This window comes from Eleutherodactylus coqui, chromosome 6, assembly GCF_035609145.1.
Source record: "Eleutherodactylus coqui strain aEleCoq1 chromosome 6, aEleCoq1.hap1, whole genome shotgun sequence".
NCBI classification, from domain to species: Eukaryota; Metazoa; Chordata; class Amphibia; order Anura; family Eleutherodactylidae; genus Eleutherodactylus; species Eleutherodactylus coqui.
The window spans coordinates 91,266,774-91,391,215 of NC_089842.1; the positions used below are offsets into that span (position 1 = coordinate 91,266,774).

The following is a 124,442-nucleotide window of genomic DNA, read 5'->3' on the forward strand; positions in this document are numbered from 1 at the left end:
TGATTTAACCCTTTCTAGTCCAATGTCGGGCCTGCCCCGACATCATCATTTTCCTCCACAGCTCCGATGTCGGGGCAGGCCCGACACTGCAGTGCAGGAGTGGATCTGCACCCGATCGTCAGGCACATCGGGTGCAGATGCACTCCTTTACTGGTCATCATCGAGGACCCCCGAGGAGAAGGCAGAAAGGGTTTTTAACCCTTTCTGCCCACTTCTTTATACATTACATAGCGCTCAATTAGCGCTATGCAATGCATAGATTCCGGCCGGCGATCATGTGACCGCCGGTGTTAGCTGACCCCCGGCAGTCACATGAACGCCGAGCCGGGAGCCTGCACCATGGAAGGACCTGCTTACCTGACCAGCGTCTTGTGCATTCTCCTTCTGTCTCCCGACCCGGCGATCATGTGACCGCCAGGTGTCACCTGACCCCAGCGGTCACATGATCGCCGAGCCGGGAGGCAGAAGGAGAATGCACAAGACGCCAGTCAGGTAAGCAGGTCCCTCCCTGCACCCTCCTGAACTCTGTCAGTTCAGGAGGGTGCAGGGAAAATGTATTTTTTCTCACCCATTCTCCCAGCTCCAATTTATTTGGAGCTGGGGAGAATGGGTGAGAAAAAATAAATGGATTGGAAAGGGTTAATAGAGCAGAGGTCTTGCAGATGCGGTGCTAGTCTTTTCACTCAAATAACAGCATCGGAGTTTGCCAAGGAGCTTGAACTTGGTAATCTCTGACTCCGTCATTGAAGTTAATGAAGAGTCAGCGCAACCTTTGCACCATTCACTCAGGAACCGACTGGATCCTCATTTTCTGGATTGGTGGTGGTCCTGGGAATAACTATAACTTGTTACAACCCCTTTAGTGAAAAAAACATTTACTGGATGTTGTTCTGTACACTTCATTTTATTGAACCATTTTGTAACTCTGTTTCATTTTTCAGGGCCTGGAGCCAAAAGATGAACCCTTGTATATGGTAAGATCACATTCCATATGCAGGCTTGCCAATCAGATGCTAGAAGTTATTTTGCTTAACCATACGTTTTGCATAAGACAATTAGGAGTTAAGGGTCACTTTGGTGATTTTTTTTCTCATTCATTATGTAACTATTCCCCCGGTATATAAGTGAGCTAGTTTTACTTTGATAAGCTATTCCTTTCTATCTGAAACTACTGGTTTATTTCTCCTCAGATGGTCATGTGAACACAATTCAGACCAGCTCAGATCTCCTTGGGGTTATGCTGTCTGAAACTAGGCAATTTCTTGGTCTGTGCAATGCTATTACATGGAGTGTACCACAGAGACTGCCTAGAGGAGGATACAAGCACTTATATCACAGTTACTACTAATAATGATCACACAGTTATAATAGAGGAGATCACAGCTCATCCACCTGACTGTATACCTATGGTTTGTAGCTTATATAAATTAATGATATTTAGAACTGCCCCCCCCCCCCCAAGAGGCAGAAATGGTATAACCTCTATCAAATGCTGCGTTGATGCTTCATGGGATTCATGTGAGAGTTAAAAAAAAATATATCACCATTAATATGGTGCCTGCTAAGCATTAGACAAGGGGATGCATTAAATCGAAGTGGCGGTAATAAACAGAGGAGATCACTAGAGCGTGACAGACAATTAGGTGTTGTGGGGAGGAAAAATGTGTTTTTTGCCAGAGAGGCCCTTTAATTATGCATTCATGTAAAAGTGGTTAAAGGGGATGTCTCAACATGATAACCACTTTCTATATTAAAGCTTTCCCATAAAGCAGCTGATCACCAATCGTCTAGTATTATTGGGGGAGACTCTAGCTGCTCATATTTTTCCCTGTAAGTATATTGTGAAGATAAAATAATTATTTTTCTTTTCTTTTCTTACAGTGTCTTCAATTTAGTACAGAAGGAACATACAATGAATTACACAAATGAAATGCTGTGCATTCACTCTTTTGTTTTGTTTGCTCTCATTTAACCCCCCAAACAGTCATGTTAAAATTGGAAAAGCCCTCTTGAACATGTCACTTAGTTTATTGTAGATTTTGAATTTATGCCTCATGCAAATGTATTTGATGCAGTTGTCATTTTTAACCACTTTTTTTTAAAATTTTTCATGCTTGATAAAGAATGCAATATTTTATAGTACGGGTTGTTATGGATGTGGTGATTTCAATTATATGTGGGTTTTTTTCTTTTGTTCTTTTTTCATTATTTTAATATTTAAAGCTTTGTGTATGAAGAAAAAAGGTTTTTCTTTTTTTTCTGTAAAAACATTTAGATGCCACAGTCAGCAATGACCACGGTTATTGCAGTGTTAAACGGTGTAGAGGAGTGATTAGATGAACTCGCAAGTAACTGCGCGGTTCATAATTGTTACCTTTGAATTTGTCATGGATTTTACCTCTTGCATTGCAAAAGGGAAATCGAAGGCCGAAGATGCAGCAAAATTCTGTGACTTATTGGGCATACCCTGCAGATTTTTTTTTACAACATGAAAAAGTAGGGGAACTTTACTTTTTTGCCCTAAGAAGCATTAAGGTTAGTACATTACAAGAGAATAAATTATAAGGTGGCCTTATAGGCTGAAGAACATCGGCAAATGTATAGTTCACAGTCATCCAAATGCAAGGACAGCCCACCAAAAGGGACAGACCTACTGCTGATGTACCCAATACTGAGCTGCAAAGGCTCATGATTTTTCTGTACATGATGTCTGCAGAAGTTAAGTGGATTTAACGGTGGGAACACGTGACCACAGTTCAGATTGGTGAAACGGCGAATATTTTTAATAGTTATGCAGTTGCAAAGATGGTCAATGTAACATAATTAGAGGAATAAAGAAAGAGTTAACAGGGTTATTGATGGGCCAAAACCAATCGAGATGTTGTGGCATGACCTGCCAGAACTGTGCATACAAGGGAATCCAGAGATATTAACAACCTGAAACATATCTGCAAGGAGGAATGGTCCAAAACTCCTTCTCAATGTTGTGCAAATCTTATATACAGCGGCAGGCAATGTTTGGTGGAGATTGGCCAGGGAATTTCCCTATCATGCACCCCAAACGGAGCAGGAGACCAGAACCCCCGAAGCAGGTGTGAATGCTGCCTTATTAAATTGAACAGTTCAGTTACTTTACATCACTGTACTGTGGATGTTTACTCAATGGTCTCAATAAAATATGAACGTTCAGTTTGTGTTTTATTAGTTTTGTTAGATTGTGTTTTTCTATAACTGAGACAAACAACAATCAGGGCTTCCACAGGTGAATGTTTTCACGCAAAAATGCTCGCTGCAGTGTACTTGCATACGAACAAGATTTGGAGAAGGCAATAATCAGTCTGTTACACATGTGCCAGTGCATAGTACTGTTATTTTTGGGCTCGCAATGCCACTTCACACGCACGTGACACTCCCTTTCCGTGGAATAGAATGGCTATTTAAAGTCTAATAAGAGGCAGCTGTCTTCTTTTCCCTGCGTTGTCCATCACGTAGTCAGAGAAGCAATGCGGAACCTTGGTTTCTCCAGGATCGGAGGGTTGCTTTGAATAGGGAAAAGATTGAATATAAAAGTAAATTGAGCTGCAGTAGAATATTAGACACGACTTGATAGTATTCTCCTAGAAATCCAATACTATTACAACTATTACAGAAGTGGTAAATAACGTCAACACATACCTACAATCTGAAAAAGTTCTGGGGATGGAACAAACAGAAAAAAGACAAAGTTTCCAGGAAAGATAGCCCTTTTTCAAAGAGCTTGTTCAGTTTATCGCGGGAGCGTGACAATCTGAATGATTCTAAATGTAATTATCCTATGTAAAAGGGTCAAAACAATTTAGGTTCTAGAAATCTGCTAGAAGCTACTGGAAACTTCTCCAATCAGTTAACTAATGACTGGGTCCCATGCTAATTGCTAGCATGTAAGGGAGTAAAGTAGAGTGTGAATTGTAGTTTAGTCTCTGAAGAGGTAGGAAGAAATGAAGGCCCCATAGAGAAAAGTCTGGACTGAACTGCCAAGAAGCTAGACGTGGCTATCTGATTGGAGACTTTCAGTTCTGAGGACTAGTGAGGTTGGCCAGTCTACCAGCTCTGCTTTAATTTACAAGCTTTTACCCCAGTACTGAGAAACTGAGACTCTGAGGAAGAATTTCTGAGATATAGATACTAGAAATGAGCGAGCACGCTCGGATAAGTCAGATACTCGAGTGAGCCTCGCCCTTCTCGAGTAACTGAATTCTTGTCCGAGCGTGCTCGGGGGGGGGGAGGGGGGGATAGCGGGGGGTAGCAGGGGAGAGAGTGAGAGATCTCTCTCTCCCCCCCGCTACCCCCTGCTCACTCCCACCGCCCCCTAGGCGCTCTTGGACAAGAATGCAGTTACTTGAGAAGAGCGAGGCTCACTCGAGTATCTGACTTATCTGAGCGTGCTCGCTCATCTCTAATAAATACCTATTAGTGCTATGGAAGAGTGGTGGCTTGTGCAACTCTAAAATAGCAACATGAAGGAAATTGGTCAGAGTGTGTATGAAGCCCTAGAGTTGAAAAAGTAAAAATCCAACTGGAGGTAAACTACCAGAAGAGGGAGTATTGTCATTACAGAGGGGAGAATTATCCTGAGGAGTCTGTACAAATATGTGTTGTTGTTATCTAAAATTGTCTGTGCACTGGATTTTCAAAAAAATTTCAAAAGCAACCCTGGTCTTCATTAACTGCTGCTTTGCTGCTGTTTGCACTCAGTTTGAGCTCTATCAATTGTTTCTTATTTTTAACTGCTGTTTGCAGTTCACTTACAGGTGGGGGTGTCCTAACCCAGCCATTCTGCCCATACTGTACTGGCTGGGACATCCTCTCCCACAATTCCCATGCTGTATGTCAACCCCTCTGTTGCATGCAGTATCTAGTAGTGTCCTTTTGCCCATGTTACTATAGAAGCAGAATACCTATTGACAAGCGGAGGACTGCAAAGGTGCTGGAAGAGAAACTTCTACTGGCAAGCACCTCAAACTTGATTTTCAGTGTAAATAAAAAAAAAATAATAACAATGTAAGTACACTCATTGTCAAAAAAAATTGCGCTCCTAGAAGGAGCTGTCATTTTGCAGCAAAACTTGGCATGCAGTTACATCTCAGGCAGATATGCAAATGATTAGAACTGTGGCCTCATTAGATGAACGGTTTTGCCACCTGAGACTCTAAAAGTGGTTCCACCCTTGGCCTATAATAAGGCTCTCAGAGGCTACTCGTGTGTAGTGACCTCTTCTTCCCCTTGTTTAAAGCTTGTTGACCACTAGACACCTCTCAATGTAATCAAAGAGATTTTGGCCAGTTAAGAGTCTGAGAGGGGTCGCATTAATGCAATGTGAGTAGCATTGGTCATAGAGAATGGTTGTATTTACAAATTATCGCCACCTGGGCCATTCTGTCCAGACCGTTAGGAGGTGTTGGAACCAGTGGATGCATGAGGGCACACAAGGCGACCAGGCTCAGGACGTCCTCAACAGATTACCAGTAGAGAGAATTGTCCAACAGTCATGAGAAGCTCCAACTGTTTTGTTGTCTACTAGCCAGAGAAAGATGGCACCATCACTGCAGGCCCAGAGTCTATTGGAACTATTTCCAGACGCTTGGCTGAAGGACATTCGGTCCAACACCACCAATTACATGTACTGGCTTTTATGCCCACTGTCGCCTCCATTTGCAGTGCTGTCAGGAATGGTGAAACTGGACTGCCACTGCATGGAACCGGCTTATCAGCGACAAATACTGGTTTAGTTTGGACACTGATGACGGCTGCGTTTGAGACTTGAGACCTAGTAGTGAATGCCTGAATCCTGCCTTTGCTGTGGAGCAGCACACTGCCCCCTGCCGGTGTAATGGTCTGGGGGGCATCACATACAACAGTTGATCACCCCTAGTAGTGGTACGAGGGACAATGACAGCTCAGTGATATGTTCAGGACATCCTGCAGCCCCATGTGTTCTCTCATGGTGGCTTCCAAGAGGTATTTCCCAACAGGATAATGCTTGGCCGCAGACACAAGGGGGTCACAGAAATGTCTCCTCAACATTGTCACACTTACATGGCCTATTGGGTTGTTAGATTTATCGCTAATAAAACATGCATGGGACCATCTGGGAAGCCAATTTTGACAGCGTGCATCAGTAAATGTGAACTGATATGTCACAGGGTATCATATGCAATCTGTATGCCTCCATAGCCGCCTATTTCCCATATTGCATGCAAGCTAGAGGTGGCACAACAGGGTACTAGAGCCTCCATGCCCCCCCCCCCCCGCCCGTATCACATCTTGTATCCAAGCTAGAGGCAGTACAACAGGGTACTAGAGCCTCCATGCACCCCCGTATCACATCTTGTATCCAAGCTAGAGGTGGTACAACAGGGTACTAGAGCCTCCATGCCCCCCCGTATCACATCTTGTATCCAAGCTAGAGGTGGTACAACAGGGTACTAGAGCCTCCATGCCCACCCGTATCACATCTTGTATTCAAGCTAGAGGCAGTACAACAGGGTACAAGAGCCTCCGGTGCTTGCTTTTTTTGACAATGAGCATATATTACAGATTATAAGATTCCCCCCATAAGCTGTTAGATGAGCTAAAGTTGTGTGAAAAGATAAAGTCCATTAAAAGACTCTTTCCACAGTTATGTTTGCACAGTTACAATTGCCTTCCTCATCATTGCTGCAGTTGGCATAATCCTCTCTGCTAGTGTCACACAATGTAGCTGTATACTGGCACACCTCAACTCTTCTGGGCCCTGATCCACCTCACTCCAAGTTCTTTATCCCTTTTGTACCGCGACTGCCTGGTGTGAGGGGACAAGGGTCTGTTTAGATGAGCTGATCTAACATTTGAACGAGTAAATGATGTCAGAGTTCACTCGTTAGCTCGGGCAGCCTGTTTATACAGGCAGATACATAGTTGACTCATTCAAATGAGAAATTGTTCAGTCATTCACATTCATTGTATGAAGCCTCATGTCTACAGGGAAAATGGAATAAAAAAATCCGCGCCCATAGGGAATCATTAGGCACCCCGCAGGTAATTAAATACCTGTGGATGTCATTTTTCCGAGGTATGTGGATCGCACATGTAGGAAAATAACCGCAGCATGCTCCATTTTCAGTGTTTTTCCCGCATGGACGGTTTCCATTGAAGCCAATGGAAGCCGTCTGATCCTCGACACAGCCGCGATTGACATTGTGGAAGCCATGAGCTTCACATACCCGCACTTTGTAGCGATGATTTTGTAGCCCGTGTGAAAGAGGCATAATGAATGAGAACGACTGAATGATAAGTGAACAAACCAACAATGATTTTTATGCCTGCATAAAATGAACGACGAATGAAAAGTGCAGGATTATCATTTTGTCATTCGCTCGCGTTTAGACTGGACTATTATCGTTCACTTTCACTTGTTTGAACGACTTTTTGAACAATAATTGTTATGTATAAAAGGGCCTTACATGTTGTAGAGATGTGATGTGTTTTTCTCGCAAAACTCATTGCACTCACAGGAGAAATTGCAAGTTTAAGAGTGCAATATCTGTCTGACTTCCTTGGCCACTATTGCACTCACCCATGTGAATACACCCTCATATAATAGATTAAATATATCCACGGCAAAATTGTTAGTAAAAGAGCTGCAAAACGCTGCAATCAAAATTGTTTTGTCGACGTGTGAGTGCCCTTAATAATAGAAATAATAAAACAGGGGGGGGGGGGGGGGGCGTGGCTAGCCGGCAATATGGCCAGATGCGTGTAGATTGAACTCCCAATGGACACCCATCAGTCCTTAAAAAACCTGAGGAAGGAGGTTTAAAAAATTGCCTGAAAGGTTAAGCAGTCTTACTTGGACAAATGCTGCAGACTCCAGTGGCTGATTAGAGCGGCGGAACGCAGCGACAGGCTCCATGCGGCATCTCGTTCGGAGACCTCGGGAGACATTAGCTGCGCTGCAGCCGGTACTCTGCTGCCACTGGACGGATCTCCGCTGGCTCTCCTTGGTGTTTGCCTATAGGAGGAAGAGCGAGGCAGGTGAGAAGAGCGGTGCAGCTGAAGCAGCAGTGCAGAGAAGACCCCGGCGGTGTCAGGAAACGGAGATGCTGGAGCGCGGGAGGTGGGGAGCAGGAGAGGTGAAGGAGGAGGGGGTGCCCACCGTAGCTGAAGCTCCCGCACAGCCGCTGCTAACACATAGAGGATAGAGCGAGACCAGAGGAGGACTGTACAGAGTGCCATAACCTCCCCTCTGCATAGCACCTACACCGAGAGAAAGTGTAGGCAGAGACAGCCGCCATTAATTTTGCACCACGTGGAGCCGCCATTTACATAGAGCATAAACCTCTGTTCTGGGCTGCCAGGGGCAGTACAAAGTTCTGAAAACAGCGGCCAGCAGCACACAGAAACCATTAGCCCTGAAGGAAAAGATAACCCCTAGGGATATATGAATAAAGTACTCTGCAGCTAGTGTAGTTTCTCCCACAAATATAAATATTGATCAACCCTGCAGGATCATTACTCAGAGAGCGGGGCCTGCTGAGGCCTACGGATTCCAACGCCAAACTGCCCTGCTCAGTCGGCGTGCATTAGGGGCAGGCTCCGCTGGCTGCCCCCTGTTCCGGCGCGAGTGCCGGCTTCTTCTCCTGCTTGCCGCCATCGGGCCGAGGGTCGCAGCGGCTGCGCCACACGGACACTGTTTGGATACCACAGGAGAGCAACAGGGAGACACACACCCTGGCGGGGAGCTCTCTCTCCTGGGGCTGGGCTTTAGCTGCTATTATAGACCTTGAACGTCAGGCAGAGGCAACGGGGAGCCTTCATAAGCCCCACCAATAAAACCAACAAAACCGGAGGCTTTCGTGGAGGGGAGAAGTGATAGGGCCTCCCGTGAGAGCTGCTACCATAAAGCGCCCAATAGAAAGAAGCCTCAGCTCCAATAGAGAAAAAGTGCTGCATCCCACCAAAGCAATCAAGCTGTATAAAAAAGGAGGACAAATTTCTTTATCCAAACATATTATCTTGAGCACCTATATCCAGATTCTCTACACCTTTGAGGACCATTCTATCACTCCACTTTACACCAGAGCTGCTCATATATATGGACTCTCACTCCACATGGTGGCAAAATGTAATATAACCACCTATAATAGTTGCTCAAAGGCAAGATCAGAATATTCTGTTGTTATAAAACGTGACATGTGAACACCTTCTTATCCTACTCCTCCCAGTGTAATTGTACTAAGACAGGCAAAATGGGTAAACCCACAAAATCCATAGTTAGCAACAACGCCAAGGACCTTAAGACACCTAAAAGACGTCCAATGAAATCTTTTGGTATTTCCTCCCAAGACACGCCTCTCACAATCCAATCCAAACAGATGTCATTAGAAGAAGATAACGAAAATCGCACCTCTTCCTTGCAAGGCTCAGAAAGTGAGTCAGAAGAGGACTCGCTAATAACCTCCAACTCAGACATAAAAAAATATATCAAGGTGCTGCCCACCAAGGAGTGCATTTAAGATCTATTTAAAGAATTCACTCAAATGGTGAAGGAGGAGATCTCTGATTTAAGGAAAGATGTCAAGGAAGTACATGCTAAAATCAATACCCTTGAGGATTCTTGCACAAAGATGATTAACCATGCAGAAAGAGTTAAAGATATTCTAATTGACAAACATTAAGAACTGTATCTCCAAAGAATACATATAGATGATCTGGACAACCGCTCTAGACGCGACAACATTCGAGTACGTGGAATCCCAGAAAACGTCCCTTATAAAGAGATCTCTATCACTCTCTATCGGATCTTCAACAGCCTCTTGGAGAGAGACAAGGATGCAGATCTCGGCCTGGAAAGGGCCCATAGGGTTTTCAGGCCCAGATCTGTGAAATCAGACAGACCTTGGGACATCCTCTGTTGTCTCCAAGGCTTCAAAATCAAAGAAGAAATTCTTAACAATGCCAGATCTGCAAAAAATAGAATAAGACAGCAGCAAATTCAAATCTATCAGGACCTCTCCAAACTCACACTAGACCTGAGGAGACAACTACAACCACTTACAAGTGAACTGAGAGGCAAAAACATCTCCTACAAATGGCTTTTCCCATTTGGATTAGCAATCTCAAGTCCAAACAGAACCTGGGCTATAAAAAACTCCGGAGGACCTCCCCCTAGTTTTAAATAAGTTAAACCTCTCCCACATTCAAATCTCGGATTGGATATCAGCAGAGGACTCACTGGCTCTTTCCGCTCTTCCCAAAATAGATTCTTGGACCCAAGTTACTCCAAACAAGCCCAGAAAGTCAAGAAGAATGGAGCAGGACCTTACTAGGTCCCCCATAAGAGGCCTTATACCAGACTCCACCTGACAAGATGGGACACATCATACTGCCTTAACTCCCTACTCTCTTCTGAGGAGATAAGTATGGGTCTCTCGTTACTTTCTAATTGCAATTTGTTTGTTCATTTTTGTGTTTTCCTGAGTTACTTTCGGTTACACTGGGAGATTTGATGGGAGCAAATCCAATTTGGTTCAGTCAGTTATTCCCACCGGTTCGTGCTAGCGCGGGATCCTATTTGATCCCCCCTTGGTTTGCACCCCCCCCCCCCACACACACACACACACACACGAACTTTGATTGTTTGCTTTTGAAGCTGAGTGCAAGTGGGCATTGTCCATATACTCCCGCTCAGCTGCAAAACGTTACCAATTGTTTGTTTCTTAATTTCATTTTCCTAATGATGAAGAAACACTGTTTTGTTTACTCCCATGTTACTCCTTTTATTTTAAATAACTTTGCTGATCCATGTATCATCTTTTATAAGAACTAATGGCTAAATTACAAATTACCACCTTCAATGTTAAAGGCATTAATGTTCCCAAAAGAGATCCCAAATTTTCCATTATTTAGAAAAAAACAAAACTGATATAGTTTCCCTTCAGGAAACGCACTTCAAGAAGGGCTATACACCACTGTCCAAAAATAAAATATTCACCAAATGCTATAACGCTTCTTCTCCACTTAAAAGACATAGAGGCGTGGCAATTGTCCTAAATAAAAACCTGCCATTCCAATTCATCAATGTTCAGCCGGACCCAGAGGGAAGATACATTTTCCTCAAGGGCACATTGTATGATAAAATGTATACATTGGCCCATATATATGCTTCAAATAATAACCAAGTAAATTTCTTCCTCTCATCTTTGACCAATTAGAAAAATTTAAAGAGGGACAGCTAATCATAGGCGGGGATTTTAACATTCCACTTCAACCCTCCATTGATACATCAAACGGTGGTACTTCCTCAATCTGTTATCTAAATCTTAAAAAAAATGTAAAAAATTGCTGTCCCTACACAAAAGATTTCTCTTTCTTTTCACCTGTGCACAAAAAATATTCTAGATTAGATTACGTATACATTCCACACCATTTACTCAGCTCAGTGACCACGTCTGCCTATGATGTCCAACCAATTGGGTATTAAATGACAGCCTCCTTCTTAACAAGGAGGATGTCGCTTCTATTAAGAAGAATATCCAGCTGTACTTCAATGATAACGCTCACTACTCCACAAAGCCTGCAGTACTGTGGGAAGCTCACAAGGGAGTAATTTGAGGCCTTCTCATACAAATAGGCTCTAGAAAGAAGCAGGAAACGGAGAAAGAGCAAGTCGATCTCATTGAACAATTAAAAAAACTAGAATTACAACATAAAAAAACAGCCTCACTTCTTTTGGAGAAAGACCTCTTCAACCTATGCACCAAGTTAAGACAACTGCTTAACCTAAATACTGATAAATACCTTTATTACGCTAAATTCAAGCACTGTGCTTTAGCAGACAAATGTGGGAAAAAAATTGTCTCCTTAATTAAATTCATCACTAAAATCAAAAATAAAAATGACCAACTCCATCATACAACAAATGCTATAGCCAAAATCTTTCGCTCCTACTATTCTGATCTGTATAATATAGATAATCAAGAGAGTTCAGACACACAGAAAACTGAGCAGATTCAAAGAATCTTAAACTCTATCAGTCTCCCACAGATTTCAGACTCCCAGAAACTAACACTAAACAGTCCAATCTCCCTATAAGAAATTGAGGACACCATCTAGGCCCTCCCCAAAGGCAAAAGCCCAGGCCCAGATGGGTTCAGTTCCACATATTGCAAAACATTTAAAGACATTCTAACTAGAGATGAGCGAACGTACTCATCCGAGCTTGATACTCGTTCGAGTATTAGCGTGTTCGAGATGCTCGTTACTCGTAACGAGTACCACGCGATGTTCGGGTTACTTTCACTTTCCTCTCTGAGACGTTAGCGCGCTTTTCTGGCCAATTGAAAGACAGGGAAGGCATTACAACTTCCCCCTGCGACGTTCAAGCCCTTTACCACCCCCATGCAGTGAGTGGCTGGGGAGATCAGGTGTCACCCGAGTATAAAAATCGGCCCCTCCCGCGGCTCGCCTCAGATGCGTTGTGAGATAGCTGAGGGACAGTGCTGTTGGTGCCGGAGCTGCTATAGGGAGAGTGTTAGGAGTTAGTGTAGGCTTCAAGAACCCCAACGGTCCTTCTTAGGGCCACATCTAACCGTGTGCAGTAGTGTGGAGGCTGCTTTTAGCAGTGTTGCACATTTTTTTTTTTTTGGTATATCGGCCGTGCAGAGCATTGCGCCCTGCAGTAATAGTCCAGGGACAGAAGTGTGGAGGCAGGGAGAGCGTTAGGAGTTATTGTAGGCTTCAAGAACCCCAACGGTCCTTCTTAGGGCCACATCTAACCGTGTGCAGTAGTGTGGAGGCTGCTTTTAGCAGTGTTGCACATTTTGTTTTTTTGGTATATCGGCCGTGCAGAGCATTGCGCCCTGCAGTAATACTCCAGGGATAGAATTGTGTAGGCAGGGCCAGAAGGCATATATTATAGATTGAATATACGCAGTGGTCCTTTAGAAAAAAATATTTGAAAAAAATCTATTTGGCCTGCCTGTCACTCTGCTCAGTGTTCTGGGTCTGTGTCTGCTGGGGGGTAGTAGTTCTCCAAATAAATACGCAGCCAGCTAAGTGTTACAGCAGGCTTGCGCCAAATTATTTCCTGGCTCTGAAATCACCAGTCTGTTGCAGTTAATAACAGTGCAACACTGCAGTTCCGTGACACACACATCAGGGACAGAATTGTGTAGGCAGGGCCAGAAGACATATTATAGATTGAATATATGGAGTGGTCCTTTAGAAAAAAATATTTGTAAAAAATCTATTTGGCCTGCCTGTTACTCTGCTCAGTGTTCTGGGTCCGTGTCTGCTGGGGGTAGTATTTCTCCAAATAAATACGCAGCCAGCTAAGTGTTACAGCAGGCTTGTGCCAAATTATTTCCTGGCGTTCCGTAAGTGAACTCAGCCTCCAACCACAGGCCAATAAGCGGCACATTTAATTACAGTGTTGTGTTTCTGCATTCCTGGTAATACAGCATGCTGAGGGGTAGGGGTAGGCCTAGAGGACGTGGGGGCGGCCGAGGACGCGGAGGCCCTAGTCCGGGTGTGGGCACAGGCCGAGCTCCTGATCCAGGTGTATCGCAACCGACTGCTGCGGGATTAGGAGAGAGGCACGTTTCTGGCGTCCCCACATTCATAGCACATTTAATGGGTCCACGCGGTAGACCTTTATTAGAAAATGAGCAGTGTGAGCAGGTCCTGTCGTGGATGGCAGAAAGTGCTTCCAGCAACATATCGTCCACCCAGAGTTCTGCGCCGTCCACTGCTGCAACTCAGAATCCTGTGGCTGCTGCTCCTCCTTCCTCCCAGCCTCCTCACTCCATGAAAATGAGACATTCTGAGGAGCGGGCAGACTCCCAGGAACTGTTCTCGGGCCCCTGCTCAGATTGGGCAGCAGTGGTTCCTCTCCCACCAGAGGAGTTCATCGTGACTGATGCCCAACCATTGGAAAGTTCCCGGGGTCCGGGGGATGAGGCTGGGGACTTCCGGCAACTGTCTCAAGACTTTTCAGTGGGTGAGGAGGCCGATGACGATGAGACACAGTTGTCTATCAGTGAGGTAGTAGTAAGGGCATTAAGTCCGAGGGAGGAGCGCACCGAGGATTCTGAGGAAGAGCAGCAGGACAATGAGGTGACTGACCCCACCTGGTTTGCTATGCCTACTGAGGACAGGTCTTCAGAGGGGGAGGCAAGGGCAGCAGTAGGGCAGGTTACAAGAGGCAGTGCGGTGCCCAGGGGTAGAGGCAGGGCCAGACCAAATAATCCACCAACTGTTTCCCAAAGCGCCCCCTCGCGCCATGCCACCCTGCAGAGGCCGAGGTGCTCAAAGGTCTGGCAGTTTTTCACTGAGAGTGCAGACGACCGACGAACAGTGGTGTGCAACCTTTGTCGCGCCAAGATCAGCCAGGGAGCCACCACCAGCAGCCTCACCACCACCAGCATGCGCAGACATATGATGGCCAAGCACCCCACAAGGTGGGACGAAGGCCGTTCACCGCCTCCGGTTTGCACCGCTGCCTCTCCCCCTGTGCCCCAACCTGCCACTGAGATCCAACCCCGCTCTGAGGACACAGGCACTAGCGTCTCCTGGCCTGCACCCACACCCTCACCTCCGCTGTCCTCGGCCCCATCCAGCAATGTCTGTCAGCGCAGCGTCCAGCCGTCGCTAGCGCAAGTGTTTGAGCGCAAGCGCAAGTACGCCGCCACGCACCCGCACACTCAAGCATTAAACGTGCACGTAGCCAAATTTATCAGCCTGGAGATGCTGCCGTATAGGGTTGTGGAAACGGAGTTCTTCAAAAGTATGATGGCGGCGGCCCCGCGCTACTCGGTTCCCAGTCGCCACTACTTTTCACGATGTGCCGTCCCAGGCCTGCACGACCACGTCTCCCGCAACATTGTACGCGCCCTCACCAACACGGTTACTGCCAAGGTCCACTTAACAACGGACACGTGGACAAGCACAGGCGGGCAGGGCCACTATATCTCCCTGACGGCACATTGGGTGAATTTAGTGGAGGCTGGGACAGAGTCAAAGCCTGGGACCGCTCACGTCCTACCCACCCCCAGAATTGCGGGCCACAGCTCGGTGGTGGTATCTGCGGCGGTGTATGCTTCCTCCACTAAACCACCCTCCTCCTCCTCCTGCTCCTCCTCCAACGCAACCTCTGTCTCGCAATCAAGCAGTGTCAGCAGCAGCAGCACGTCGGCAGCAGTCGGTGTCGCGCGTCGTGGCAGCACAGCGGTGGGCAAGCGTCAGCAGGCCGTGCTGAAACTACTCAGCTTAGGAGATAGGAGGCACACAGCCCATGAACTGCTTCAGGGTCTGACAGAGCAGACGGACCGTTGGCTTGCGCCGCTGAGCCTCCAACCGGGCATGGTCGTGTGTGACAACGGGCGTAACCTGGTGGCGGCTCTGCAGCTTGGCAGCCTCACGCACGTGCCATGCCTGGCCCACGTCTTTAATTTGGTGGTTCAGCGCTTTCTGAAAAGCTACCCACGCTTGTCAGACCTGCTCGTAAAGGTGCGCCGTCTCTGCGCACATTTCCGCAAGTCCCACACGGACGCTGCCACCCTGCGCACCCTGCAACATCGCTTTAATCTGCCAGTGCACCGACTGCTGTGCGACGTGCCCACACGGTGGAACTCTACACTCCACATGTTGGCCAGGCTCTATGAGCAGCGTAGAGCTATAGTGGAATACCAACTCCAACATGGGCGGCGCAGTGGGAGTCAGCCTCCTCAATTCTTTTCAGAAGAGTGGGTCTGGTTGGCAGACATCTGCCAGGTCCTTCGAAACTTTGAGCAGTCTACCCAAGTGGTGAGCGGCGATGCTGCAATCATTAGCGTCACCATTCCTCTGCTATGCATCTTGAGAAGTTCCCTGCAAACCATAAAGGCAGCCGCTTTGCGCTCGGAAACAGAGCCGGGGGAAGACAGTATGTCGCTGGATAGTCAGAGCACCCTCCTGTCTATATCTCAGCGCGTTCAGGAGGAGGAGGAGGAGGATGAGGAGGATGAGGAGGAGGGGGAAGAGACAGCTTGGCCCACTGCTGACGGTACCCATGCTGGTTGCCTGTCATCATTTCAGCGTGTATGGCCTGAGGAGGAGGAGGAGGAGGAGGATCCTGAAAGTGATCTATCTAGTGAGGACAGCCATGTGTTGCGTACAGGTACCCTGGCATACATGGCTGACTTCATGTTAGGATGCCTTTCTCGTGACCCTCGCGTTACACGCATTCTGGCCACTACGGATTACTGGGTGTACACACTGCTCGATCCACGGTATAAGGAGAACCTTTTCACTCTCATACCCGAAGAGGAAAGGGGTTCGAGAGTGTTGCTATACCACAGGACCCTGGCGGACAAACTGATGGTAAAATTCCCATCCGACAGCGCTAGTGGCCGAAGGCGCAGTTCCGAGGGCCAGGTAGCAGGGGAGGCGCGGAGATCAGGCAGCATGTACAGCACAGGCAGGCCAACACTCTTTAAGGCCCTTGACAGCTTTATGGCTCCCCAGCAAGACTATGTCACCGCTCCCCAGTCACGGCTGAGTCGGCGGGAGCACTGTAAAAGGATGGTCAGGGAGTACGTAGCCGATCGCACGACCGTCCTCCGTGACGCCTCTGCCCCCTACAACTACTGGGTGTCGAAGCTGGACACGTGGCCTGAACTCGCGCTGTATGCCCTGGAGGTGCTTGCTTGTCCTGCGGCTAGCGTCTTGTCAGAGAGGGTGTTTAGTGCGGCTGGGGGAATCATCACAGATAAGCGTACCCGCCTGTCAACCGACAGTGCCGACAGGCTAACACTCATCAAGATGAACAAAGCCTGGATTTCCCCAGACTTCTCTTCTCCACCAGCGAACAGCAGCGATACCTAAGCAATAGGTAGGCTGCACCCGCGGATGGAAGCATCGTTCTGTATCCCCATCAAAAACGGGGACCTTTTCGCTTCATCAATCTGTGTATAATATTCCTCCTCCTCCTCCTGCTCCTCCTCCTGAAACCTCACATAATCACGCCGAACGGGCAATTTTTCTTAGGCCCACATGGCTCAGTCATATAATTTTTAGACGTTTCAATGCTCATTAAAGCGTTGAAACTTTCACCTCCACCAATTTTTATTTTAACTGGGCTGCCTCCTGGCCTAGTTACCAATTAAGCCACATTCACCAAAGCGATTAATGGGTTTCACCTGCCCTCTTGGTTGGCCATGGCCAATTTTTCTGATGTACATTAGTACTGTTGATACAGCAATTTTTGTGGGCCCTCGCCTACAGTGTAATCAAATGAATTTTTAGCCCACCTGCATTACAGCTGACGTTACATCCGCTGTGTTGGGCAATGCAATGGGATATTTTTATGTACCGCCGGTGGGTTCCAGGGAGCAACCCATGCTGTGGGTCCACAGGGAGTTGTAAATGCATCTGTTTCCACTTCTAAAGAACCCCAGTCTGACTGGGGCATGCAGTGTGGGCCGAAGCCCACCTGCATTAAACATGACATTACTACCTCAGCTGTGATGGGCAATGCAATGGGATATTTTTATATACCGCCGGTGGGTTCCAGGGAGCCACCCATGCTGTGGGTCCACAGGGAGTTGTAAATGCATCTGTTTCCACTTCTAAAGAACCCCAGTCTGACTGGGGCATGCAGTGTGGGCCGAAGCCCACTTGCATTAAACATGACATTACTACTAGAGATGAGCGAACACCAAAATGTTCGGGTGTTCGTTATTCGGAACGAACTTCCCGCGATGCTCGAGGGTTCGTTTCGAACAACGAACCCCATTGAAGTCAATGGGCGACCAGAGCATTTTTGTATTTCGCCGATGCTCGCTAAAGTTTTCATGTGTGAAAATCTGGGCAATTCAAGAAAGTGATGGGAATGACACAGAAACGGATAGGGCAGGCGAGGGGCTACATGTTGGGCTGCATCTCAAGTTCACAGGTCCCACTATTAAGCCACAATACCGGCAAGAGTGGGCCCCCCCCCCCCTCCCAACAACTTTTACCTCTGAAAAGCCCTCATTAGCATGGCATACCTTTGCTAAGCACCACACTAGCTACAACAAAGCACAATCACTGCCTGGATGACACTCCGCTGCCACTTCTCCTGGGTTACATGCTGACCAACCGCCCCCCCCCCCCCTCCCCCCCACAGCGCACACCAAAGTGTCCCTGCGCAGCCTTCAGCTGCCCTCATGCCACGCCACACTCATGTCTATTTAGAAGTGCGTCTGCCATGAGGAGGAACCGCAGGCACACACTGCAGAGGGTTGGCACGGCTAGGCAGCGATCCTCTTTAAAAGGGGCGGGGCGATAGCCCACAATGCTGTACAGAAGCAATGAGAAATAGAATCCTGTGCCACCGCCATCAGGAGCTGCACACATAGGCATAGCAATGGGGAACCTATGTGCCACACACTATTCATTCTGTCAAGGTGTCTGCATGCCCCAGTTAGACCGGGCTTTTTAATTCATAGACACAGGCAGGTACAACTCCCTATTGTGAAGTCCCTGTGGACCGACAGCATGGGTGGGTGCCAGGAAGCCACCGGCGGTACATAGAAATATCCCATTGCATTGCCCAACACAGCTGAGGTAGTAATGTCGTGCGTAATACAGGTGGGCTTCGGCCCACACTGCATGCCCCAGTCTGACCGGGGTTCTTTACAAGTGGACACATGTAGGTTACACTCCCTGTGGACCCACTGCCTGGGTGGGTGCCAGAAAGCCACCGGCGGTACATAGAAATATCCCATTGCATTGCCCAACACAGCTGAGGCAGTAATGTCGTGCGTAATGCAGGTGGGCTTCGGCCCACACTGCATGCCCCAGTCAGACTGGGGTTCTTTAGAAGTGTACAGATGTATTAAAAACTCCGTGTGCACCTACAGCATGGGTGGCTCCCTGGAACCCACCGGCGGTACACAAAAATATCCCATTGCATTGCCCAACACAGCTGAGGTAGTAATGTCGTGCGTAATGCAGGTGGGCTTCGGCCCACACTGCATGCCCCAGTCAGACTGGGGTTCTTTAGAAGTGGACACATGTAGGTTAAACTCCCTGTGGATCCACTGCCTGGGTGGGTGCCAGGAAGCCACCGGCGGTACATAGAAATATCCCATTGCATTGCCCAACACAGCTGAGGTAGTAATGTCGTGCGTAATGCAGGTGGGCTTCGGCCCACACTGCATGCCCCAGTCAGACTGGGGTTCTTTAGAAGTGTACAGATGTATTAAAAACTCCGTGTGCACCTACAGCATGGGTGGCTCCCTGGAACCCACCGGCGGTACACAAAAATATCCCATTGCATTGCCCAACACAGCTGAGGTAGTAATGTCGTGCGTAATGCAGGTGGGCTTCGGCCCACACTGCATGCCCCAGTCAGACTGGGGTTCTTTACAAGTGGACACATGTAGGTTAAACTCCCTGTGGACCCACTGCCTGGGTGGGTGCCAGGAAGCCACCGGCGGTACATAGAAATATCCCATTGCATTGCCCAACACAGCTGAGGTAGTAATGTCGTGCGTAATGCAGGTTGGCTTCGGCCCACACTGCATGCCCCAGTCAGACTGGGGTTCTTTAGAAGTGTACAGATGTATTAAAAACTCCGTGTTCACCTACAGCATGGGTGGCTCCCTGGAACCCACCGGCGGTACACAAAAATATCCCATTGCATTGCCCAACACAGCTGAGGTAACGTCAGCTGGAATGCAGGTGGGCTAAAAATTAATTTGATTACACTGTAGGCGAGGGCCCACAATAATTGCTGTATCAACAGTACTAATGTACATCCCAAAAATTGGCCATGGCCAGCCAAGAGGGCAGGTGAAACCCATTAATCGCTTTGGTTAATGTGGCTTAAGTGGTAACTAGGCCTGGAGGCAGCCCAGTGTAACGAAAAATTGGTTCAAGTTAAAGTTCCAACGCTTTTAAGCGCATTGAAACTTATAAAAATTGTTCAGAAAAATTATTTGAGTGAGCCTTGTGGCCCTAAGAAAAATTGCCCGTTCAGCGTGATTACGTGAGGTTTCAGGAGGAGGAGCAGGAGGAGGAGGAGGAATATTAGACACAGATTGATGAAGCAGAAATGTCCCCGTTTTGGATGGTGAGAGAGAACGTAGCTTCCATCCGCGGGTGCAGCCTACGTATTGCTTACGTATTGCTGCTGTCCGCTGGTGGAGAACAGAAGTCTGGGGAAATCCAGCCTTGTTCATCTTGATGAGTGTTAGCCTGTCGGCACTGTCGGTTGACAAGCAGCTACGCTTATCTGTGATGATTCCCCCAGCCGCACTAAACACCCTCTCCGACAAGACGCTAGCCGCAGGACAAGCAAGCACCTCCAGGGCATACAGCGCTAGTTCAGGCCACGTGTCCAGCTTCGACACCCAGTAGTTGTAGGGGGCAGAGGCGTCACCAAGGATGGTCGTGCGATCCGCTACGTACTCCCTCACCATCCTTTTACAGTGCTCCCGCCGACTCAGCCGTGACTGGGGAGCGGTGACACAGTCTTGGTGGGGAGCCATAAAGCTGGCCAGGCCCTTAAAGACTGTTGCACTGCCTGGGATGTACATGCTGCTCGATCTACGCACATCCCCTGCTACCTTGCCCTCGGTACTGCGCCTTCTGCCACTAGCGCTGTCGGCTGGGAATTTTACCATCAGCTTGTCCGCAAGGGTCCTGTGGTATAGCAACACTCTCGAACCCCTTTCCTCTTCGGGAATCAGAGTGGGCAGGTTCTCCTTATACCGTGGATCGAGCAGTGTGTACACCCAATAATCCGTCGTGGCCAGAATGCGTGCAACGCGAGGGTCACGAGAAAGGCATCCTAACATGAAGTCAGCCATGTGTGCCAGGGTACCTGTATGCAACACATGGCTGTCTTCACTAGGAAGATCATTTTCAGGATCCTCCTCCTCCTCCTCCTCCTCCTCCTCAGGCCATACACGCTGAAAGGATGACAGGCAATCAGCCGGTGTACCGTCAGCAGCGGCCCAAGCTGTCTCTTCCCCCTCCTCCTCATCCTCCTCATGCTCCTCCTCCTCCTCCTGTACGCGCTGAGAAATAGACAGGAGGGTGCCCTGACTATCCAGCGGCATACTGTCTTCCCCCGCCCCCGTTTCCGAGCGCAAAGCAGCTGCCTTTATGGTTTGCAGGGAATTTCTCAAGATGCATAGCAGAGGAATGGTGACGCTAATGATTGTAGCATCGCCGCTCACCACCTGGGTAGACTCCTCAAAATTACCAAGGACATGGCAGATGTCTGCCAACCAGGCCCACTCTTCTGAAAGGAATTGAGGAGGCTGACTCCCACTGCGCCGCCCATGTTGGAGTTGGTATTCGACTATAGCTCTACGTTGTTCATAGAGCCTGGCCAACATGTGGAGCGTAGAGTTCCACCGTGTGGGCACGTCGCACAGCAGTCGGTGCACTGGCAGCTTAAAGTGATGTTGCAGGGTGCGCAGGGTGGCAGCGTCCGTGTGGGACTTGCGAAAATGTGCGCAGAGCCGGCGCGCCTTTACGAGCAGGTCTGACAAGCGTGGGTAGCTTTTCAGAAAGCGCTCAACCACCAAATTAAAGACGTGGGCCAGGCATGGCACGTGCGTGAGGCTGCCGAGCTGCAGAGCCGCCACCAGGTTACGGCCGTTGTCACACACGACCATGCCCGGTTGGAGGCTCAGCGGCGCAAGCCAGCGGTCAGTCTGCTGTGTCAGACCCTGCAGCAGTTCGTGGGCCGTGTGCCTCTTATCGCCTAAGCTGAGTAGTTTCAGCACGGCCTGCTGACGCTTGCCCACCGCTGTGCTGCCACACCGCGCGACACCGACTGCTGGCGACATGCTGCTGCTAACACATCTTGATTGCGAGACAGAGGAGGAGGAGGAGGAGGAGGGTGCTTTAGTGGAGGAAGCATACACCTCCGCAGATACCACCACAGAGCTGGGGCCGGCAATTCTGGGGGTGGGTAGGACGTGAGCGGTCCCGGGCTCTGACTCTGTCCCAGCCTCCACTAAATTCACCCAATGTGCCGTCAGGGAGATGTAGTGGCCCTGCCCGCCTGTGCTTGTCCACGTGTCCGTAGTTAAGTGGACCGTGGCAGTAACCGTGTTGGTGAGGGCGCGTACAATGTTGCGGGAGACGTGGTCGTGCAGGGCTGGGACGGCACATCGGGAAAAGTAGTGGCGACTGGGAACTGAGTAGCGCGGGGCCGCCGCCTCCATGATACTTTTGAAGGACTCCGTTTCCACAACCCTATACGGCAGCATCTCAAGGCTGATGAATTTTGCTATGCGGACGGTTAACGTTTGAGCGTGCGGGTGCGTGGCGGCGTACTTGCGCTTGCGCTCCAACAGTTGCGCAAGCGACGGCTGGACGGTGCGCTGAGCTACACTGCTGGATGGGGCCGAAGACAGCGGAGGTGAGGGTGTGGGTGCAGGCCAGGAGACGGTAGTGCCTGTGTCCTGAGAGGGGGGTTGCATCTCAGTGGCAGGTTGGGGCACAGGGGGAGAGGCAGGGGTGCAAACCGGAGGCGCTGAACGGCCTTCGTCCCACCTTGCGGGGTGCTTGGCCATCATATGTCTGCGCATGGTGGTGGTGGTGAGGCTGTTGGTGTTGGCTCCCCGGCTGAGCTTTGCGCGACAAAGGTTGCACACCACTGTTCGTCGGTCGTCAGGCGTCTCTGTGAAAAACTGCCAGACCTTAGAGCACCTCGGCCTCTGCAGGGTGGCATGGCGCGAGGGGGCCCTTTGGGAAACACTTGGTGGATTATTCGGTCTGGCCCTGCCTCTACCCCTGGCCACCGCACTGCCTCTTGCAACCTGCCCTGCTGATGCCCTTGACTCCCCCTCTGAAGACCTGTCCTCCTGAGTAAGCGTTGCACACCAGGTGGGGTCAGTCACCTCATCGTCCTGCTGCTCTTCCTCCAAATCCTCTGTGCGCTGCTCCCTCGGACTAACTGCCCTTACTACTACCTCACTGCAAGACAACTGTGTCTGATCGTCATCGTCCTCCTCACCCACAGAAAGTTGTTGAGACAGTTGGCGGAAGTCCCCAGCCTCTTCCCCTGGACCCCGGGAACTTTCGAATGGTTGGGCATCAGTGACGATAAACTCCTCTGGTGGGAGAGGAACCGCTGCTGCCCAATCTAAGCAGGGGCCCGAGAACAGTTCCTGGGAGTGTTCCCGCTCCTGAGCAGGTGTTATTGTAGTGGAGTGAGGAGGCTGGGAGGAAGGAGGAGCAGCAGACAGAGGATTCGGATTGGCAGCAGTGGACGGCGCAGAACTGCGGGTAGACGATAGGTTGCTCGAAGCACTTTCTGCCATCCAGGACAGGACCTGCTCACACTGCTCATTTTCTAATAACCGTCTCCCGCGTGGACCCATTAATTGGGCGATGAATGTGGGGACGCCAGAAACGTGCCTCTCTCCTAATCGCGCAGCAGTCGGCTGCGACACACCTGGATCAGGAGCTTGGCCTGTGCCCACACCCTGACTTGGCCCTCCGCGTCCTCGGCCGCGTCCACGTCCTCTAGGCCTACCCCTACCCCTCAGCATGCTGTATTACCAGTGATTTGATTTCACAGGCAGGAAATAAATTGGCGCAAGACTGCAGGCCAAATATAATTTTTTCCCTTTTTTGAAAACGAAAGGCCCCACTGCCTCTAGTGAATGAATAATCTAAGTTTAATAACTGTGCTGTTTTCCTGCTAATGTGTCACAGAACGTGAGGGTAGCAGAGTTATTAACTGTGGCAGAGCAGGTATTTTTTTTCCCAATTAAGGAAAGCAAATGGCGAAGCCAGGAGTAAAACGTAGCTGGGTGCGTATGATTTTTACAGGTTGCAGACGCAGCCGACACGTGTCCACCGCCCTTAGGACGGACAGAGGCCGGACAAATAGAATTATTTTCCGTTTTTTGGCACCAAAAGGCAGCACTGCGTATATTCTATGAACATGAGAAGTTTAATAACTGTGCTGTGTCCCTGCTAATGTGTCACAGAACGTGAGGGTAGCAGAGTTATTAACTGTGGCAGAGCAGGTATTTTTTTTCCCAATTAAGGAAAGCAAATGGCGAAGCCAGGAGTAAAACGTAGCTGGGTGCGTATGATTTTTACAGGTTGCAGACGCAGCCGACACGTGTCCACCGCCCTTAGGACGGACAGAGGCCGGACAAATAGAATTATTTTCCGTTTTTTGGCACCAAAAGGCAGCACTGCGTATATTCTATGAACATGAGAAGTTTAATAACTGTGCTGTTTTCCTGCTAATGTGTCACAGAACGTGAGGGTAGCAGAGTTATTAACTGTGGCAGAGCAGGTATTTTTTTTCCCAATTAAGGAAAGCAAATGGCGAAGCCAGGAGTAAAACGTAGCTGGGTGCGTATGATTTTTAAAGGTGTCACACGCAGCCGACACGTGTCCACCGCCCTTAGGACGGACAGAGGCCGGACAAATAGAATTATTTTCCGTTTTTTGGCACCAAAAGGCAGCACTGCGTATATTCTATGAACATGAGAAGTTTAATAACTGTGCTGTGTCCCTGCTAATGTGTCACAGAACGTGAGGGTAGCAGAGTTATTAACTGTGGCAGAGCAGGTATTTTTTTTCCCAATTAAGGAAAGCAAATGGCGAAGCCAGGAGTAAAACGTAGCTGGGTGCGTATGATTTTTAAAGGTGTCACACGCAGCCGACACGTGTCCACCGCCCTTAGGACGGACAGAGGCCGGACAAATAGAATTATTTTCACTTGTTTTACAAGCAAAAGGCAGCACTGCGTATATTCAATGAATAATAACTGTGTTGTGGCCCTGCCTATACAATTCTTTCCCTGCAGTATCAATGGAGGGTGCAATGCTCTGCAGAAGCGATTTTGAGAAGCAAAAAAAAATGCAGCACAGCTAACAGCAGCCTGGACAGTACTGCACACGGATAAATATGGCCCTAGAAAGGACCGTTGAGGTTCTTGAAGGCTACACTCACTCCTAACACTCTCCCTGCCTATGCAGCACTTCTGTCCCTAATGCCGGGTGCAACAGTCTGCAGAGGCGATTTTGAGAAAAAAAAAATTGCCACTGCTAACAGCAGCCAACACACAGCTATCAGTGGCCCTAATAAGGACCTTTGGGGGGTCTTGAAGCCTACACTAACTACCAATTCTTTCCCTACAGCAGCTCCGGTACAAACAGCACTGTCCCTCATCTAACTCACACCGCATCTGAGGCGAACCGCGGGAGGGACCGACTTTTATGTTCGGGTGACACCTGATCTTCCCAGCCACTCACAGCAGGGGGGTGGTATAGGGCTTGAACGTCACAGGGGGAAGTTGTAATGCCTTCCCTGTCTTTCAATTGGCCAGAAAAGCGCGCTAACGTCTCAGGGAAGGAAGTGAAAATAACCAGAACACCGCATGGTGTTCGTTACGAATAACGAACATCCCGAACACCCTAATATTCGCACGAATATCAAGCTCGGAAGAACACGTTCGCTCATCTCTAATTACTACCTCAGCTGTGATGGGCAATGCAATGGGATATATTTATGTACCGCCGGTGGCTTCCTGGCACCCACCCATGCTGTGGGTCCACAGGGAGTTGTAAATGCATCTGTTTCCACTTCTAAAGAACCCCAGTCTGACTGGGGCATGCAGTGTGGGCCGAAGCCCTCCTGCATTAAACATGACATTACTACCTCAGCTGTGATGGGCAATGCAATGGGATATATTTATGTACCGCCGGTGGCTTCCTGGCACCCACCCATGCTGTGGGTCCACAGGGAGTTGGAAATGCATCTGTTTCCACTTCTAAAGAACCATGCAGTGTGGGTCGAAGCCCACCTGCATTAAACATGACATTACTACCTCAGCTGTGATGGGCAATGCAATGGGATATTTTTATGTACCGCTGGTGGGTTCCAGGGAGCCACCCATGCTGTGGGTCCACAGGGAGTTGTAAATGCATCTGTTTCCACTTCTAAAGAACCCCAGTCTGACTGGGGCATGCAGTGTGGGCCGAAGCCCACCTGCATTAAACATGACATTACTACCTCAGCTGTGATGGGCACTGCAATGGGATATTTTTATGTACCGCCGGTGGGTTCCAGGGAGCCACCCATGCTGTGGGTGCACACGGAATTCCCATTGCGGAGTTGTACCTGCCTGTGACTATTTATAAAAAAACGCGGTCTGACTGGGGCGTGCAGACACCTTGACAGAATGAATAGTGTGTGGCACATAGGTTCCCCATTGCTATGCCCACGTGTGCAGCTCCAGATGGAGGTGGCACAGGATTGGATTTCTCATTGCTTCTGTACAGCATTGTGGGCTATCGCCCCCCCCCCCTTTTAAAGAGGGTCGCTGCCTAGCCGTGACAACCCTCTGCAGTGTGTGCCTGCTTTTCCTGTGGCAGACGCACTTATAAATAGACATGAGGGTGGCGTGGCATGAGGGCAGCTGAAGGCTGGGCAGGGACAGTTTGGTGTGCGCTGTGGACACTGGGTCGTGGGGGGGGGGGGGATTTGGCAGCATGTAACCCAGGAGAAGTGGCAGCGGAGTGTCATGCAGGCAGTGATTGTGCTTTGTTGGAGGTAGTGTGGTGCTTAGCTAAGGTATGCATTGCAAATGAGGGCTTTTCAGATGTTAAAGTTGTTGGGGGGGGCCACTCTTGCTGCTATTGTGGCTTAATTGTGGGACCTGGGAACTTGAGACGCAGCCCAACATGTAGCCCCTCGCCTGCCCTATCCGTTTCTGTGTCGTTCCCATCACTTTCTTGAATTGCCCAGATTTTCACAAATGAAAACCTTAGCGAGCATCGGCGATATATAAAAATGCTCGAGTCGCCCATTGATTTCAATGGGGTTCGTTACTCGAAACGAACCCTCGAGCATCGCGAAAAATTCGTCTCGAGTAACGAGCTCCCGAGCATTTTGGTGCTCGCTCATCTCTAATCCTAACTCCAGCCCTGCACAAGTACTTTAACCCTATTATTGTCACAAACGATTTTCCAAAAGAAGCACTTACCGCTCACATTTCCCTAATTCCTAAGGAAAGGAAAGATAGTTCCCTTTGCAGTAGCTACAGGCCAATTTCACTAATTAACAACTACATCAAACTTTATGCTGAAATTCTTGCCAACAAAATCAAACATCTTCTTCCAAACCTTATTAATTCTGAACAAGTGGGCTTAACTCCCTTTAGAGAAGCAAAGGACAAGACTACCAGACTTATTAACATGCTACACCACGCTAAACATACTAATACCCCTCTAGTGATCCTTTCAACCGATGCAGAAAAGGCCTTCGACAGGGTTAACTGGCTATTTCTTAAATCGACCCTACAGAAATTTAGCCTCCCTGACAAGTTTATCGATAATATCATGGCACTATATAAAAAACCCTCGGCCAAAATCAAAATGAATGGAAGCTTCTCCTCCGCCTTCAATATTGGGAATGGTACGAGACAAGGCTGCCCACTCTCCCCTCTTCTATTTGTCCTGTCAATGGAGGTGTTCCTAGAAAGAATAAGGCAAAACACGCAAATTACGGGCCTTAAATGCGGACAAGTAGAACATAAGACAGCTTCTTTTGCTGATGACATCTTGTTATTTATATCCAACCCACAACAGTCCCTCAAACCACTTCTGAGGGAATTTGACCTTTTTGGACAAATTTTAAATTTCAAGCTCAACTTTTCAAAATCTGAACTCCTTAACATAAACGTAGAGAAAAGACTCTAGTCCCGAATTTCCAAAACATCCCCGTTTAGAAACACATGCTCCCATATATCGTATCTGGGAACCAAAATTTCGTCCATACTATCCGACCTATACAAACTAAATTTCTTACCGCTGTTAGACAAAATTGAAAAAGACCTAGCTACCTGGATATCTCTCCAGACATCATAGTTGGGAAGGAAAAACTTAAAATGATAGTTTCGCCCAAAGTTCTCTATCTGATGCAAGTGCTCCCTATAGAAATTCTGTAGTCTTTCTTTATCAAATTGAAACGCCTAATCTCCAGATTTATCTGGCAAAATAAAAGTCACAGAGTAAAACACTCAACGCTAATCAAGCATAAAAAATCCGGTGGTATTGGTCTTAGAGATATTGTACACTATTACAATGCAGTACACCTAGCCCGCATTTTCGAACTTATACACCTTTCTAATAATAAATTGTGGGCTCAAACAGAATGCCATGCTCTAGAGACAGAACTCCACTCTCTACCCTGGATAACTCCATACAATAAACCTTCACTAAAAGGAATTACCATTCATTTTACCGTAATCTCTTTCAAAATCTGGCACAAAATTAAGTCGATATTAGTGCGCGGTCTTACAGAGCTCTTTAATGCTCTACTATTGGGAGCTGCTCTCCCAAAACAAGCTCAAGAAGCCCATATCACCTTGATTCACAAAGATAATAAAGACCCTGAGAACTGTAGTAACTACAGACCCATTTCCCTCATTAATTTTGACATTAAGCTATGGGCCAAATTGTTAGCTTCTAGGCTTCAGAATTTTATTCCAACCCTGGTAGATAGCAAACAGACTGGTTTTGTTAGGGGCAGGGAGGGGAGGGATAACTGTCTTCGCTTGTTGCATGCGATTCGTCATGCACAGACACACAATATTCCTTTAGCTTTCTTAGGCACAGATGCAGAAAAGACTTTCGATCGAGTGGACTGGCAGTATATGGAAGCAGCTCTTTTAAAATTTAAGATCCCTAAGGAATTTGTTACGGCTATTTTCTCACTCTATGCTCAACCTTATGCTAGGCTAAAAGGGAATGAAATATTATCCCCACCTTTCGACATAAGAAATGGCCCTCTATCATCCACTCTTTTTATACTTGCCTTGGAGCACTTCATCCAGAGGGTTAGACTGGACCTGGATATTCAAGGGCTATGCATTGGAGAAAAGGTGCTTTTCTCTGCTGCATTCGCAGATGATATTGTGTTCCTGATAACTGAACCTGAGAAGCGTCTGTCTCGGCTCACTTCTGGAGGAATTCAGCTCCATCTCCAATTTTAAAATAAATTTCAGCAAATCCATCGTATTAAATATTTCTATACCTGCGGCCCGTAGTAAAATTTTAAAAACTAACACTCCATTTGCATGGTCACAAACATCAATAGAGTATTTGGGGTTTAAATTAACAAAAAGGTTAGACGATCTCTATATGGTTAATTTCCAACCCCTCAAGCAAAGATCAAGAACTTATTTCAAGAACTAAATTCATACGACCTCCCACTTATTTTCTGGTTCGGCAGGAAAAATATTTTAAACTCATATATACTGCCAATTATTCTATATAAGATTCGCATGTTGCCGATCCACCTGCCTTATTCCTTTTTTAAAAGCCTCCGCTGGATATTTACGGGCTATGTTTGGAGACAGAGGATGGCGTTCTCTCTCATGACGAAAAGAGGACCGGAGGGTGGTATTGGTCCACGATTACTACAGAGCCTCCCATCTAAATTATTGGATGGAATTGGCTGTTCTGGCTAGGAACTCTCTTTTGCAAATCCTCGCATTGGGAGCCCAGAGCCCTACCCTCTTGGAGGTTCTGTGGTTCCTGACAAAATACGAATATCGAGCCAAAAATTTTAACCCCTTGCTTTGTGGACCCTGCGAGGTCTGGGACAACTTGAGAGAATCCCTAGCCCCCAGTCCATCTCCAGCCACTCCTTTATGTGTTCTACCTAAGCTCCTGGGATTGGAGGGAGACCCTTGTACTGGGAACCTTTGGATGAAGTTAGAAAAGTGGCAGATAAGAGATTTACAAGCCTTAGCACATTTGAACCCAGAGGATATTAATAGTATTCTCCTGCCAAATCAATCTTTCTCCTTCTTGCATAAGACACATTTTGACAGGGTTTTTAGAAATTTTCTCAGACTTCATAAATCCACTAGGCCCCTAACTCCCTTCGAGAAAACTTTAGGTAATAAGGATCCGAGTGTTAGGAAAATTGCACTTCTCAGGAGAAATTTTATTGCTCCGCCAAGCATTTCTACACTGGTCTTTCTCATCTCATGGGAGAAGGATCTTCGTATTCCGCTTCCAGCTAAAGATACCAAGTTGATTTTGAGTACCGCATTCGGACACTCCCCTTGTATAATGGCTCAAGAGAGTCATTATAAGCTACTGGTGAGGTGGTATAGAACACCCCAGTGGTTGTTTGACCACAAACTTGCCTTTCACCACAGATGCTGGAGGTGCAATGACGGCATTGGCTCATATATCCATATCTGGTGGGAGTGTCCGCTGGTGGTTCAATTCTGGCAGGAAGTCAAAGCGGTGCTGCAAAAGTTGTCCTCACACAATCTGAAAATTACCCCAGAAATGGTATTTTTATGGAGGCCATCTACACATTTCCGCCCCTAAAAACATAAGTTGATGGCTTTCTTATTAGAAGCAGCTAAGTCACTCATACCGCGCCTTTGGATGCAAAAACTCCCTCCTACGTTAGACCAATAGATAGAAAGGGTTGACCTTATGTACAACTTGGAAGAGCGCACCAGCTGGGCAAGAGGAACGCATGAGAAGTTCTTACACATCTGGGACCCCTGGAGATTATTGAGGAAGGATCTGGTAAAGCCCAAATGACTGCCCGAGCGTTGAATGGAGTGGGACAATAAGCTTACCTTATATTGTAACAGAGTGATCTGTTTTAGGTTCCCCTTGTATACCCTCCCTTTTTTCGCTCCTCCCTTTCTTTCCTTTTTACCATCACTTGATTCTATTTCCATTCCTTTTTCTTTTCTTCTTATATTTTGTTGTTGTAGGTTAAATGGTTCTGATGATTTTCTAATTTGCCGTGTTTCAATCAAGGCCCAAGACTGTTTTCCTAGACCTCACTTAGAGTGTACACAGGTTCTGTGTATATTATTTTGCCAATGAGTGCTAATTGGGAGATTCAAGGAACGGTCAATGTACCTTCGTTGCACTATTATGTAAAATGTGATATGTGTTCCTATACAAAATTTCCAATAAACGATGATTAAAAAAAAATAAAAATCTGGCACAAAATTAACCAGAAACGGTGCTTTTTACCCAATATTAGCAGATACACTCCCTTCCTAAATCTATTGCCAAATAAGCTGAAGCGTCTTAAAAATTATCTCTTACAATACCCAAATCTCCATAATGTGCTTGCCCTGAAATTATTACTAATGATTCGTTTATTTCGCATCAAGATCTCCAAGACTCACTCTGCCTGCAGGAACTTTATCTTAAGGACTACAATGCAAACAGAGACGCACTAGCCCTTTTCCAATCAGATATTCTCAACACTAACCATAACTTACTCACCCATAAACTCCTCAGGACATATCGCCCCTTTAAGGGATCACCTCTAAAATATATAATACACTCATCCATAGTAAACAATATCCCTCTTATATCTCCAGTTGGGAGAAACATCTCGGTATTACACTCTCTCAAGAGGAAATTCAGAACATTTCAAACAACTCACACTTAAGCTCAATTTCAATAAAATACCAAGAATCGATCTACAAAATAATCTCCAGGTGGTACAAAACCCCAGAGCTGCTCTACAGAATAGACCCGAAATATCCTTCGACCTGTTGGAGATGCTCTAAAGCAGATTGATCTCTTTTACATATTTTGTTCTCGTGCCCATCTCGTGCCTTTGGTCCCCATCTGGCACGAAATGCAGAAGGTTCTAAAATTAATCCTTGGTTTTAAAGTAAAACTCACACCCAAGCTGCTTCTACTAAACATAATCCCACTGAGGGAATCCGAAAGGAGAAACTCACTACTCCCATTTCTCCTAGATGCAGCAAAAATACTAATTCCAAGGCATTGGAAAGATGTAAACCCCCCTAACATTCATGAATGGTTTAATGAGGTTAGCTTAATAAATAGTTTTGAAAAAACTAGATGCCTGCAAGAAGGTGAGCCAGAAAAATATTTCGAAACCTGGAATAAGTGGATCTCCTACAGGAACAAACAATCTTCCATTTAGGAACGTAATAACCAATCAATTCACCCCTTCAATACAATGGTTTTCATGTTATTCCTTTTGTATGACCCCCAATTTGGATTATAAAGCAAAGTTACTAGAAAACTGATCCTGTTACCCCTCCCCCACCCCCACTTTCGCCCATGATACTGCTTTCATAATTCTTTTTTTTTTGCTTCCTTTTTAATTTTCATTATTCATAATATAATTGCTAACTGTATACAAGGACAAATCTCAGTGTGTTGTAATCTTTGCATCCTTCCCCTTCTTTTTCCTTTCTGTACCCAAGTTAATACTATAAATAAAGAATTAAAATAAAAAAGAAATAATAAACATGTTCATTCAGTTTTTATTATCTGAGGGGCTGCTAATAAGTCTCTGGCTTTACCCAGAAAGAAACAAGATAGGAAGATGAAACTTTACATTTCTTCCACATACTCTCCACTGCTGTCAACACACTTCTTACATCGGTATTCCAAGTTATGTAAGCCTTGCAAAAAGAAGGATTTCGGTTGTGCCTTAAACCAGTCATCTGTAGCAGCCATGGCATCAGAAATGGTGTGAAATTTGGTTCCCCTGAGGTCTTTCTTCAGGTGTGGAAACAGATGACAGTCGGAGGAAACTAGATCTGGTGAATAAGGTAGGTGGTCAACCAACTGGAAGCCTAGCTCCACCAGTTTTGCTGTGGTCGCTTGTGCATTGTGAGCTGAGGCGTTGTCTTGCAGGAACAAGATTCCTTTGGACAGCTTGCCACACCTTTTGGCCTTCAGAGCTGCCTTCAATTGGTCCAAAAATTCAATGTAATACTTTGCATGGATGGTGGAACCATTTTGAAGGTAGTCCACTAGCAGCACGCCCTCCTTATCCCAGAACACAGACGCCATCACCTTAGTGGCTGATTTTTGCACCCTGAACTTCTTTGGGCGAGGAGAACCACTGTGCCTCCACTTTTTTGACGGCTCCTTGGTTTTAGGGTCATACAAATAAATCCAGGTCTCATCCATAGTGACTACAGATGAGCGAGCACCAAAATGCTCAGGTGCTCGTTACTCGGGACAAAAATTTCGCGATGCTCGAGGGTTCGTTTCGAATAACGAACCCCATTGAAATCAATGGGCGACCCAAGCATTTTTGTATATCGCCGATGCTCGCTAAGGTTTCCATTTGTGAAAATCTGGGCAATTCAAGAAAGTGATGGGAACGACACAGCAACGGATAGGGCAGGCGAGGGGCTACATGTTGGGCTGCATCTTAAGTTCCCAGGTCCCACTATTAAGCCACAATAGCGGCAAGAGTACCCCCCCCCCCCTCCCAACAATTTTTACTTCTGAAAAGCCCTCATTAGCAATGCATACCTTAGCTAAGCACCACACTACCTCCAACAAAGCACAATCACTGCCTGCATGACACTCCGCTGCCACTTCTCCTGGGTTACATGCTGCCCAACCCCCCCCTGCACGACCAAGTGTCCACAGCGCACACCAAATTCTCCCTGCACAGCCTTCAGCTGCCCTCATGCCACACGCTGGCCTCATGCCACACCACCCTCATGTCTATTTATAAGTGCGTCTGCCATGAGGAGGAACCGCAGGCACACACTGCAGAGGGTTGGCACGGCTAGGCAGCGACCCTCTTTAAAAGGGGCGGGGCGATAGCCCACAATGCTGTACAGAAGCAATGAGAAATCCAATCCTGTGCCACCTCCATCTGGAGCTGCACACGTGGGCATAGCAATGGGGAACCTATGTGCCACACACTATTCATTCTGTCAAGGTGTCTGCATGCCCCAGTCAAACTGCGTTTTTTTATAAATAGTCACAGGCAGGTACAACTCCGCAATGGGAATTCCATGTGCACCCACAGCATGGGTGGCTCCCTGGAACCCACCGGCTGTACATAAATGTATCCCATTGCAGTGCCCTGGACAGCAGAGCTAACGTCAGATTAAATGCAGGTGGGCTTCGGCCCACACTGCATGCCCCAACCTGACCTGGCATTTTAATTCATAGACACAGGCAGGTACAACTCCCTATTGTGAAGTCCCTGTGGACCGACAGCATGGGTGGGTGCCAGGAAGCCACCGGCGGCACATAACTATATCCCATTGCATTGCCCATCACAGCTGAGGTAATGTCATGTTAAATGCAGGTGGGCTTCGGCCCACACTGCATGCCCCAGTCAGACTGGGGTTCTTTAGAAGTGGACACATGTAGTTACAACTCCGTGTGGACCGACAGCATGGGTGGGTGCCAGGAAGCCACCGGCGGTACATAAATAAATCCCATTGCAGTGTCCATCACAGCTGAGGTAGTGTCATGTTTAATGCAGGTGGGCTTCGGCCCACACTGCATGCCCCAGTCAGACTGGGGATCTTTAGAAGTGGACACATGTAGTTACAACTCCGTGTGGACCGACAGCGTGGGTGGCTCCCTGGAACCCACCGGCGGTACATAAATATATCCCATTGCAGTGCCCAGGACAGCTGATGTAACGTCAGCTGTAATGCAGGTGGGCAAAAAATTAATTGGATTACACTGTAGGCGAGGGCCCCCAAAAATTGGTGTACCAACAGTACTAATGTACGTCCGAAAAATTGCCCATGCCCAACCAAGAGGGCAGGTGAAACCCATTAATCGCTTTGGTTAATGTGGCTTAATTGGTAACTAGGCCTGGAGGCAGCCCAGTTAAAATAAAAATTGGTTCAGGTGCAAGTTTCAATGCTTTAATGAGCATTGAAACGTATAAAAATTGTTTAGAAAAATTATATGACTGAGCCTTGTGGGCCTAAGAAAAATTGCCCGTTCGGCATGATTACGTGAGGTTTCAGGAGGAGGAGGAATATTATACACAGATTGATGAAGCAAAAATGTCCCCGTTTTTGATGGTGATAGAGAACGATGCTTCCATCCGCGAGTGCAGCCTACGTATTGCTTAGGTATCGCTGCTGTCCGCTGGTGGAGAAGAGAAGTCTGGGGAAATCCAGGCTTTGTTCATCTTGTTGAGTGTAAGCCTGTCGGCACTGTCGGTTGACAGGCGGGTACGCTTATCTGTGATGATTCCCCCAGCCGCACTAAACACCCTCTCTGACAAGACGCTAGCCGCAGGACAAGCAAGCACCTCCAGGGCATACAGCGCGAGTTCAGGCCACGTGTCCAGCTTCGACACCCAGTAGTTGTAGGGGGCAGAGGCGTCACGGAGGACGGTCATGCGATCGGATACGTACTCCCTCACCATCCTTTTACAGTGCTCCCGCCGACTCAGCCTTGACTGGGGAGCGGTGACACAGTCTTGCTGGGGAGCCAGAAATCTGTCAAAGGCCTTAGAGAGTGTTCCCCTGCCTGTGCTGTACATGCTGCCTGATCTCCGCGCCTCCCCTGCTACCTGGCCCTCGGAACTGCGCCTTCGGCCACTAGCGCTGTCGGATGGGAATTTTACCATCAACTTGTCCGCTAGGGTGCTGTGGTATAGCATCACTCTCGAACCCCTTTCCTCTTCGGGTATCAGAGTGGAAAGGTTCTCCTTATACCGTGGGTCGAGCATTGTGTACACCCAGTAATTTGTTGTGGCCAAAATGCGTGTAACGCGAGGGTCACGAGAAAGGCATCCTAACATGAAGTCCGCCATGTGTGCCAGAGTACCTGTACGCAACACATGGCTGTCCTCACTAGGAAGATCACTTTCAGGATCCTCCTCCTCCTCCTCAGGCCATACACGCTGAAAGGATGACAGGCAAGCAGCATGGGTACCCTCAGCAGTGGGCCAAGCTGTCTCTTCCCCCTCCTCCTCATCCTCCTCATGTTCCTCCTCCTCAACACGCTGAGATATAGACAGGAGAGTGCTCTGACTATCCAGCGACATACTGTCTTCCCCCGCCTCCGTTTCCGAGTGCAAAGCGTCTGCCTTTATGCTTTGCAGGGAACTTCTCAAGAGGCATAGCAGAGGAATGGTGACGCTAATGATTGCAGCATCGCCGCTCACCATCTGGGTAGACTCCTCAAAGTTTCCAAGGATCTGGCAGATGTCTGCCAACCAGGCCCACTCTTTTGTAAAGAATTGAGGAGGCTGACTCCCACTGCGCCGCCCATGTTGGAGTTGCAAGTCCACTATAGCTCTACGCTGCTCATAGAGCCTGGCCAACATGTGGAGCGTAGAGTTCCACCGTGTGGGCACGTCGCACAGCAGTCGGTGCACTGGCAGATGAAACCGATGTTGCAGGGTGCGCAGGGTGGCAGCGTCCGTGTTAGACTTGTGGAAATGTGCGCAGAGCCGGCGCACCTTTCCGAGCAGGTCTGACAAGCGTGGGTAGCTTTTCAGAAACCGCTGAACCACCAAATTAAAGACGTGGGCCGGGCCAGGCATGGCATGTGCGTGAGGCTGCCGAGCTGCAGAGCCGCCACCAGGTTACGGCCGTTGTCACACACGACCATGCCCGGTTGGAGGCTCAGCGGCACAAGACAGCGGTCGGTCTGCTCTGTCAGACCCTGCAGCAGTTCGTGGGCCGTGTGCCTCTTATCTCCTAAGCTGAGTAGTTTCAGCACGGCCTGCTGACGCTTGCCCACCGCTGTGCTGCCACGCCGCGCGACACCGACTGCTGCCGACGTGCTGCTGCTGACACATCTTGATTGCGAGACAGAGGTTGCGGAGGAGGAGGGTGGTTTAGTGGAGGAAGCATACACTGCCGCAGATACCACCACCGAGCTGCGGCCCGCAATTCGGGGGGTGGGTAGGACGTTAGCGGTCCCAGGCTCTGACTCTGTCCCAGCCTCCACTAAATTCACCCAATGTGCCGTCAGTGAGATATAGTGGCCCTGCCCGCCTGTGCTTGTCCACGTGTCTGTTGTTAAGTGGACCTTGGCAGTAACCGCGTTGGTGAGGGTGCGTACAATGTTGCGGGAGACGTGGTCGTGCAGGCCTGGGACGGCACATCGGGAAAAGTAGTGGCGACTGGGAACTGAGTAGCGCGGGACCGCCGCCACCATCATACTTTTGAAAGCCACCGTTTCCACAACCCTATACGGCAGCATCTCCAGGCTGATAAATTTGGCTATGTGCACGTTTAACGCTTGAGCATGCGGGTGCATGGTGGCGTACTTGCGCTCCAACACTTGCGCTAGCGACGGCTGGACGGTGCGCTGACAGACATTGGTGGATGGGGCCGAGGACAGCGGAGGTGAGGGTGTGGGTGCAGGCCAGGAGACGCTAGTGTCTGTGTCCTGAGAGGGGGGTTGGATCTCAGTGGCAGGTTGGGCCACAGGGGGAGAGGCACCGGTGCAAACCAGAGGCGGTGAACGGCCTTCGTCCCACCTTGTGGGGTGCTTGGCCATCATATGTCTGCGCATGCTGGTGGTGGTGAGGCTGGTGGTGGTGGCTCCCCGGCTGATCTTGGCGCGACACAGGTTGCACACCACTGTTCGTCGGTCGTCTGCACTCTCAGTGAAAAACTGCCAGACTTTTGAGCACCTCGGCCTCTGAAGACCTGTCCTCAGTAGGCGTAGCAAACCAGGTGGGGTCAGTCACCTCATCGTCCTGCTGCTCTTCCTCCGAATCCTCTGTGCGCTCCTCCCTTGGACTTACTGCCCTTACTACTACCTCACTGATAGACAACTGTGTCTCATCGTCATCGTCCTCCTCACCCACTGAAAGGTCTTGAGACAGTTGCCGGAAGTTCCCAGCCTCATCCCCCGGACCCCGGGAACTTTCAAAAGGTTGGGCATCGGTCACGACAAACTCCTCCAGTGGGAGAGGATTCGGAACCATTGCTGCCCATTCTGGGCAGGGGCCCGAGAGCAGTTCCTGGGAGTCTGCCTGCTCCTCAGAATGTGTCATTGTAATGGAGTGAGGAGGCTGGGAGGAAGAAGGAGCAGCAGCCAGAGGATTCAGAGTTGCAGCAGTGGACGGCGCAGAACTCTGGGTGTTCGATAGATTGCTGGATGCACTTTCTGCCATCCACGACAGGACCTGCTCACACTGCTCATTTTCTAATAAAGGTCTACCGCGTGGACCCATTAATTGTGAGATGAATGTGGGGACGCCAGAAACGTGCCTCTCTCCTAATCCCGCAGCAGTCGGCTGCGATACACCTGGATCAGGAGCTCGGCCTGTGCCCACACCCTGACTTGGGCCTCCACGTCCTCGCCCGCGTCCACGTCCACGTCCTCTAGGCCTACCCCTACCCCTCAGCATGGTGTATTACCAGTAGTGCAGAAACAGAACGCTGTAATTAAATGTGACGCTTATTGGCCTGTGGTTGGAGGCTGACTTTGCTTTCGGAACGCACAGCAGAGCCAGGAAATAATTTTGCGCAAGCCTGCTGTAACACTTAGCTGGCTGCGTATGAATTAGGACAACTACCCCCAGCACAGACCCAGTACACTGAGGACGGTCACAGGCAGCCCAAATAGATTTTTTTCCCTAATGTTTTTGGAAAGGCCAACTGCCTATATACACTAAATATGTCTTCTCTCTCTGCGTCACCACTACTGGCCCTGGACTATGTAAAATAACTGCAGACTGTTGCACTGTGGACAGGAATACAGCGGTGATGTAACAGCCAACACAGAGCCAGGAAATAATTTTGCACAAGCCTGCTGTAACACGTAGCTGGCTGCATATGAATTAGGACAACTAACCCCAGCAGACACCCAGTACACTGAGGACGGTCACAAACAGCCCAAATAGATTTTTTTTCCAAAATGTTTTTGGAAAGGCCCACTGCCTATATACACTGTATATAGCTTCTGTCCCTGCATCACCACTACTGGCCCTGGACTATGTAAAATTACTGCAGACTGTTGCACTGTGGACAGGAATACAGCGGTGATGTAACAGCCAACACAGAGCCAGGAAAGAATTTTGCGCAAGCCTGCTGTAATACTTAGCTGGCTGCATATGAATTAGGACAACTACCCCCAGCAGAGACCCAGTACACTGAGGACGGTCACAGGCAGCCCAAATAGATTTTTTTTCCCAAATGTTTTTGGAAAGGCCCACTGCCTATATACACTAAATATGTCTTCTGTCCCTGCCTCACCACTACTGGCCCTGGACTATGTAAAATTACTGCAGGGCGCAATGCTCTGCACGGCCGATATACAAAAAAAAAAAAAAAGTGCAACACTGCAAAAAGCAGCCTCCACACTACTGCACATGGTTAGATGTGGCCCTAAGAAGGACCGTTGGGGATCTTGAAGCCTACAATAACTCCTAACACTCTCCCTATAGCAGCTCCAGCATCAGCAGCACTTTCCCTGAGTTATGTCTGAATGCATCTGTGGCGAGCCGCGGGAGGGGCCGATTTATATACTCGGGTGACACCTGATCTCGCCAGCCACGCACTGCAGGGGGGTGGTATAGGGCTTGAACGTCGCAGGGGGAAGTTGTAATGCCTTCCCTGTCTTTCTATTGGCCAGAAAAGCGCGCTAACGTCTCAGAGATGAAAGTGAAAGTAACTCGAACATCGCGTGGTGCTCGTTTCGAATAACTAGCATCTCGAACGCGCTAATACTCGAACGAGCATCAAGCTCGGACGAGTACGTTCGCTCATCTCTAATAGTGACCAGTCGATCCAGGAAGTTCTTATCAGTCTGGAAATGCTGACAAATTGACTGGGAAGTTTTCAGTCGCATGCTTTTCTGATCCATTGTCAAACATTTGGGGACCCACTTTGGAGATCTCTTTTTTATGTTCAAATGTTCATGGATAATGACTAGAGATGAGCGAGCATACTCGTCCGAGCTTGATGCTCGTTCGAGTATTAGGGTGCTCGAGATGCTCGTTACTCGAGACGAGCACCACGCGGTACTCGTCTCGATTAAACGAGCACTGACCATTGAATTCAATGGAGCCGGTAATACAGCCGGCTCTATTGAAAGCAATGGGCTGCCGGCGTACGCGGGATGAATTGTCGGGAAGGGCTTAAATATATAAGCCCTTCCCTACAATTCATCCAGAAATGTGTAAAAATAAAAAATATATATATACTTACCTGGTCCCGGCAGAACGATGTTAGCCCATTGAATTCAATGGAGTCGGCAATACAGCCGACTCCATTGAAAGCAATGGGATGCCGGCGATCGCGGGATGAATTGTCGGGAAGGGGTTAAATATATAAGCCCTTCCCTGCAATTCATCCAGAAATGTGTAAAAATAAAAAATATATATATACTTACCTGGTCCCGGCAGACGGAGTTCAGCGCGGCAGACTGCAGTTCTCCTGAACTGCTCTGAACAGCTGTGAGTAGTATTCAGCAGCCGGGGATTTAAAATCCCCGCCTGCTGAATGAGAGGCCTCTGATTGGTCACAGCCTGACCAATCAGAGGCATCCCTCACTCACACCCATTCATGAATTCATGAATGGGTGAGTGAGGGCTGCCTCTGATTGGCTCAGGGGCAGCTGAGCCAATCAGAGGCAGCCCTCACTCACCCATTCATGAATTCATGAATGGGTGTGAGTGAGGGATGCCTCTGATTGGTCAGGCTGTGACCAATAAGAGGCATCTGATTCAGCAGGCGGGGATTTTAAATCCCCGGCTGCTGAATACTACTCACAGCTGTTCAGAGCAGTTCAGGAGAACTGCAGCCTGTCGCGCTGAACTCCGTCTGCCGGGACCAGGTAAGTATATATATATTTTTTATTTTTACACATTTCTGGATGAATTGCAGGGAAGGGCTTATGTATTTAACCCCTTCCTGACAATTCATCCCGCGATCGCCGGCAGCCCATTGCTTTCAATGGAGTCGGCTGTATTGCCGGCTTCATTGAATTCAATGGGCTAACATCGTTCTGCCGGGACCAGGTAAGTATATATATATTTTTTATTTTTACACATTTCTGGATGAATTGTAGGGAAGGGCTTATATATTTAAGCCCTTCCCGACAATTCATCCCGCGTACGGGGTCTCACTCTTGCCGCTATTGTGGCTTAATAGTGGGACCTGGGAACTTGAGATACAGCCCAAAATGTAGCTCCTCGCCTGCCCTATTCGTTTCTGTGTCGTTTCCATCACTTTCTTGTGTTTTGCAGATTTTCACAAATGAAAACCTTAGCGAGCATCGGCGATATACAAAAATGCTCGAGTCACCCATTGACTTCAATGGGGTTCGTTACTCGAAACGAACTGTCGAGCATCACTGAAAGTTCGACTCGAGTAACGAGCACCCGAGCATTTTGGTGCTCGCTCATCTCTAATAATGACACAAACTCGTTCACGAGAAATCCCCATGATGTCTGCTATTCCTTTAGCTGAAATTCGCCGATTCTCCAGTATGAGGTTGTGCACAGCATCGACGATCTCCAGAACAACAACCTCTCTCGGTCCTCCAGGACGATCCTCATCATTGGTGCTGAAGTGGCCCGTTTTAAATTTGGCAACCCAGTTCCTAACTGTAGAATATGAAGGGCATTGATCCCCCAATGTCTGCGACATATCACCATGAATATCCTTTGCGGACTTTCCTTGCAGAAACAAGAATTTTCTCACTCCTCTGCTCTCATTTGCTGTGAATATCTCCTTAGACTCCACCATTTTGTTTTCCCGCGTGCCTAGATCCCTGTTACCATAAGCTACAAACACAAAATTTTGAAAATATATATTAGACACATAAGGCTTTCATGTGTTGTAACATTCATTACCATAGAAACAAAAAAGAACACAAAGCCAAAGACTTATCAGCACCCCCTCATAAATGTTGGTTCCTTCTTGAGGTAAAACAGGCAAAAAATATCAAAAACTCCACACGCTATACTTTTAAAAAACAGCAGAATGCCCTAAAGTATGATCCTCTCAAGCACACTGGGAGATATTCAGTAAGCAAAATTTGTTAGAAATCTTTATTAGGTGCTTTTATTCTAACCTAGACAGTTTGTAATAAGACAATGGGACATGATTAAGTGGAGTATTTGTGCCAATTTCTGCTCCACTAGCCATGATGTCTCAAATGCAGTCGTCTTCAGTGTCCAAACTAAACCAGTACTTGTTGCTGAAGGCAAGCAGGTTCCATGCAGTGGCAGTCCACTTTCGCCATTCCTGATGCCACTGCAAATGGAGGCGACAGTGGGTTTAAAAGGCAGTACATGTAATGGCTGCTGTTAGACCAAATGTCCTTCAGCCAAGTGTCTGGAAATGGTTCCAATAGACTCTAGTCCTGCAGCGATGGTGTCATCTGTCTTTGGATAGTAGACAACAAAACAGTTGGAGCTGCTCATACCTGTTAGACAATTCTCTCTACTGGTAATCTGTTGAGGGCGTCCTGAGCCTGATCACCTTGTGTGCCCTCACACATCCACTGGTCCCAACACCTCCTAACAGTCTGGACAGAACGTCCCAGGTTGCGATAATTCATAAATACGGCCATTGTCTATGACCAATGCTACTCACATTGCAATAATGCGACCCCTCTCAGACTCTGATAACTGGGCAAAATCTTTTTGATTACATTGAGAGGCGTCTAGTGGTCAACAAGCTCTACACAAGCGGAAGAAGAGGTCACTACACACAAAGCGCCTCTGAGAGCCTTTTATAGGACAATGGTGGAACCACTTTTAGGGCCTCAGGTGGGAAGAGCGTTCATCTAATGAGGCCACAGCTCTAATCATTTGCATATCTGCCTGAAATGTAACTGCAGTACAAGTTTTGCTGCAAAATGACAACTCCTTCTAGGGGCACAATTTTTTTTGACAATGAGTGTACTTGCATTGTTATTAAGTGGGAAGGAAGCATTTATTGTGACATTTGTCAGCAATCACAGAGAACAGAGCACTTCCTTAATCTATTCTTATCTCCTGACTATAGCATTTCTTGCTGAACATATAGAACAGTCCAGAAGAACGTGATAATGTGGGTCTGGCTGATCGCAGGTAAATTTAACAATATTCTGTGTATCGGAGAAATATAATTCATTTTTATCTAAATAATCTCTTGTACCACGAAATTCTACATCTCCACAATGTTTCCGCATTTTTCTGTACGCTAATCATTTTAGTATTACCGGTTAAGTGCTATTGTCAAACTCTCACCCCCTTCTCGCTTTCTCTGCATTTTGTGGCTAAATATAATGTTATACAGAATAGGATTTTTCTTTCTTACACCACGTCATGGCTAGTGGAACAGAAAATAGCACAAATACTCTGCTTAATCATATCCCATTGTCTTATTACAAACTGTCTAGGTTAGAATAAAAACACCTAATTTTGCTGTGGGTATATTTAATCTATTGTATAAGGGTGTATTCTAGAGATGAGCGAGCACCAAAATGCTCAGGTTCTCGTTACTCGAGTAGAGCTTTTCGTAATGCTCGAGAGCTCGTTTCGAGTAATGAGCCCCATTGAAGTCAATGGGAGACTCAAGCATTTTTCAAGGTGACCCATGCTCCGCATAGGGGAGGTTGTGTGAATCACCTGAAAATGTCAGAAAGTGATGGAAGCACCACAGAAATGGATAGGGAACAGCAGAGGCAGAATGCATGGATGCATCTGAGGCTCCCAGGTTGCACTATTAAGCCAAATTGTTTACTAAGAGTGCAGATAAAAACCAGAAAGATTTTTTCAGCGACAGCTCGTACTTGCTTAATGGGATCCAGCCCCTGCCTCTCTCCAGGGGTCTTGCTAGCCAGTGCCCCAGGGAAAGACAGCATGTACTATGAAGAAATTAGAGTGGCCAAAACAGGCACTGTTTTACCCCGCCCTGAACCCCGGCCTCTACCCACGCCTTCATTAGGACACCTACGTCCACGTCCTCGTCCTCGACCCTTACCCCTAAGGGTATTTTGCATAGACTCTGTAAAATTTGTACAGTCTTGTTTTAAAGTGCGGATCGAGAGGACACAGACTTAGGGTATGTTGTGTATGTTTTAATCCAAAAATAGACAGTGTAAAATGCGTACAGTCTTGTTATATAGTGTGGATTGACAGCACACAGACTAAGAGTATTTTGCGTACGCTTTAAGCTAGAAATAGACAGTGTAAAATGTGTACAGTCTTGTTATATAGTGCGGATTGAGAGGGCACAGACTTATGGTATTATGCATACGCTTTAACCCCTTGAGTAGCGGGTTCCCTACCACCCTGTCGTGCCTACCAGGGCAGGTTTTTTAAAATGCTCTAATCATTGAATTTCAACTAATTTTGCAGTTGCGTCTCAAGAGCCATAACTTTTTCATTTTTCCATTGACATGGCCATATGAGGGCTTGTTTTTTGCGGGACAAGTTGTGATTTTTTAAACAGGGGGAGGGAAAAAAAGAAATGGGGAAAAAAGAAAAAAAGGGGCCATGTCATTAAGGGGTTAAATAATGCATTAACTTCCTTCTCTGGGTCATTACGATGCATGGATACCACATGTGTGATTGTATTTTTGATTTTTTTACAAAGTAAAGGGAGAAGAGTGTTTTTATAATTTTTTTTATAATTTTTTAACTTTTTTTTTAAATTTTTTTTTTTGTCCCTTTAGGGGACTTCCACAGGGACCCATCAGGACCCCTGATCACATTCCAGGGGTCCGATGGTGACAGCCCTTTACATGCTGCAGTGACAGCCCTTTACATGCTGCAGTCACATAGACTGCAGCATGTAAGGGGTTAACACAGCAGAGATCAGAGGTTTTCTCTGATCTCTGCTGTAAGAGCTGGTACCTAGCTGTCCTCTGACAGCTAACAACGAGCTCTCCCTGCCACAGAGACCATCGGCTTGCTTCTGACAAGCCGATGGTCTCTATGGCAACCTGTAAACAAAGCAGGAGATTGCCGACATATCGGCAATATCTTCTGCTGGTTTTTCAAAGCCATTGCTTTGTTCTCTGTGGGTCTGTGCAGGCAGAGCACAATGTCACAGCTTGTGGCAGTGTGCTCTGCAGCTCCCATAGTGATCCATAGCCCGGAAATCTTCCGGGCTATGTTGCTATGAGCAGTGGAGCTCGTCCCGGAAATTTTCCGGGCGTGCCACTCAAGGGGTTAAGCCAAAAATAGACAGTGTAAAATGCGTACAGTATTGTTCTATAGTGTGAATCGACAGGACGCACACAGGGGTATGTAACATACGCTTTAAGCCAAAAATAGACAGTGTAAAACGTGTACATGCTTGTTATATAGTACGGATCGAGAGGACACAGGTTTAGGGTATTTTGTTGATGTTTTAAGCCAAAAATAGACTGTATAGAATGCGTTCAGTCTTGTTCTATGGTGTGGATCGACAGGACACATACAGGGGTATATAGCGTACGCTTTAAGCCAAAAATAGACTGTGTAAAATGCGTACAGTCTGGTTGTATAGTGTGGATTGACAGCACACAGACTAAGAGTATTTTGTGTACGCTTTAAGCCAGAAATAGACAGTGTAAAATGTGTACAATATTGTTATATAGTGCAATTGAGAGGACACAGACTTAGGGTATTTTGCGAAAGCTTTAAGCCAAAAATACAGTGTAAAATGCGTACAGTATTGTTCTATAGTGTGGATCGATAGGACACACACAGAGGTATATAGCGTACACTTTAAGCCAAAAATAGACTGTGTAAAATGCATACAGTCTTGTTTTATAGTGTGGATCGACAGGACACACACTTGGGCCTATTATGCAAATGCTTTCAACCGGAAAAAAAAAAAAAGAAAAATGAGAGGAGTCTTTTTAGTTCCTATATAGACTGTGTACACCAGTAGCAGTATACTGTATAGAACCGGTAACAGTATGCAGTATACAGCCGCGATGCTTGTGAATGCTTTGTGCGCAATACTAGTCCAAGGCAGCCAAACTGATGATGAACAAAAGTGGAGTTGTAATCCTAAAAAGGACTGTTGGTTTCCAATAATTCCAATCTCATGCCACCACAATCACAAAGAGTACCAAGAGTATAGGCGAACCCCTGAAACATTTGTGTACCAAGAATATAGGTCTACCTGTGAAAGATTTGTTTACCCAGAGTGCAGGTGAACCCCTGAAATATTTTTTTCAACATAGAGCTCATACTTGCTTAATAGCATCCAGGTGGTGGTCCACCAACAGTCAAGCTATCGCCTGTCCCAGCCCCTGCCTCTCCCCGAGGGGCTTTTTATCCAGTGCCCCAGGGAACGACAGTGTGTACCATGAAGAAATTAGACTGGCCAAACCAGGACAATTCATTCTTTCTCGGTGTCAGATAGCGCTGCGCTGGGATACATTTGTGGACTCTGTGGGTGTATGAAGCTGGAACCAGCACGTTTGCTGAACTATAGTGGTGAACCTCTTCAAAATTTGGGTCGAGAACCTGGAAGCGGCCCTTAGAAAAAATTGTTTTTACAGAGCCTGGAGGCAGCCCTCTGAAAAAAATAGTTTTTGCAGAGCCTTTTGGCTCTCTGAAGAATTGGCTGTTTAGCATGCTGACATGCCGGTTTAGGAGGAGGATGAGGAAGATCAGAGACGGATAGACCAAGCTACTTCTGCCCTTTTTTGGGGTGATAGAGGGTGCATGGTTCTCCAGTTCAACTTTATGTTGAGCTGCTTTCCACCACTGGAGAAGAGAAGTCTGGGGAATTCCAGGCTTTGTTCATCTTAATGAGTGTAAGCCTGTCGGCACTGTCAGTTGATAGGCGGGTAAGCTTATTCATGATAATCCCCCCAGGAGCACTAAATACCCTCTTTAATAACACTCTAGCAGCAGGGCAGGCCAGCACCTCCGAGGCATACAGCCCTAGTTCGTTCCACGTGTCCAGCTTTGACACCCAATAGTTGTATGGAGCAGAGGGATAACGGAGGACATTGGTACGGTCGGCTATGTACTCCCTCACCATCTTTTTACACTGTTCCCTCCTACTCTGCCTAGACTGTGGTGACACAGTCTGGCTGGGGTGCCATAAAACTGGCAAAGGTCTTTAAGAGTGTTCCCCGGCCTGCACTGGACATGCTGCCTGTTCCCCTAGTCTCCCCTACTAGTTGGCCCACTGAACTATGTCCTCTATCGCTAGTGTTGTCAGATGGGAACTTTAGTATCAGCTTTTCCACCAGGGCCTTGTGGTATTGCATTACTCTCGTACTCCTTTCCTCTTCAGGAATGAGAGTGGAAAGGTTTTCCTTATACAGTGGGACAAGAAGGGTGAACACCCAGTAATCTGTGTTGGCCAGAATGCATCCAACGCGAGGGTCACAGGAAAGGCATGTTAACATGAAGTCAGCCATGTGTGCCAGAGTCCCAGTAAGCAACACATCGCTCTTGTCACTAGGAGGATGACTCTCAGTCTCCTCCTCCTCTTCTTCAGCCCATACATGCTGAACAGATGTGAAGGAAGTAGCATGGGTACCCTCTGCAGTGTGGGCAGCAGTTTCTTCCCCCTCCTCCAATGATAAACAAATGTGAGGGTGGTCTGGCTATCAAGCGACACATTGTCATATCCCATCTCCTGTTCTATCCACAAAGCGTCAGGCCTTAATGCTTAGCAGTGACCTTCACAGGAGGCAAAACAGCAGGATGATTATGCTGATAATGGCGGCATCGCCGCTCACCATTTATGTTGACTCCTCGAAATTTCCTAACACCTGACAGATGTCAGACATACATGCCCACTCCTCTGTGAAGAAGTGCGGAGGCTGACTACCACTCCGACGGGCATGTTGCAGCTGGTATTCAATAATGGTTCTACATTGCTCGAAAACCCTGGCCAACATATGGAAAGTTGAATTCCAGTGTGTGGGCATGTTGCGCAACAGTTGGGGCCCAAAAAAAAGAAACTGTAAACTGCGTACAGTCAAGTTAGATAGTATGCATCGATAGGACACACAGAGGGGTATATATCGTACGCTTTTAGCTCAAAATATACACAGTAAACAGCGTTTAGTCTTATTAGGTAGTGTGGATTGCCAGGACACACACAGGGGTATATAGCATATGCTTTAAGCCCAAATTAGGCACTGAAAACTACGTACAGTCTTGTTAGATAGTATGCATTGACAGGACGCACACAGGAGTATACAGCGTATGCTTAAAGCACAAAAAAGAAACTGTAAACAGCGTATAGTCAAGTTAGATAGTGTGGATTGACAGGACCCACACGGGGTATACAGCACACACTTTGAGCCCCCCCCCCCCCCAAAAAAAAATGTAAACAGGGAAAATCTTGTTAGATACTGTGGATTGACAGGACACACCCAGGGATTAATTGGGCGTACGCTTCAAGCCAAAAATATGCAATGTAAACAGCGTATAGTCTTGTTAGATAGTGTGGATTGACAGGATGCACACAGGGGTATATAGCGTACGCTTTGAGCACCAAAATATACACAGTAAACAGTGTAAAGTCTTGTTAGATAGCGTGGATTGACAGGACCCACACAGGGATATATAGCCTATGCTTTTAGGCCTCCCCCTCCAAAAAAATGTAAATAACGTATAGTCTTGTTAGATACTGTTGATTGACTGGACACACCCAGGGGTTAATTTGACACTCTTCAAGCCCAAAATATGCATTGTTAACAGCGTATAGTCTTGTTAGATAGCGTGTAATGACAAGACCCACACAGGGGTATATAGCATACGCTTTGAGTCCCCCTAAAAATGTAAACAGCGTATAGTCTTGTTCGATACTGTGGATTGACAGGACACAGCCAGGGGTTAATTAGGCGTACGCTTGAAGCCCAAAAAATTGCACTGAAAACAGTGTATAGTCTTGTTAGATAGTGTGGATTGACAGGACGTACACAGGGGTATATAGCATACGCTTTGAGCCCCCCCCCCCCAAAAAAAAATGTAAACAGCGTATAGTCTTGTTAGATACTGTGGATTGACAGGACACATACAGGGGTTAATTGAGCGTATGCTTTATGCCCAAAATATGCACTGTAAACAGTGTATAGTCTAGTTAGATAGTGTGGATTGACAGCCTGTACACAGGGGTATATAGCATATGCGTTGAGCCCCAAAATATACATAGTAAACAGTGTATAGTCTTGTTAGATAGCGTGGATTGACAGGACCCACACAGGGTTATATAGCGTACGCCTATATAGCCGCCAATCACAATCAGAGCTACTAGCAGGCGGGGATTTTAAATCCCCAGCTGCTGATAGCTCAGCAGCGCTACAGAGCCGGGGACAGCGGCAGATGTCGCTGCTGAGCCCCGTCAGTTGTCAATGGCTTTTCAGGGAAGGGCTTCATAAGGCACAAAAGGGGGTACTACTGATTGGGAGAGAAAAAAGAGGGCACTATTACATTATGGGGATGTTTATGAGGCACTATTAACATATGGAATACTATTTCTTTAGGAGCACATAGAGAGAATTATGGGAAAAAAGGTGGCACTATTACCTTGTAGAAGCACTACAAATGTGTAGCACAGAAAGGTTCTAAAGGGGCAATAAATTGCAACTGGGCACAAAGGGGCACTCAAAAGAAAGACACTATATGGGCAATGAGTGACAAATCAGCAGAATCGGGGCACTGAACAAAAAGACAACACAGGAACAATAATTGGCAAATGGGCATGACATTCAGTGCCTCCTTATTGCCCATTTACTATTTATTGCCACTTTAAGCTCTGTTCACATAATTCATTTATGGTTAGAGAGTACACCAGGAAAAGCTCCCAATATACTGTACTTGCTGAGCACATCCATAGGGCTCCATTCACCCAAGGGAGGCCAAACGAATGGCCTTTTGGCTTCTATTGGGTCAGTATAGCTCTGTATACCTTTTTTACTGTATGGAATAGCACAGTAGACTTTGCTCTCAATAGCAATGACCTCTTATATATAAAGAATGGTGTTTTAACAGTTAGACAGAGGGGGCTCTTTCTGTCAGCACAACATGATCACTGAGTTCTGTTACTGTGTTTATGTTATAAGCCTGGTTCTGGTGCTATACTTATGTTATGAGATTCATACCAGTTAATTCACTGAGCTTTTCTGGTGTGGGTATCTGCTATCTTTCTGCATAAACAGAATACAGGCAGACTGCTCATCAGCGCAATATATATAAAATATATATATTTTTTTTTAATTGTGATGGGGTGGAGAGGAGCAGGGATGCAAAAAAAAAGTCTGCACTGGATGCAAAAAAAAGTCTGCGTTGTCTAGGATTGTGCAGATGTACGAATCAGTGTGCTGTCTGTGTAAGGCACAGACATGTTGAAGATACTGTCTGCTATTTCCCTTAAAGGGGTTGTCCCGCGGCAGCAAGTGGGTCTATACACTTCTGTATGGCCATATTAATGCACTTTGTAATATACATCGTGCATTAAATATGAGCCATACAGAAGTTATTCACTTACCTGCTCTGTTGCTAGCGTCCCCATCTCCATGGTGCCGTCTAACTTCAGCGTCTAATCGCCCGATTAGACGCCCTTGCACAGATGGGTCTTTTCCCTCCGGCTCGGTCCGGCAGCAGCGGTGTTCTGGCTCCGCCCCCTTGTACGCGTCATCGCGTAGCTCCGCCCCCGTCACGTGTGCCGATTCCAGCCAATCGGGCGATTAGACGCTGAAGTTAGACGGCACCATGGTGACGGGGACGCTAGCAACGGAGCAGGTAAGTGAATAACTTCTGTATGGCTCATATTTAATGCACGATGTATATTACAAAGTGCATTAATATGGCCATACAGAAGTGCATAACCCCACTTGCTGCCGCGGGACAACCCCTTTAACTCATAATACCCAAACAAGATATTCAAAACGTTTTTTTCTGAACCAGACATCCCCTTTAACTTCTTAAAAACAGTCTATTTTGGGACTTTGGGACCAAACAATTTTTTTTCCACCACCACATTCGAAGAGCCATAAGTTTTTTTTTTTATTTTAACTTTGACATACAGTAGAAGGAATTACTTTTTTTTGTTTTTATAGACATTATTTTCAATTAGATATAATTTATTGATTAATAGAGATGAGCGAACACGTTCGGCTCCGCCCCTTTTTCGCCCGAACACCGAACTTTGCGAACACTTCAGTGTTCGGGCGAAAAAGTTCGGGGGCCGCCGTGGCAGCGCGGGGGGGTGCGGCGGGGAGTGGGGGGGAGAGGGAGAGAGAGAGGGCTCCCCCCTGTTCCCCGCTACTGCCGCCCGCGCCGCCGCGCATCTCCCCGCCCCCCGGCGGCACCCGGACACTTACGCGCGAACACTGCAGTGTTCGGCAAAGCCGGTGTCCGGGTGCGGATGTGTCCGTAACGGACACGTTCACTCATCCCTATTGATTAACTATATTTTATTGTTTGGGGCATGGGCAAAAAACAGCAATTTCACAAAAGTTTTTTTACAATCCTCTTTAGAGCTCAGTCAGACAGGCGTTTTTTGCTGCGCCATGTTTTTTGCATTTGCAATTCGCATGTTTATAGAACCAATGCTTTTCAATGGCAGCGGTCGCATGTCTGACTTTTATATACGCATAAAATTCGCACCTACAAAAGATAGAACATATGGGTGTCAATGGATGTGGTAACGTGATTTTTTGGAATGTCCAGTTGAATGTCCGCAGCGGACATCCCGCCTGAAAATCAGCCACGGAATACCTGCCTCCAATCTGCACCATTTGGAGCGGGTTCATTGCTGATTACTGTGACTTCATCTTGTTGTATTCCGATAGCCATAACTTTTTTCATTCGTCTATTGAAATAACTTTATGAGAGCACATTTCTTGAAGAAAAACTGTAGTTTTTAGAGGTACCATTTTGGGGAATATATAATTTATTGATTACATTTTCTAAAATTATTTAGGAAGAATGGCAAAAAAAGAGGGGAAGATGGGTCATAAATATTGTCATACTCAAGAAAGGTGTCTTGTCCACTTTTAAACTCTTACAATAAAGAACCCCCTTCTATGTCAGTGTAGAATCCTTCTTTCCTCTAGACGTAAAGGATGCCCTTTGTTACAGTCACAGTCCTTGGTGTAAATAGATCATGGGAGAGATCTCTGTATTGTCCCCTGATATATTTATAGATTGTTATTAGGTCGCCCCTCAGACGTCTTTTTTCTAAACTAAATATCCCCAATTTTGATAACCTCTCTGGGTATTGTAGTCCGCCCATTCCATTTATTACTTTAGTTGTCCGCCTTCGAACCCACTCAAGCTCTGATTTGTCTTTCTTCTTGAGTACCAGCGCCCAAAACTGTCTACAATATTCCATGTGTTGTCTGACCAGTGACTTGTAAAGAGGAATGTTCTCATCTGTTGGATAACGGCAATCACGTAACTGGGAAAAGCGTACCATGGCACCCCATGAAATCTCCAGGCTCTTGGCTACATTTAGTAGCCAGGTGCGGGGAGATTTTAAATTACCCCGCCAATCTGCGACTATTGCGCCTGCATCCGCCATTTTGTCGACGGACGCATGCGCAGAAGCCGGGCAAGGTCCGCGGATAAATCTGGGGGCTTTAGGTACCTAATTTAATCTCCCCTCGTGGATATGATCCATGAGGGGAGATGAAACAAACTTTTTTCTTTTTTTTTAACACTTTTTAAAGCTTTTTTCAACTTTTACATGATCGCTGCTATCCATTGGATAGCAGCGATCATGTGACTGGGAACCGCATACAGCGGCTCCCGGTGACAGCTTCCTGCTCCTGGGTACTCATACTAGCCGGGAGCAGGGAGTTTTTAAATTTCCCAGGCCTCCCGGCTCTCTTCGCATGCGCGTGACGTAATGCGTCTGGCGCACATGCGCAGACGCCGGCGGCAGGGCTGGGGAGAAGATAGAAGACACAGGACGCTGTGGAGGATCGGGGGTGAGTACTCTCAGCTCCCCTTAGATATCCGATCTGTAAGGGGAGCTGAAATTTAACTTTTTTTAAACTTCTCATTGACTTTAATGCGATCGCCGGTATCCGATCGCGTGACTGGGGGTGGGGTCCCGTGGCCCTGGATGACAGCTCCATGCTGTCGGCTACCTCCGGTAACTGGCAGCATGGAGCTATCACGTCCTGAGCCTGCAGGGCTTACATTCCTAGAGGATTCCATATTTCTACGTCCTCTAGGAATTAGGCCCAGCAGGACAGGACGTAGAATCCCGATGGGGCTGTCACTAAGGGGTTAAAAAGTGTTCCCGAGCTGGAGTGCTCCCACCTCGATTGGTGTCAATATGCCATAATGGAAAAATATAAGAACATGTGTCTTTGTAAGGCAACCATTGTAACCATGATGTATCAATGAAGTAATTGAAAATCCTATTTACCTTAAATATGCAGAAACGTATCTACTTTTTGTTTTCAGTTTTCCCATATCTGTGGCTAGACATGGCTTATGGAAGGAGCATCCAGCTGATCCCTCAGTATCCAGTTTTTAATGGAGCCGTCACCCTGAGAGTTACTGGGATTACTGAGGAAATTGTGAGCTTTTCCTGGTTTAAAGGACCAAATACAAATGCTCAGTATATGATCCTGACATATATTTCTGGTAGTAGTAACCCTACAATTACTGGGTCTCAGTACAATCCTAGGATCACAGCTTTCACCAACGGATCATTACAGATCAGAGATCTTCAGATCAGAGATATCACAGATGGGGGAAAATATACAGTGAAGATGCAGACAGTGATAACAGCAGTGGACATACCTGTCACCCTGACCGTCTATGGTGAGTATTATTTTTATAGACTATGCACCACAAAAGACGTAATTCTCATGTTACATATGGTAGAAAGTAGGCAAACGTATACATCTTCTAATTTTCCCTACGGATTGTACCTTTTGCAGTGTATAGGGTAAAATTTACAGCACATTTGTGTCAAGGTTTGCAACAAAATCTGCAATTAAGGGTGGCTGCAGACGAACGTATGAGCAAATATGCTTGCGCCAGCACAACATATTTACACAGTGAACAAGGTGTGATGATGTAGATTTGCGCCTGTATCAGCGCATAGTACTTCACTTTTCACGTACACAGGGCCAGTTTACACACGCATGCCATACAAAGCACTCCGGGATTTAAAAAGCTATTTAGCCTATTGAGGTCCATGTTCTTTTTCTCTAAGGAATTACACAGCCTATTGTTCATTTGCACGTATATTGAATGAATATTTGCACACCTCTCATAGATTTCTATGAGGCCTTTGGTGCGCAAATACGCAGGAAAATAGAGCAGGACCTATTTTTCGCACGAAACACACTCATGCGAACAAACATATTGACATTAATGCGCTCTATTCTTTCCGCATTGCATGCATATATTTTATGCAAAAGCATGCACAAACACGGTCATCTGAAGAAGCCCTAATCCATGTAGATTTTGCCACAGATTCACTGCAGATTCCCATGGGCTTGCGCCAAAAACCCGGGGTAAAATATTTGCCATGTGCGGATTTATGCCAAATTCAGATGGACATATGCAAGTTGTGCTCAAGAATCTTAGGCACAACTCGTACTGAGTAGCACATGGACGCACATACATGTGCCGTCCAATCTGCAGGGTGAGTGGATACTGAATGTCCTATTCTCGTTTGTGATATGGATGAGAATTGGATATGTAGCGATTTGTTTTTCTCTTTTTTTTTTTTTTTTAAATCTATCTATCTGAAAAAGTGCACATATAAATAACGTCATAGGCTATCATGGGTCTATAAAATACTGTACACGGACAAAAAATCTAAATGAGGCCGTAGGCTTAAATCATCTGCATTTCCCCTGGAAATCTGCTTCAAATATCATAGAGACATACAGAGGTTTTGTGTACCTAAAAAGAAATCTGGGCATTATGGAGATATAATATTTTCTATAATCCAACATCGTCTGAAAGTTCCATATCTGGCACTCTGATTATAAGACATCTTTTAACTCCTTCTGGACCAAAGATTTTTCATTTTTTTTATTTCTTGTTTTCTTCCCAGCCTTCCAAGAGCTTTAATATTTTGATTCTTCCATTGACATTGGCTTGTTTTTTGTTACACGAATTGTATATAGATGATAACATTTAATATACCATATAATGTATGGAACAACTGTTAAAAATTTTAAAGTGAAGATAAATTTTTAAAAATTGCAACTGTGACATTTTTTGGGAGGGGTTAGTTTTTACTGTGTTCATAGTGCAGTAAAAATGGACTAGGGATGAGCGAGTATACTCGCTAAAGGCAATTGCTCGAGCGAGCATTGCCTTTAGCGAGTATCTCCCCCGCTTCAGACTGCAGGTTCGGGTGCCGGCGCAGGGGAGCGGTGAGTAGCGGCTGTCAGCAGGAGAGAGCAGGGGGGAGAGAGGGAGATCTCCTCTCCGTTCCGCCCCGCTCTCCCCAGAAAGCTTCATGCCCGCCGCCAGCACCCGAACCTGCAGTCTCGAGCGGGGGAGATACCCGCTAAAGGCAATGCTCACTCGAGCAATTGCCTTTAGCGAGTATACTCGCTCATCTATAAAAATGACGTATGAGCTTTGTTCTTTGGGTCGGTACAACTATAGTGTTACCAAATTTAGAGTTTTTCTAAATGTTTTTCTATTTTTCAAAAATAAATACATTTTTTTCTTAAACAAAAATTGTCTGAGACCTATAGCTTTTTAATTTTTTTACTGATTGGGTTGTTCAAAGGCTTGTGTTTTAGTAGTGTTTTAGAAAATATGTCTTTTCGATGACTTTTTATTCTAATTTATTGGGATTTCAAAAAATTCTGGCATTCCCATATTTTTTTTCTTTTGCCCTATACTATGTGATATAAAAAGTGATATTTTTATATATATTTTTAATTGCTTATATTTTTATAGGAAACAATGGTAAAAGGAGGGGGGGGGGGGTAATATTTTTAAATTTTTCTACTGTTAACGAAAACTTTCCTAAATCTTTTTTTACATTTTTAATTAGTCCCCATAAGGGATTTAAACATTATTCACTGAAAAAGCCAAAAATGCAGTACTTGATAATCTGCAAAGCAGACACAGTCGCCATAGGCACAATTGCCATAAGGCAGGCACGATCACCACCGGCACAATCATTGTAGGGCAGGCGCAACCACCAAAAACCCTAAAGGTATGCAGTCAGCCAGACTATGATGTGGAGGAGCAACTTGTTCAGTGCAGACTAATATGCAGTCCAGTCACCCACTCAACCCAGCCCAGATTGCGGAGAAGCGACTGCATATAATCATAGCCTGCACATGTGAACGATACCAAAGATGCCAGCCAAAGCTGGATGGTGACCCACCATACAGGATATCATCTCTCACTGATGTAACAGAGGGTTACCCTGTATCTCCAAAGTGGGCCACACTGGCTGAAATCTTGGGCTCCCCCAACATCTCTAGCAAACTACATACAAAAATACTAATGCATACTAATAAATGCAGGTGTTAGTACTGCAATTAGGCCAAAACGCATAGGCTAACGGGCCGCATCGAGGCCACACGCCGTTCACCAGTACCTACGCTAACTCACTATAAATTACATAAAATCACAGGAGGTGAGGAAAACAAAGACGTTATTCACTGAAAAAGTCAAAAATGCACGATATTTTTTTCTTCTGGCCTTTACTATGCAATATAGTGATATTTTTTATATATATATATATATATATATATATATATATATATATTTTTTTTTTTTTTTTTTTTAACTGTTTAGATTTTTATGGGTAAAAGGAGGGGGGGGGTAATATTTTAAAATTTTTCTGCTGTTAACGAAAACTTTCTTAAATATTTTTTACATTTTTATTTAGTCCCCATAGGGGATTTGAACTTGCAATCATTTGATCACTTGTATTATATACTGTAATACATCAGTATTGCAGTAATAATAATAATCTTTATTTATATAGCGCCAACATATTCTGCAGCGCTTGCAAGCCAGGGGAAATAAAAAAACAAGACCACAGTTACATGAAGTAATCAATTGATGGAAACAGTAGGGTTGACGGTCCTGCTCCAACGAGCTTACATACTACAGATAACGGGATGATGCAGAAGGTAAAGGGGCTGGAGAAGTGCACGGTATGGCGAGATGGAGAGTGACTGGTGCTATACACAAAGACTGGTCAAATTGGGCCATATAGTGGCTGAATTAGTAAGACTGCAGGTGTGGTTGATTATGGCTGGCAGGAATTGCAGTCGGTAGGACAGGGAGCATGTTATCAGGCGGAGTGCAGAGTAGTTTAGTTTAGGGGATATGGTATGCCTCCCTAAAGAGGTGCATTATTGGAGCATGCCTGAAGTTTAGTGAGTCAGTGATTGCCCGGATAGCTTTTAGTAGAGCATTCCAGAGTACTGGTGCTGCTCTGGAGAAGTCTTGGCGACGGGAATGAGAGTTTCAGGTTAAAGGGACACTTAGTCTGATTTCGTTAGTGGAGCAGAGGGCACAGCCAGGGTGGGGAATTGAGATGAGGGAGGCAATGTAGGGCAGTGCAATGGATGAGGGTGGTGCATTTAAATTGTATTCTTTATTTGACAGGTAGCCAGTGCAGTGACTGCCACCGGGCAGAGGCGTCAGTAGCGGCGGGACAGGAAGATGAGCCTGGCTGCCGCATTCAGGATGGATTGGAGGAGGGCGAGTCTGGTGCAGGGAAGGCTGATCAGCAGCAAGTTGCAATAATCGATCCGAGAGTGGATGAGGGCAACAGTGAGCGTTTTTAGCGTGTCCACAGTATATAGCGATTCTTGATGTTGTCTATGAAGCCCTGCCACTGTCTAATTATAGACCTTGTGGTCATTGATACAGGAAATCACAGATAACTACGAAAATGAAGACTTCGTAGTTATACAGTATGAGTATGTTGCAAGGCACTCTGTTGTCGTTATAATACAGAAAAGAAGTTTGCAAACTATAACTTATTCTTATGAGTTCTTAAAAGTTTATTTTTTCCACAGAAGTGGTGCGTAAACCAGTAATCATGGCTTCTCACTGTCAAATCCAAGAGAATAACACGCTTGCCCTCACGTGTGTCACAGCCAACGCACAAAAGATAACATGGAGCTGGTGCAATAACAGCTTACCCCATGGAGCAAATATATCAGCAGATGCCAAAACCATTACATTCTCTAACATTAACAGGAGTGATATTGGAGAATATCGTTGTGAAGCTGAGAATCCAGTCAGTAAGAAAATCAGTGGTGCCTTCACAATGACTCTGGTCTGTAAGTATAGATATAGTGCACCATGCAGGCTTGCAATCTATTGATTACTTCCATACTATTAGATCAGGTGGGCTGCCCCACTCTACTGAAATGTAACACAAAGGACCAACACCCTGGGTTCCCCCTTTTACTGTAGCTCCACCTCTCTTCTGTAATAATAGGCGCCTTTACATCATGTTTTGGAGATCCATTTTATCATACATCTTTTGTGATCAATAGGAGAATCGAATTTCAGCACATGGTAGAGGGAAAGCAACTCATGACTAGAGATAAGCGAGCACCAAAATGCTCGGGTGCTCGTTACTCGAGACGAACTTTTCGCGATGCTCGAGGGTTCGTTTCGAGTAACGAACCCTATTGAAGTCAATGGGCGACCCGAGCATTTTTGTATATCGCCGATGCTCGCTAAGGTTTTCGTTTGTGAAAATCTGGGCAATTCAAGAAAGTGATGGGAACGACACAGCAACGGATAGGGCAGGTGAGGGGCTACATGTTGGGCTGCATCTCAAGTTCCCAGGTCCCACTATTAAGCCACAATAGCAGCAAGAGTGGGCCCCCCCCCCCTCCCAACAACTTTTACTTCTGAAAAGCCCTCATTAGCAATGCATACCTTAGCTAAGCACCACACTACCTCCAACAAAGCACAATCACTGCCTGCATGACACTCCGCTGCCTCTTCTCCTGGGTTACATGCTGCCCAACCCCCCCCCCCCCCCCACGACCCAGTGTCCACAGCGCACACCAAAGTGTCCCTGCCTAGCCTTCAGCTGCCCTCATGCCACGCCACCCTCATGTCTATTTATAAGTGCGTCTGCCAGAGGAAAAGCAGGCACACACTGCAGAGGGTTGTCACGGCTAGGCAGTGACCCTCTTTAAAAGGGGCGGGGCGATAGTCCACAATGCTGTACAGAAGCAATGAGAAATCCAATCCTGTGCCACCTCCATCTGCAGCTGCACACGTGGGCATAGCAATGGGGAACCTATGTGCCACACACTATTCATTCTGTCAAGGTGTCTGCATGCCCCAGTCAGACCGCGTTTTTTTATAAAAAGTCACAGGCAGGTACAACTCCGCAATGGGAATTCCGTGTGCACCCACAGCATGGGTGGCTCCCTGGAACCCACCGGCGGTACATAAATATATCCCATTGCAGTGCCCAACACAGCTGAGGTAATAAATTCATGTTTAATGCAGGTGGTCTTCGGCCCACACTGCATGCCGCAGTCAGACTGGGGTTCTTTAGAAGTGGACACATGCAGTTACAACTCCCTGTGGACTGACAGCATGGGTGGGTGCCAGGAAGCCACCGGCGGTACATTAATATATCCCATTGCATTGCCCATCACAGCTGAGGTAATAATGTCATGTTTAATGCAGGTGGGCTTCGGCCCACACTGCATGCCCCAGTCAGACCGGGGTTCTTTAGAAGTGGACACATGCAGTTACAACTCCCTATGCACCCACAGCATGGGTGGCTCCCTGGAACCCACCGGCGGTAGATAAATATATCCCATTGCATTGCCCATCACAGCTGAGGTAATAAATTCATGTTTAATGCCGGTGGGCTTCGGCCCACACTGCATGCCCCAGTCAGACTGGGGTTCTTTAGAAGTGGACACATGTAGTTACAACTCCGTGTGGACCGACAGCATGGGTGGATGCCAGGAAGCCACCGGCGGTAGATAAATATATCCCATTGCATTGCCCATCACAGCTGAGGTAATAAATTCATGTTTAATGCAGGTGGGCTTCGGCCCACACTGCATGCCCCAGTCAGACTGGGGTTCTTTAGAAGTGGACACATGCAGTTACAACTCCCTGTGCACCCACAGCATGGGTGGCTCCCTGGAACCCACCGGCGGTACATAAATATATCCCATTGCGGGGGCGTGGCCAGCAACCAACATGGCCGGTCGCACGTGAAAGGAGCTCCCCAGGGGACACATCTATCCTGCAAAAATCCTGGCCTTAGGGTGACCCAATTGGATAACTAAGACTCCTAAAACTCGCCATAGGAGACTGGGACGGAACCGGGGCAGACTAAACCCCCTAAACGCGCTACAAACGGCGTGGACCGGCCCGGAGGTGAGACCGCGCCAACACCCTGCTCCCTTCCCGCCACTGCCGACATATCTGGAGCGGCGGCTCCGTAGACTTACCTCGCCTGTAGACTGCGCCGAGCGGCGGAACAGTCCTTCCTCCTTACCCTCCGAACACGAGATGGCGCACGTGGAACCGGCAGCCCGGCCGGCCGCTTGTGACCTCCTCCTCCCCCGCGGCTGCGGGGCGAGCGCTTGCCGTCCCGACCGGACGCCGCAGGAAGACACACGCTCCCACACCTTCAGAGTGCCTCCCTTCACCTTCCTCCCGGACCTGCTCCCCTGCCGCCGCTGTGAGCGCTGCTGCTGAACTGCCCGGACCTGTCCGCGGAGGGTGCGCGGGCGGCCGCTCTGCCCTCTGGTGTGCGCCGCGCGAGTCGCCGGCGGCCAAACTCATATTAACCCCCGCGCTCCTGGACGGACCGGCGACCGGGACTGATTGTCTGCCGCGGCTGGCGGCCTCCCGTACCTGGCTGAGCCGCCTATCCTTCTCCTGAGACGGTCCATATAACCCGCGTGGGACCGCGACCTGGCGGTCCGAGCGGCCCGGCTGACATCCTTCCCCTGCTGCAGAGAGGACGCGGCGCGCCGGGACCGGTGGAGCGGCAGCCCGTGATACCCCAGAACCTGCAGCTGGACTTGTCGGCTCCCTGAGCCATATCACCCCCTGCCACTTGGCAAAACCGAGACCCCCTGCTGCCGCAGAGGGGTGAGACCGCTGAGCGGTCCGGCCGCAGCCAAAAGAGAGAGGCACCAGACATCTACCCCCCCTGCCGCGGTTTACCTGCCACCGAGGACCGCGATCCAGCCAACTACCTGTTACCCTTACCGCCACGGCGGGCGCATCCCATTACACCCGGCTGAGCACCAGAAGCGGGGAAACCTACTGACCGTAAACCGGCCCAGCGGAGCCGGCAACAAAAAAACGTAAGTGGGGACAAAGGTCGGGGGACAACACCTAGCAACGGCACGCCGCCGCGTTAGACGCCGGGTGCCCGGAGAGGAAAGGCCGAACGGGGAAAATCTTACCCCTCCGAATTAATTTGGACTTGGAATTAACAACATATAAAGTCCCCCGCCATCTTAAGACTCTCTCCCCCGCGACCCCACAGTGACCTCTACTCGCTATAGGGGAGATTGACAAGACTCAACGGCCTCCCAGCCGAACTATCCGAACTGACCTGAGCCATAAACAACATCTCCCCACATCGGCGACACATTTCACCGGTGCGCCAAACTCCAAAAAAAAAACGGTGGTGGCTTCGTGACAGCAAGGCCCCCGGAGATATCAGCAATTTACATATTCCATCAGAACCCCTACAAGATACCTGATAGGCTAACCAGCCCCATAACCCAGTAATCTTTTTCAGAAACACTCATACGTTCATACCACCAAAGAAACCGCTTACGCTTTCAGTCAAACACGTTAAACAACTGCCCGTGAACATGAGCACACGCGCCAAAAAGCGGCTCCGCGGCGGAAAGATTAAAAGAATTCTCACGCACCGAAACTCCAGACCACACTCCTCGAGCGACACGACCCGCCCAAACAAAAGAAACCGAGGACATATCTGGGCAGCAACCCGAACCAACAATGCGCCAACTCCTGGAAGCAATTAACACCTGCAAATCCGCCCTTACAGACAAGATAGAAGAGGTCAAATCAGATGTAGCTCTCCTGCGACAAGATCTACAAAACATGCGCGGCAGGGTACGTGAAATGGAAGACCGCATCTCGAATGTTGAGGACTCCCTGCGCCCAATCCCTGCAGCGGTAAAAAAAAGTCATAAGAACAGCGGAATATTGCCAAGCTAAAACCGATGACCTTGAAAATCGTGCGCGCCGCAACAATCTACGCATAATCGGCCTACCTGAAAAGACAGAAGGCTCTCAACCAGAACTGTTTGCGGAGAACTGGCTAAAATCATTGCTGGGCGAAGAAACCTTCTGTACTCACTTTACCGTGGAGAGAGCCCACCGCGTCCCGGCGAAACCACCACAGCCGGGCGCACCCCCGCGCCCATTCCTAGCAAGAATTCTTAACTGCAGGGATCGCGATGCCGCCCTGAGCCAAGCCAGATTAAAGGGCCCACTTAAACACAACAACTCAGTGATATCTATCTTTCCTGATTTTTCTGCGGACTTGCAAAAACAAAGAGCTACCTTTATGGAAGTAAAAAAGAAATTTAAAGGCAGAAACATTCCCTATTCAATGGCATACCCAGCCCGTCTGCGCATTGTCGCGGAGGGCAAAGCGATCTTTCTACATTCCCCTACTGAAGCTCTGGAATGGCTCAGAATGCACCGGAGATCACCAAGAGGCGCTAACCCATGACATGTATAAATATGTATACTAACTTGAAATGTGACTGAGAAGCTCTATTATCCCCCTGACCTACTGGTGGTGTGCCAGCCGTCCACGCCGCGAATGTACTGCCCGGGACCCTCTCGGGTCTCAACGTTACTTTAATCTAACAATTTAAGTCTACCAGACAAAGCCAGCCACCCATAGGCCATTGGGATCCTTTTCCCCCCCAGTAACATCAGCTACCTACTGATAGTTGTAGCTTAAGTTTTTCATTGTCTCCTGTCTTTAGATTTACCGGAAACCTAACTTAGGATTCCTACGTTCATATTCAGACAGGATGCCAATAGCTAAAGGTTTAAACTGTTTTGAGATAAATGTTGTTATTTGTTCTGAACTGTCTATGCCGATGATCCCCACTGCTCTGTTCTCGCAAGGTCCTCTCCCTCCCCTCCCCCCGACTGTAGGGACATCAATCGAGATCTATATTTACACCGACACCAATGTCTTTAAAATTTCTTAGCTGGAACGTACGGGGTCTCGGCACAGCCCTCAAGCGCAGGAAAGTTTTCTCCTTTATGAAACAAAACAACCCCCATATCGTGTGTCTGCAGGAGACCCACCTCACCAAGGACAGGGCCAATACTCTTAAAAAGCCGTGGGTACAATGGGCGGCCCACTCCCTTCACACCTCCTCCTCCAGAGGCGTTTCATTGCTTATACATAGCTCCATAAGATGGAATCCTATTAAAGTCCGCAAGGACCCGGAAGGCAGATCAATATTCGTATATGCAGAAATAGACTCCAAGCCTTATGTAATTTTATGTATCTATAATCCACCACACAATAATCTCTCCCTCCTTCAGGCGGCCGTGACCTTCGCACACCAATATCCCTCAATAGGAGTACTCTGTATGGGAGATTTTAACCAGGTAATGGACCCGACCAGGAACAAATTCCATGCCCTGGCCAACACAACCGCCAATACTAACTCCTCCCTCCGGCAGACGACTGAGAGCGTGGGCTGGGTCGACCTCTGGCGGTTACACCATCCTGCCACCCTGGAATACACCTGCCACTCCCTGGGTCATAACTCCCTTTCAAGAATCGACTACATATTCAGCTCCAGGGAAGTGGCGGTGTACCTCGCAGATATAACACACGGCCCGCGGGGCATATCGGACCACAGTCCGATACTACTAACACTGAAATTTCCCCAACTCAAAATTCTCCCCACCTGGAAACTACACCCGTTTTGGCTCAAACTTCTAGGCCCAGACGACCAAACCCCGTTTCATATATCCCTTTTTCTAGATGCCCATAACAACAACACCCACCCGGCCTTGAGATGGGATACCCTTAAAGCATACCTTCGGGGGTTTCTTAAATCAGCCATTACATATATCAAACAAACGACAGCCCAGGCGGACAGAGAGATTGAAGTCAAGACACTTGAGGCAGAAAAGACTTATATTGACAATCCCACAGACTCTAACAAAGAAGCATGGCTTAGTTGCTCCCGCATCTACAAACACCAAATTCACGCCAAGGCCAAATTATTCTTTGTGAAGCAATACTACTTTGAACTGGGTAACCAATCCAGCCATTTACTAGCTAATCTGATTAAACACGAGAAATACTCGAACACGATCCTTAAGATAAAAGATCAATATGGTGTGGAGCTGACTGACGCCCCAGCCATCACAAATCGCTTTAAAGAATTTTACGCTAACCTGTATAGCTCACCCACAAATTTTACTAAAGCAGATATCCTAGATTACCTGAACGACCTGACTTTTCCAACACTGTCAGAAGAACAGGTGGAATTCCTGGAAGCCCCAATCACCCTAGATGAAATCCGGCAGACAATCCGGGACATGGCACCCAATAAAGCCCCGGGCCCCGACGGCCTCCCGATTGAGGTATACCGGAAATATGACGAGCAATTGGCCCCACTGTTATTAGAAACACTACAACAGGCCCAAATAGACCAATCCCTCCCACCCTCGTTCTATGGAGCATCTATTATAGTTATCTTGAAACCAGACAAAGACCCTACAGACTGTAGCTCTTACCGACCCATATCCCTGGTAAATGTCGATTATAAAATCCTAACAAAACTCCTAGCCACAAGACTAAATCAAGTAATCCTATCCATCATACATCCTGACCAGACTGGCTTCATGCCAGGAAAGTCCACAACAATTAACATACGGAGAGTACAAACAGCGATTCAACTGGGCAAACAGTTTAACATGCCCTGGGCACTGGTCTCTCTGGACGTAATGAAAGCCTTTGATTCGTTGGAGTGGACTTTCCTTGAGGCCTGCCTGGTTCGTTTCGGGTTTGGCCCCCAATTCTTACAATGGGTCAAGACCATATACAAATCGCCAAGCGCTAATGTAATAGTAAATGGTATCCCATCCACAGAGTTCCGCCTCGCAAGAGGCACTCGTCAAGGCTGCCCGCTGTCCCCGGCTCTATTTGCTATGGCAATTCGGTTGAGAAGCACCCCTGAAGTATCCGGCATTAAATGGGCGGACCTTGAAAGTAAAGTGGGCTTATACGCGGATGACACAATCCTATTTTTGTCAGATCCTATAAATTCTTTCTCCCACGCTATGTCCCAAATCGACAAATTTTCCCACCTATCTGGTTTACATGTCAACTGGCCCAAGTCCACAATTCTATATACAAATCTCAACCCAATAACAGACCCGTGTGTCGCCAGATATAATCTAGCCGTGGTCTCCACATTCAAATATTTAGGAATGTATATGTCCCGAAATCCAAATAACGCTATAAAAGATAATATTGACCCACTGCTGGGAAATGTCAAACACAAACTCGAGCGATGGTCTAAATTACCGCTTTCGGTAGCCGGCCGCATAAACCTGATAAAAATGGCCATTCAACCTAAGTGCCTGTACATACTACAGCACATGCCAATAATTGTACCCAGGCGCATCTTCCAAGCCCTTAACTCCCTCATTATATCTTTCATTTGGAATTCCACACGATCAAAGCTTAGTCTTTCGACCCTCCAGAGACCGAAGGAGCAGGCTGGAATGGCGCTTCCAGACCTGCATGCATATTACCTAGCCGGACAGCTGCGTAACGTCCGGAGCTGGTTCCTAGAACGGGAAATGCCCATCGCGGACCAATACCTGGCTAAACAAGTGAAGGGTAACAACCTTTTAAGCTTCCTGGAATTCCCAGAACATACCAATCCCTCCGACACACTGCCACTTCACAAACTTGCCTTAAAGGTGTGGAGGGAGACTAAGGCCATCCAGCGGTACAAAGAAATAATGTGCAAACTTCCCTTATGGAATAATCCTGGCCTTAAGGCCCTGCAGTCGGTCCCAGACCCCCAATATTGGAGATCTATAGGGGTGGTGTCGGTGGGAGATGTCTATACGGACGGGAACCTCCTTACATTCAACCAACTGCGGGAAAAAATACAGTCCCCACAACTTCAACTGTTTAGATACTTTCAGCTGAGGCACGCCCTGAACTCCCAATTCCCACCCACCTCCACAAGTATATCCAAATTCCCCACAATCGGCATTCTCAGATCTCAAGGACCCAGGGGCCTAATCTCAGTGCTCTACACGCACCTCCTTTCAGCAAAAACCGACCATAGTCAGCCCCCAGCTTACGATAAATGGAAGACTGCCATCCCGTCCTTATCACCGGAAGACTGGAAAGACATATCTGAATCCCATCTCTTAGTCTCCCCTGCAGTCAATAACAAATTGATTCAGCTATATATTATTCACCAAGCATACCTCACACCCAACCGACTATATAAAATGGGCAGTTCTTCCTCAAACTCCTGTCACAGATGCCGCCAGCCAGAGGCTGATTTCTGGCATCTGATTTGGGACTGCCCCCTGGTAAACGGATTCTGGTCTGAGATCGTATCCTTCACAAACTCACTATTACCATCTCCCCTTAACCTTGGGATGGATCCCAAGACGATCCTATTTGGCCTACTGGAGGAGGAGGAGTGGCCGTATCACATTCGCATCTTTATACAGAAGATATTATTTTTGGCACGTAAAACGATAGCCACCTACTGGATGGCGGCGGGAACTCCCACGATCTCATGCTGGGTTCGGTCGGTGAATACAGTAATCTCCTACGAGAAAATTATCTATCAAAATAGAGGATGCCCAAACAAATTCCACAAAATATGGGATATCTGGTTGGATACCAACTCTACCTTATCTGCGGACTGAACTCCCAGACTCGTATCCCTTCTCTCTCCCCCCCCCCTCCCTCCCTCTCCCCACATATACTCCTGTGCCCCTATTTACCTAACAAATAACGAGAGCAGAGCTTTATCTCACAAGAATGCAACCAATCGGCAAGGGCGGATCGAGTTTATCGGTTAAAAGTTTATTGTTATTTACAGAAAAAATATACAAGGAAAATCTTATGTTATTATGTCTAAGCAAACTATAGCACAATATGTACTCTATGCAACATTGAGTCTATACTTTTACATAATTTTACTATGTACTGTGCAATTTTTCCTTAATAAAGAAAATAAATTAAAAAAAAATATATCCCATTGCAGTGCCCAACACAGCTGATGTAATGTCAGCTGTAATGCAGGTGGGCTAAAAATTAATTTGATTACACTGTAGGTGAGGGCCCCCAAAAATTGGTGTACCAACAGTACTAATGTACCTGAGAAAAATTGCCCATGCCCAACCAAGAGGGCAGGTGAAACCCATTAATCGCTTTGGTTAATGTGGCTTAATTGGTAACTAGACCTGCAGGCAGCCCAGTTAAAATAAAAATTGGTTGAGGTGAAAGTTTCAACGCTTTAATGAGCATTGAAATGTATAAAAATTGTTTAGAAAAATTATATGACTGAGCCTTGTGGGCCTAAGAAAAATTGCCCGTTCGGCGTGATTATGTGAGGTTTCAGGAGGAGGAGCAGGCAGAGGAGGAGGAATATTATACACAGATAGATGAAGCAAAAAGGTTAACGTTTTGGATGGTGATAGAGAACGATGCTTCCATCCGCGGGTGCAGCCTACGTATTGTTTAGGTATCGCTGCTGTCCGCTGGTGGAGAAGAGAAGTCTGGGGAAATCCAGGCTTTGTTCATCTTGATGAGTGTAAGCCTGTCGGCACTGTCGGTTGACAGGCGGGTACGCTTATCCGTGATGATTCCCCCAGCCACACTAAACACACTCTCTGACAAGACGCTAGCCGCAGGACAAGCAAGCACCTCCAGGGCATACAGCGCGAGTTCAGGCCACGTGTCCAGCTTCGACACCCAGTAGTTATAGGGGGCAGAGGCATCACCGAGGATGGTCGTGCGATTGGCTACGTACTCCCTCACCATCCTTTTACAGTGCTCCCGCCAACTCAGCCTTGACTGGGGACCGGTGACACAGTCTTGCTGGGGAGCCATAAAGCTGTCAAAGGCCTTAGAGAGTGTTCCCCTGCCTGTGCTGTACATGCTGCCTGATCTCTGCGCCTCCCCTGCTACCTGGGCCGCGGAAATGCGCCTTCGGCCACTAGCGCTGTGGGATGGGAAGTTTACCATCAGTTTGTCCACCAGCGCCCTGTGGTATAGCATCATTCTCGAACCCCTTTCCTCTTCGGGAATGAGAGTGGAAAGGCTCTCCTTATACCGTGGGTCGAGCAGTGTGTACACCCAGTAATCCGTAGTGGCCAGAATGCGTGTAACGCGAGGGTCACGAGAAAGGCATCCTAACATGAAGTCAGCCATGTGTGCCAGGGTACCTGTACGCAACACATGGCTGTCCTCACTTGGAAGATCACTTTCAGGATCCTCCTCCTCCTCCTCCTCCTCTGGCCATACACGCTGAAAGGATGACAGGCAAGCAGCATCTGTCCCCTCAGCAGTGGGCCAAGCTGTCTCTTCCCCCTCCTCCTCATGCTCCTCCCCCTCCTCCTCAACGCGCTGAGATATAGACATGAGGTTGCTCTGACTATCCAGCGACATACTGTCTTCCCCCGCCTCCGTTTCCGATTCCAAAGCGTCTGCCTTTATGCTTTGCAGGGAACTTCTCAAGAGGCATAGCAGAGGAATGGTGACGCTAATGATTGCAGCATCCCCGCTCACCATCTGGGTAGACTCCTCAAAGTTTCCAAGGACCTGGCAGATGTCTGCCAACCAGGCCCACTCTTCTGTAAATAATTGAGGAGGCTGACTCCCACTGCGCTGCCCATGTTGGAGTTGGTATTCCACAATAGCTCTACGCTGCTCATAGAGCCTGGCCAACATGTTGAGCGTAGAGTTCCACTGTGTGGGCACGTCGCACAGCAATCGGTGCAGTGGCAGATGAAACCAATGTTGCAGTGTCCACAGGGTGGCAGCGTGCGTGTGGGACTTGCGGAAATGTGCGCAGAGCTGGCGCACCTTTCCAAGCAGGTATGACAAGTGCGGGTAGCTTTTCAGAAAGCGCTGAACCACCAAATTAAAGACATGGGCCAGGCATGGCACGTGCTTGAGGCTGCCGAGCTGTAGAGCCGCCACCAGGTTACGGCCGTTGTCACACACGACCATGCCCGGTTGGAGGCTCAGCGGCGCAAGCCAGCGGTCGGTCTGCTCTGTCAGACCCTGCAGCAGTTCGTGGGCCATGTGCCTCTTCTCTCCTAAGCTGAGTAGTTTCAGCACGGCCTGCTGACGCTTGCCCACCGCTGTGCTGCCACGCCGCGTGACACCGACTGCTGGCGACGTGCTGCTGCTGACACGTCTTGCTTGCGAGACAGAGGTTGCGTAGGAGGAGGAGGAGGAGGAGGGTGGTTTAGTGGAGGAAGCATACACCGCCGCAGATACCACCACCAACCTGGGGCACACAATTCGGGGGATGGGTAGGACGTGAGCGGTCCCAGGCTCTGACTCTGTCCCAGCCTCCACTAAATTCACCCAATGTGCCGTCAGGGAGATATAGTGGCCCTGCCCGCCTGTGCTTGTCCACGTGTCGGTTGTTAAGTGGACCTTGGCAGTAACCGCGTTGGTGAGGGCGCGTACAATGTTGCGGAAGACATGTTCGTGCAGGCCTAGGACAGCACATCGGGAAAAGTAGTGGCGACTGGGAACCGAGTAGCACGGGCCCGCCGCCATCATGCTTTTGAAAGCCTCTGTTTCCACAAGGCTATACGGCAGCATCTCCAGGCTGATCAATTTGGCAATGTGCACGTTTAACGCTTGAGCGTGCGGGTGCGTGGCGGCGTACTTGCGCTCGCGCTCAAACAGTGGCGCTAGCGACGTCTGGACGCTGCGCTGAGAGACATTGCTGGATGGGGCCGAGGACAGCGGAGGTGAGGGTGTGGGTGCAGGCCAGGAGACGGTAGTGCCTGTGTCCTCAGAGGGGGGTTGGATCTCAGTGGCAGGTTGGGGCACAGGGGGAGAGGCAGTGGTGCAAACCGGAGGCGGTGAACGGGCATCGTCCCACCTTGTGACGTGCTTGGCCATCATATGCCTGCACATGCTGGTGGTGGTGCCTCCCCAGCTGATCTTGGCGCGACAAAGGTTGCACACCACTGTTTGTCGGTCGTCAGGCGTCTCTGTGAAAAACTGCCAGACCTTTGAGCACCTTGACCTCTGCAGGGTGGCATGGCGCAAGGGGTCGCTTTGGGAAACAGTTGGTGGATTATTCGGTCTGGCCCTGCCTCTACCCCTGGCCACCGAACTGGCTCGGCCTGTGCCCACACCCTGACTTGGGCCTCTGCGTCCTCGCCCGCGTCCACGTCCTCTAGGCCTACCCCTACCCCTCAGCATGGTGTATTACCAGTAGTGCAGAAACAGAACGCTGTAATTAAATGTGCCGCTTATTGGCCTGTGGTTGGAGGCTGACTTCGTTTACGGAACGCCAGGAAATAATTTTGCGCAAGCCTGCTGTAACACTTAGCTGGCTGCGTATGATTTTGTCGAACTACTACACCCAGCACACACAGACCCAGAACACTGAGCAGCACAGTGACAGGCAGGCCAAATAGATTTTTTGGCCAATATTTTTTAGAAAAGGCCCACTGCCTATATTCAATGAATATGTCTTCTGTCCCTGCCTCCACACTTCTGTCCCTGGAGTATGTCACAGAGCTGCAGAGTGTTGCACTGTCAACTGCAACACAGCGGTGATTTCAGAGCCCAGATAGAGCCAGGAAATAATTTTGCGCAAGCCTGCTGTAACACTTAGCTGGCTGCGTATGATTTTGTAGAACTACTACACCCAGCACACACAGACCCAGAACACTGAGCACCGTGACAGGCAGGCCAAATAGATTTTTTTGCCCAATATTTTTTAGAAAAGGCCCACTGCCTATATTCAATCAATAATACGTCTTCTGTCCCTGCCTCCACACTTCTGTCCCTGGACTATGTCACAGAACTGCAGAGTGTTGCACTGTCAACTGCAACACAGCGGTGATTTCAGAGCCCAGACAGAGCCAGGAAATAATTTTGCGCAAGCCTGCTGTAACACTTAGCTGGCTGCGTATGATTTTGTAGAACTACTACACCCAGCACACACAGACCCAGAACACTGAGCACAGTGACAGGCAGGCCAAATAGATTTTTTGCCCAATATTTTTTAGAAAAGGCCCACTGCCTATATTCAATGAATATGTCTTCTGTCCCTGCCTCCACACTTCTGTCCCTGGAGTATGTCACAGAACTGCAGAGTGTTGCACTGTCAACTGCAACACAGCGGTGATTTCAGAGCCCAGACAGAGCCAGGAAATAATTTGGCGCAAGCCTGCTGTAACACTTAGCTGGCTGCGTATGATTTTGTAGAACTACTACACCCAGCACACACAGACCCAAAACACTGAGCACAGTGACAGGCAGGCCAAATAGATTTTTTGCCCAATATTTTTTAGAAAAGGCCCACTGCCTATATTCAATCAATAATATGTATTCTGTCCCTGCCTCCACATTTCTGTCCCTGGAGTATTACTGCAGGGTGCAATGCTCTGCACGGCCAATATACCAAAAAAAAAATGTGCAACACTGCAAAAAGCAGCCTCCACAGTACTGCACACGGTTAGATGTGGCCCTAAGAAGGACCGTTGGGGTTCTTGAAGCCTAAAATACTCCTAACGCTCTTCCTGCCTAAGCATTTCTGTCCCTGGAGTATTACTGCAGGGCGCAATGCTCTGCACGGCCGATATACCAAAAAAAAAAAAAAAAGTGCAACACTGCAAAAAGCAGCCTCCACAGTACTGCACACGGTTAGATGTGGCCCTAAGAAGGACCGTTGGGGTTCTTGAAGCCTACAATAACTCCTAACACTCTCCCTATAGCAGCTCCAACATGATAGCACTTTCCCTCAGCTATGTCAGAACGCATGTGTGGCGAGCCGCGCGACGGGCCGATTTTTATATTCGGGTGACATCTGATCTTCCCAGCCACTCACTGCAGGGGGATGGTATAGGGCTTGAACGTCACAGGGGGAAGTTGTAATGCCTTCCCTGTCTTTCAATTGGCCAGAAAAGCGCGCTAACGTCTCAGAGATGAAAGTGAAAGTAACCCGAACATCGCGTGGTACTCGTTACGAGTAACGAGCATCTCGAACATGCTAATACTCGAACGAGTATCAAGCTCGGACAAGTACGTTCGCTCATCTCTACTCATGACCCAAAAATCCTTCTGAGGACATTATGACTAAGACACTTATTTTGGGGGCACTATGTACACTGTTGCTCAATTTTTGGGGAGGACACAATATGATACTATCTGTGACATGATTATTTTTAGGAAGACTATGGTAAGGGGCCGCCTTTAAGGCAACATGTCCACCCAGGAAATGTGCTAACAAGACAGAACAGTACAACAATTATCCTACACACATTTATGCTTTTATGGTTTATTGCAACTCAAAAATAGTGGGCTCAAGTATGATACCATATACCAGAGACTATATACACTAAAGTGAGACCTTAGAGTAGAACGTATTATATACTGAAAAAGATCACACTATATACATGTTAAAATTCTACATAAATCACTGACAGTATGGACTAGGTGTGACAAACATTTGCCTACATGTGTCCACAGGTCAATAAGGGCAGTTATAAGGAGCCAAAACTGCCCTCCCTATAAAGTGCAAAGCTGCATATAATTAGTAAGGCCCATTGGTGTAAACTGTATGGTCAGTGCGGACCAAGTGTGATGCCAGCTTTCCCTAGTCAACTTACACTGCCCCAGGTCACCAATATGTCCCTATTGTGGACACATGAAAGTAGCAAAGTATCCACAATTTCAGTCGCCCTTGAGTGGGAGACATGTATTCCCTCATATCGTAACTGAGCAGCTGAATGAGGCGCTGTGCTAAGCTGAACTGCAGTCATGGATATGAGTTTAAAAGATAAAGAACCCCCCGACATCCTTCACCAGACAGACTGGCGTCCTCAGGGGTAACAACAGGGTTATTAAGGAAACGGCCACAAACTCACAACTCTTATAACACAAAAAGGGGGTACCTGCATGATCCTTGTAACCAATCCTGACAGATCTACTCTATGATGGAAAGGAGTGACTACCAATCCTCTCAGAGAAGAACACTGTATCATCACACATCTCATCACCCATCATATACAGACACACATTTCATTGTAGAATGAGTTCCTACTTATGTCTCCTCCCCTGTGATGATGTTGCACAAGTTCATCATGTGATTGCAACCATAAAAATAAAATATAAAAAGTGATTTCTTCCTGATTTTTCACCATGTTATGTTTTACACTTACATGGATCATATGCGTAGGCCTACTTAATGCCGATGGGGAAAAAAGACTTCCCATTGCAGTGTTTTACCTGTATGGCACAAATACACTGACTGACTAGGGTAGAAATGTGGGCCGAGGTCCTTGGCAGGGGGAAACTCTGCCATGTTTGGGCACTGTGATATCCTCATGTGTAATACCATGATTGAGTTCCTTGGGCTCGCCTATGCTGTGGGTGCACAAAGACTTCCAATTGTGGTGTTTTACCTGTCTGGCACAAATACACTGACTGACTGGAGTAGAAATGTGGGCTGAGGTCCTTGGCGGGGTGAAACTCTGCCATGTTTGGGCACTCTGATTTCCTCATGTGTAATACCATGTTTGAGTTCCTTGGGCTCGCCTATGCTGTGGGTTCACAAAGACTTCCCATTGTGGTGTTTTACCAGTCTGGCACAAATACACTGACTGATTAGGGTAGAAATGTGGGCCGAGGTCCTTGGCGGGGTGAAACTCTTCCAGTGTAATACCATCATTGTGTACTCACAGCATAGGCGAGCCCAAGGAACTCAAAGACTTCCCATTGTGGTGTTGAGCTATCTGACACCTACACAGAATGAATTGTGTGGGGACACATGGATTTCCCATTGCTATGTAACTCGCGGCACCTTGCGTCACACAAGGTGGAAACTGGGACCGAGCCTGACCATGGGCCTGCTCACATGCTTCCCCCACAGAGTATAGCTGCATTGTGGAGATGTGTAGAAGTGCTGGCACCTGAGTCCCCTTTATGCCCAAGTTTGTGGCTCCTGACAATTTTGTGATGGAGGTGGCACGGGAATGGAATGATGATCGTACGTCAATTTATCATCAATTCTCAACCCTCTTCAGTGTGTGCCTCCAGTTCCTCCTCATCCAGTATGCACTTATAAATAGACATGAGGGTGGCTATGAAGCGAGCGTGTGGCATGAGGGCAGCTGAACGCTGCGCAGGGAAACTTTTGTGTGCGCTGTGGACGCAGGGTCGTGCAGGGGTGGGGTGGGGGGTTGGACTGCAATGCCAGCATGTAACAAAGGAGAAGAGGCAGCGGTGTCACCCACAGGCAGTGATTGTCCTTGGTTGCAGGTAGTGTGGTGCTTGGCTAAGATGTGCCAGCGTGTGTGCCTTGCTAATGAGGGTTTGTCCAAAGTAAATTGTTAGAGGGTTGACGCCAGACTCTTGCCCCCATTTTGGCTTAATAATGGGACCTGGGAGCCTCAGATGCAGCCATGCATGCTGCCCCTGCCCTTCCCTATCCGTTTCTGTGGTGTTTCCATGACTTCAGATGTTTTCTGGTGTTTGACAAGTCATGACCTATGCGGAGCATCGGTCCCATACAAAAATGCTCGAGTCCCCCATTGACTTCAATGGGGTTCGTTACGTGAAACGAGCTCCCGAGTACTACGAAAAGTTCGCCTCGAGCAATGAGCACCCGAGCATTTTGGTGCTCGCTCATCTCTAATTGGAGGTATATATTGATGGCCAAAAAGCCCTGTTGCAACTTTGGATCCCATTACTATGTGTCATGAAGGGTACAGTTTCTCCTTGTGTGGAACACCCAGAAGGTGGGAGGAGACTTATAAGACCATGCATGCTTCTTAGACCTAAAACTGTTTTTCTTTAAGACAGTTCATAAATCTGCTCCTCTGTCTTTGACTTATATTCCCAGTCATGTTGCTGGGTCTATTAGAAGCTTCCTTCCAATAGATGGCACTGCAGAGGCATTGTACCATCTCCCATTTACAAACCTGAAACCACCATAGGTTTGGCCAAATAAATAGCATAATGTATACTTTCCTACTGTATCTGTGCTTTTCATAAGCAGTTCTGGATAGGTACAGTAGTTAGGCACACAATCAAAACGGAATGATAACTTTCAATAGAAGTGCCTAGAGTTGTCACTCTGCCCCTCACAATTGTATTTTATTCTAGGTTCCTATGAATGCTCTTCTGAGTCACGCAGTGCTATTGTGGCAGGGATCATCTGTGGGACAGTACTGGGAATTGTGTTAATAATTAGTGTAACCTACCTTCTATACAAGATATATATCCTGCCATTACAAGAGATTCAGAGGGGTAAGTCCACTATTTAGATTTATTACAAATTTTTATGTAAAGTGTATTGATTTTATTATTATAACACACAGTAGGCTCCAAATTGTTAAAAATATTACATGGCACTTAGCATGGATGCCATGTCAGAAGTGGCTAATGGTTGATTGCCCCAGTCACTTTTATACAGCACAGCATCGCAATGAGGATGCAGAGAAGACGCTGTAAGGAACAAATCACAGGTTGAAGGAAAAATGAAGAATTTGAACAGTCAGTGTATTACACTCATTGTCAAAAAAAATCAAGCGCCTAGGAGGAATTGTCACAATCGGATTAAACTTTATATGCAGATGCAGGAAGTATCATTGTCCATCACACCAGCAGTGAGCCACACCACAGCAAAGGCAGGTATGGTGGGCTTAATAGTGTGTAATCACTGGCCAACACAACTTTTGGTGCAGAGCGTTCGATAGCTGATATAAGGTATGTTTCATGTGCTGATTTCAAATATGCCATCCATTTTTCCCTATTAAATCTTGTTTCTGTGATATAGGCACCGACAGAATTTTATTACCCTATTCCATATTACACATATGATCGATATAATTAAACAAATACCGTACAAATTAGTGTTATTTTCTACAATATTGTGATGCAAGAAACAAAACAAAGTGGACTATGTAACAATTTATTCCAAATAATGAAAATTAAACAATAAATGAAACGGACATTAGTTTAGGAAACTTCTTTTATGGGACATTCATGAATGAACTTTGGTAGGAGAGTCTGTTTGCAAATTCCAGCAGTAATCGGTCATCATATGTTTATCCCATCGTCCCTGGCAATGATCTTCCATCGTCCTAATGTCTTGGTGAAATCTTTCACTATGTTCTTCGCTGAAGTCACCCAAATTATCCGGAAAATGGTCCAAGTGGCTGTGAAGGTAGTGAACCTTAATACTTAGAACTCATCCAAGACCTGTTACCATGCAGGGCAGTGCAGGGTCCCGCGGTCCGCGCGCGCCACCCCGGCGTCGGCTCCGGCGTCCTGGAGCCCTGACGTCGGGGCTCTCCCGGCGACATGAACGGCTGGTGTGTGGCGGTGTGGGCGTGTCCGCCCGTAAGGCGCCGCCCACAATCCTCCACCTCTCTTGTGCAGTAGTGGGGGAGCTCACTGCCAGTTATTGGTTCTGTTAGCCACTAGTCAGTTCTGCCTTGTCAGTCAGTCAGTACTAGTTGCTAGTCAGTCTCTTCCTAGTGTGCCTTTTACTCAGTCTGTCCTGGTTCTGTCTGCTACTAGCTAGTCAGTCTGCAGCTACTCTCAGCTAGCCCTAGTTTGCCAGTCAGTTTCCTTCAGCCTGCCTGCAGCTTTGTTTGTTCTGTTGGTCTTTTCCATCTGCCTCTTTGTCGGCACTCTGTCCCCCCATCAGTTAGTTTCTCTTGTCAGTCACCAGGTCCCTAGCCAGCGCAGGGACCGCCATCCAGTTGTCCGCCTGGGATTAGCCAGGGCCGAGGCAAGTAGGCAGGGACAGTGGGGTGCGGGAAGTTCAGGGCACCCCACCTGGCGCTCGGGGGTCAGGGTGCCGTAACATAATAACTGGCCCTTTAAACTTTTTTTTTTTTCTATGGAGGCGATCAGCTCCCTCACAACCCAGCTGCAAGCCCTGGTGCCTGTGATCCAGGATTTATCAGCTCGCATGATGGCCCAGGAGCAGTGGGCATTGTCGCAGGGGCGGGACGCCTCAACCAGTCCCGAACACAAGTGCCCTCTTCCCGAGGTGTTCTCTGGGGAGAGGAACAAGTTTTTTGTTTTTCAACAGGCGTGTCGGTTGTTTTTTCTGGTGCGTCCCCGTTCTTCCGGGTCGGAGGCCCAGAGGGTCGGGCTTATAATGTCCCTGCTGCGGGGCTTTTTCCATTCCCGAGGGTTCCCCCGCCTTGCAGTCAGTGGACTCCTTTTTCCAGGAACTCGGGGGTATCTTCGATGAACCGGACCGTGTGGGGTTGGCGGTTTCTCGGCTGTTGGCGTTGCATCAAGGGTCGCTTTGTGTGGAGGATTATTGCTCCAACTTCAGACGCTATGCGGGTGATACTGCATGGAACGATAGCGCTCTGAAAGACGTTTTTCTGCAGGGCCTCTCGGACGCGGTTAAAGAACTGTTGATTTCCCATCCCGTTCCCGGGTCCTTAAAGGAGGCTATGGAACTAGCGGTGAAGGCAGATAGGAGGCTCAGGGCTGGGAGCAAGATAGACAGTCTCGTAGAGTCAGGGAGGTCGTTTGTCCTGTTCCCTCCTCTTCCGTACCAGTCTCTGTTCCTGTGCCTATGGAGGTGGACCCGCTGGACCCCAAGGAGCGATGCCAGATTCATTTATTGCATCATCTCTGCCTCTACTGCGGGAAAGCTGGACATCGGGTGATAACCTGCCCCCTGAGGCCTCAGCGATCACAGTCTGAACCGGCGGAAGAGCTCCAAGTCTTAGGCGATTGCAGGGAAGAGCACCTAGGACTACAGGTACCTCCTAAACTTCTGGTTCCTTGTCAGGTTAGATTCCGGAACTTTTCCCGCCCAGGGCAGGCGTTTATTGATTCCGAAGCAGCCGCTAACCTGATAAGCATGCATTTCGTTAGACCCCTGATGGCTGAATTTGTGACACTGAAGACGCCAATTCGTTTTACTAGCATTGATGCTACCCCTCTTACTACAGGCTTGGTACGATGGAGGACTCCAGTGTTACAGTTCACGGTGGGGAGTTCCCACTCGGAAGAACTATCATTCCTGGTGATGGAGAAAATGTCGGTAGACATGGTACTAGGGATGCCGTGGCTGGTGTTGCACAACCCCCAATTCGATTGGGCCACTGCGGAGCTGACCCAGTGGGGACCATCCTGCCATAGCCATCTTGCTCCCCTTCCTCTCTGCTCAGTTGATACCGCGCTCAGTCCCCGTGGTCTGACTTCCCTTCCTACCCCGTATGCCTGTCCTCCTGCTGATGTCGCCACCGATGTGCTGCAGGGGGGACGGAAGAAAGTGCAAAAGAATCTAGATGTGGTGGGGTCTCGTATGCAGTTGTGTAGTGGGAAGAGTCTGTCTGTATCTGAGCAGTGCAGGGTGGGACAGAAGGTGTGCCGGTCCTCTGGAAATATCAAAAGGAGGGTTCGCAGGGTGTTCCATAAGTCTTTATCGAAACTTTTTGTCCCTTTGGTGATGCCCACCTCTGGTCCCCCGCCGCCCACCCTGGTCTGTGATGAAGTTGAATACGAGGTCCAGGAGGTCCTGGATTCTCACCTGTATCGAGGAACCCTACAATATTTGGTGGCCTGGAGGGGTTTTGGACCAGAGGATCATTTCTGGGTGGCCACACGTGATGTTCACGCTGCCCTGTTGGTACGGCGTTTTCACCGCCATTTTTCGGATAAGCCGGGTCGAGTTTCCAGGGGCCCGGAGGTCCCCTGTCAGAGCAGGGGTAATGTTACCATGCAGGGCAGCGCAGGGTCCCGCGGTCAGCGCGCGCCACCCCGGCGTCGGCTCCGGCGTCCTGGAGCCCTGACGTCGGGGCTCTCCCGGCGACGTGAACGGCTGGTGTGCGGCGGTGCGGACGTGTCCGCCCATAGGGCGCCGCCCGCATTCCTCCCCCTCTGTTGTGCAGTAGTGGGGGAGCTGGCTCCTCCCACTCTCCACCCCGGGGCGGAGTCTTTCGTTTATAAGGCTGGCAGTGACCTGAGCGCTCTGCCAGTTATTGGTTCTGCTAGCCACTAGTCAGTTCTACCTTGTCAGTCATTCAGTACTAGTTGCTAGTCAGTCTCTTCCTAGTGTGCCTTTTACTCAGTCTGTCCTGGTTCTGTCTGCTACTAGCTAGTCAGTCTGCAGCTACTCTCAGCTAGCCCTAGTTTGCCAGTCAGTTTCCTTCAGCCTGCCTGCAGCTTTGTTTGTTCTGTTGGTCTTTTCCATCTGCCTCTCTGTCGGCACTCTGTCCCCCCATCAGTTAGTTTCTCCTGTCAGTCGCCAGGTCCCTAGCCAGCGCAGGGACCGCCATCCAGTTGTCCGCCTGGGATTAGCCAGGGCCGAGGCAGGTAGGCAGGGACAGTGGGGTGCGGGAAGTTCAGGGCACCCCACCTGGCGCTCGGGGGTCAGAGTGCCGTAACACTCTGTAATTATTAAGCATATTGTTTACTAGCTCAGCATAATTTGGTGCTTTGTGATTGCCCAAAAAGTTTTTAACAACTTGAAGGAATTACATCCATGCACTGCGTTCAACATTACTCATGGAGTCGACAAAGCCACTATTATTTATACATTTTCTGATTTGTGGACCATCGAAAATGCCAAACTTAGGCCAGGCATTTTCCTACATATATATTGAAAGCATCATCCATCCTAATCAAGAGCCTTCACAAACTGCTTCATCAGGCCTAGCTTTATGTGAAGTGGGGGCAGGATTATTTTGTCTTTTCCAACCAATGGTTCTCAAATCAAATTCTTTTCACCGATAACCATGTTCTCCCTCACAGGCCACTGCCGTTTCACCCAGTGGTCTTGTTTGGCCCTAGAGTCCCAGAGGCACAAAAAATACGGATATTTTGTGTACCTACTTTCTTGGCCTAATAGGAAATTGCCCATTTTTATATCAACACATATATCCCATTGATGTTCATGATAGTGTATTTTCTCCAAGACCAAAGCTATGGCTTCGTATTCTTCTTTCATTTTGGTGGTGTGGGCAATTGGTATTGACCCATATATGTTTCTATTGTTCAAAAGAACACATTTCAAACTGCGCTCTGAACTGAAGCAAGTAATTCAGCAGCTTCTTTTAAAAGGCTAAGGTCTCTGATTAAGTCACTCAACTCACTTTGATTAAAACGTTGGGGACATGCTGAAAGTTCGACATAGTCACTGTCACTGCCATGGTCTGTATCATAATGAACATCTGAAGTAGTCAGTTCATCCTCTGAAAGATCTGGTAACTCATGAAAAGTAGGAATTGGTACGTCATCTGAGTGTGGGAGAGGGCGTCTTGCAGAGGGTAAATCAGGATATGTCCACTTGCTACGATTCCTTTGATTCAGTCCGGTAATACTCACTTTACAAAAATAACAGTCATCAATGTGGTTTGCTTGTTCCCTCCACACCATCGGCACACTGAATTTTAAGCTTCTTCTTTTCCCATTACTCCACTATCTTAAGTGCTCAACACACAGTTTGCATACAACATGTAGAGCCCAACTTTTGTCTTGATTACCAAGCTTTACGCCAAAGTATGCATGGTAGACCTGTTTTACGAAGTCTGATATAGGTTTTCTATTTTCCTCTAGGGTATATTCTGCACAGATGTAGCAAAATACATTTGGGTGATTTAAACAACTTCTGTGACTGGAGGAGGCCATCCTGTGTATAAACTTCAAACAACACAACCACAGGCATACCACTAGGGGGAGCAGGGGGAGCGATTCCTACCCAGCCCTTGTGGTCAGGGGGCCCAGCGGCCCCCGCTATATAGAGATTGCACGCTGAGTGCTTGGCTGGCTAGTCACCAGCAGTGTGTAGTTGTTGCGGGAGAGGAGGAAGGGATGCCGGCAGAAGATCACCCCAGTCATCCTGGAGAGGAGAGGACAGACGCTGCTATCACTCACCTCACAGCCGTCTCACACAGACCCCCACTGGCAGAGCCAACAGCAGCTTCCAGGACCTGTGATGTCACCAGTGTGGGAGAAATCAGCAATCACATAGTACCCTTGTGTGTGTACTCTAGTGTGTGTGTGAGAGTGGCCTAAGGGGCTACAAAAAAAATTTCATGTAGCGCAGGAAATGCATCATATTTGGAAAGATTACGACACGGGGCTAGATCATGTATGGAAATTTGTTTTGCAGCTGTATGCAGCATTAGAAAGGAGGGGGAGGGGACCCAAGCTGAACTTTTGCACCCGGGCCCCTGAGCCTTTAGACCCCTGAGCACAACGATTGTATAGCTACAACACCCCACAACACCTCGGGCGACAAATGTACGCAACCATTCCTCACTACTGGTCGGGACAAACTAAATGTACGAATAAGATTGGTGGTGCAACGCGGCGTGGGTGGACATGTGCTTGAGCCAAAACTATAGCTGATGGAGAGAAACTGTTTGCATATTCGTAAATAATAGGCCAAATATACACTAAATCAGTTGTAACGTTCCCGGCACCAAAAAAATGTTTTCAATTTTGTTGGCCAGTGTTATGATTTGTTTTCCTTTTTTGCTTTGAGACGCCAGTGCCCTTTGGCACAATTTGTGGTAATGAGGTGCTGAATAACACACAGTCAGGCAGAGAGATGAGGTAATTCTCTTCAACACACACAGTGAGTCACAAATGATATCTCCAGCGAATTACTACTGAATTATATACAATGTGCAACAATGAAGATACTTGTGTATAACAAGTTTATATACTGGGAGCTTACTCTGAATTTCTTTTCTATATCCCTCTTCATATCTACATCTCTTTATCTTCCGATCTTCATCTCAGCTCTCTCTTACCTCTCCTGTCCTCTGCATCTCAGCATCTCCTCTTCTCACTGCGACAACTCACTCTTTCTGCTACAGTACACTCTCCTCTACTCAGTGTCACAGCTGACTCTCCTTCTCTGTTTCTCTACTTCTCCTCTGTTTCTCACCTGTTTATCCCCTGCTTCTCTGTTTTCTCTCCTGCTTATCCCTGCTGCAACCGTTGTGTCCCACTATCTATTGCCTTTATCACCTAATCAGTCTGTCTGCAGCCAATCACTATGTAATTGGTTGCTAGGCTACCTGCATCACCTGAATCTCTAGACATTTTCTCTATCCTGCACAGCTGAATAAAAATGACCTTACTGGTTGCTAGGTTACCTGCATTACCTGTGCAAAATGACTCAGATTAAACCCCTAGGGACAGTTATTATATTACCAGTCCCCACAGCTAAACAGTGCTATGTAGTGCCCTATTTCACGCCACTACACAGGATTGAGGTGCTAGGTCCCCAGATTCAAACATAGCCATTGTCAAACTAAACCTGACAGAAGGTGAATGAAAGCAGCCAGTGAGGAATGTGGAGTCCCAAACGACCCACGCACAAAGCTGATTAGGGCTCGTGGCTACTGGTCGCAGCTGGACCCAGAACATCAATCACTCTTGGCAGGGAGTGAGACCAAGCTTGGGCTATATGTTCGTGTCCTCGATAAGAAGTCCATGTCTTCTAATAGATCAGTTCCGCACAGAGTCTCCAGACAGACAGCACCATTTAAGTCTCAAGAAATGAGGCCCAGAGTCCGTGACTAGACCTGAACTTTTCAACTCCAGACAGAGCAGGGAATCGGATGGAGGATGCAAATGAAGGAGCCCATGGATGTTCAATTTCCAGTGGCAGGTAAGTATAGGTATCAAATCAAGGTGGGCAGCATGGTGACCACAGGGTGTCCAAGCCCCAGAGTGGCGCAAATTTGAGTCTGAAGGCTGTAACTTGTCCCAGTCTGCGAACGCTTTGAGGATGTGCTTAAGGAGATAAAAAAACAATCAGTGTAGCTGTTCAGTTGATGTACCAGCGCAGCATCTGAGGAGCGGACCCACAGCCGAGGAGACAACGGGTAGAGAAAGACCTTGTCATGGGGCTCTACCATCTCCTTCCCTGGGGGTAGCTCGGGACCCGACCAAGTTACTGCTGGGGAGATCACAGGGGTTACCTTAAGTCCAATTGTCACACGTGACGCCACCGTTCCATCCTCTGTGGCAGATCTTCCAGTTGTAATAAAGTAGTCCACACACAGGGCAACTTTCTGAACTAGAACCACGAATGGTCGGTTCTGTCTGTTTACTGTAAACTTCTTAAACATAGTATTCCACCAAAACAGTTCTGGTACAAGAACAATAAGCCAAAGCGGTGCAGCAGAGAGGACTCTCAGGGCATTCGGATAATCCACAGTTCAAGTTATCTGTCTGATTCCCACTCCTGGCAAACACTCTCTCTCTACCAGTCAGCACTCACTCTGCTGTTTCTTCCGTCCCTTCGCTGTAGAGCAGTTCCTTTCACTCCCAGTGCTCATCAGAAGCGCCGAGGATTCCTGGGTTGGTTAAGCCCAGGCTGGGCATCAGGCTATCGCTTGGCCTCCTTCTCTCTTGCCACTGACTGGCTGGCTCACTACACTCACTCAGAATGACTCTTGCATCCTTGAAAACATATATATTAAACATCATCACATGACCACAAAATGTTACATTTTCCAGACAGGACACCACTAAAGATTAGCAAGCGTACTCCCTAAGGCAAACTACTCGAGCGAGTAGTGCCTTATGCGAGTACCTGCCTGTTCGTCTCAAAAGATTCGGGTGCCGGCGGGGGGCAGGGAGCGGTGGGAGAGAGTGGGGAGGAACAGGGGGGAGATCTCTCTCTCACTCTCTCTCCCCCGCTCCTCCCTGCTCACTCCCGCAACTCACAGCTCTCCCCTGACGGCACCCGAATCTTTTGAGACGAGCGGGCAGGTACTCGCATAAGGCACTACTCACTCGAGTAGTTTGCCTTAGTGAGTACGCTCACTCATCTCTAGACACCACATAACAGACAGTTAACCCTTTCAGTCCTGCAGGCATCCAAAACATATAAAGTCTGATGCATTCCACGAACAAGACACTAACAAGACATTGGCACAAGACAGAGACATAAGACATTATAAGGGCACCACTAACTCTGGGCCACTACACCACTACCTTTTTCAAGCCCTGCTGTGATTTCAATCCAGCAGATAAGGATCAGATTCCAGTGGATCTCTAGGCATTTTGGAGGAGCAGCAAAGGGACACATCTGCCAACCACACACCCTACCTTCAAAGATGTAACCTAATATAAGGGACCACAGACAACTGCTTATGGGCTTTCCTGGGTTGGTGTCAGCATGGTAAGCATGGAGTTGGCCTTATTACCAAGCAGGGAGTGCCAAGCTGAGCTCAACGAGAGAGGTCATAGTCCTTTTCTCATCACATGTGGACAATAGGGACACAAGAAACTCGTGACCTGGTTCCGGGCACACTAGTTTGGGTGACAGTTCTTGAAATAGGCCCAATTACCAGCTATGGCCCAAAGACTTTGGGGCTATAGAATGCAACAGTCACCAATGCTGCACAAACTGTGAGTTTTTTATTCAAACTGCAACAATAGTTATAGAACTCAAGTCCCAGATCCCCAGACTTACCAAAACCTTCAACGCCTTACTAAAGGGGGCTGCTCTACCTAGACAAGCCCAAGAAGCACACATCACCCTTATCCTGAAGGAGAACAAGGACCCTACACAGTGTGGTAGCTATAGGCCTATCTCGCTTATCAATTTGGATGTTAAGATCTGGGCCAAACTTTTAGCTAAAAGAGTGGGTGAGTTTATTCCAACATTAATAGATCCAGAACAAGCTGGTTTTGTCAGGGGCAGAGAGGGGAGGGGAAACTGTCTCAGACTACTCCATGCAATTCACTATGCCCAGGCTCGTAAAATCCCTATGGCCTTGGTAAGCACTGATGCAGAAAAGGCCTTCGATAGGGTAGATTGGGTCTTCATGGAGAGAACATTGCTTTGCTTCAACTTCCCTCCTGCCCTCATCGCGGCTATATTAACGTTATATTCAAATCCCCATGCTAGACTAAAAATAAATGACTCACTATGCCCACCATTTGAAATTAGAAATGGGACGTGCCAAGGTTGCCCCCTCTCCCCAATACTCTTTATCCTCACTATAGAACCATTGTTACAATGGGTAAGGCAGGACCCGATCATGGAGGGCCTTAGAGTTCAGTCAGGCACGTTGTCATCAGCGGCATTCGCGGACTACGTCATGTTTGTGATTACCAAACCAGAGAGGAGCCTACCGAGACTGGCCTCAATTCTGCGAGACTTCGGATCTCTATCAAACTTCAAAGTTAACTTTGAGACGTCAACAATTCTAAACATATCAATCCCTGAAGTTAACTGCAGGCTTCTGAAGGCTGGCTCCCCGTTCGCAAGGTCTGAGACAGTGCTGGACTATCCAGGAATAAAGCTCATGAAAAGAATTAAAGACCTTTTCTCAAAAAACTATTACCCTCTTAATGCCCAAATCAAAACACTACTGCAAAAATATGACCTACCATTCCTTTCATGGTTTGGAAGGAAAAATATCCTGAAATCCTATTTCCTACCTATCGTCCTTTACAAGATTCATATGATTCCAATACACCTCCCGCTAGCCTTCTTTAAATCCATACGAGTAATTCGTGTGGAGGCAAAAAAGTCCCAGACTGGCATATAATCTAATGACCAAGAGGAGATCGGAGGGGGGATAGATCTGCCAAATGTCCAGGACTATTACTACTTTATTCAAATCGGATACTGGATGGACCTCACTCGTCTGTCGAGAGACCCAATACTATATGATCTAGCGACTGCCTCACACAGAGAATCTTTGACGGAAGACCTGTGGCTCCCAAAAAAAAAGCCTATATAAAGCCAAGGGATTCAATCCCCTCCTAAAGGGCCCATGTGAAATTTGGGATAGAACTAGAGAATCACTGGCCCCTCCCCCTCCCCACTGACACCTATTCGAAGCCTATGTAGGTTACTAGAAATTCCCTGAAACCCAGGCTCCCAGAGTGTCTGGAAACAGTTACATGGAAGCAGAGTGGAAGAGCTGCAGACCCAGGCCCACAAAACACCAGAAGAAATTGCGACCTCGCTGACCACCAATCCCAAGCTATCTTTCTTGCAGCTGGCAGATGTAGGAAAAGTGATCAAATAAGTCTTAACCAAACACGAATCTGTTAGACCAAAGACAAACTTCGAAAAAGCCTTACTAGAAGACAAACCCAGCGCTAGGAGAATCTCTAATATCACGAAAAACTTCATAACCCCACCCTTTTTTACCAAACCAACCTTCCTAATGTCTTGGGGAAATTAATTAAAAATCACCCTATCTACGGCAGACACCAAACTAATCTTAAAGCTAGCATATGGCCTGTCCCCATGTGTCCTGATGCAGGAAAGTCATTACAAACTATTAGTCCGATGGTACAAAACCCCCCAATGGCTACACGATTACAAATTAGACCCCGATGATAAATGCTGGAGCTGCAATGCTGCAACTGGCTCATATCTCCACATTTGGTGGGAGTGCCGGGAATCACCCTTCTTTTCTATCTTTTTCCAAAAGACTTGAAAGTCTTCTCGCCAAGTTTAACAATTCTACCGGAAATGGTTTTCCTTTAGAAGCCCTCCCCCAACTTTCAGCCATACAGAAACAAACTAATAGCATTTTTACTAGACGCTGCGAAAGCGCTGATTCCCCTAAACTGGCTTCCACAAAAACCTCCCTCCGTTTCACAGTGGAGAGAAAAAGTAGACATGATATGTAGTATGGAAGAGCTAACAAGTTGGGCTAGGGGCACTCACGAAAACTTTATTTTAACCTGGCATCCCTGGAGAGAGGCAAGGAAGGATCACTAAGTATATTAAAAATATCTCTGCAAAGCACATAATACAGAAACAGACAATAACTAGAGATGAGCGAACGTACTCGTCCGAGCTTGATGCTCGGGCGAATATTAGGGTGTTCGGGATGTTCGTTATTCGTAACGAACACCACACGATGTTCGGATGTTCGGGTTACTTTAACTTTCTTCCCTGAGAAATCATTTCTATATGCGCTCAATGGGGCCGGCGGCAGCAGCGCCAACCCCATTGAGAACATATAGAAGACAAATCCTTCTTCTCTGCCACAGCTGTAACAGCTGTGACAGAGAAGAACGATGTTTGCCCATTGAATTCAATGGAACCGGCAATACAGCCGACTCCACTGAATGCAATGGGCTGCCGGCGATCGCGGGATGAATTGTCGGAAAGGGGTTAAATATATAAGCCCTTTCCTGCAATTCATCCAGAAATGTGTAAAAATAAAAAATATATATATACTCACCTGGTGCCGACATGAATGGGTGTGAGTGAGGGCTGGCCTCTGATTGGTCAGGCTGTGACCATTCAGAGGCATCTTATTCAGCAGGCGGGGATTTTAAATCCCCGGCTGCTGAATACTACTCACAGCTGTTCAGAGCAGTTCAGGAGAACTGCAGCCTGCCGCGCTGAACTCCGTCTGTCGGCACCAGGTGAGTATATATATATTTTTTATTTTTACACATTTCTGGATGAATTGCAGGAAAGGGCTTATATATTTAACCCCTTTCCGACAATTCATCCCGCGATCGCCGGCAGCCCATTGCATTCAGTGGAGTCGGCTGTATTGACGGCTCCATTGAATTCAATGGGCTAACATCGTTCTTCTCTGCCACAGCTGTTACAGCTGTGGCAGAGGAGAACTTGCTGTGTCGTTCCCATCATTTTCTTGAATTGCCAAGATTTTCACACATGAAAACCTTAGCGAACATCGGCGAAATACAAAAATGTTCCGGTCGCCCATTGACTTCAATGGGGTTCGTTATTCGAAACGAACACCCGAACATCGCGGGAAGTTCGTTTCGAATAACGCGAACCCGAACATTTTGGTGTTCGCTCATCTTTAACAATAACCCCTATTATCACTGGAAAGCAACGGTAGCTGCGGGCAGTCTGGACCCCGGGTGTTGACTACAGAAGCATATCCTCGCTCCCCCGTTGGGGTGCGAGGCGGAGCGGAAGAGAGAGAGCGACTCAAGTGAACTAGAGCTGTTTTCTCAATCCCTCTTTTATAATTCGACTGTAATTACACTGTCCCCCCCTCTCCCCCCCCCAACCCCCCTACCTTTCCTTCCCGAACAATCTTAGCCTTGTTGGGCACATTAGTATACTCGTTATAGTGGCAAGTTATATTGTTAGGTGACATTTCAAGATTTGCCTTTAATTTCATTGCGGATACTGTGGTTGGGGGTTCCCCCGTGTGACACCAGCCAGGACATAACAATAAATGGACGGGTGGCTCTTCCTAGAAGGCCGCCCTGGAAATACCTGACCCGTACTAGACCTCAAGTTCCAGCTAGGTGAACCACAAGCTTCCCACATAAACTGGGAGGATTAGACAGGTGTGTCACAGGAGGTTCACCCACCAATTACTGTATTACAGTATTAGCATTGCAATACCTATTGTATTTACTCGCAATTTTAAGAGCAACGAATGATTGTATTGTATGTCATTGAAATTACTATAAAAATCTCAATAAAAAATTTGATTTAAAAAAAAAAGAACTCAAGTCCCAGAGTTCAGGGTAACTTAGTCTCTTTATTCTGTGTAAAACATAGTAGCTACAGAAAGAAAACAGTCCAAATTTTGTGCAAATAAAATATCAGTAAAGTTCTGTGCCCAGTTAACTGGGGATTATCTTACTCAAAATCTGTTAACAGGGGTTCACAGTAAATTGAAGGGCAGGAATGGAGAAAATGCTTACATTTGAATTTTCAACCTTCTGAACCTTTCACAATGCCCTTGTTACCTTCTCGGAGCGCACTATACAGATGACCATGACTATACAGATGACACTATACAGATGACCTCCATCTAGTACCAACGCTGTTCCTTCACATCCACCTCCTCTTAAAAAGATAGTAAACTAACAAATTAATTAAAGTTATTCCAACTCAAAACGTCTTACACCTCTTAACCTAAAATTGGAGATGCATTTCATTGCTGATACCTCTGAGTCTTTTACAAGTGATTTGATGTTTTCTATTACTTAGACTCATCCCGCAGCAAACAGGACCCTACTGTTATATACGACAATGCATCGAATCAGGTATCCATTAATATTACTCTGATTTCCTACTGTTGAAATTGAATATTATACTAAGTTTGGGGTGGTATTTGCTGATTTGTGTGCAGCTGTAATATTACACGATTAATGCAACACAACATTGTTTGCTATAGGAAATAAAGTCCTGAGTGAGCTTGCAACCATCTCATAACTTAAATCTGCTCCATTTTTAAAATCATAGACGATCATCTGCACCCCTGTTTCTCATGAAGGGGCAGAAAGATTGAGTTGAAATGCCTATAATTGTGCAATATTCCTGTGACTAGCAAAAGACCATGTCTCACTGCAGCCCTAGCCTCAAACTGTGGGATTTACTACAAAAATAAGAATAAACATTAATTTAACACGCTGAGAAGTGGATATCAACAGTGTTGTAGAATGTATAAATTGACTAACAAAAACAGGGCAATTTGCCTCAAATGTATAAAAATTGCCTAATAGTAGAAATGAGCGAGCTTACCGCTAAGGACAATTACTCATGCGAGCATTGTCCTTAGCGAGTACCTGTCCGCTCGAAAGAAAAGATTCGGGTGCCGGTGGGGGGCGGGGAGCGGGGAGGAACAGAGGGGAGATCTCTCTCTCCCCCACTCCCCCCTGCTCACTCCCGCATCTCACCGCTCACCCGCGCCGGCACCCGAATCTTTTCTTCCGAGCGGGCAGGTACTTGCTAAGGACAATACTCGCTCGAGTAATTGTCCTTAGCGAGTATGCTCGCTCATCTCTACCTAATAGGCATTAACTTGGTAAGCTTCAAGACTGACATATACACCAATATCATCTGTTTTCGGCTAATTCCATTGAAATTATGTTGTTTGGATCTAATGTCATATTCAAGAAATGACTGCATAAGCCACCACTAGGTTTTTCTGTCACTTTTCCAATGAGATGTGGTAGGGCAACCACATATTCTTCAATTGCCATATTGAGAAATATGGTGCCTAGTTACCAATATATGAAAAATCAAATTGTTGGACATTTTCAGCATGCCCCATTCCACCCAGGAACATCCCCAATAACATCACATGACTAAACGTCTTCTTACATTATAGAACATGCTCCTGACCATACCTCTGGCCATTCGTCTTGACTTGAACTCTTGTGATATACTGTTATACCCACAATATATAACATGAATGTAACAATCAGACTTACTTTTACTAATGATCTTTTGTGACTTTTTGTTTCTAGAATTCAAAAGCCGAAGATACGTATAGGGTAAGTCAGTATTTATTGATGGCTTTTATTACCCTATTTATCTATTGGGTTGAGCTTAATTTTAAAAAAATGCCTCTATAATTACTTGAGTTATTTGGTATGTATATTATGTAACCCTACAATGCATGCTGTAGAATTTTGGATTCATATGATTCAAAGTACAAAGTGGACACAATAATAAAAAAAAAATCATGCATTGTAGGGCTAATAAAATCACCCCCATCATCTTTTGTACATCAGACAGAAAATAGAACGGTTTCTCCATGAATACAAATTAAGGGGATTGTTGCCTTTGACAATGCCAATTTTATTTGAAGGATTCCCCCCAAAACAATTATGACATGGTATCCCATTTCTGGGACTTCCAGCAATTCACTGTAATTCACGGAAAACCTTAAACCACCTCTTTAAACATGTTGCTGCAGCTGCCCAGCGCAGGCCATTCTGGGGAGACAGCAGGGCATAAGATGGTTATGTCACGGGTGGCTCTGCTGGTCCTCTCCGAAGGTCAGGTGTGGCCTGGCTTGGCTACTCGCAGTGGTAATTATAATAACTCATCATGACGCCAGTGCCCTAGGATAAGTGATGTATCACCTACCCAGAGTAGTCCACAACAGAAAAACTTTTCCAAACCGGGGGCATGCGGTTTCTCTTTACTCACATTCAACATAGAAAATCTCACAGTACAAACAATCCCAGATTATGGCATTCAGTGCTTCAGAATACACTCTTCAGACATCACATTTTCTTGTTTCAGTTCTTTACACTCGTACAGTTCTGGTTTTCCCAAGGTACATATATTCTCAGTCTCAGTTATCTCAACTGCACGGCTTCTCTAACACATTCACACTTGTAGCTGGTGTTAGGTAGTTGCTTACTAGTCTCACTGTAGTTGTGGTTCTGTTGGGCGGCCTGTGGTCCTTGTGTAGTGGCCCAGAGTTAACGGAGCCCCTCCATTAGTATGAATGTGTTTGTCTCATGCCTTTATGTTGTCAGTGTCGTCTATGTGTGTGAATTTGATGTGTATTTCCCCTCTGCAGCACTGAATGGGTCTGGGTGATGTCTGGAAAATGTATCTTGTTGTGTGTCATGTGATCATGTTATATGTATGCAGGGATGCAATGTTAGTTAGCAAGTGAGCCTGCTTCTGGAGCTTCTTGCAAAAGTTAGTCTGCAAGTTGGTTGAAGTCTGGGGAAATTAGAGACTTTTAGTGAGTAGGAGAAACTGTGCCTCATCCTATGAGGATCCCCCAGGATAGAAGAGGCTAAGCAATGGCCTGATGTGTGGCCCTGGGCCCTATTCACCCAGGACTCCCTGCTGCTAATATGGAGGACTGAGAGAGTGCGAGGAACTGCCAGGCAGTGCTGAGTGCCCTTTCCAAATGTGAGTGTTGTGCGATGGAGAGCTGGAGAAAGAGAGTGGCCAGGAACAGAACCCCACAGATAACGTGGACTGTGGACTCATCTGTCATCCTGTGAATCCTCCCTGTCACACCACTATTGTGTCTGCACTGGTGTCCTGCTAGCTTAAGTAAAGTTTTTGGACTGTAACAATTTATTGGAGTAAACGAGCTCTACCGACCGTTCCTGGTTTTGCTCAGAAAACTATCCCTGTGTGTGGACTGTTTATTTGCTAACTTCTGAATTCACTGCAGAGGACGGAACAGTGATGTCACGAGTGACAAGGATTTAAGGTAAACCACATACTAGGTTACTCTGTGAAATTACCCCAGCAGTAACTTGGTTGGGTCCTGTGCTACCCCTAGTGTAGGAGATGGTAGTGTCCCATGAAAAGGCCTTATCTACCCTGCTATCTCCTCGGCTGTGGGCCCTCTCCTCGGATGCTGCACTTGCGCTCTCTCACCCACGCTTGCTCTGTATCTTGCATTCCATTCTCAGAAGGGGACGGGACTCTTGCAAGAGGAGGCTCCACCATGGCTGAGCTCCGGCAGGAGCAGCCAATCTCTCCTCCATCTCCATACTCTCCTCTCTCTTCCACCTTCTTCCAACTCCTTACTCCAACTTCCAACTACTGTCTCACTAAACTCCTCCTCCTAACACCTGACTAATTACAATCATGTGCATACCAAAGGTTATGACATACAATACACAACATTAGATTAAACAGATACATTTTCTAGACACCATACATTAACTCATTCATGTCCTGTTGTGTTAATACAGATAACACTGTTCTGTTCAACACTACATACAGTGACATGAGACATACACAAAACATACGGATGTAGAAGTGCTGGAGGGACCCCAAACTCTGGGTCACTACATTGCAGCGCCACAACAGGTGAAATTAAGCATTGCACACTTCCCATTTAAATAATTGGGCTTACCTTGCAATGTGTGGACGTGTTAGGTCCTTCAGTGAGTGAGAAGTGCTCTTTGCAGCTGTTCTCTGCTCTGTATAATTGAAGGTTTTATATCAGAGACCCTGCTCTATTTCTACTCCAGACTACAGGGAGTAGTTAATTATGTGTGTGTGTGTATTAATATATTGTATTTTTTTTCTTTTAGGCTCTTCAGTTCAGATCAGAAAGTATATACAATGAGTTACATGATGGTGCCAAGTGACTTATGTACTTTATAGTTACTACCAGAGATATAAAACACTGGACAATATACAGTGACATAGTATCTATATGTACTTGGTACTTGAGGATTGAATTAGGTACCATCAGTGAATATACCCATATAAATGGAAAGCATCTGGAGAGGGAATATACAGTAGTAGAGAGTGTTTATAACATGCAATTGCAAAAGGCCATCCTTACCTATACAAGGGCAGCTTCACAGATGACTCCCACGCTTAAAGCCACAATGCTCTATGGGAAAGGTTGCACAGGTGATATATACTGATGGAAAAAAAGAATCCTGTTTGTCTAAAGCTAAATTTGTAATTTTTTTCAATGTCTGTTTGGACGATGTGCAGGCCAAAACAGTATCCTTTTGGCTGGTATATATTGATATCATTGATCCCGATTACCTGTAATAAAGTTTGATTAATCTGCAAACAAGAATGCGGTGGATTTCCTCAATGATATTTGGTGACTGCAATGCATCCTTAATGTCTACATTATTTGGGACTCCAAGTCAAGAGATCAATTTTTGGTATATGTTGATATGACTTTTTTCACATGTCTAGAATAGCATAGTCTGTTGCACTACTGCATACTAAGATATCCCTCAAAATACTGCATACTACGAGGTATACTTTTTTGACATGAGAGTCTATGGGCAACAAATTCCACTGTACGTCAACACATTGGAGTCTGTCAGAGACGTCATTAAAGCCTAACATTATTCTTCCAATATAAACCTCTGATATACACTGCAAAAACAGTATGAACAGACCCTTATACTAGATAGCTCTAGTTAGTAGAGATGAGCGAGCATACTCGTCCGAGCTTGATGCTCGTTCGAGTATTAGGGTGCTCGAGATGCTCGTTACTCGAGACGAGCACCACGCGGTGCTCGTCTCGATGAAACGAGCACTGACCATTGTATTGTATTGCCGGCTCCATTGAAAGCAATGGGCTGCCGGCTAGCGCGGGATGAATTTTCGGGAAGGGCTTAAAAATATAAGCCCTTACCTGAAAATCATTCTAAAATGTGTAAAAAGTAAAAAAAATAAATATACTCACCTTGTCCCGGCAGAACGATGTTAGCCCATTGAATTCAATGGAGCAGGCAATACAGCCGGCTCCATTGAAAGCAATGGGCTGCCGGCGATCGCACAATGAATTTTCGGGAAGGGCTTAAATATATAAGCCCTTCCTTGCAATTCATCCAGAAATGTGTAAAAATAAAAGAAAATATATATACTCACCTGCTCCCGGCAGACGGAGTTCAGCTGCGGCCAGCTGGCAGTTCTCCTGAACTGCTCTCTGTAGTATTCAGCAGCCGGGGATTTAAAATCCCCGCCTGCTGAATGAGCTGCCTCTGATTGGTCACAGCCTGACCAATCAGAGGCAGATCTCACTCACACCCATTCATGAATTCATGAATGGGTGAGTGAATGCTGCCTCTGATTGGCTCAGGGCAGCTCTCAGCTGAATGACAGCAGTTCAGCACCACAGTGCAGGGGATAGCAGGAGAAGACGCAGCTGTGCCCAGGCAGCTGAAGGGAGGTGAGTATCTATTTTTTTGTTTTTTAAATCACTTTTAATTCATTTCCAGGGAATGGCTTATATGTAAAGCCCTTCCCTGAAAAAGAATTCAGGTGTGCCAGCGGACCATTGTCTTCAATGGAGTCGCCGGCAGCAGCAGCGGCTCCATTGAAGAGAATGCCTGCATTTTTATTCTTTTTTACACTAAAATCTTTCTTTTTCAGGTAAGGGCTTATATTTTTAAGCCCTTCCCGAAAATTAATCCCGCGCTCGCCGGCAGCCCATTGCTTTCAATGGAGCCGGCTGTATTGCCGGCTCCATTGAATTCAATGGGCTAACATCGTTCTTCTCTGCCACAGCTGTTACAGCTGTGGCAGAGGAGAACGATCTTTATGCTGACAGTTCGGGGGGTGTCTCACTCTTGCCACTATTGTGGCTTAATAGTGAGACCTTGGAGCCCGAAATGCAGCCCTGCATGTTGCTCCTCGCCTGCCCTATCAATTTCTGTGTTTTTTACATGACTTTGGTGATTTGCTAAGATTTTCACAAATGAAAACCTTAGCGGAGCACCAGTCATATACAAAAATGCTCGACTCACCCATTGACTTCAATGGGGTTCGTTACTCGAAACGAACTCTCGAGCATCACTGAAAGTTCGACTCGAGTAACGAGCACTTGAGCATTTTGGTGCTCGCTCATCTCTAATAGTTAGGCTTTGCATTTGTTACAGGGGTTTTACCAAGAACATACAACACAGACAACTCCTTTAAGCCTCGATAATATATTTTGATATAATTGGTTGGCTTAACGGTGAACTAGATATGCGTATTATCATCCGGCTGCATTCAATTTTTCCCATATTTTCCCATATTGCTAAGTATATGTTCAACGTATATGTAATCCATGCTCAATGCAGTCATCATTAGAACCTCCCTTCTCAGGATTAGGGGGGTTCCAGCTGTTGGACCCCTACTGATCATAATGTTATTCCCTATCCTGTTGATTAGGGATAACTTTATATCTTCTTACAATCCCTTTAAAAGGTTACAATGGCTTATTCTTTCATTTCACACAATTCCCTGCCCAGTGGATTTTTTTAAGTCCTGGAAAACCTCTTGCCTTCATTTGTAAAATCAGGAAATAGCTGTCACGTTGGTTTACACAATGCGCTTTTGTCATGCCATTAGCCAGAAGGTTTACCCTAATTTTCTTCTCAGGACTTTTTGGCAGCCATCATTCTCATTGTGCAGAATGTGCTGGTAAGGATTAAAGTTTCTGAATGTAAACTACAAGAATGTACAAGTACACCAATAAAAAACTGATAATAATAATGTATCATAAATTGAAACTTGATTGTTCTTAGTAAGAGAAACCAAGTAATCTTGTAGATATGATACATTTTAATGACTAATATATACAAATGTACACACATGAACAGGCACGGGCATAGCAAGACTATTTTGTACCTAAAGCAATTCCAGACAAGATGAACAGAAAAGTATATACTTAATTAGTCCACTGGTAAGGAATGTGCCAGTTTTATGATCACTAAATTGGTGTTAGGGGGTCACAGGTCTATGTGTTATCTCTCCTTCAGACCTGCAAGTAAGGAAGATGAAACAATACCTCTTCTGCACCACCAATTGGATGGCAGCATTCCTTCAAATCAATATATGAGTTTTTACCAAGTCTTTAAAACAATGACTGGGAAAAGCACCTCTCCTGGGTGATCTCTTTGGGGAGAGATGATGCCCAATCATTGACGATGGGGAGATAAATTGAAACATAAACGCTTTCAGAGAGTTGCAGAACCATTCTATACACAGTGCTTGAGCTTTATTTACAGAAAAATGGAGAAATTCTTTAATTGCTCCAAGATATTATTTAAAGGGGTTGTTCCAGGGGCATAACAAAAGGCTCAGGGGCCCTTATGCAAAAGTTCAACTCCGGCCCCCCACCTGTACCTGTACCCATACATATCTAAAATGTGCTAAGTACAGGTGTAAAAGAAATTTACATACATGATCTGGCCCATTAGCATATGCTTTCCAAACATGACTCGTTTCCTGGACTACATCAAAATTTGTAGCCCCTTAGGCTATGTTCATGTTTTTTGATACATTTTTAAACCACAAATAAAAAACACATAATCTGCATGTGGTATTCAATAACCACATGCATTTTTAAGAAACTACATACACTATTAAAAACTGTGTGGATTATTAAAAAAATACATGCGTTTTTTAAACGGAATGCAGGATTTTGCATTTTTTAATTGTGTTTAAAGTGTGCAATCATATACAAGAGATACTCGGGTTATACCAGCATAGTCCATATCACTATATACAGGGAGATGTATAATTTATACCAGCTGTACTTGTATAATTATATACAGGAGATACCCAGCAAATACCAGTATTATTCATTTCACTATATACATGTAAAGTGGCAAACAGAGACATGAACAAATATCTCCTGCCTGTCACACATGTGCATTCTGTAAAGTCAAAATGGGACATGAACACACATCTCCTTATCTGTGTACATGTGCATTCTGTAATGTCAAACTTGGACATGAACACCCTGCGGACTCATGCACTGCAGAACTGCAAACTGCACTCAAAACTCGCGGACATGACTGAAAAACAGACATAAACATTATGCCATTCACACTCATGAACTGGCAAAACCAGACCAAACAGTAGAACTATGAAACGGACTTCACACTCATGGACAGACACAAACCAACGGCAGATAAACACTCAAAAAATGCATCAAGCATATCCGCATGTGTAAACGGATGGAATAGCTACAATATGAGGTTTTAGTTTGTATTTTGGCCAAGATACTTAAGCCCGTGAGCCCACTTCACGGGTCCTCATTGTCTCACAGGTCCCTACACTAATGAGACAACTAAACCAAGGAAACCTGCCGGCAATGTGGGGTGATTGTTCCGATAGGGACGACCCCGTGCTGGAACCTAGGGACCTACCTCATTCTAGATGAATGTGAAGCTATGCTGCTGAAAACCCATGTAACATAGTTCGTAAGGCTGAATGAAGACAATGTCCATCTAGTCCAGCCTGTCTAGCCTCCTGTTTTGTTGATCCAGAGGAAGGCAAAAAACCCCAAGAGCAGAAGCCAATTAGCCCTTTTGGGGAAAAAAATCCTTCCCGACTCCCTAATGGCAATCAGACTGTTCCCTGGATCAACCCCTAATAGTTCCTACCTGCCTGTATACCCGGATTAACAAATAACCTTAGATTTATAGCCTATAATATCCTTCCTCTCCAGAAAGACATCAAGTCCCCTTTTAAACTCCTCTAAGGATTTTGCCATCACTACGTCCTCAGGCAGAGAGTTCCACAGTCTAACTGCTCTAACAGTAAAGAACCCCTTTCTATGTTGGTGATGAAACCTGCTTTCCTCTAAACGTAGCGGATGTCCTCTTGTTACCGTTGCAGTCTGGGGTATAAACAGATCACGGGAGAGATCCTTGTATTGTCCCCTCATGTACTTATACATAGTTATTTGGTCGCCTCTTAATCTTCTTTTTTCTAGAGTAAATAGTCCCAATTTGGATAGCCTCTCTGGGTATTCCAGTCCCGTCATTCCATGTATTAGTTTAGTTGCCCTTCTTTGAACCCCTTGCAATACCGTAACATCTTTCCTGAGCACCGGTGACCAGAACTGTACGCAGTATTCCATGTTAGGCCTGACAAGTGCCTTATATAATGGAAGGATAATGTTCTCGTCCCTCGCCCCTATACCTCTTTTAATGCCTCCCAAAACTTTATTTGCCTTTGCAGCAGCTGACTGGCATTGGTTACTCCAGTTTAGTCTACAATCCACTAGTACCCCCAGGTCTTTTTCCATTTCACTTTTCCCTAGCGGTACCCCATTAAGTGAATATTGGTAACATCCATTCTTGCTGCTCATGTGCGTAACCTTACATTTATCAACATTGAACTTCATTTGCCATTTTCTGCCCAAGCCCCCAGCTTATCTAGGTCAGTTTGTAGCCGCACATTGTCCTCCATTGCATTAAAGGGGTTGTCTCGCGGCAGCAAGTGGGGGTATACACTTCTGTATGGCCATATTAATGCACTTTGTAATGTACATCGTGCATTAATTATGAGCCATACAGAAGTTATTCACTTACCTGCTCCGTTGCTAGCGTCCACGTCTCCATGGCTCCGTCTAATTTCGCTGGCGGCTTGCTTTTTTAGACGCGCTTGCGCAGTCCGTTCTTCTGCTCTGAGCATGAGCTGCTTCAGCGTGCTCGCCGCTACAGCTCTTCTGCGCATGCGCAGATGAGCTGTAACTTCTCGGGAGCGCGCTGGAGCGGCCATTCTGCTACCATCCTCTCTTAGAGAAAGGTGCAGAAACTTGAGCCGCCCAGCCGTGCCTAGAAGCCGTCTAGCCGTGCCTAGAAGCCGCCCTGCCGCCCAGCCGTGAAGCCGCCCAGCCACCCATGTAAGTGATGGGTCGGGGGTGATGTGTGCACTGGGGGGACTGTATAGGCCCCGGACTAACTGGCATGGGCCCCTGCTTTACTCTGGGTGTCCTAACGCTGGGCCCCGGGGCCTACTGCTGTTGCCAGGGGCCTAGCGCTGGGCCCCAGAGCTTAGCGCTGGGCCCCCCGAGGCCTAGCGCTGGGCCCCGGGGCCTACATCTGTAGTCAGGGGACTGCCGCTGGGCCCCGGGGCCTACTGCTGTGGCCCGGGGCCTACATTTGTAATGAGGGGACTGCCGCTGGGCCCCGGGGCCTATCGCTGTTATCCCCCCCAGCACACACACATAGGGCAGCGGATATGTTATCCCCCCCCCCAGCACACACACATAGGGCAGCAGGTATGTTATCCCCCCCCCAGCACACACACATAGGGCAGCAGGTATGTTATCCCCCCCCAGCACACACACATAGGGCAGCAGGTATGTTATCCCCCCCCCCCCAGCACACACACATAGGGCAGCAGGTATGCTATTCCCCCCCAGCACACACACATAGGGCAGCAGGTATGTTATCCCCCACCCCCCAAGCACACACACATAGGGCAGCAGGTATGCAATCCCCCCCCCCCCACAGCACACACACATAGGGCAGCAGGTATGTTATCCCCCCCAGCACACACACATAGGGCAGCAGGTATGTTATCCCCCCCCCAGCACAAACACACAGGGCAGCAGGTATGTTATCCCCCCCCCCCAGCACACACACATAGGTAAGCAGGTATGTTATCCCCCCCCCCCCCAGCACACACACATAGGGCAGCAGGTATGTTATCCCCCCCAGCACAAACACATAGGGCAGCAGGTATGTTATCCCCCCCCCCCCAGCACACACACATAGAGCAGCAGGTGTGTTAACCCCCCCCCCCAGCACAAACACATAGGGCAGCAGGTATGTTATCCCCCCCCCAGCACACACACACATAGGGCAGCAGGTATGTTATCCCCCCCCCCCCAGCACACACACATAGGGCAGCAGGTATGTTATTCCCCCCCCCAGCACACACACACATAGGGCAGCAGGTATGTTATCCCCCCCCCCCAGCACACACACATAGGGCAGCAGGTATGTTATCCCCCCCCCCAGCACAAACACATAGGGCAGCAGGTATGTTATTCCCCCCCCCCCCCAGCACACACACACATAGGGCAGCAGGTATGTTATCCCCCCCAGCACACACACATAGGGCAGCAGGTATGTTATCCCCCCACCCCCAGCACACACACATAGGGCAGCAGGTATGTAACCCCCCCCACCCCAGCACACACACATAGGGCAGCAGGTATGTCATCCCCCCCCAGCACACATACATAGGGCAGCAGGTATGTTAACCCCCCACCCCCAGCACACACACATAGGGCAGCAGGTATGTTATCCCCCCCCCCCCAGCACACACACATAGGGCAGCAGGTATGTTATCCCCCCCCCCAGCACACACACATAGGGCAGCAGGTATGTTATCTCCCCCCCCCAGCACACGCACACAAGGCATAATTTCTCGCGGATGCTGCTTGCTACTTGCAGACTAGTGTGACACCGCAGAGCGCTGCCGAAGGGGCCGCTTCCACACCGCAGGTTAGTGTGAGAGCGCAGCTGAAGGGCCCGCGATTGTTCCTGCCTTATTAAAAGTTCCCGGCGGTGCCGCGGCCCGGCAGTATGCACCAAACGGCCCGGCCCCGGTCCGCGGACCGTTGGTGGTGGACCCCTGACATAGAGGGCTGAATGGAGGGGGTTAGCTGCTGCGGGGAGCGGGTGTTCTTACCTTGGCTTCTTTGTGGAAAATGGCACTGAGAAACATGTGGTGGCTGTATCCTCCCCTGCCCGGCCTCTCAAATTGCTCCACCTCCCCACTGCTCATTGTGCCGTCCAGCCAATCGGGTGGCTGGAATAGGCATTACAAGCAGGAGAGTTCCCCGCCTCCAGCGATGACGTCATCAACAGAATCACGTGACCGGCGTCTTGGGAGCACGCACGTCAGGCTACAGCAAGCGCGGTGCACCATGGTAGAAACCCGCGGTGCACCTTGGGAAAAGAACCGGCGGCCATCTTTGGGAAACGTTTTATAAGTTGCTGAAACACAAGAACTGTGAGTAGAAACCTGCTTTAAAACCCATTTACACGTGTGCATAGTAATGTATGCTTAAGAAGGGGGACTGGGCAATAAAAAAATTCCACTCTTGCCTCGAGACAACCCCTTTAATTATATTGTATAATTTTGTGTCATCTGCAAATATTGATATTTTACTGTGCAGTCCCTCTATCAGGTCGTTGATAAATATATTGAACAGAATGGGGCCCAATACTGAACCCTGTGGCACCCCACTAGTGACTGTGGCCCAATCAGAGTATGAACCATTTATTACCACCCTCTGCTTTCTATGATTGAGCCAATTTTTAACCCAATTACACACGTTTTCACCCAATCCGAGCTGTCTCATTTTGTATATTAGCCTATTATGTGGCACGGTGTCAAACGCTTTAGAGAAGTCCAGATATACGAGATCAATAGATTCTCCCTGGTCCAGCTTAGAGCTTACTTCATCGTAGAAACTGATCAGATTTGTCTGACATGAGCGACCCTTCATGAATCCATGACGGTGAGGAGTTATTCCCTTGTTCTCCTTGAGGTGCTCATCGATGGCGTCTCTCAGAATCCCCTCGAAAATTTTTCCCGTTACTAAAGTGAGACTTACCGGCCTGTAATTACCAGGCTCACTTTTGGTCCTCTTTTTATAAATTGGAACTACGTTGGCAATGCGCCAATCCAATGGTACAACACCGGTCTTGATAGTGTCTAGAAATATTAGGTATAGCGGCCTAGCTATCTCATCACTTAGTTCCCTTAGTATCCTTGGGTGTATTCCATCTGCGCCTGGCGATTTATCGATTTTAATCTTCTTTAACCTGTTCCGCACTTCCTCCTGCGTTAGGTATGACATATTTTGCGAGGGGTTTATTTTATTCCCCTGTATCTCGTGTGGCATTTCCTTTTCGTTTGTGAATACGCTTGAAAAGAAACTATTTAATAGATTTTCCTTCCCTCCATCATCTTCAATGATTCCTCCTGCATTATTTGTTAAAGGGCCAGTGCTCTCCCTGCAAATCCTTTTGCTGTTAATATAGTTGAAAAATAGTTTTGGGTTGTTTTTGCTCTCTTTGGCGATCACTCTTTCCGCCTCCTCCTTAGCAATTTTGATCGTATCTTTGCATATTTTGGTTTTTTCCCTGTACGATTTTAGCGCTTCTTCGCTGCCTTCTTGCTTTAGTAGTTTGAACGCTTTCTTTTTTTCGTTTATTGCCCCTCTTACCGTCTTGTCGAGCCACATTGGTTTCCTTTTAGTTGAGATTCTTTTATTTTTAAAGGGAATAAACTGCTCACATGAGGCGATTAGGATCCTTTTGAACTTTTCCCATTTGTCCTCCGTACTGGCATTTTTGAGGATGTTGTCCCATTTAATGTTACTGATAGTAGTTCTAAGCTGATCAAATTTTGCTTTAAGGCTTCTTATTGAATGACAGCTGGAAGTTGATTATATTGTGGTCACTGTTCCCCAAGTGCCCCTCAACCTGTACCCCCTTTATTTGGTCCGGTTTGTTAGTTAGTACTAGGTCCAGAATGGCCCTCCCTCTTGTTGGTTCCTGCACTAGTTGGTTCAGGTAATTATCTTGTGAGATTTGCAGGTCTCATTTTCCCATATTATATCTGGATAATTAAAGTCCCCCATTATAATTACTTCGTTGCGCTTTGACACCTCTTCTATCTGCCTTAATAGTAAGTTTTCAGTTTCTTCTGTTGCTTTTGGTGGTCTATAGAAGACCCCTATCAGAATTTTGTTATTTTTTCTTCGCTGTATTTCTACCCACAGAGATTCCACCTGCTCGTCTCCTACACCTATGTCCTCCCGTAGTCTTGGATTTAAGTTTGATTTGACGTACAGACATACCCCTCCCCCTTTCTGGTTCCTTCGGTCTCTTCTGAAGAGATTGTACCCCTGTAAATTTGCCGCCCAATCACACTTATCATCAAGCCATGTTTCTGTTAATCCAACTATATCATAACTCTCATCAGTCATTCTTGCTTCAAGCTCCCCCACTTTACCAATCAGACTTCGTGCATTTGTGGTCATACAATTGATATCGTTATTTTTGTTTTTTAAATTCGTTTTGTTGCTATTCGTACTATTGGCTGACCTCACATTTCTAACTGTACTAACCCCCCCCCCCCCCCACCGCTCGACCACCATTCCCATTTCTTTGACCCAGGTCGCTAGCTACACTGGCTACCCCCTATTTATCATTTTGCCCTCCCCCCAGTCCCTAGTTTAAACACTCCTCCAGCCTTCTAGCCATCTTCTCCCCCAGCACAGCTGCACCCTCCCCATTTAGATGCAGCCCGTCCCTACGGTAGAGCCTGTAGCCGACAGCAAAGTCAGCCCAGTTCTCCAGGAACCCAAATCCCTCCTTCTTACACCAACTCTGGAGCCACTTGTTTACCTCCCTAAGATCCTGCTGCCTTTCTAGTGTGGCTTTAGGTGCAGGTAGTATTTCCGAGAAAATTACCCTGGAGGTCCGCGCCCTAAGCTTGGACCCTAGGTCCCTGAAATCATTTTTGAGGGCCCTCCATTGACCTCTAATTTGTTCATTGGTACCAACGTGCACCATGACCGCTGGATCCTCACCAGCCCCTCCCAGTAATCTGTCAATCCGATCCGCGATGTGTCGAACTCGAGCGCCAGGAAGACAACACACCGTTCGACGATCCCGGTCTTTATGGCAGATTGTCCTATCTGTCCCCCTAATAATTGAGTCCCCCATCACTAGGACCTGTCTAGCCTGCCCTACGCTCCCTGTCCCCATCTCACTGGAGCAGTCATCCCCCTGGCGTTCAGAGGGCGTGTCGTGCTGCAGCGGTGCTGGCTCTGTAATGGCATCCCCCTCATCTGCCAATCTTGCAAACTTGTTGGGTTGTGCCAGTTCAGGACTAGCCTCCCTGGTTCTCTTCCCTCTATCCCTCCTTCTTTCTGTCACCCAGCTTCTTGCCTGCTCCCCCTGCGCTTCCGTACTACCATCCGCTCCCGCCTCTACCCCAGCGAGTGCCTGCTCAGTGAGCACCAAACTCCTTTCCATGATGTCAATGGCTCTCAGTGTTGCCAGTTGCCCATTTAGATCCAGGATTTGGGCTTCTAAATGTGCGACGTGCACGCATCTTGCGCAACAGTATGCACCCTCGATCGGCTGATCAAGGACCGCATACATTGCACAAGTAGCACACTGGATGACATTGCCAGGCATGGAGCTCATCCTAATGGGGATCTACAATTTACTTGTGGAAGTAGTGAAGATAGATTTGTTCACACTTCGCTCACACGCTGCTGCCTCTGCTCAACCGCTCACACGCTGCCACTCACCTGCTGCCTCCTGCAAAGACCACTCACACGCAACTGCTCACACGCTGCCCCCTCTGCGCAACCGCTCACACACTGGCACTCACACGCTGCCCCCTCTGCGCAACCACTCACACACTGCCCCCTCTGTGCAACCGCTCACACGCTGCCCCCTCTGCGCAACCGCTCACACACTGACGCCTGCACGCAACCGCTCCCACACTCGTACTCACACGCTGCCCCCTCTGCGCAACCACTCACACACTGCCCCCTCTGTGCAACCGCTCACACGCTGCCCCCTCTGCTCAACCGCTCACACGCTGCCACTCACCTGCTGCCTCCTGCAAAGACCACTCACACGCAACTGCTCACACGCTGCCCCCTCTGCGCAACCGCTCACACACTGGCACTCACACGCTGCCCCCTCTGCGCAACCACTCACACACTGCCCCCTCAGCTCAACCACTCACACACTGACTCTTGCAAGCAACTGCTCAAACACTGACTCTTGCAAGCAACCGCTCACACACTGACTCTTGCAAGCAACAGCTCACACAACAAAAAGTTTTTTTCCCCCCTCCTCACAAACACTTAGACCCACAGACACACACACTTACAGTAGGTACACAGAAAACACAACTAGGACACACTAGATACACAGAAGACAAACACTTAGATTCACACACACACACACAGAAGATACTTATCGGCTCCTGTTGCAGCTCCTCCACAGTTACGTCACCTGTTCTCCCGGCGGCTGCTCACTCTGCCCTCCTGCTGCTGCTCTGGGACCTGTTCTGCTTCTGCACTCCTCCTGCCGGCTCTTCCTTGGACTCTTGTCACCTCCGGGCGCCGGTATCGGCTCCTCCGCTGGTCCGATGTCCCCTTCTGCCCCTCAGACCCCCGCTCGTGCCTCTGCCTCGGCGCGCTGCTCCTGGCGTCTGACATCACTTCCGTCAGTTGATCGGTGACTAATACAACAGATCCCAGCAGCGAACCCTAACAGTGCCTCTCCCTTACAAAGCGGCCTCCAGAGATGCAGGCACCTAACACACAGGGGTCTAAGACCCGGAGGTCTGGCTGGCTGGAGAAATCCACCCACAGTCAGCTCAATTAACCCCCACCTGTGGGGCTGAGTAGCTGGAAACCCATGTAGTAGCACAGATCGCAGCAGGAACCGTAACAGTACTTTCCATTTTAAGAGGGGCCTCCAGAGATACAGGCACCTAGCACACAGGGGTCTGGTGCACTGAAAAACTGTGCAAATGCACACACGAAACAACAAGATAGAGAGAAAAATTCATACACAAATTACTGAAAATGAACAATCAAGGTCCTAGCGTTCGCCTACCAACGGACAAAGGGATCGGGAACAGGCTCGAGCATCCATCCACCAATGGGCAGATAGAGCAAACAAACAAAAAACGGGCGTCCGACAACCAGTGGATGGGTGGATTTGACATAGGACGGAAAACAGACATAAGCCAGACTGACAGAATGATGTGTAGGACTTATCTATATGGGCCTTTGTTTGAACACTTCCATTGAAGAAAAACTCACTACTTCCCGTGGTAACCTGTTCCACTCATTTATCACCCTCACTGTCAGAAAGTTTTTTCTAATATCTAATCTGTCTCCTCCCTTTCAGTTTCATCCCATTGCTTCTAGTCTTTCCTAGTGCAAATGAGAATAGGGCTGATCCCTCTGCTCTGTGACAGCCCTTCAGATATTTGTGGACAGCTATTAAGTCTCCTCCAAGCCTTCTTTTTTGCTGTAGTGAGGTGCTTCCAGCGGACCTGACAGAGAGATTCCCAACAAATGTCTGGCTAGTTAAATTCTCACATGATCAGTATGTCATACTTTTTTGAGAACTTGGCCATCTGATTTAGAAAGAGTTCATCAACATCTTCTGCTTGTCCAAGCAGCCTATAGTTAATGCCTACAATGGTGTTCTTTCTGTTGTTCTCTCCTTGTATTCTCACCCAAACAGTTTCTACAGAACTACCATGCTCGGAAGCTTGAATCTCTGTGGAGATGCATGTTTTCCTAACATACAATGCAACACCTCCTCCCCTTTTATTAAGTCTGTTTCTTATAAATAAGTTGTATCCTTCAAGCCTTGTATTCCAATCATGTGTATCATTCCACCAAGTTTCTGTGATGCCTGAGACATTATATTTATCTTCCTGTGTTAGAAGCTCCAATTCCTCTTGTTTGTTTCCCACGTTCTGTGCATTTGTGTAAAAACATTTTAGTTTGTGATAGGTGTCTCTTGCTCTTCTACTTTCCTTCAGAACTTTTTTACTTTGTTCCTTTTTTACACTTCTAATCGCAAGGTTCTCAATTGTATTAATCAGCTGTATATTTTTACCTGGCCTTTCACTTCCCTTCCCATATTCTATTTTTAAAGCTCTCCTGATGATTGTAGCAAAGCGCCTGCCAAATATATGCTTTCCTAACTTTGTAAGGTACAACCCATCTCTAGAAAGGAGTCCATCATATAGGTAGTTCACTCCATGGTCTAGAAATCCAAATCTTTGCTGACAACACAATCAACGTAACCAGTTGTTCACCATCCTGTTCAATCTTATTCCATGGCTTTCCACTCTGAGGATGGATGAGAAGACTACCTGTGCTCCAAGTTCCTTCACTTTCCTTCCAAGGTCTTCAAAGGTTCTACAGATAGTTGCAGGGTCTTTTTTTGCTTTGTCATTTGTCTCTACATGTATCAGTAGGAATGGGGTAATGGTCTGTAGAACTGAAGAGTCTTGTTAGACTATCATCTAACAGGATAATTATCAGACAGCACAGCTCTTGTGAGGTTATGTCAGGTCTGCAGATAGTGGCCTCTGTTCTCAATAGGGAAGTCTACACAACCAGCACTCTCCTTTTGTTCTTCACAACAACACTTCTTTTTCTCCATCCAAGAGGATTCTGAGTGCTTACTATACTGTTCTTTGCGGGCAAAGTCATTTTTTGATGTAACTCGTTGTTCTTTTGCGTGTGAGCCTGGTACCGGTTCCTGAGGAGTATGGGTGCTGACTGACTCCTTATCCTTCTGCATCGTTGGGTCACATGCTTCCATTCCTCTGCTTCTGCAGGTACACTGAAAATTTATTTTCCTTCAACATTTTGAATGTGGAGAAAGTCAAAGCAGTCTGCTGACTTTCTCCACTTCAAATTTATGCTCAAAACCTCTAACCTCCACCATGCCAAACAAACTTACTTCACTTTCCTCGTCTCCTCACTATCCCACAACTCCAAACGACTTTTTGATACACTCCACTCCCTCCTCAGCCCCAAAGAACAGACCCCCAGGACGGATCTCAGTGCTGGAGAGTTAGTTGCCCATTTCAAAGAAATAAAATCGAAAACATCCGAAAATAAATCTCCGAAAACTGCACCTCTTTCCCGGTTCTCCTCCTACCAACTTTCCCCCAACATCTTCATTCCAGTATCTGGCATCATAATAACCCTAAAACAATATGTTTGCTGTCTTGGGGTCACAAAGGATTCCGACCTCTCTCTCATCCCCCGACATCCAATCCCTCGCCCAAACATGCCACCCGCACCTCAGTAATATTGCAAAAATCTGGCCATTTTTCACCACGGACACACTAAAGACACTTGATGTCACCCTCATCCATTCACAATGTTTACTGTAACTAACTGCTCATTGGCCTCCCTGCACCAGACTCTGCCCTTTCCAATTGATACTGAAAGTGGCAGCTAGACTAATTTTCCTATTCAGCTGCTTCTCAGATGTCCCCGCACAATGCCAGTCGCTGCACTGGCTACCTATCGACTACAGAACTAAATTCAAACTCATCACCCTCACCCACAAAGTTCTCCATAGCACCACCGTTCATCGCTTCCCTCCTGTCCGTACACCACCCAGCCCGCACAATCCGATCAGCCAACACTTTGGGTGTAAATGCCCTTCTAACTCGATCCTCACCTCTAGGACCTCTCTAGAGCAGCACCGGTCCTCTTGAACACACTACCCCAAAACATCTGGACAATCCCAGATGCACGGAATATCACACGTGCCCTGAAAATACACCTCTTCAGGGAGGTATACCAAATCTCCGGATCCAATTCCCCACCCTGTAGAGATGAGCGAGCACCAAAATGCTCGGGTGCTCGTTACTCGGGACAAAATTTTCGCAATGCTCGAGGGTTCGTTTCGAGTAACGAACCCCATTGAAGTCAATGGGCGACCCGAGCATTTTTGTATTTCGCCGATGCTCGCTAAGGTTTCCATGTGTGAAAATCTGGGCAATTCAAGAAAGTGATGGGAACGAAACAGCAACGGATAGGGCAGGCGAGGGGCTACATGTTGGGCTGCATCTCAAGTTCACAGGTCCCACTATTAAGCCACAATACCGGCAAGAGTGGGGCCCCCCCCCCAACAACTTTTACTTCTGAAAAGCCCTCATTAGCATGGCATACCTTAGCTAAGCACCACACTACCTACAACAAAGCACAATCACTGCCTGCATGACACTCTGCTGCCACTTCTCCTGGGTTACATGCTGCCCAACCCCCCTCCCCCCTGCACGACGCAGTGTCCACAGCGCACACCAAACTGTCCCTGCGCAGCCTTCAGCTGCCCTCATGCCACACCACCCTCATGTCTATTTATAAGTGCGTCTGCCATGAGGAGGAAATGCAGGCACACACTGCAGAGGGTTGGCACGACTAGGCAGCGACTCTCTTTAAAAGTGGTGGGGCGATAGCCCACAATGCTGTACAGAAGCAATATGAAATAGAATCCTGTGCCACCGCCATCAGGAGCTGCACACGTGGGCATAGCAATGGGGAACCTATGTGCCACACACTATTCATTCTGTCAAGGTGTCTGCATGCCCCAGTCAGACTGGTAATATGTACCTTAACAGTAACCGCGTTGGTGGTAATGTGGTGGTGACTGCGGACCTAGTAGCGCGGTTGTATTTTGTTGGTTTTCGGAATGTTGCCAGGATTAAGTTGGCCGTGGCGGGGGATGTTTTTGAGGCACTACGTGTCCTCTCCACGTGTCCATGGTTATATGCACCTTAACAGTAACCGCGTTGGTGGTAATGTGGTGGTGACTGCGGACCTAGTAGCACGGTTGTATTTTGTTGGTTTTCGGAATGTGGCCAGGATTAAGTGGGCCGTGGCGGGGGGATGGTGGGGGGGCTCTCTTGTTGTGTCGGTAAAGGTGAAATTCTTGGACTGCCACCAGACAAACCAATGCAAAGGCATTTGCCAAGAATGTTTTCATTGTTGGAGGAGGAGGGGGATGTTTTTGAGGCACTACGTGTCCTCTCCACGTGTCCGTGGTTATATGCACCTTAACAGTAACCGCGTTGGTGGGAAATGGCCTCGCCGCCATCATGTCTTTGGGAAGCCTCTGTTTCCACACCCCAGAGACATACCATTAGCAGCGGTATAGCCAGAGCCCATAATTCGTAACATTTCAGCTGTAGCATTAGGACAGGCCCCACTAACATATCACTAGCAGCATTATAGGGGGAGCACAGTATTAGTTCCATTTCAGTATTAGTAGCACTCAAGACAGGCCCCAGTAACAATTCCGAAGCAGCAGTATAGTGGGAGCGCAGTTTTCGTTCCATTTCAGTAATAGTAGCACTCAAGACAGGCCCCAGTAACAATTCCGAAGCAGCAGTATAGTGGGAGCGCAGTCTTCGTTCCATTTCAGTAATAGTAGCACTCAAGACAGGCCCCAGTAACAATTCCAAAGCAGCAGTATAGTGGGAGCGCAGTCTTCGTTCCATTTCAGTAATAGTAGCACTCAAGACAGGCCCCAGTAACAATTCCGAAGCAGCAGTATAGGAGGAGCATAGTCTAAGTTCCATTTAAGTAATAGTAGCAGCCTACACAGGCCCCAGGAACAATTCCGAAGCAGCAGTATAGTGGGAGCGCAGTCTTAGTTCCATTTCAGTAGCTGCAGTATAGCCAAGGCCCAAGTTACATTTATGTAGCTAAAGTGTAGGCCAACCCCACACACCTTTCTGTACCATGAGTGCAGGCGAAGAACATAGAAATTGCTATGATTACACTGTAGGTGAGGGCCCCAAAAAATTGGTGTACCAACAGTACTAATGTACCTCAGTAACAATTGGCCATGCCCAACCAAGATGGCAGGTGAAACCCATTAATCGCTTTGGTTAATGTGGCTTAAGTGGTAACTAGGCCTGGAGGCAGCCCAGTTTAACGAAAAATTGTTTCAAGTTAAAGTTCCAACTCTTTTAAGAGCATTGAAACGTATAAAAAATTTTTAGAAAAATTATATGAGTGAGCCTTGTGGCCCTAAGAAAAATTGCCCGTTCAGCGTGATTACGTGAGGTTTCAGGAGGAGGAGCAGGAGGAGGAGGAGGAATATTATACACAGATTGATGAAGCCGAAATGTCCCCGTTTTGGATGGTGAGAGAGAACGATGCTTCCATCCGCGGGTGCAGCCTACGTATTGCTTAGGTATCGCTGCTGTCCGCTGGTGGAGAAGAGAAGTCTGGGGAAATCCAGGCTTTGTTCATCTTGATGAGTGTTAGCCTGTCGGCATTGTCGGTTGACAGGCGGGTACGCTTATCTGTGATGATTCCCCCACCCGCACTAAACACCCTCTCCGACAAGACGCTAGCCGCAGGACAAGCAAGCACCTCCAGGGCATACAGCGCTAGTTCAGGCCACGTGTCCAGCTTCGACACCCAGTAGTTGTAGGTGGCAGAGGCGTCACGGAGGACGGTCGTGCGATCGGCTACGTACTCCCTCACCATCCTTTTACAGTGCTCCCGCCGACTCAGCCTTGACTGGGGAGCGGTGACACAGTCTTGCTGGGGAGCCATAAAGCTGTCCAGGCCCTTAAAGACTGTTGCACTGCCTGGGCTGTACATGCTGCTCGATCTCTGCACCTCCCCTGCTACCTGGCCCTCGGAACTGCGCCTTCTGCCACTAGCGCTGTCGGATGGGAATTTTACCATCAGCTTGTCTGCCAGGGTCCTGTGGTATAGCAACACTCTCGAACCCCTTTCCTCTTCGGGAATGAGAGTGGGAAGGTTCTCCTTATAGCGTGGGTCGAGCAGTGTGTACACCCAGTAATCCGTAGTGGCCAGAATGCGTGTAACGCGAGGGTCATGAGAAAGGCATCCTAACATGAAGTCAGCCATGTGTGCCAGGGTACCTGTACGCAACACATGGCTGTCCGCACTAGGAAGATCACTTTCAGGATCCTCCTCCTCCTCCTCCTCAGGCCAAACACGCTGAAATGATGACAGGCAAGCAGCATGGGTACCATCAGCAGTGGGCCAAGCTGTCTCTTCCCCCTCCTCCTCATCCTCCTCATGCTCCTCCTCCTCCTCCTGAACGCGCTGAGATATAGACAGGAGGGTGCTCTGACTATCCAGCGACATACTGTCTTCCCCCGGCTCTGTTTCCGAGCGCAAAGCGGCTGCCTTTATGGTTTGCAGGGAACTTTTCAAGATGCATAGCAGAGGAATGGTGACGCTAATGATTGCAGCATCGCCGCTCACCACCTGGGTAGACTGCTCAAAGTTTTGAAGGACCTGGCAGATGTCTGCCAACCAGGCCCACTCTTCTGTAAAGAATTGAGGAGGCTGACTCCCACTGCGCCGCCCATGTTGGAGTTGGTATTCCACTATAGCTCTACGCTGCTCATAGAGCCTGGCCAACATGTGGAGCGTAGAGTTCCACCGTGTGGGCACGTCGCACAGCAGTCGGTGCACTGGCAGATTAAACCGATGTTGCAGTGTCCGCAGGGTGGCAGCGTCCGTGTGGGACTTGCGGAATGTGCGCAGAGCCGGCGCACCTTTACGAGCAGGTCTGACAAGCGTGGGTAGCTTTTCAGAAAGCGCTGAACCACCAAATTAAAGACGTGGCCAGGCATGGCACGTGCGTGAGGCTGCCGAGCTGCAGAGCCGCCACCAGGTTACGGCCGTTGTCACACACGACCATGCCCGGTTGGAGGCTCAGCGGCGCAAGCCAGCGGTCGGTCTGCTCTGTCAGACCCTGCAGCAGTTCGTGGGCCGTGTGCCTCTTATCTCCTAAGCTGAGTAGTTTCAGCATGGCCTGCTGACGCTTGCCCACCGCTGTGCTGCCACGCCGCACGACACCGACTGCTGGCGACGTGCTGCTGCTGCTGACACATCTTGATTGCGAGACAGAGGTTGCGGAGGAGGAGGAGGAGGGTGCTTTAGTGGAGGAAGCATACACAACCGCAGATACCAGCACCGAGCTGGGGCCCGCAATTCTGGGGGTGGGTAGGACGTGAGCGGTCCCAGGCTCTGACTCTGTCTCAGCCTCCACTAAATTCACCCAATGTGCCGTCAGGGAGATGTAGTGGCCCTGGCCGCCTGTGCTTGTCCACGTGTCCGTTGTTAAGTGGACCTTGGCAGTAACCGCGTTGGTGAGGGCGCGTACAATGTTGCGGGAGACATGGTCGTGCAGGGCTGGGACGGCACATCGGGAAAAGTAGTGTCGACTGGGAACTGAGTAGCGCGGGGCTGCCGCCTCCATCATACTTTTGAAGGACTCCGTTTCCACAACCCTATACGGCAGCATCTCAAGGCTGATAAATTTGGCTATGTGGACGGTTAACGCTTGAGCGTGCGGGTGCGTGGCGGCGTACTTGCGCTTGCGCTCAAACACTTGCGCTAGCGACGGCTGGACGGTGCGGTGCGAGACATTGGTGGATGGGGCCGAGGACAGCGGAGGTGAGGGTGTGGGTGCAGGCCAGGAGACGGTAGTGCCTGTGTCCTCAGAGCGGGGTTGGATCTCAGTGGCAGGTTAGGGCACAGGGGGAGAGGCAGCAGTGCAAACCGGAGGCGGTGAACGGCCTTCGTCCCACCTTGTGGGGTGCTTGGCCATCATATATCTGCGCATGCTGGTGGTGGTGAGGCTGTTGGTGGTGGCTCCCCGGCTGATATTGGCGCGACAAAGGTTGCACACCACTGTTCGTCGGTCGTCAGGCGTCTCTGTGAAAAACTGCCAGACCTTAGAGCACCTCGGCCTCTGCAGGGTGGCATGGCGCGAGGGTGTGCTTTGGGAAACAGTTGGTGGATTATTTGGTCTGGCCCTGCCTCTACCCCTGGACACCGCACTGCCTCTTGCAACCTGCCCTGCTGCTGCCCGTGCCTCCCCCTCTGAAGACCTGTCCTGTGTAGGCGTTGCACACCAGGTGGGATCAGTCACCTCATCGTCCTGCTGCTCTTCCTCCGAATCCTCTGTGTGCTCCTCCCTCGGATTTACTGCCCTTACTACTACCTCACTGCAAGACAACTGTGTCTCATCGTCATCGTCCTCCTCACCCACTGAAAGGTCTTGAGACAGTTGCCGGAAGTCCCCAGCCTCATCCCCCGGACCCCGGGAACTTTCCAATGGTTGGGCATCAGTGACGATAAACTCCTCTGGTGGGAGAGGAACCACTGCTGCCCAATCTGAGCAGGGGCCCGAGAACAGTTCCTGGGAGTCTGCCCGCTCCTGAGCATGTGTCATTGTAGTGGAGTGAGGAGGCTGGGAGGAAGGAGGAGTAGCAGCCAGAGGATTTGGATTTGCATCACTGGACGGCGCAGAACTGTGGGTGGATGATAGCTTGCTCGAAGCACTTTCTGCCATCCATGACAGGACCTGCTCACACTGCTCATTTTCTAATAAAGGTCTCCCGCGTGGACCCATTAATTGGGCGATGAATGTGGGGACGCCAGAAACGTGCCTCTCTCTTAATCGCGCAGCAGTCGGCTGCGATACACCTTGATCAGGAGCTCGCCCTGTGCCCACACCCTCACTTGGGCCTACGCGTCCTCGGCCACGTCCACGTCCATGTCCTCTAGGCTTACCCCTACCCCTCAGCATGCTGTATTACCAGTGATTTCCCAGGCAGGAAATAAATTGGCGCAAGCCTGCAGGACAAATAGAATGTTTCCCTTTTTGGGAAACGGAGGGCCCACTGACTATATTCAATCAGATAAGATATGTGTTGCCCAGAAATGCAGTTATATGAAGCGCAGCAGAGCGGAGACTTTTCACAGGCAGCAAATAAATTGGCGCAAGCCTGCAGGACAAATAGAATGTTTCCCTTTTTGGGAAACGGAGGGCCCACTGACTATATTCAATCAGATAAGATATGTGTTGCACAGAAATGCAGTTATATGAAGTGCAGCAGAGCAGTTACTTTTCCCAGGCAGCAAATAAATTGGCGCAAGCCTGCAGGACAAATAGAATGTTTCCCTTTTTGGGAAACGGAGGGCCCACTGACTATATTCAATCAGATAAGATATGTGTTGCACAGAAATGCAGTTATATGAAGTGCAGCAGAGCGGTTACTTTTCACAGGCAGCAAATAAATTGGCGCAAGCCTGCAGGACAAATAGAATGTTTCCCTTTTTGGGAAACGGAGGGCCCACTGACTATATTCAATCAGATAAGATAAGTGTTGCACAGAAATGCAGTTATATGAAGTGCAGCAGAGCGGAGACTTTTCACAGGCAGCAAATAAATTGGCGCAAGCCTGCAGGACAAATAGAATGTTTCCCTTTTTGGGAAACGGAGGGCCCACTGACTATATTCAATCAGATAAGATATGTGTTGCACAGAAATGCAGTTATATGAAGTGCAGCACAGCGGTTACTTTTTCCAGGCAGGAAATAAATTGGCGCAAGACTGCAGGACAAATACAATTTTTCCCTTTTTGGGAAACGGAGGGCCCACTGACTGTATTCAATCAATAATATATGTCTTCTGGCCCTGCCTACACAATTCTCTCCCTGTAGTATTACTGCAAGGCGCAATGCTCTGCAGACAGCCGATTTTGAAAAGAAAAAAATATCCAACACTGCTAACAGCAGCCTGCACAGTACTGCACACGGATAGATGTGGCCCTAAGAAGGACCGTTGGGGTTCTTGAAGCCTACACTCACTCCTAACACTCTCCCTACCTAAGCACCACTTCTGTACCTGTAGTATTACTGCAAGGCGCAATGCTCTGCAGACTGCCGATTTTGAAAAAAAAAAAATTTGTGCAACACTGCTAACAGCACCCTCCACAGTACTACACATGGATAGATGTGGCCCTGAGAAGGACCGTTGGGGTTCTTGAAGTCTACACTCACTACTAACACTCTTCCTACAGCAGCTCCGGCACCAGCAGCACTTTCCCTCAGGTAACTCACAAGACATCTGAGGCGAGCCGCGGGAGGGGCCGACTTTTATACTCGGGTGACATCAGATCTTCCCAGCCACTCACAGCAGGGGGGTGGTATAGGGCTTGAACGTCACAGGGGGAAGTTGTAATGCCTTCCCTGTCTTTCAATTGGCCAGAAAAGCGCGCTAACGTCTCAGAGAGGAAACTGAAAGTAACTGGAACACCGCGTGGTACTCGTTACGAGTAACGAGCATCCCGAACACCCTAATATTCGCACGAATATCAAGCTCGGACGAGTACGTTCGCTCATCTCTACCACCCTGTCTTTCTTTAAATAATTGTATACCACGTGTAATTATCGTCTTGTTTTGTGTTTCCCCCTGCTTTGAAAGCGCTGTGGAATGAGTTGGGGAAAATAAAGATCATCAATCTATCTATTTCTCTTTATGTTCTTATGTCTGTCTGTCTGTCTGTCTATCTATCTATCAATTGTTAGTGAAAGCTTAAAGATTTGCTTTCAAAAGTAAGTATGTCTTTAGGTTTTCAAATTAGAAATATATTAGGACCCGGAAATAACTTGTAAAACCACACACAACCGGATGTGATCAAAAGTTATCTGCTTTAATCAATTCACATGCAGCACTTTATATAGAGGCACATGCCTCATTCAGAATAATCATCATTTATTATAATTCATTTATTACCATTGGCAATATTAAACCAAACACACATATTAATATGCATGACAGGCTATTAACATCTGAATCGCCAAACAGATTTCTCCCAGGTGGTGTGGCTTTGAATATGATAGACTTCCCAGAACAAGGGTACAGGAATGAGAACAGGACACTTCAACCCCGGGCCACTGAGTCTGCTTTTTCAATCTCTTCTTTGAAATGTTCTAGCCATCAAGGTCCTTTTTCTCCTTTGAACGTTTCTGGACATCTTATTTTAAAGGAAAAAACAATATATGTCAAATGCATATAATATTGCTACCTGTAATAAACAATGTACAAAATGGAGTCATATTCACTTCACTCAATTCTAATTGCCAAAGGCAAAAGATACCCGTAAGTAATATCCCCTAAAATATCATATACCGTATATACCGGCGTATAAGACGACTTTTGAACCCCGAAAAATCTGCTCTGAAGTCGGGGGTCGTCTTATACGCCGGTAATACAAAAAAAAAAGTGTAAAAAAAAAATCATTACTCACCTCCCTCGGCGTTCTGTCGCACTCCGGCAGGCTGTCGCTCGCTCCTCGTCCCTGGCGCAGCATTGCTTTCTGAATGCGGGGCTTGAAATCCCCGCCTCCAGAAAGCTAATACACACGCCGTCAGCCAGTTACAGCCATTCAATGACAGCATTGAATGGCTGTGATTGGCTGAAGGCGCACGTGTGTTAGCAATCACACCCATTCAATGATGTCATTGAATAGTGTGATTGGCTGAAGCCATGTGTGTTTTAGCCAATCACAGCCATTCAATGATGTCATTGAATGGCTGTAACTGGCTGACGGCGTGTGTATTAGCTTTCTGGAGGCGGGGATTTCAAGCCCCGCATTCAGAAAGCAATGCTGCGCCGGGGACGAGGAGCGAGCGACATCCTGCCGGAGCGCGACAGAACGCCGGGGGAGGTGAGTAATGATTTTTTTTTCTGCACTGTATTACCGGCGTATAAGGTGAAAGTTTGGGGGGTCGTCTTATACGCCCCGTCGCCTTATATGCCGGTATATACGGTAAATACTTTATTATTCAAAAAAGACAAAGACAACATCAAATGATCTTTAAAATAAAGGGTCAAATGGTGGTGGCAATGAATTGTGACCAGCAGTCATCAATTAGTACCATGTGTGTAATTGTGTGCATAGACATTAAACCAACTTCCAAAAGCCTTTGTAAAAATTAATAAGTCAGCACCACCAAAACCCTATTAAAATTTATTCTATAGCCACCCTGACATGTTTTGCTTTGTGACGTCCTCAGGGGGAACAGCAACCAGGGCTACATGTTGTTCCCCATGAGTACGCCGCATTGAAACACTCAATGCATGAAAGAAATAGTATAAATAATTAGTATAATTAGTATTAATAAATATAAATAAAGAAGGAGCTAAATAAATAAAACATGAGTGGAAGATACATTAAAAAAGGAGGAGATGAGAATAAATCCAAAAACCATTCATATTATCATATTACCTGCAGAAACCACTATATCCTATATTGAAAGATATGGAGGAAATACTAAATGCAAACATTACTTAGAATTCATCTTAAAACCGAGCAAGCTAGATACACACCATTCATAAGTATATATAAATCTTAAAAAAAAAAAAAAAGAATATATATATATACAGCCAGAATACTACAGGTAGACAAGAGCTAATATGCCACAATGAGGAGAGGATATAGGTTAGTGGGAGTAATAATTCCTTGTCACGACTATAACATTTTTTTTTCCAAAACCTCATTTAACCTGAATTACACCTGAAGATCCAATACATTTCTCTTCACTTCAAACTGTTGAACGTCCCATACTGTACTTTTTCTATGGGGGTCACTTACAAACCACTGATATTTTTATCATGAAAATAGAAAAGTGTTTTGAAACACTCTGCTTTAAATAACCATTCTGGATATTTGACCGATGTTGGTCAATTCTTTCCTGCAGATGTCTAGTAGTTCTACCAATATACCGTTAAAAAAAAATAAAAAATCACAGCTGCAGAGGACCAGTGTATTTTTAACCTTTGTCACAGACTGAAATCCTAGTTTTATTTCTTTTTTATAAAACTTAACCTTTAATAAATAATATACTTTAAAAAACCACTAGGGCTGGAGCTGCTGCTAGTTTATTATTTTGTGTGCTGCTGACTACTGCACAGAGCCAGGTCACTGGTGAACAGCACTAGAAAGGGAACTAAGGTTAGATGCCAGTACCCTGATAAATTAGGGGGCTTTACAACCTTAGGAATCTAGGGACTATATTAGGTTAGCCTGACTAAAAAAATTGTCAGGAATCCAAGACAGATTGTTGTCAGAATCCTAACAAGAGCCTTAGATGAGTCTCTGGTAGCAGTTTCTGGTGGTCTAGAAATAGACACTAGTGCAAGTGCAGTACAAATCGCAACCACATAAGACGTCCTGGATGGACGATTTCTTGGTTGCGTAGCGTTATAGACTCATAGTTGACATTTTATTATTGAGTATGCAGACGCTAGTCATTTCTGATCTTATGTAGTTCGTACAAGTAATCCCAGTGGTGACGAAAGAACTGATGGGATTAAGTCTCTTATAAATAGAGAGTCGCAGATCCTGATTGTTCCCTGCTGCTCTATGTGTTCGTTAACACTGCTCCTGATGAATCGCGTGAGCGAGGAAACGCGTTGAGCACTGTATATATAGAGAACAGAATCAGAAAAAGGAGTAATTGAATAACTTTCAAAGGATCATAGACACTTTATTTACTCAATTCCTGTATATTTAGCAACACATATAAGCAAGCGCATAAATATCATCGGATGCGCTTTTGCTTATAGAAACGGATGTGGAATTAATCGAGATATCCACAAAAGAGTCTATAAACACTTCACAACAGATTGTCCTTAATAAAAAGTTGGTGAAGATGACTCATGTGATATACAGCGAAGAATGAAATGCATCATCTGCATACGTAATTAATAGTTCTTTTACTAAAGCCTTCTTTCCTGACTAGGATTTTTTAAAGTATATTATTTATTAAAGACCAATATACCGTAAGTTGCAAAGGCATTCAACTAAATATATAAAATAAACATAGAATTATAATCAAGGTGTTCTCTAAATTTAATAGTAGGAAACTCAGGGGAGATAAGAACGTCTTTTGCACCATGTTGGGTAATTTCAAAACACTAGGTATGAAATTGTTACTTAGGCCACTCTCACATTGCAGCACCGTGATCCAATGGGAGCATTATATGTGATCCAATGGGAGTTCAAAACGCCACGTTAACCGCAGTAAAAAGCGCCTGTGTGAGAGAGGCCTTAGCATATTGGTGACCACAGGTAAGACTGGTGTACATGATGACGCTAAACATTCTTAAGGGATTGATTCCTACGGAACATTACACTCGGATGTTTAGGAATGCTATCTCCGAGAAAAGGATCCTTCTTCAGAATGTCCCAATGCTTAGTTAAAATAGCAGATTTAATCAATCACTTGGGGTAATTTCGTTCCACAAAATGTTTTTCAAAAATAGCTGATTGTTTCTTTAAAAAGACTGTACATTAGTACAATTCCTAAGAATGTGTGTGAACTGGCTGAAATGAATATTGGTTTTCTAATATCTTGCATGACTGCTTGAAAAATCAGGCAATACCTGCAATTACAGCAGGGCTAAATCCAGTGGCATCATCAGAAGGATCTATGAAGCAATATGATAATAAAGATTACTTTGGAATGGTAGCGATATAAATATGATAGATAGACAGATGAAATGCATGCTGAAGTTGAATTGCAATATGGAGGAAACATGAGGTGTTTTAAATCTTATGGTCCATGAAGACGCAACGATTAATGCTCAAAATTCGCGCAAAAGTCATCTTTTGAGCGATAATCGTTGTGTCTGAATGCTCAGCCATCATGCACTGCTCCTGCACTGTTCATTCATTGTTAATTTCTACCAAGCTAGAAATCACCAATGACTGTTATCAGCACTGCATGCTGATTTTCTCAGCAGGCAGCACTGATAGCATTCTTTCAGCTGGTATCCTGCTGGACTTCTCAGCAGGATATCAGCTGAGAGCTCTGAGAACAAAAGGAGCTGTCTGCGCTCCTGCTGTTTCTCAGAGCTAGCAGCTAGTTGGAACACCATTGATAACTGTGAGAACAAAGCAGCTGTTTGCATATACAAAACAGCTGCTTTGTTCTGGGCTGGTGTCCAGCTCCGCCTGTATAACTCTTTTAATTAGCTACTGAAGCGTTATGCAAAGATGATCACTCAAAACTGTCACTCAAACTGAGATGGAGGTTTATAATGGCCAATAAGTCAGACTACAAACTAGTAGTAACTTTATTGTCACTACTGGCTCCAATGTGGTTTACGCAGAAGGAGAACTCTAAGCAAAATCTTAAAAGAAATCCCGGCACTCGCTTTCTACTGTTCAATAATAATTTTACTGCATACAATCTAAGTATTTATGGGACTCACTTCCAAGCCCCCGCCATCCACAGGATGTAAGTTTACGTCCTGTTGCGTTAAGTACTGTCCTAACAAATTGATGCTGAGTGAAAGAGAAGCCTGCCTGCAAGGGCTTACAATGTACAGGAGAAGGAAAGGAGACAATAGGTGAGCGTAGAAGGTGCTCATCTTATGGGGGCAGCAGGGTTACTGTAGGTTGTAGGTTCATCTAAAGAGGTGGGTTTTCAGGTTCCTTTTGAAGCTTTCCCAGGTGATTGAGAGTTTGAGGAGTTGAAATAGGAAGTAGTCGTGTATAGGTGATGCACAAGAGAAATTCTGAAGATGATTATCTGAGGAGCACACTAGAGGAGAGCAGAGGAGAAGTTCTTGTGAGTAAAGGAGGTTACGAGTGGGGAGGTATAGGGATATTAGGCAGAGAGATATTGAGCAAAGCTGTGCTAGTTCCCTTGTGCAATAGCTCCAGGAGACAATTAATAATAATAATAATAAACTTTATTTGTATAGCGCCAACATATGCCGCAGCGCTTACATAGACAGGGGGAATACAGAAAGACAAAGGTACAAAAAATTACAGAACCACGGTTACAATCGTAATCAGTTGGTGGAAACAATAGGGGTGAGGGTCCTGCTCCAACGAGCTTACATACTACAAGTAATGGGGTGATACAGAAGGTAAAATGGCTGGAGGTGTGCACAGTATCGCGTGATGGAGAGTGAGGGATGCTATATACAGACAACAGTCAGACATTTAGCTATGCGACGGTAGGATCAATATGACTACAGGAGCGGTTTATGATGGCTAGCAGGGATTTCGGTCAGTAGGTCAGGGAGCATGTTATCAGGCAGTGTATAGAGGAGTTTGTTTAGGGAATGCGGTATGCATCCCTGAAGAGGTGCGTTTTTAGAGCACGCCTGAAGTTTTTCGAGTCCTGGATTGCCCGGATGTTCTTTGGTAGTGCATTCCAGAGGACTGGTGCTGCTTTGGAGAAGTCTTGGAGGCGGGAGTGAGAAGTTCGAATTAGAGGGGTGTGCAGTCTAGTTTCGTTTGCCGAGCAGAGAGCCCGGGCTGGGTGATGGATGGAGATGAGGGAAGCAATATAGGGGGGCGCTGCACTGTGGAGGGCTTTGTGGATTAAGGTAATAATTTAAATTGAATTCTATATTTAACGGGCAGCCAGTGCAGTGACTGGCACAGGGAAGAGGCATCTGAGTAGCGGCTGGACAGGAAGATGAGCCTGGCTGCCGCATTCAGGATGGACTGGAGAGGGTAGAGTCTGGTGCAGGGGAGGCCAATCAGCAATGAGTTGCAATAGTCGAGCCGTGAGTGGATGAGGGCAACAATAAGCGTTTTCAGCGTGTCTATGGTGAGAAAAGAGCGGATTCTTGCGATGTTCTTGAGGTGCAGCCGACATGTTCGGGTCACTGATTGGATGTAGGGGGTAAATGAGAGATCTGAGTCGAATATGACCCCAAGGCAGCGGGCATGTTGTTTGGGAGTTATGGTGGCGCCACACACTGAGATGGAGATGTCAGGATGAGGTCGGTTGGTGGAAGGAGGAAACACCAGTAAGTCAGTTTTAGAGAGATTTAGTTTTAGGTAGAGAGAGGACATCGTGTTAGAGACAGCAGACAGACAGTTGGTGATGTTTTGGAGGAAAGGTGCAGAGATGTCACGGGAAGAGGTGTATAGCTGGGTGTCATCAGCATAGAGGTGGTAATGGAGGCCAAAGCTCCTGATGGTTTGTCCAACAGGGGCTGTGTAGATAGAGAAAAGGAGGGGGCCAAGGACCAAGCCTTGGGGGACCCCAACAGCAAGGGGAAGAGAAGGAGAGGTAGAGCCAGCAAAGGAGACACTGAAAGAGCGGTCAGATAGGTAGGAGGAGAACCAGGAGAGAGCTGTGTCCTTTAGGCCGATGGAGTGAAGCATACTGATGAGGAGTTTGTGGTCAACAGTGTCAAATGCTGCGGAGAGGTCGAGGAGGATCAGTAGGGAGTAGTCACCCCTCGATTTAGCTGATAGTAGGTCGTTTGATACCCTTGTAAGGGCAGTTTCTGTAGAGTGTTGGGGTCGGAAGCCAGACTGTAGGGGGTCGAGGAGAAAGTTCTCTGATAGATAGCTTACAAGGCGGGAGTAAACCAGCCGTTCTAGTAGTTTGGAGATGAAGGGGAGGTTTGAGATGGGTCGGTAATTGGCAACGTCAGTTGCGTCAAGAGTCGGCTTCTTTAGCAGTGGGGATATGATGGCGTGTTTGAAAGAAGAGGGAAAGATGCCAGAGGCCAGAGAGAGGTTGAATATAGTGGTGAGATGGGAGATGACCACTGGGGAGAGGGATCGGAGGAGATGTGAGGGGAGAGGGTCGCTAGCACAGGTGGTGGGGCGAGCAGAGAAGAGCAGTTTGGAGACTTCTTCCTCTGTTGCTGGTCTGAGTACAGACAGTGAGCAGGAGCTAGATGCAGTGCTGACAAGACTAAGGTCAGGGCTAGTCTGGGATTTGGAAGTTATTTCTTGACGGATGTCATCAATTTTCGTTTTGAAATAGGCAGCCAGTTCAACAGCACTGAGATCCGTCACTGGGGGCTGCGGTTTAGGGCTGAGAAGAGTGTGAAAAGTATCGAAGAGTCGTTTAGGGTTGTGGGATAATGAGGAGACGAGAGAGGTGAAGTAGACTTGTTTGGCGTGGTGGAGGGCGAGGTTGTAGGTTTTGAGCATGAATTTGTAGTGGAGGAAGTCTGCGGATGTTTGCGATTTCCTCCACAGCCGTTCAGCACTTCTAGAGCACCGCCGGATAAAGCGCGTTTGAGGCGTGAGCCAGGGTTGGCGCGTTATACATCGGATGGCTTGGATCCTGGGGGGAGCCGCTTCATCCAGGGCATGTTTGAGAGCGGTGTTGTAGTGATCGGCAGCCAGGTTGGGGCAGGCGAGGAGAGAGATAGGGGACAGAGAGGACTGTAGTGATTCAGCAAAGTCTTGTGTGTGAATGGCCTCAAAGCTCCTGTAGGTACGGTAGGTAGGTGGGTGTGGAGAGATGTTAGGGAGCGTGACAGAGAAAGAGAGGAGGTTATGATTTGAGAGTGGGAGAGGGGAGTTAGTGAAGTTGGAAGCAGAGCAGAGCCAGAGGAAGACCAGATCCAGAGTATTGCCATCCCTGTGAGTGGGAGAGGCTGTGAGTTGAGAGAGACCAAGGGAGGAGGTGAGCGAAAGTAGCTGAGAGGCAGATGGGGAGTTGGGGTCGTTAGTGGGGATGTTAAAGTCGCCTAAGATGAGGGTCGGGATTTCGCAGGATAGGAAGTGGGGGAGCCAGGCAGCAAAGTGATCCAAAAACAGACGAGGAGCACCTGGGGGGCGGTAGATAACTGCTACTCGCATGGACAGCGGACGGAAAAGCTGTAGCATGTGTACTTCAAATGATGGAAAAGTGAGTGAGGGTACAGGGGGGATGACCTGGTAGGTGCATTTCGGGGAAAGAAGAGCACCTACTCCTCCGCCACGCCTGTCATCTGGTCTCGGGGTATGGGAGAATTGCAGGCCATTGTAAGACAGTGCAGCAGGGGAGACCGTGTCAGACTGCTGGATCCACGTTTCTGTGAGAGCGAGCAGACTTAAAGAATGGGCAGTAAAATAGTCGTGGATGGTGGGGAGTTTATTACACGCTGACTGGCAGTTCCAGAGGGCACAATGAAAGGAGTCGGGGGAGCGTATGCGTGGGCTAGCAGTTGGGCTTGAGGGGTGTCCTAGTGAGTCAGGTAGGGGGTAATAGTTAGGAGCAGTGGAGGGAGGGCCAGGATTGGGAGAGATATCCCCAGCTGCTAGTAGCAGCAAAATAGCAAGCGTGAGCAGATGATTAGGAGATTTGTGGGGGTGGCAGTAATGTTTGTTAGTGGTGTTAGGGGGTGTGAGGCTTAGTAAGAAAGTATAGAGTGCGTGCGGGCTGTG

At 47.3% G+C, this 124,442-nt stretch overlaps 2 protein-coding genes across 4 annotated transcripts in view; both read left to right on the top strand.

Annotated features, from left to right (window-relative positions):
• Positions 1-2,069, top strand: part of LOC136631395 (carcinoembryonic antigen-related cell adhesion molecule 7-like) — a 12,774-nt gene extending 10,705 nt beyond the window's left edge. For all 3 annotated transcript variants that reach the window (XM_066605673.1, XM_066605676.1, XM_066605674.1), the window contains 2 exons: positions 942-974; positions 1,882-2,069. In XM_066605673.1, coding sequence (XP_066461770.1) covers positions 942-974; positions 1,882-1,929 — 81 coding nt within the window. In that variant the 3' untranslated portion in view covers positions 1,930-2,069. The remainder of the gene's footprint in view (positions 1-941; positions 975-1,881) is intronic.
• A 40,679-nt stretch (positions 2,070-42,748) lies between these two features.
• Positions 42,749-93,170, top strand: LOC136631396 (carcinoembryonic antigen-related cell adhesion molecule 15-like). The gene is made up of 7 exons (XM_066605677.1): positions 42,749-42,834; positions 53,134-53,496; positions 57,699-57,965; positions 75,059-75,202; positions 88,863-88,918; positions 90,125-90,151; positions 92,681-93,170. The coding sequence occupies exons 1-7, from the start codon at positions 42,813-42,815 to the stop codon at positions 92,735-92,737; spliced, it is 936 nt and encodes a 311-aa protein (XP_066461774.1). The 5' UTR covers positions 42,749-42,812; the 3' UTR covers positions 92,738-93,170.
• Positions 93,171-124,442: the final 31,272 nt, after the last annotated feature.

What these genes read in the sequence shown, in the direction of transcription:
- LOC136631396 (XM_066605677.1), top strand. Translation starts at nt 42,813, where the DNA reads ATGTGGGTCTGGCTGATCGCAG. An exon ending in CTTCACAATGACTCTGGTCT is followed by an intron (nt 57,966 to 75,058) that starts GTAAGTATAGAT and finishes ATTTTATTCTAG; the next exon opens with GTTCCTATGAATGCTCTTCT. An exon ending in ACGACAATGCATCGAATCAG is followed by an intron (nt 88,919 to 90,124) that starts GTATCCATTAAT and finishes TTTTGTTTCTAG; the next exon opens with AATTCAAAAGCCGAAGATAC.